Genomic DNA, 144,179 nt, shown 5'->3' on the forward strand with positions numbered 1-144,179 from the left:
TTGCATGTAATTAACGTCCTTCCTGGCTTCCACGGAATCTCCAATAGGGATTCTATCAAATGAGACAAATCACGAAGATAGCTTTGTAGGGATAAAACGTAATCTTGTAAATAAAGATCCACATAGTGGGCCACATTACTTTTGGTAGATTGGGTGTAGGAAACGACAGGCCGTCCTGGGGGCTTATTTACATCTTTGTAGATCTTCGACAGAAAAAAAAAATACGGTTTGTTACCGTTTTTTATGATCATATAGTTACGTTCATCTTGAGTTAAGAGTCCGTTGTAATAAACTTTATTGATAAAAGTTCCATTTCTAATTTAGGAAATGAATCTTTATCCACAATGGTAGAGTACTTTTTATTTGAAAGGATGTGATCCGCCTCTTGCTCATAATACTCCAGATCCCAGCCCGTCCCCCTTATCAGCAGGACACAGTATGATATCTTAGTTTTTTTTAAAGATTTTTAGGGCATTTCTTTCATGGGCAGTGATATCCTGTTTCCTTTGGGGTTTGCAGAGGCCAACTTTTTGAAGTCAGCCAAAACCAGTTCAGAGTAAACCTCTATGTAGGAGCCTTGATTGTAGACTGGACCTTGTCACATCCACCTGGTTGTTTACCTGCATTTTTTTTGCACACGACCGGAAGTGATCATTGAGACATGTATTTAACTAGCTTGTGTTTGTATGTACTTTATGCCTGATGAAGATCACAGTTCAGGGTCGAAACACGTTGCATTAAAAGAACCTTATCCTACTACAGGGAGAAGCACCTTCATTTGAAGGAACAATTTTTCCACTGTTTTGCACTATACCTATACCGGGCTGGTTGACGTCATCCCCGGGTGTTCCCCTTGGCGACTAACCCGTACCTCTCTCTCTCCAGATGCTACTGTAGGTGCTGTTCACCTTTCCAGCGAACCTCAGCGATCCTCACTAGGGGTGCACCCTGTTGTGTTTTTTCTTCCTCTTCTGTACTCCAAATGCCAAGAGAATGCGGAATTCTGCCAAATTTAAGGAGTACTCCGGGGGAAAACATTTTTTTTTATATCAACTGGTGCCAGAAAGTTAAACAGATTTGTAAATTACTTCTATTAAAAAAATGTTAATCCTTCCAGTACTTATTAGCTGCTGAATACTACAGAGGAAATTATTTTCTTTTTGGAACACAGAGCTCTCTGCTGACATCATGAGCACAGTGCTCTCTGCTGACATCTCTGTCCATTTTAGGAACTGTCCAGAGCAGCATATGTTTGCTATGGGGATTTTCTCCTACCCTGGACAGTTCTTAAATTGGACAGAGATGTCAGCAGAGAGCACTGTGGTCATGATGTCAGCAGAGAGCACTGTGCTCGTGATGTCAGCAGAGAGCTCTGTGTTGCAAAAAGAAAATAATTTCCTCTGTGATATTCATATTTTAACTTAACCACCGTTAAAAGGGATGTAGATTGGTGTTTCTTTTTTTAATTTCTTATGGTATTGAAAAAAAAAATGATACAGTTGTGATTCAGGAAATTGTAGCTAACAAATTTCATTGGTTTTTATAACAATTTTATTTTTATTTTTTTTTACAGCAGGGAACCATTTTCGGGAGCAGGCTGGGAAAAGAAGAGAGAGCCGCGGACGATGTAACAATGTACGACAAGTGAGATATTGTATAATTTTGTATGATACATGAATTAAAGAGGTACTCCTCCCCTAGACATTTTGGGAGAGATTTATCAAAACCTGTACAGAGGAAAAGTTGCCCAAAGCAACCAATCAGATCGCTTCTTTCATTTTGCAGGGGCCTTGTCATAAATGAAAGAACCAAGTTGATTGGTTGCTATAGGCAACTGGGCAACTTTTCCTCTGGACACCTTATTCAGTAGCCGTCATGCCCCCTTCCCATAGGCGTGAATGGAGGGGGCGTGACATCACTTCTCCCGCTGCAGGAACCCAGCATTCTTAACATACTGTTTAGAATGCAGGGTGCCCCACGGAGATCACTGGGGGGGGGGGGGGGGGGCAGTGAAGGCCTCCCTCGCGATTAGACATCTTATCCCTTATCCTTTGGATTGGGGATAAGATGTCTAGGGGCTGAATACCCCTTTAAAGTGGAAAGAATGAATGCAGCCTGAATAATTGATGTATTTAATCGATGGATTCTTTATTTTTCTTAACATTGAAAGGGGTTATCCAGGAAAAGAAAAACACTGATAATTTCTTTCTACAGCTTCACATCTATCCCCAGGTTGGGTGTAGTTTTACAACTTGGCTCCATTCACTTCAATGGAACTGAGATGCAGGACCACACCCAACCTGGAGACAGACGGGGAGCGGTTTATGAAAGAAAGTAGTTGTGTTTTTCTATTCCTGTTGTTTAATATGTTTAACGTGTGTTTCAAACTTGCGATAACCTTTTTTTCCTTTTACAGTTTCAAATCTATGGCTCAAAGAAACTAGACCAATAATATTCACTTCTTTCCCTGACTTAATTTCTCTAACCACAATTTAATTGGATGAGAACACCGACATCAGGGGGCGAAGCATTTGCGAAACGCACTTTGGGGTATGGAGGATTATGGCTCTGTTTTGCTGGTATCCTTTTGAGCATTGTCTTTTTATTTTGGGTGATTTTTCTGTGTGTCATTCTCTGCCCGGCTATTCCTGTCCTGTCCTGCTCCTTTGTGTCTTGATAACTTTTGCTGGGGCTTTCTTGACACTTCTTATCATTGTCATCCATTTAGCTGTCTGTTACTATTGTATGCATTCTTTTGCTGTCACCTCATTTTCTGTACTTTTTAAACATTGATGTATTTTTGTACCAATAAAGAATTGCAATGTTTTGTATATGATTTAGCTTTTAGAACCACGACTGGGATACACAATACCTCAGTTTTGTATTTGGTGACTGATGTATAGTGTCTCCCAGTCGCGGTTCTATCCTAGGCCACTTATTTTTGGAGCAATTAGTACTGTTTGATTTATCTTAAAGGGGTACTCCGCTCCTAGACATTTTATCCCCTATCCAAAGGATAGGGGATAAGATGTCTGATCACGGGGGTCCTGTCGCTGAGGACCCCCGTAATCACTCTGCTGCACCTGGCATTTGTTTACATCATCGGTTGCAGCGCGGGAGGCTCGTGACGTCATGACCACGAACCACTCATGATGTCACGGTCACACCCCTTCAATGCAAGTCTATGGGAGGGGGCGTGAAGACTTGAATTGAGGGGGCGTGGACGTGACGTCCTGAACAGGGCCTGACCGTGATGTCACGAGCCTCCGCCCCGCTGCATCAGTCATCCGGCACAAAGCAAAGTTCACTCCGTGCACCGGATGCCTGGGGTACTGCAGCTGAGATCGCAGGGCCTTCCAGAGGCAGGACCCCAGTGATCAGACATCTTATCCCCTACTTTACATTTTTTTTTGTATTTTCTTTAGATGAAGATTATGAGAATAAAGTGCCACAACCAGACGACTGTTTCTGAATTTTACCTTGTGGGATTTTCAATGCTAAATGAGGCTGGATCTTACGTTTTTGTTCTCATTTTTATTGTTTATATTCTATCCATCACAGCCAATACCTTTATCATCGTCCTTATTAAAAGTGAACAACGTCTTCACAAGCCCATGTACTTCTTCATTGGGGGACTCTCGTTCTTAGAGATCTGGTATCCTACAGTCACTGTCCCCAGACTACTCTTGGCTTTACTGACTAAAGAAGAGTCTATTTCCTCAGCCGGTTGCCTTACTCAGTTCTTCTTTCATTTTTCATTTGGTGCCACAGAAAACTTTCTTCTGACTGTCATGGCCATTGACCGATTTGTGGCTATATGCAATCCGCTACGTTATTTAGTGATCATGGACCAAAGTACTTGTACCACCCTACTTTTGGGCTCTTGGGTCTGTGGGTTCCTAGTTGTCGCTATCCCTTGTTTACAAATCTCGAAACTTTCGTTCTGTGTTGGAAATAAGATTGATCACTATTATTGTGACTTTGCTCCCCTGATGAAGTTATCCAGCTCCGAAACCTCACATATTCAGAAGATGGTCTTTGTGTCGTCTTGTTTTGTAATATTAGGTTGCTTCTTCGCAATTATTGTGTCCTATACTTGTATTATCCGAGCAACAATGAACTTCTCCACTTCTTTTGGGAGACAGAAGACATTTTCTACCTGCGCCTCCCATCTAGTCGTTGTGATTGTCTTCTATGCTACAACTATTTTCATGTTTGTTCGACCTACTACCGGTGACCTTTTACACTTAAATAAGATAATTTCAGTCATTCCTTCCATTGTAACCCCCCTATTAAATCCTATTATCTATACCCTGAGGAACAATGAAGTAAAGGAAGCTGTAAAGAAAAAGGTACAAGACTTAAAAATGGAACAAGTAATAAATAAAAAATATTAAGACATTTTTTTTCTATCTACTGTATAGTACATACACATGCAAACCACAAAGGACTACCTCAAGACTGCAAACATCTTACTGTAAAAACCCTAGTGAATGATCTTCATTTTTTATTTTTAGAACCTCAATGTCATGGCTGGGGGTGGACAGGGAGAGAGAGCCCTAAGCTGTCCATAGTAGCACTCTCTGACTATTTGCCATCCACCCTAAATGATGGATCGACAGCCGGGCACCGGTCCCTTCCTGCACTAAAGTGCAATGGGTGTAAAGGTACACAAACCATACAGTACATAGTCGGGGACAGGTCAGAAATGTAACGAGAATACAAAAACCAGAACAGATATAAATATACAAGCAAGGCAGAATAAAGGGTACTAACATACAGTTCAGAAACCGGAATCAGGTTTAACGGCAGATATGAATAAATGAACAAGACTAGATATGGAATTATCAGCAGAAACCAGGAGATGCAGGGAATGAACAGATGAACTGAATGTAAAATAATAAACAGGTCAGGAAACATAGAACACAGTTCACACTGGACACTGAACAAAGAACCAAACAAGACACACCACTCCAAACATGGAGGGACATAAATACCAAAGCCAAATAGACTCCTAGCCAGCGGGCAATCTCACCGAGATATCAGAATGCTGGCCTAGAAGGAAACAGAAAAAGACAAAAACACAAATTGACATTACAGTCTAAACCACTGACTTTATAGACATTCAATATTGCCAATAGTGATTTTTTGTATGCATTTATTAATGTAGTTTTGGTAGTTGCAACAAGATTGGCTTCCCAAAATAGTAAAGAAAGAATAGCTTTTCCATGAAAAAAATACCTTTTTATTGGGGTCATAGGTTGTTTATGTGTAGGCCTGGCTGGTAAAAGTGGCAGCAAGGATGATGGTGGACTGGTAGTTTGTTGCAGCCAGCGGACAGCAGCCAGTGTGGGCTGGTGGAATTTGTTGAAGGTAACGGACAGCAGGCAGTGGTGGACTGGGGGAAGATGTAGTAGCCCCCGGTGGTGGTAATACTGTCTAATCAGTGGCATCTGGCACAGTAGTTTAAAATTCCTCACTGATCTATGCTTGATTAATGCTATCCTTTGCTGCTGCTCTTTCAGAGATAGTGCTGACAGTGGGAGTGGAGTGTTAACTCCACGGGGAGAGGAGAGTAGACCCTCCATTCCTTTATGAATTCAATATGCTTGTCGGCTTGTTCTGCCTTTATCCCATACTGCCAAGGTTGGTCATCATGGTCCTCGTCATCATCTCTCTCATCATCATCATCATTATCATCACTGTCACCGTGTGTAGGTTCCTCCACAACCTCAGGTCCCACTTTCTCATCCTCCTCATCCAACAATTCCTCAAGAAGAAGATCCATACTGCTGCAATCCAGATGAAAACCTTTATCCATCCCTTCTTCTCAGTCATTACTGTGAATGTTTGGTCCAGAAGGAATATCAGCAGCACTACATCCTTAACCCCTTAAGGACTCAGCCCATTTTGGCCTTAAGGACTCAGACAATTTAATTTTTACGTTTTCATTTTTTCCTCCTCGCCTTCTAAAAATCATAACTCTTTTATATTTTCATCCACAGACTAGTATGAGGGCTTGTTTTTTGCGCGACCAGTTGTCCTTTGTAATGACATCACTCATTATATCATAAAATGTATGGCGCAACCAAAAAACACTATTTTTGTGGGGAAATTAAAACGAAAAACGCAATTTTGCTAATTTTGGAAGGTTTTGTTTTCACGCCGTACAATTTATGGTAAAAATGACATGTGTTCTTTATTCTGAGGGTCAATATGATTAAAATGATACCCATTATTACATACTTTTATATTATTGTTGCGCTTAAAAAAAATCACAAACTTTTTAACCAAATTAGTACGTTTATAATCCCTTTATTTTGATGACCTCTAACTTTTTTATTTTTCCGTATAAGCGGCGGCATGGGGGCTCATTTTTTGCGCCATGATCTGTACTTTTTTTTGATACCACATTTGCATATAAAAAACTTTTAATACATTTTTTATAATTTTTTTTTAATAAAATGTATTAAAAAAGTAGGAATTTGGACTTTTTAAATTTTTTTTCGTTCACGCCGTTCACCGTACGGGATCATTAACATTTTATTTTAATAGTTCGGACATTTACACACGCGGCGATACCAAATATGTCTATAAAAAATGTTTTTTACGCTTTTGGGGGGTAAAATAGGAAAAAACGGACGTTTTACTTTTTTATTGGGGGAGGGGATTTTTAACTTTTTTTTTACTTTTACTTTTACATTTTTTTACATTTTTTTTTTACACTTGAATAGTCCCCATAGGGGACTATTCATAGCAATACCATGATTGCTAATACTGATCTGTTCTATGTATAAGACATAGAACAGATCAGTATTATCGGTCATCTCCTGCTCTGGTCTGCTCGATCACAGACCAGAGCAGGAGACGCCGGGAGCCGCACGGAGGAAGGTGAGGGGACCTCCGTGCGGCGTTATGAATGATCGGATCCCCGCAGCAGCGCTGCGGGCGATCCGATCGTTCATTTAAATCGCGAACTGCCGCAGATGCCGGGATCTGTATTGATCCCGGCACCTGAGGGGTTAATGGCGGACGCCCGCGAGATCGCGGGCGTCGGCCATTGCCGGCGGGTCCCTGGCTGCGATCAGCAGCCGGGATCAGCCGCGCATGACACGGGCATCGCTCCGATGCCCGCGGTTATGCTTAGGACGTAAATGTACGTCCTGGTGCGTTAAGTACCACCTCACCAGGACGTACATTTACGTCCTGCGTCCTTAAGGGGTTAAAGGGGTATTCCAGGCCAAAACTTTTTTTTATATATATCAACTGGCTCCAGAAAGTTAAACAAATGTGTAAATTACTTCTATTAAAAAATCTTAATCCTTCCAATAGTTATTAGCTTCTGAAGTGGAGTTGTTGTTTTCTGTCTAACTGCTCTCTGATGACTCACGTCCCGGGAGCTGTGCAGTTCCTATGGGGATATTCTCCCATCATACACAGCTCCTGGGACGTGACATCATCATTGAGCAGTTAGACAGAAAACTTCAGAAGCTAATAACTATTGGAAGGGTTAAGATTTTTTAATAGAAGTAATTTACAAATCTGTTTAACTTTCCGGAGTCAGTTGATATATATATAAAAAAAAGGTTTTGCATGGAATACCCATTCAATTCTACTGTTGCCATTACTGACAAATCTTGTAGCCTCTTTGAAAGGCCTGAACATGTGACAGGGGTCTCTGAAAATCTGCCAATACCTTAGCTGAAAGTCACACATGCTACAAAAGTTGTCTGTCTGCTGCTTTAGGAAGTCTGGCACCACCTTGCATTGCTGGTACAGGTGGTCTAACATGTGTAATGTTGTGTTCCACTGTGTTGGAACAATTGAGGTGGTGTTGAGGAAGATCATTTTGGTGTTGTAGGTCAAGAATGGCATGTTTAAAGGGGTACTCCACTGCTCAGCGTTTGGAAAAAACTGTTACGAAAGCTGGAGCCGGCGTCGGTAGCTCGTGATGTTATAGCCCCACCCCTTCATGATGTCTATGGGAGTTTGTTCCAAACACTGAGCAGCGGAGTACCCCTTTAAAGCAGAAGAACGGCTAAACAAAGTGCAAACTTTCCTACACATAGCCAGAACCTTACTGAAACTTAGGGCCCCCCTTAATCTTATTCTTTATTATACGCTTAATATCATTCACAAGGTGCTCTGAAATAACAGTGAATCTAACACCTTAAGGACCATGGACGTGTATAGACGTCCAGGCTGAATGCACGTTCAGCCATTAGGACGTGTATATTCATCCATGGCTCACGTGGGTGTAAACTTCAGTCCCGGCATTTTAACCCTTACAGCCAGTTGGAAGTGACCGCTGGCTGTAAGTATTATGACAGAGGGAGGTAGCTTCCTCTGTCTTCCCTGCAGCACCCCGCAGCGCGATCGTGGGGTGCTGTGTGTAATCCCCGGCGGGCGGGGAACTGCGTTACTGCTGGGACAGAAGAAAACTTCGGTCCCGGCCGTTTAACCCTTACACATCTTATCCCCTATCCAAAGGATAGGGGATAAGATGCCTGATCGCGGGAGTCCCGCAGCTGGGGACGCCCATGATCATGCACGCGGCACCCCGTTTGTAATCAGTCCCCGGAGCGTGTTCGCAAACGGGGTGTCGCGTGCATGATCACAGGCGTCCCCAGCTGCGGGACTCCCACAATCAGGCATCTTATCCCCTATCCTTTGGATAGGGGATAAGATGTGTAAGCACCGGAGAACCTCTTTAAGGCACACTACAACAGGGTGGCTGGGGAATACTACTGCCTGTATGACATAGATTCCCCAAAAAATAACTGACAGGATATGACAGTAATGAGGACAAGACAGAGAGTGCGCTGCCTGTGGACAAGGCCTGGCTGCTAAAATGAGAGGAATCTGGAGGAGCAGCAGGGGAAAGGTTTTCCTCACATGGTAGGGCGTCTTTACTTTCTTACGTAGTCTTGTGATGCTGCTCTATATGCCTACATAGAGACGAAGTTCATATACTTGCACCCTGGCCACGGCTTACTATGTTTGCAGAGACAGCACAGTGCCATGTTTTCTGCATCTGGTAAGGTAGAAAAGAATTTTCATATGGCAGAATACCGGAGAGAACCACCACCTGACAGTGTCCAGGTTTTTTTTGTGCCTACAGATGCAACAGCTTTGGGGTCACCTGCGCTGATCAGAACGGCAGGCCTACAACATTTATCAGGTGTTCTGGCCCTGTCTCGGCTACGTTCTTCTTTACTAAGACTATCACTACACTACTCTGTTACCTCCTCCTGACCTTTTCCCCACATACTGTCCAACAGTACATCGATATTATCAAACTTCTCATCATCATCCCCGCAGCTCCTCTCTGCATGAACCTCTGATGTCTGATCATGGGCTCCTGGCTTACCCTCAGCATATCTATATTGCACACCTACCACCACCACACCTACCACCACCAGTCCCACTTGTGCTATGCTTAGCTACTGCTTCCACCTCTTTCTCCACACACTACAGGGGTTGACTGTCCTCCAACAAATCCTCAGCATAGCTAATGCTGTCCTTCTGCTTAGCACAAGGGGGAAGCAAAAACAGAGATGATGAAATAGACAGTCTAAGACAGACATTTCCACTGCGCCAACTGTGGATTAGGGATCGACCGATTATCGGTATGGCCAATATTATCGGCCGATAATCACGATTTTGGGCATTATCGGTATAACATTGCCGATAAGCCGATAATGCCCTGCCCCCCGCACCACCCCACCGCACCGCGACCGGTCACCCCCCCCCGACCCACCGCACCAAGACCGCCCCCCGACCCACCACACCACGTTGCACCCCCCACCGTAGTGCTGGGCGGTATACAGGTATGAACCGGATACCTTTTTTTTTTCTCCCACGGTATGGATTTTTGCCCATACCACTATAGAGGTCGGGCCCCTCCCCCACCCTCTGAGTCAATAGAAAAAATTTAACTTACCAGTAATGGGGTGGTCCGGGCCATCCATCCTTCCTGTAGTGTCCGGCGGCATTCCGGGTGGAGGGTGAACCGGTCCGGGCTGTCCTTCTCCGGGGGTCCTCTTCTCCACTCCTAGTACGCTGCATAGACGCCGCTACGCCATGACGTCAGGTGCGTCGCTGCGCAGCGGCGTCTATGCAGCGTTACTAGGCCGGAGCCTGCCCGGAGTGGAAAAGAGGACCCCCGGAGAAGAAGGACAGCCCGGACTGGTTCACCCTCCACCCGGAATGCTGCCGGACACTACAGGAAGGATGGATGGCCCGGCTCACCCTCCCCGGACGGTCCCTGCAGCAACTGGGAAGGTGAGTCAGGGTTCTGGGATGGACAGGGGTCTGTATAATATACTATACCTACAGTAGGCCCTCCAGCTGTTGCAAAACTACAACTCTCAGCATGCCCAGACAGCCAACGGCTGTCCGGGCATGCTGGGAGTAGTAGTTTTGCAACAGCTGGAGGCACCCCTAGACGCGGCGGGGGGAGCGGTGGCGGTGATAGGTCTCAGGACCCCCGGACAGGCAGGGGGAGAGAAGCGGGTGGCGGCGGTGGCCTATGGCACCGCAAAAGCCACTGCAGTACATTGATTTAAAGCGCCCGCTTTAAATCAATGATCTGCAGCGGTGTCGCAGGGGGATAAATAGCCGATAACTTAGTTATCAGCTATCGGCCCTAACCTCCACCGATTATCGGTATCGGCCCTAAAAAAAACGATATCGGTCGATCCCTACTGTAGATGATGAGGGATCCACTGATGGTTTAACATCATATTATCAGTAATGATGAGCGGCATTGCCCAATTCGAATTTGCGATATTTCACGAATATATAGACAAATATTCATCCTATATTCGCGAACTTCGCGTATTCGTTATATTCACATATTCGAGGAAGAAAACAGTGAGGGGGTGGGCAACTTTACTATTGGTTGCTAGGGAAGTTGTTGATAACCTCTGACAAGTGTATTTGCATCATTCTAATTGGCCCAAAAGTGAAAAGAAGGAATATGCGAATATTCACATAGGCGAATCTATGCACATGCAAATATTTGCATATATAAATATGCGCAAATGCAAATATACGCATATGCAAACATGCTCAAATGCGCATATGCAGAAAAAAAGCGAATATTCGTAATTTCGAATATATAGCGAATATATTCGCAATATTCACAAATTCGCGAATTTGCGATATTCGCTATAAAAATTAGAAATGTGAATATTCGCGCCCAACACTAATTATCAGTCTCTTCTTTTTCTTCCTGAGAAGACCTTGAACCAGTCAACCATTTCACAAGGGCCTTACTATCCTGTGAAACCAAACAATCCCTGGAAGACAGTGAAAACTTTAGCTTTCTGATCCGGCTGTTACTACTACCACCAGGCATCTAACTGCTGCTGCTACCTGTACTAATGCTGGTACTGCCACCAACATTCTTACTGGTAGAAGACATGGCAGGGGTGCTCTCTGCTTGAACTCTGTCCAACAATTCCTTTATCAGACATAGGGGGAGATTTATCATTGCTTTTAGAGCATTTTTTTGTCTATGTTTTGGCGCAGTTCAGGCGCAAGCAGCATATTTTGAGACTTTTATGCACCTTTTGATATAGACAGTTATACTCTTTTTGCCTACATGTAGAACTTTTTCTTTTTGACCATGCAGGGGTCACATATTAATCATTTGCGACTTTTGTCAAAAGTCGCTATTTTGTGCGCAAAGGTACTTTTTAGGTGCAAAGCTACACCCCCTACCAGTAGGCGTGTGAATAATTTCTACCTTCCACATTTCAACCTTTAACCTCTTGTGGACGACAGTGTCCCCCTCCCCTTCTATGACATGCTCTCATAGCCCATAGCGGGTCATAGCTGGGTGGTCCTGGCGGCTTTCTGCCACCAGGACCCATCTCTAATGCCAGACATCACTGATAACGGTGATGCCCGGCTTTAACCCCTTAGACACTGCAATCAAATTTGATTAAAATGCAAGTAAAAATGTCCCGGCAGCTCTGTGAAAGTAAAAACATCTAACCTGCCAAATTCAGGACTCGGGAAAGTGTCTACTTCCCTCCCTCACAAGCGTCTAGAAAAAGTGTATGTGGTAGAGCTTTTCTCACCACAGCAGAGCTGCGCAAAATACATCATCCTGCTGCACCTTCTTGATAAATAAGATTCACGCTAGTCAAACCTACAACCCAAATAAGCGTGGGAAAATAGCTCTACCATAGACATTCTTTGATAAATCTGGGCCAAAGTCTTTATTGTTGAAAAAGATTAGGAAGTTATTTTTTTTTCCGGTGTGATTAGTCACCTACTAGTCAAATTTCCCTCTTAATACTTTTAACTGTGTATTAATGTTAAACCCAAGTAGAAACACTATATTTGATTAAACCCAGAAAATACAAATGGCCGACGGGCCGTTTCACACTGCCTACAGGTGCTTAATCCTGACCTCTCAAGAGGTCACGATAAAGCACCTTTAGGCGGTGTGAAACGTCCCGTTGGCATTTGTATCTTGTACCCACACTGTCTGAATAAACAAGAGAAATACCATGCCATATGGTGAGTGCCATCTTCGGTTTTTGCAAGGATTGATGGAGCAGGATAGGTTTGCTATGGGGATTTGCTGCTCCTACTCAACTTCTTCTGGAGCAGCTGATGCCAAAACACCATGTGTCCCTCATTCCTTCAGCTAGTATTACTGCCATTGCCAGCTTCGCTCGAGCTGCTGTCCCCACAAAATTTGGAGTGACTTCCAGTACGGCTCGGCTTGCTCATCTTCAATTATGGATATGTAAACCAGAAAATTTTGACCAAAATATTTTATTCCTGAAGAAAACTGTTTTGAATTTGATTCCCTAAATTGCTTTGATTTTACGGAAAGGGAATTACACGAATGCTCTTGAGTTCTCCATGTTAAATGGCGCACAGGGAATTGCATGTTTCGAATTTAATGTCATGTATCAGCAGAGGACCGTCCTACAGACTATATCTCCTCCGTGCACTCAGATCTCTTGTGACTATAACAGTTGCAGTCGTGTGTATAGTTTGTTTTGTGTATTAGCTTACTTGACTTTATATACTAATTATTCAGTAAATTATAACCATATCTTATGACCTAATTGTACAAGGTAAGTAACATAAACTGTGCAGTTTTTTCTCTACCCCTGAAAATATTTTCTTTCCATACAACCCTTGTGCCTCTTTATTGCCTCTTCATGGTCCGTAAAACATTTGCCCAAATAGATTTTTCATTTCGTCTTGAGCATAGAAAAAATTGCATCTTTTTTGTCTTGTTTTGACCTACAAGCAGCTAGAAAAACGAAATAAAAGTAAGGAAAAAACCGCTTAAAAATAAATAAACCAAATTTTTTTTTAAATGACCACTAAAATAGCTAACAATAGCCTAAGACTTCTTTCAGACATACTTTTTTTTATCAAGTGACCTTTTTGTCCTGAAAAAACAAATCCAAAAAAGCATTTTTTTCCCTCCATTATACAATTTTTGGTCCGTTTCCCCTAAAATAGTGTGCATTAGTATATGTGTTTTATGTGGCTTTTTTTCATTTGTTTTTTTTAAGTCATGTTATTCTTTGATCAAGTGATTCAAGGATTTCAATTTAAAGGGGTACTCCGGAGGAAAACTTTTTTTTTCTTTTTTTAAATCAACTGGTGCCAGAAAGTTAAACAGATTTGCAAATCACTTTTATTAAAAAATCTTAATCCTTCCAGTACTTAACCCCTTAAGGACTGAGGGGTTTTCGCACTTTCGTTTTTTCCTCCTCACCTTTTAAAAATCACAACCCTTTCAATTTTGCACCTAAAAATCCATATTATGGCTTATTTTTTGCGCCACCAATTCTACTTTGCAGTGACATCAGTCATTTTACCCAAAATTCTACAGCAAAATGGAAAAAATAATCATTGTGTGACGAAATTGAAGAAAAAACGCCATTTTGTAACTTTTGGGGGCTTCCATTTCTACGTAGTACATTTTTCAGTAAAAATGACACCTGATCTTTATTCTGTAGGTCCATACGGTTAAAATTATATCCTACTTATTTAGGTTTGATTTTGTCGTACTTCTGTAAAAAATCATAACTACATGCACGGAAATGTATATGTTTAAAATTGTCATCTTCTGACCCCTATAACTTTTTATTTTTCTGCGTATGGGGTGGTATGAGGGCTTATCTTTTGCGCTGTGATCTGATGTTTTTAGTGGTAAAATTTTTGTATTGATCGGACTTTTTGATCGCTTTTTATTCATTTTTTCATTATATAAAAAGCAACCAAAAATACGTTATTTTGGACTTTGGAATTTTTTTGCGCATACGCCATTGACCGTGTGGTTTAATTAATGATATATTTTTATAGTTTGGACATTTACGCACACGGCGATACCACATATGTATATTTTTATTTACACCATTTTTTTTTTTTTATTGGAAAAGGGGGGTGATTTGAACTTTTATTAGGGAAGGGGTTAAATGACCTTTGTTAACTTTTTTTTTCACTTTTTTTTTGCAGTGCTATAGCTCCCATAGGGACCTATAACACTGCACACACTGATCTCCTATGCTGATCCCTGCAGAGCCATAGCTCTGCACGGATCAGCGAGATAGCCTGTAGTTCAGGCTTGGAGCAATCAAACCCCGATCGGACGCCGCGGACACAGGTAAGGAGACCTCCGCCTGCGTCCCAGCTGATCGGAACAACGCGATTTTATCGCGATGTCGCGATCAGCCCGCCTGAGCTGCCGGGAAGCGTTTACTTTCGTTTTCAGACGCGACGGTCAAATTTGATCGCCGCGTCTGAAGGGTTAACAGCTCGCGGCACAACGATCGATGCTGCGGGCTGTTAGCCCAGGGTCCCGGCTATGATTAGCAGCTGGGACCGACCCGGTGTGATGCGGGGTTTTTAACACCGGGAACGGGCTTAGGACGTACAGGCTTAGGAACGGGAACGGGCTTAGGACGTTAGGACTATGCTACAGGGGCTGTAAAGTTAGTGTAGTTCATAATATCGTGTCTGTACCTGTGTGTGACGGTTTTCTCACAATTCTTCTGTGATTTTCACCCCAATATTTATTTTTAACAGCATACAAAATGACTGTTGTCTCGGATTTTCCCAGCTTGCAATGCGGCCGAGACCTGACATCACTAGTCAGCTGATGACAGGGAGCCTGTCTGCTTCAATGGGTGGAGCGATCGTTTGGTGGGAGAGAGAGCAACCTGCAACTAATGCAACAGCTGTAGGAACCATGATTTAAAACCACAAGTTTTTTGATGGATGCAGCTCATTTATGTTTCAGTGGGTGGGGTGGCTGATGTGTGGGAGGGAGGAAAATGGAATTGTGGGATTTGTAGTCAAAAAACAAAAGTCAAACAGGAAATACAAGTTCACAAAAAGCTAGTCACAGTGTTATGATAATCTCACAACATAGCCATTTAGCCCCAAGACAAGCGCAGATCCTTCCTAAGCATGTCCATTACTGTCTGCCAGGTACGTACTAAAATCACCTTATGGTGGAGAACCCCTTTAATAGCTGCTCAATATTTCAGAGAAAATAATTTTCTTTTTGGAATACAGAGCTCTGACATCACGAGACAGTGCTCTCTGCTGACATCTCTGTCCATTTTAAGAACTCTCCAGAGCAGCATATGTTTGCTATGGGGATTTTCTCCTACTCTGGACAGTTAAAATGGACAGAGATGTCAGCAGAGAGCACTGTGCTCGTGATGTCAGCAGAGAGCTCTGTGTTCTGAAAAGAAAATCATTTCCTCTGTCGTATTCAGCAGCTAATAATTACTGGAAGTATTAAGATTTTTTTATAGAAGTAATTTACAAACTTTCTGGCACCAGTTGATTTAAAAAAATGAAAAAAAAAAAAGATTTCCATCAGAGTACCCCTTTAATGTAAGGAAAGAAGCCAGAAAATTGCACACACATTGACATGCAAGCTTTTCTAGAGAAATAAAAAACACAATAAACAAATAAATATTGTAGGTGTGGCATTTTATATTTCACTATTGCCTCCCAAAAAAATAGTTGTAGCTTCTCTCCTTTGTCCTTATATGTTAGGAATGATTTTGACATAAAAAGCTCAGTAGTTCTCAAATCTCATTTCATTATACAGTGGTCCCTCAAGTTACAATATTAATTGGTTCCAGGACGACCATTGTATGTTGAAACCATTGTATGTTGAGACCAGAACTCTATGGAAACCTGGTAATTGGTTCTGAAGCCACCAAAATGCCATCCAAAAATAGGAAAAAGTGAGAATTAAAGAATAATAAGTAGATAAATAACTAATGCAGATAAAGCAAGTCCTTATATATAAAAGTAATGAAGATCTGCTAGGAGCTGTAATCACTGTCTATGTCAGTGTTTCCCAACCAGGGTGCCTCCAGCTGTTGCAAAACTACAACTCCCAGCTGTTGCAAAACTACAACTCCCAGCATGCCCTGTACAATGATCCCTCAACTTACAATGGCCTCAGGTTACAATATTTTCAGTCTTTTCTGGACCATTGTAACCTAATATCTGAAGTACATGCACTGACTGGCTGTCTGGTAGCGCCCGCTACAGTACAGGGAGGTATTACATGTTCTTTACTTGAGGTGGTGAGGTGGCACCAGGTGATTACAGCTCCCAGCAGATCTTTCTCTTTTATATGTAAGGATTTGCTTTATCTGTATTAGTTATCTACTTATTTTTCTTCAATCCTCCCTTTTCCCTATTTTTAGATGACATTTTGGGGCTTCAGAACCAATTACCAGGTTTCCATAGAGTTATGGTCTCAACATACAATGGTTGAAACATACAATGGTCGTCCTGGAACCAATAAATATTGTAATGTGAGGGACCTCTGTAGAATTATACTTTTTTTTATGAGGCTAAACTCACACACTTATTTCAATGTTTTTTTTTGTAACTGTACAAAAATCGCCTGTTTGTGTAAAGAAAAAAAAAACCATTATAGAACTTTGTTTAAAAAACAACCATTATTGTTTTACACATTATAACCGATTGTTGACCATTTTAAGGTAATGTTTGTTATTTTGTCAGTTATTTCCCACAAATGGCTGAGAATAAAAAAAACATGTTATTTAATTCATAAACTGTTAGAATTATATCTATGTTTTAACCATTTGTACAATAACACTCAATTTTCAATTAACTTAAAAACACATATTATTAAACATTAAAAACTACAGATTATTGAAGTGTAACAATGGACCATTTACAGGCGTTCTATGGTTCAAAAAAACTGCAGATTTTCCTGTGTGTGAACACAGCCCAAGATAAATGCTTTAGAGAATTGATTAGAAAAGATAGGGTTGAAGACAATAAAATTATAATGTCTGGCTCTGGCCGTACATGAAGAGTTAAATGACTCTAGTTGGGCTGGAGCTGCTTGGAGCTCTCCTATGTCGTCTGAGTATGGTTCTCAGCTCTGCTACCTATCAGGAAGGTGTATCCCTGATCCCCTTCCTATATAAGCTAGGAGCAGTGATCAGTCCAGTGTCCATGAAAGGTTATACCTTAGCTGACACCTCCTGCTTACCGGATACCTGCTTGTATATTGATCTTTGGCTTTTCCCTTGACTCCTCTCTTGCTCTGCGTTCCTGTACTGCGTTATTTCCTGGTACCGACCTTGGCTAGTTTGACTACGATTTTACTGTGTATGTGTCTTAGTGTTTGTCTGTTAGTTTGTGTGCCTCCAGCTGTTCCCGACTCCTACTGTTTTTGAATTTTATTATTTTGATAATGCTGCCCTAGCACTTAGCAGAGAAGGTTTGTCATTGTGGTTGTCGATCCATCACATAGGGCGGATAGGTAATAGGTAGGGACAGTGGCTGTGGGTGAGTTTGGGCTTCACTGTTCCCTGCCCATACTTAACACAGATTATATGATTGTAGAAATAAAATTGATCCACTCAATGCGGCGATTTGAACACTTACATTGTATCTTTTCAGTCTTATCCACCCGCTTCTTTACTTGCAGATGAAAAAAAGAAAAATAATTATTTATGACCACTGGATCAGGCATCACACAAATAATGTCACCTGTAACCATCAAGAAGCATATAATCTGCATGTACACATCGTTGGATTGTTTTTAATGAAGAATATTTGAAAAGTTTTTTTTAATTTAGATGCATTGTTTAATTAAAACTTTGGGCAAAAATATATAGCTAACTAAATTAAGAGGATTCTCTTTTGGGGCCCACGTTTTGATGAGTTCATCAATCTGAAAACATGTTTGCCGATTGAAATCGATGGACTTTCATGAGTTCCCATTAGCTTTCACAGATAAGATCCTCACAATGAAACAGAAGAATCAAACTGTGTTCACAGAATTTTATCTCCTCGGTTTCTCATTGTCCACCCAAGCCTCATATTGCCTATTTGCCATAGTATTAATCATTTATATTGTGACCGTGGCAGCCAATATTTTTATCATAGTAATTGTTATTACCGATCAACATCTCCACAAGCCCATGTACTTCTTCATTGGCGGGCTGTCCTTTATAGAGATCTGGTACCCGTCTGTCACAGTTCCTAGGCTACTGTGGTTCCTATTGACCAGAGAAAAATCCATTTCTATCGTTGGGTGCATGGCTCAGTTTTATTTCCACTTTTCTCTAGGCACCACAGAAAGCTTCCTCCTCACCGTTATGTCTTATGACCGATATGTGGCTATTTGCAAACCTTTGCATTATGTGACTATATTGAATTCTAAGACTTCTGTAAGATTGTTATTGGGTTGCTGGGCTGGTGGTTTCTTTATCATTGTTATTTTATGCTTACAGGTCTCAAATCTTTCCTTCTGTGCCGAGAATGTCCTTGACCACTATTACTGTGATTTTGCACCACTTATAAAGCTGTCTTGCTCAGATACCTGGGGCCTAGAAATTCTATTTTTTGTATCTGCTTGTTTTATTATTTTGGGTTGTTTTCTACTCATTGTAATTTCTTACATCTATATAATCCAAACGACTATGTCCTTCCCCACTTCTATTGGAAGATACAAGACTTTTTCGACATGCGCCTCTCATCTGATTGTGGTTTGCCTTTTCTACCTGACCAATATCTTCATGTTTGTTCGAACTAACACTGGATACTTTTTGCATCTGAATAAAACAGTGTCGATCATTCCATCAGTGGTGACCCCACTCCTGAACCCCATTATCTACACCCTGCGAAACAAGGAGGTAAAAAAAGCTGTGAAGAAAACCATACAGAAAGCCACTCATAAAAAATAACTTTGTTTGCTTTGATGGTAAAAGAGTAGGTAATCAACAATAAAAAAGTATCCAGAAATAATAAAAATTATGGCGGCTCCTGTCACTTCTATAGCTTCATGACTAGAGATGAGAAAACTTTTCAAATATTCGGTTATGATGCTTCGCTGGGACAAAATCCCCCTTCCTTAAATGCGAAGAGGTAAAGAAAGAAGGATCAACGATTTTCCAGGCGCTGCTAGCTCAAAAACACCGGAGGCATGAGTTATAGATGAAAGATCCTGGCAGGGATCATATGTATAAAAAAAAAAAAGTACAGATGACGCATTTCGAGGGTAAACCCCTCTTCCTCAGATCAGCATAACATACATAGGACACATGGCAAGTTTAAATACAGTGTGAACAGGTGCCAAAAACGCAAAGTGGGCATGGCTAGAATACTCAAAGGTCACTACAGGTGTTGCCCTTAAACACATAGCATGGAACCAACAGTCATAAAAACAAGAGGATATAGTAAGGATAAGATGTACAGTTATATAGTGTGAAAACTGGTAAGCTAAAGAGGTGGATATTATGTAAATGCTGCATTTAAGCAGCAACATGTACTAGTGCAGATAAGGGCAGCGCTCATCCCGAGATGGTTGTTAGGGACGTATCGCTAACCACATAGGATGCTTGTCCTATCAACGGACAGAGCGGTCAGGCCAATCAGCTGGCGCTGCCGCGCTGTATGCAGGAAGCGACGTGTCCCTGCTGTGTTGTTAGGGACGCGTTGCTATGAATGGGCGGCTGGAAGCGAAGCCATCAATGTGAAGGCCGGTATTACTAGCCCTACCCCGTAACAGAGGGGCGGAACATGATAAGTAGGCAGCGTTCCGCCCCTCTGTTACGGGGTAGGGCTAGTAATCCCGGCCTTCGCATTGATGGCTTCGCTTCCAGCCGCCCATTCATAGCAACGCGTCCCTAACAACACAGCAGGGACACGTCGCTTCCTGCATACAGCGCGGCAGCGCCAGCTGATTGGCCTGACCGCGCTGTCCGTTGATAGGACAAGCAGCCATCCCTCGCTGATTGGCTCTATCCCTCTGCCTCCTATGTGGTTAGCGACGCGTCCCTAACAACCATCTCGGGATGAGCGCTGCCCTTATCTGCACTAGTACATGTTGCTGCTTAAATGCAGCATTTACATAATATCCACCTCTTTAGCTTACCGGTTTTCACACTATATAAGTGTACATCTTATCCTTACTATATCCTCTTGTTTTTATGACTGTTGATTCCATGCTATGTGTTTAAGGGCAACACTTGTAGTGACCTTTGACCATTCTAGCCACGCCCACTTTGCGTTTTTGGCGCCTGTTCACACTGTATTTAAACTTGCCATGTGTCCTATGTATGTTATGCTGATCTGAGGAAGAGGGGTTTACCCTCGAAACGCGTTATCTGTACTTATTTTTTTATTTTTTTTATAAATATGATCCCTGCCAGGATCTTTCATCTATAACTCATGCCTCCGGTGTTTTTGAGCTAGCAGCGCCTGGAAAATCATTGGTCCTTCTTTCTTTACCTCTTCGCATGCTCCAACAGGACAGGTTCACCTGACTCCTGCGGACCCTCCGGCTGAGCAGCCTGCTCCACCTTTATACCTCTGATTGAGGTGATATGCACTATTTCTCCTTCTCCAAGGTGAGCAGCCACTTTTAAGGGCTTTACTTCTCCATACCTACTCTAAAGGGTAATACACGAGGCGCCGTTTGCTGTCTTTTTCTTTTTTCTATATTACCACACCCTTCCTTAAATTGTCATGATGATAGTCTGAACAATATCCAAGTGTTTAGGATTTTCTTTACCGGATTAAAGGGGTTATCCACCATAAGGTGATTTTAGTACGTATCGTCCAGACAATAATGGACGTGCTTAGGAAGGATCTGTGCTTGTCTTGGAGCTAAATGGCTATGTTCTATGAGTCAACAATAATGCTGTGGCTATCTTCTTGTGAACTGGCTATTTCCTGTTGGAGTTCCCTCCCTTAAACTATATGTCCCATAATTTCTTGTTTGTAAGTGTGAGGTCATTTCTCTTCCTCCCACATATCAGCCACCCCACCCATTGAAACACACCTGTGATCCCTTCAATGCAATATACCAGGATGCCTCCAGCTGTTGTAAACTTACAATTCACTTCAGAAAGATCTACCTCCCACCCAATGGTCACTCCATGCTTTGAAACAAAGACAGGCTCCGTCTAAACACCTAACTAGTGATGTAATGTCTCGGGCTACACTGTTAAAAATAAACATTAGGCCAAAAATCACAGAAGAATTACTAGACCACAGTGAAACACAGGTACAGACACTATATTATGAAATTGACTAACTTTACAGTCCATGTAGCATAGTAAAAAAAAAGAAAAAAAAACTATCCTGGCATAACCCTTTGAGCAGCACCTGAATAAGCAGAGTATATTCACTGATACTCCCAGGACAAGGGGCAACTATCATGTGACCTCCAGGGCTAAGCAGCTTTACCCATGATATTTGGCACCCCTGCACAGGGGACACACATACTTTACCTATACCAGGTGAGAGGCTATCTTGACACTTGACTGCTGACTCTGCATCTATTTGACCCCCGCCAGGGTCCCCGCATTACCAAGGGTAATACAGGAGGCCTCTTGATTTATTTTTTAATTCAACTTTCTGTACATAACAAGTTTATGCTGTTGCTTCCTCCCGTCCAGACCCCATGTCTGACTATTAATATGTTGAACAGTATGGTTATGTTTTGTACCCATGGACCTACATGGACCCTTCTTATATTTATGCACAATCGGATTATTTTGTCTTCTGTTTTTTCTTTTGTGTACCTTGTTGGGGAAAAGAAGGAAAGGGCTGTTGGAGGTGGGTTTTGTTGTTTTTCATAAAAAAATATTTACTTGATTAAAAAAGTATACCCCACAATAATACAAAATACATGTTTTAAAGGCCCATAAGGAGACAGCTTTTAATAAATTATTTATTATAAATATTGTCAGAAAGTTTTTTTTTTTTGTTAATTAACATTTAAGAAAATCTGTTTGTTTTGTAAACTAAGATTTTAATGTAGAGAATATAGTCTAAAAGTTATGGTACTTGATTGTTATGTTGTTAAAGAACCTTGTTTTTTTCTATTATTATGATTATTATTATTGTTATTGTTGTTATTGTTTTGTTATTGTTATTATTATTCTTGTCTGGAGTCTATATTGGTAAAAATTTTAACAATCAAAATATCAAAAATTTTAAAAAGCTATCTATTTGAATTCACATTTGTACCTATCAAATAAATTTATGTTGGGTTCCAACAATACAGATTATCTCAAATTAATAACATTACCAATATCTTCAAAACTGAAAATTTTACAATTCTGTTCTTAATTTTAAAATTTTAAAATGTTATTATGACAATGCCATGGGATTTGAACATACAGGGGGGTACTTATGAAGCGTTTTACCCTGGTTTTCTTGGGTAAATTTGTCTCAATATATTGGCGCAGTGTATTTTTTTGCAACTTTTCCTGCGACTTTTCATTTTCATTTACCTGTGTTTTGGTTTGTTGCTGTGGTAGACATGTTGTTGGTTGATTTTTTGCAGTGGTCAGGGATTTATGAAAATGCTACTTTAAAAAAAAAAGTTGCATACTTTGCCACAACCCACCAAAACGAGCGCTAATCACCACCGAATAAAAAAGCAGTTACAAACTAACTGTGGATAGCGTTATTTAAAAGTTGCATAACTGTTGCATGGATTAAAAAGTCGCACAAAAAGATCCAGAAAAAACACCATACAAAGTGGAGTACTGATGTGAGAAATGAGTGGAGTACTGATGTGAGAAATGTGATTAGCACCAGATTCATCATGTGCCCTGGACCATGTGATCCATTAGGTGCAGGTACACAGTTTCCACTACACAAATTAATACCCCCTCCACCCCCCCACAGCCTTTCACATAACAGGTAGTAATTGCCCTTACTACTCTTCCATATGTTCTGCATTGAACTCTTTGTTAAACTCTGTGTTACTTCATTACTAGGTCGTATGTTGGAGGAGGACCAGGTTGGACGGTCAATGGACATGACTCTTTTCTACATGAAAATAGGGACCACTGAGGCCAGTGACTGACTGCAGTTTTAAAGGGGTACTCCAGTAGAAATTTTTTGTATTTATTTTTTTCAAATCAACTGGTGCCAGCAAGTTAAACATATTTTTAAATTACTTCTATTTAAAAATCTTAATCCTTCCAGTACTTATCAGCTGCTGTATGCTCCAGAGGAAGTTGTATGGTTCTTTTCTGTCTGACCACAGTGCTCTCTGCTGACACCTCTGTCCATGTCAGGAACTGTCCAGAGTAGGAGCAAAGCCTCATAGCCAACCTATGCTGCCCTGGACAGTTCCTGACATGGACAGAGGTGTCAGCTGAGAGCACTGGGGTCAGAGAGAAAAGAACATAAAAAAAGAAAAGAACTTCCTCTGGAGCATACAGAAGCTTATAAGTACTGCAAGGATTAAGATTTTTTAATAGAAGTAATTTACAAATCTGTTTAAATGTCTGGCACCAGTTGATTAAAAAAAAATTTGTTTCCACCAGAGTACCCTTTTAAGTGACATCATCACAGTGAGACCAGTGGCAGACACCAAAGTAGTTGTGACACTATAGCAGCAGCTGTACAGAAGTTTCTAGAAATGCCCACTCCTGAGAATCCCTTTAATCAGTCGCTATTGCTAGGGAAACTAAAATTACAGTATGAAGAAATTCAACATTACATGACTACCACTACAGTGACTGTTAGCTCTAGCTACTAGAGAAAAAGCAGCAATTAAAGGGGTTATCCAGAAATAGAAAAAACATAAACAGCTCCATGTCTGTCCCCAGGTTGTGTGTGGTATTACAATTTGGCTCCATTCACTCCAATGGAACTAAGCTGCAGAACCACACTGCAGAACCACACACAATCTGGAGATAGATGGGGAACAGTTTTAAAAGAAATTAGCTCTGTTTTTATATTGCATAATTCCTAAGGATGCCCTACCAGCCTAAGAAGCCTTCAGGCCCCCTCCCATAGACTTGGTAGCGGGGGTGGGGCGTGACATCACACGGGGGCAGAGTTGTGACGTCACTATACTCCGGCCCCGTAGTCGTCACATGGCAGATTCTGAGCTGGCAGCATGACGTGGGTGGGTGCTGAATGCAAGATTGTGGGGGTCCCCAGCGGCGGGACCCCCACGGTCAGACATCTTATCCCCTATGGATAGGGGATAAGATGTCTTAGGGCCGGAGTACCCCTTTAAGGCAAATTAATGTCTAAAAGAAGGTATGCAAAGAGAGTCTCACATTTGAATAGTGGTTTACCTCGCCGCAGGCCAGGAAAACAAGAGACGGAGGCTTTAGTTGAACAGGTATTTTATTTAATTTTTTTAACCTTTCACCTTTTTGTTTTATTATTATTATGTTATCATCACTTCATCGCATATTTTTTAAAAATTGGGCACATGAAATTGTGAGATGTTGGCCATTGCTAACAATCTTATTGTTTCTTACATCTTTACCAGTCCTTTTTTGTACCTTAAAAAAATATATCTGATTGTTTCATATTGACAAAGGCTTTACTTTTCCTTTGCACGTTTTAGTTTTAACTTTTTATGTCTTTAAACGTTCTTATTCTCTACCTTAGTACGCGGGAATTACGTAGTGTGAACATACCCTTATTCTCTCTCTTTCTCTCTCCCCCCCCTCTCTCTCTCTCCTCCTCTCTCTCCCTCTCTTTCACTCTGGCTGCTGATTTTTATTTTTGGCAAACAAACAGGAGTAGTAATTTTTTTTTAGACCTGGTAAGGTGGTGGTCTGGACTTGCAGGTTTTTTTTTGCGCCAGTTGTGGCAAAATGTGCGCAAAAATAAAAAATGCGCATATAATAAATGTGTGACCACTGCATCCGTCACTTCAAAAAATGGTCTAGCAACACCAAAAGGTTAAAATGAGGGATTATAAAATAACTCCGCAACTAGCGCAAAATAACAAAAATCCGCAAATGTAGACCAAAAAAAAAAAAATCAATAGAACACAATGATAAATAACCCCCATAGTACCTAAATAAATAGTATGAAATTAAAGAAAAACAAATCAAGCAATGGATCACCTAATGGAAGAAACACTTTCTCTGCTCATGAGACGAACGCCGACAACTGAGGAGCTACGTTTGGCCAATTCATTTTGGAACTCTGACGCGGTAAAGTAATACAGTATTGGGTTAAGGCAACAATTGATACTCGCTAAGCACAGGGAGAATGGGTGGAGATCCATAATAACTTTTTGTACTACACAACTATCGATAATATTTGAACTGACCAAGACGTAAAAGAAGAAAATGATGTGATAAGGAGTGAAGCAGATAAAAAACACAGAGGCGCAGGATACTACCATCCGCAAGGCCTTGTGCTTTTCCTTCATCTGTTCGCACCCCAGTGAGTCACTTTTTAACTGAGTTCTTGTTTTTAGGGTACAGTAAGTAATAATTATAAGAGGGATCAAGAAACCAGACAGCTCTGCCCCTACGAGCATGATGATGACGGTCATGTTGTTCATCTTTTTTGTGCTAAGATCAGCAAAACAACTGGTACTGGTGTTGTTTAATCCAGAGCTTCTGTATATTGGGAAAGGCAGACAGGCAGCCCCGACTACTATCCATACACCTATGGAGATGGCAACATCGTACCGCCTCTTCCACCCTTTGGCTTTGAAAGGATTTGCCGTGAAGACGTAGCGTTGAACACTTATCAGGGTTAAGAACATAATACTGGCGTACATGTTGAGATACTTAAGGTAAAAGCACAGCAAGCATAAAAAGGTTCCGAATGGCCAAGTGTGATTTACGTAGTAGAAAATCCGCAGGGGCAATGACAAGACGTGTGAAAGGTCGGCAAAGGCCAGATTGATCATGAAGATGATGGCCTTGTTCTTCTTGCTGATGAAGCTTCTTAGAAGCCAAAGAGCGATGCTGTTCGCAAGAAGGCCAGGTATGAATATGATGGTGTAGGTGACTGCGTATAGAGTGTGCTTGAACTCCAGGGTGCTGTTGCAGTTTCCTAGGCTGTTGTTTGGCATTTTCAGTTTTTTGTTGAAGAAAACCTTGATCTGATAAGTTGGATCTCTGTATAAAACACAAGTATAGTGTTACATTTTGAGTTTATCATTGAGAAGGCATTAAAGGGGTACTCCACCCCTAGACATCTTATCCCCTATCCAAAGGATATCCCCATCTTATCCAGAGGCTCGTGATGTCTTACCAGAGGCTCGTGATGTCACGGCCATGCCCCCTCAATGCAAGTCTATGGGAGGGGGCATGACGGCCGTCACGCCCCCTCCCATTGTCTTGTATTGAGGGGGCGTGGCTGGGACACCATGAGCTGGGCATGACCGTGATGTCTTAAGCCTCCACCCGCATCGCCAGTCATCTGGCACAGAGCAAAGTTCACTCCATGCACCAAATGTCTGGGGTGCTGCAGCCGAGATTTCGGGGTCCCCAGAGGCAGGACCCCTGCAATCAGACATTTTATCCCCTATCCTTTGGATAGGGGATAAGATGTCTAGGGGTGGAGTACCCCTTTAAGACATGTTAAATAGGTAGTCCATGTAAAAAAATATTATCCCCAATCCCCTTTCTGGCGCAAGCATCTCTATAGGAGAACCAAAGATACAGGGGGCGTGTCGGCCTCCGCTTCGTGCCATGGTCAACTTACTGCATTCATAAGGAGAGCCAAGGCGTCATACGGGAGATCCTCATATGGGACCCCCCCCCCCCCCCCCCCCGCGATCAGACATAGTGGATACGTTTATTTATACTGTAACTCCTTTAAGCCCCATTCACTTTACCATTGTTGGGATACTGGCAAAAAGATATGCTTATATATTCCGTGGTGTACCTGCATCCGGCCCTTGGACCAAATGTAGTTTACTAGTGAATTTTTTTTTTTGTAGGACTACTCCCACAAGAGTCCCACAAAAAAGTGCCACGTTCAAATGTACAGAAGCGATCTTATCCAAATCCCAGCAGCGAGACCCCCGCGTTCTCCCTGCTGCACCCGGCGTTCAATAAGAGCGTTGGGTGCAGCATCGAAGGCTCGTGACGTCACGACTGCGCCCAGCTCGTGACATCACGACCACGCCTCCTCAATGCAAGTCTATGGGAGGGGGCGTGACGCCGTCACGCCCCCTCCCATAGACTTGCATTGAGAAGGCGTGGCCGTGATGTCAAGTGAGGGGCGTGACCATGATGTCATCACCAGTCATCTGGTACGGAGCAAAGTTCGCTCCATGCAACGAATGTCTGGGGTGCCGCAGCCGAGATCGCGGAGGTGCCCAGTGGCGGGGCCCCTGCGATCAGACATCTTATCCCTTATCCTTTGGATAGGGGATAAGATGTCTAGGGGCAGAGTACCCCTTTAAGAATGGTCAATAGTGGGAATGACTTTACAACACATATTTGAGGCCTCCTCACCCCATTCTTCTTTTAAGTAAAACTTGAGAAGCGTCTTTATAAAATATTATAAGGTTTCTATGACTATTTAAGTTAGTTGTTAGGGGGGACTGAGCACAGAGTGTTACTGTCACTTTATAGAAAATTTCACAAAGACGTGTCTAAAGATTTGATTTGTTAGAGCTTAGGAGCTATGTAGAGCTGGTAGACATGGCCTAACTCCCCAGCATGCTGCTCTCCATACACGTCCTAAAGAATCTCCTGCAGCCAAACATGGAGAGAACCTCTCAGCCGCACACTTTTCCCAGCTCTATGTAGCAATCGGTGGGAGTCTCAACAACCAGACCACAACCAATCAAAACTTTTGTAACTTTTTGTATTTATTTATTTTTTTAAGTTTTAGTAACGCTTTAAAAGAGTTGTCCAGCATTTTACATTTTTTTATTTAAAAAAAAAAAAAAGCCTGGGAACTTTGTAAAATAAAGAAGGATTATTCACCTCACTGATCCCCTGCTGTTCCTGTCCTGCCCCATTCTGGGTACCCGAATACTCTCTAATACAAGATCTCTATTTGACCACTAAAGCCAATCTCTTGGGGTCACTGCTGTGGCCAGTAAATCACTTCAGCAGCCACATATTCTGTGTTGAGAGGGTCCAGAAAGTACTTGTCTGAATTTCCAGCTCCGCTCACCACCTTTTGGGAAATCCGTACCACCTGTGCAGGGACGTGCCGGTCCCGCCTTCGGCCAGGTACTGATATACGAAAATAAAGTATTGTCCAGCACTCGGGATGCGGTAAAAGAAGTTTTGCTTTATTCAAGGATCATCAGACAAAGGTCACAGACAGAGAGAAAGCGTCTGATGCGTTTCGCACTTCAGTGCGAAACGCGTCAAACGCTTTCTCTCTGTCTTTGACCATTGTCTGACGATCCTTGAATAAAGCAAAACTTCTTTTACCGCATCCTGAGTGCTGGACAATACTTTCTTTTCGGTCCAGAAAGTAGAACTTTTTGTTTTACGCTCTTCCCAACCTTTAGAAGGAATCTGTCAACTCCTCACGAGGTACAGTGCAGCAGACATCAGCAGTTAGAAGTAATTTACAAATCAGTATGACCTATTTAAAAATCTTAATCCTTCCAGTACTTATCCGCTGCTGTATACTACAGAGGAAGTTGTGTTGTTCATTCCAGTCTCCAGTCTTGGGCTCTCTGCTGCCACCTCTGTCAGTGTCAGGAACTGTCCAGTGCAGCAGCAAATCTCCATAGTTCATCTCTCCTGCTACGGACAGTTCCTGACATGGACAGAGGTCACTGTGGTCAGATGGGAAAGAACTACACAACTTTCTCTGTAGCAGACCGCAGCTGATAAGTACCGGAAGGATTAAGGATTAAGATTTTTTAATAGGCATAATTTACAAATCTGTAGAACTTTCTGGCACCAGTTGATTTGAAATAATTTTTTTCTCTGGGGTACTCCTTTAAGATAAAACTAACTTAACCTGTGTTTACTGTATGGGATGTTTATAAAGTTATAATGCTGCTCTTTTCTTATACCGCTTTCCCAGATTAACACACTGGGCTCTGTACTAATGTCAATGCCCATATTTGAATTCGCCATATTTCGTGAATATATAGACGAATATTCATCCTTTATTCACAAATTTTGCATATTCATTATATTCGCATAATCGCGTATTTGAGGCAGACACCAGTGGGGGGGGCAACTTTACTATTGGTTGCTAGGGATGTTGTTGATAACCTCTGACAAGTGTATTTGCATCATTCTCATTGGCCCACAAGTGAAAAGACGGAATGTGCAAATATTCACATATGCGAATATGCGGAAAAAAAATGAATATTCACAATTTCGAATATATAGCGAATATATTCGCAATATTCATGAATTGGCGAATTTGCGATATTCGCGATAAAAAAATTTGAAATGCAAATATTCACATCCAACACTAATGCCAAGGCCTGTATGCCATTTGTGCCAGGCAAGGTGGGGAGAAGGAGGGAGGAGGCACCACCTCTCTGACACTTTAGCTTAGTGTTTTCCTTACCAGTGTGCCTCCAGCTGTTGCAAAACTAAAACTCACAGCATGGTGGAGAGCCTTTAGGCCGCACCAGAAAGCATTTCGTAGCGTCCAGAAGCCCCCTTGCCTTGAACCAAAAAACAAGGGCCGACAGCCGCCGGCCCAGGCCCGAAGGGGAGACCCCTTCGCAAAATGCCCTGCCCACGTAAAAAAGAATAGCCGCCGCCCATTCTGAATCGTCCGCCCCCAGGCACAAACGCTCAACCAACGCCTCCCAATCCGCTCAACAGCGACGGTAGGCCGCCCAAGTAGCCCCACTCACGGACCAGCTGACCAGACCCATGGCCACCGCTACACCAGATTCCACAGCCAGCCGGGACAAGGGACCGACCCCTCCGCAGCCTTCGGAAACTGAAAACGAGAGAGAGCATCAGCGACATCACTAGCAGCCCCAAGGACATGCATAGCGACAAATTGCGAATTCAGCTCAAGCCCCTTCAGCACTAGCCTACGTAGCAAAATAACCCCACAGGCGGTGAATTCGCCATCTGCCCATTAATGGCTTGGACCACTCCCATATTGTCGCAGTGGAAACACACCTTCCAGCCTTTAGGCTGTCCAGCATGCTGTGAGTTTAAGTTTTGCAACAGCTGGAGGCACACTGGTAAGGAAAACACTGAGTTAAAGGGGTACTCCGTTGAAAACCTTTTGTCTTTTAAATCAACTGGTGGCAGAAAGTTAAACATATTTGTAAATTACTTCTATTAAAAAATCTTAATCCTTCCAGTACTTATTAGCTGCTGAATGCTACAGAGGAAATTCCTCACTGATCACATCACGAGCACAGTGCTCTCTGCTGACATCTCTGTCCATTTTAGCAACCATGCATAGCAGGTGCATAGCAAATGTATGCTAAGGGCAGCATGGTGGCTCAGTGGTTAGCACTTGGGTTCAAATCCCACTAAGGACAACAATAAATAAAGCGTTATTATTATTATAATAACGGCAGCAGAGAGAACTGTGCTCGTGATGTCATCAGAGAGCATTCCAAAAAGAAAAGAATTTCCTCTGTAGTATTCAGCAGCTAATAAGTACAGGAAGGATTAAGATTTTTTAATAGAAGTAATTTACAAATATGTTTAACTTTCTGCCACCAGTTGATTTAAAAGAAAAAAGGTTTTCGCCGGAGTACCCCTTTAAAGTGTCAGAGAGGTTGTGCCTCCTCCCTCCTTCTCCCCATTTTGCCCGACACAAATGGCATACAGGCCTTGGCATTAGTACAGAGCCCAGTATTTTAATCTGGGAAAGTGGTATAATAAAAGAGCAGTGTTATTTATAAACGGTCGTCACAGTAAAAGTTGTAGAAATCCTCTATGAGCGCACACACAGGGCTACACGACTGCAGCCGGAAGCTCGCTCTGTAGTGCCTCTGTGACTGCCATTGGCGTATGTGCAGCGTAAAATATGCTGCCAATGTTTTCCGTGTGATCCTGCCCTAACTTATTATAAAATCTATTACTTGATCAAAATAATAAAAAAATACCAAAAAAAGTAAAATTTGAAAATATTAAGATTGACAAAGCATCATCATGATGTGTGATGGTTACAGTCCAAAGCTGAGATACAAGTCCTGTACCTGTGTGAGTGATCATGAAGTAGAAGGGGGTTTTATTACCAGTTCTGGTGTCACATTTGATCCTCACTTAATGAATTAGTTAAAGTGAATAACCCCATAGCACAAACCTACCTCTACATACTGATCAGCACAGGTGCTGCAGTCATCATTCCATATCAGCTATAGGACTGATGATTTCCTACAAATTAAATAAATAGGAATTAATAAGTATCACTTTATAATCCCATCAATCATGATAGATAATTGGCAGTACATTGAGTGAGGTTCTCTTCACATCTTGGTTTTTGTTTCCATCAGTGATATACTTTAAGAATGTTCACAGATGTGTGAGGCTAAGTTTCCACTTTTTTTCCCCCCACCACTATTTCCTAGTCTGAAAAATCTTCACAAAAAACATCCCTGTCATTTTCAGCCATGGCGCAGTCGCTGCATTTTTAAAAACAAACGAGCAGCATTTGTGGCATTTTTTTGTTCATTTAAAAAAAAAAAAAATGTAATTGAAAAGTGGAAACTTAACCTAATGATGGCAGACATCGCCATTGACTCTGATTATAATAGGAAAGCATAGCAGACTACTTTTATGCACTAAAGAAAACCCAAAAATATTTCTCAGGCTAAGTTTCAAGTTTCGGGGGAACAGAGCCCTGCTTGTCCTCGGTGTACAGAGCCCTGCTTGTCCTCGGTGTACAGAGCCCCGCTTATCCTCGGTGTACAGAGCCCTGCTTGTCCACAGTGTACAGAGCCCTGCTTGTCCACAGTGTACAGAGCCCTGCTTGTCCTCAGTGTACAGAGCCCTGCCTGTCCACAGTGTACAGAGCCCTGCTTGTCCTCAGTGTACAGAGCCCTGCTTGTCCTCAATGTACAGAGCCCTGCCTGTCCTCAGTGTACAGAGCCCTGCTTGTCCTCAGTGTACAGAGCCCCGCTTGTCCTCAGTGTACAGAGCCCCACTTGTTCTCAGTGTACAGAGCCCCGCTGGTCCTCAGTGTACAGAGCCCTGCTTGTCCTCACTGAACAGAGCCCTGCTTGTCCTCAGTGTACAGAGCCCTGCTTTTCCTCACTGCACAGAGCCCTGCTGGTCCACCCACATTTCCTGTATTTGGTCTCTTCATAGAGACACACAGGGAAAAGCTGTAGGGACAAAAATGTACACATTGTTAACCAATGTACTGTATATTACAAATATACATATGTTATTTACTAATAAATTTTTCTAATTACAGGTACACTTTAATGGGCAGTCTAAGTGTCAAAGAGGCGTGGCTTAGGGCTGCAACTCCACTGTACACTGTTTCAGCTTGACATGTAGGGCTCGACCTACGTCACCGAGCTCATCGTAAAACCTTTCCATGTGTTTGTGACTCTCCAGCTCATGCAGAATGACAACTTCCAGCTGTTGTAGGGAATTGTAGCTCTGGAAACACTGGAAAGTCATATGTAGAACACCAATGGCAGACATGTTAATTTGTACCTAAAAAGCAATGGTAGTAGAAATATCATTCTACTTGGTACAACATGACATTTAGTGAATGTAAATTCTGTTTTAATCAAGTGTTGAAAATCTTATCTACATAGACCAATCTGGCTGCGAATTCTAGACGAATTTTAATCTGAGTAAAATTGTCTTAACCTCCATTGAAGTAAGAAACCTGTCACTTGTGTAACGCGGAATACGTCACAATCCTGATAATATTAACACTGGCGCTGTCTCTGTCATCATGTGGTTAGTGATAAAAATGAAATCTGTGACCACAACATAAAAACAGAGCAAAACAGAGGGGAACATGATCTCTTATGTAGATGGTGACAAGTTAATGTGTGGGGAGCGGGCTGATAACAATCAAGAATATTGAAGAATGATTGTACTTTCATTCAAGGGGCTGTGTTATCTGCAACTCCTTAATAAACATAAAAGATTTTACAGAAATAAGGTGTCTTATAGAAACATTGCAACTTTTAAGCACATCCCCTATCTGCATGATACGGCCGGCAAGGACTCCGATCGCGGAGAGAGAGGGGGAGGGGGGGGGGGGTTGTTCCAACTGATCTCTAGAACTGAGCCGTGTTTTCTCCCTGTACATAGCGCAGTGAGTCGGCACATGGTCCATGCACTGTCTATAGGAGCACATGTGATATACATGTGCAACACTTCCATAGAGAATGCATTAAACATGTGCACAGGGAGAGATGGGGCCCCATTCTGGAGATGGCAGTGGGGTCCAGCCTTTTCCCTTATGCTGCGGGTAGGGGATACATTTTAAAGCAGTGGAGTATTCCTTTAATTCCCCTCTCAACCATTCCATTTTTATGGGATATATAAGTAAGGCTACTCTCACACTATGAAATTATTGCGGCCAAAGATAGCGGGAGAAAAATATGTTCAAGCACAAATTTTTCTCCCGCTATCTTCCTAACGGACGTCACCTACCAGGCACAAATGGCAGTGTGAAAGGAGCCTTAAGGTGCCCATATACCTTAGACTGAAATGGGCTTGACCCATCTAGATGGGTTTGGTTCACTGTCTAAAAGGTATGGCGGCCTCTCAAATCTCCACCAAGGATTGGGCAGATCTCAGGTGGATTTCTGCTGCAGGTCCCTATTGAGAGGGATAAGCTGAGGCCAGAGCTGTCTGGCGATGGCTCACCCCTCCCCGTGGGGGAAACATAAACATTCCTCTGTGTTTAATGTTTATGTGTATGGGAAGGTAAGGAGAGATCATTGTTGTCCAAACATTCTGTCAAGAGTTCATTCTGTTGAAACTTCATGACCACATTAAAGGGGTACTCCGGTGGAAAACTTTTTTTTTTTTTTAAATCAACTGGTGCCAGCGTGCCAGGTGCAGCGTTACAAACACTTATCCCCTATGCTCAAGATAGGGGATAAGTGTTTGATAGCGGGGGGTCCGAACACGTTCGGACCCCCCGTGATCAAACACTTACTGGAAAAATAATTTATAAAGTCAACTGGTGCCAGAAAGTTAAACAGATTTGTAAATTACTTCTATTAAAAAATCTTAATCCTTTCAGTACTTATGAGCTTCTGAAGTTAAGGTTGCTCTTTTCTGTCTAAGTGCTCTCTGATGACACGTGTCTCGGGAACCGCCCAGTTTAGAAGCAAATCCCTATAGCAAACCTCTTCTAAACTGGACGGTTCCCGAGACATCAGAGAGCACTTAGACAGAAAAGAACAACCTTAACTTCAGAAGCTCATAAGTACTGAAAGGATTAAGATTTCTTAATAGAAGTAATTTGCATATCTGTTTAACTTTCTGGAGCCAGTTGATTCCTGGAGCCAGTTTTTTCCTGGATAACCCCTTTAATCCTTCCAGGACTTATCAGCTGCTGTTATTCTCCACAGGAAGTTCTTTTCTTTTTGAATTTCCTTTTCCAGTGGAAAACATTTTTTTTCCAAATCAACTGGTGCCAGCAAGTTAATGAGTAAGAAATAAAGTTCTCTCAGCTCACCTCCTCCATGGTCTGCAAGGACTCGAGCCCGGCCAGGCTTGACACTTGTGAGTAAATGAAGAAAGGTAGTCCAGCAGTCCCTTAAAAACGTAGATCCTTTATTGAACTTGTTCTATAAAATGCAGAGCACACACCATGCACCTTCACCTGGTCAGCAAACTACTCCTATGGACGCGTTTCGAACGCATGCACGTTCTTGATCACCACCAGGTGGTGATCAAGAACGCGCATGCGTTCGAAACGCGTCCATGGGAGTAGTTTGCTGACCAGGTGAAGGTGCATGGTGTGTGCTCTGCATTTTATAGAACAAGTTCAATAAAGGATCTACGTTTTTAAGGGACTGCTGGACTACCTTTCTTCATTTACTCGCTAGCAAGTTAAACAGATTTTTAAATTACTTCTATTTTAAAATCTGAATCTTTCCAGTACTTATCAGCTGCTGTATGCCCCAGAGGAAGTTTTATGGTTCTTTTCTGTCTGACTACAGTGCTCTCCGCTGACACCTCTGTCCATCTCAGGAACTGTTCAGAGCAGGATAGGTTTTCTATGGGGATTTGCTCCTACTCTGGACAGTTCCTAGCAGAGAGCACTGTGTCAGCAGAGAGCACTGTGGTCAGGTAGAAAGGAAATTCAAAAAGAAAAGAACTTCCTGTGGATCATAAGTACTGGAAGGATTAAGATTTTTTTAAATAAAAATAATTTACAAATCTGTGTTACTTTCTGGCACCAATTGATTTAAAAAATGTTTTACAGTGGTGTACCCCTTTAATGCAGTAGACCAGTGTTTTCTTACCAGGGTGCCTCCAGCTGTTGCAAACTCTTACAGAATGATCTCCCACCCAGCGGACGCTCCACCCATTGAAGCAGACAGGCTCCCTCTGATCACCTGACTAGTGATGTAATGTCTCGGGCCACACTGCAACCTGGCACTCATTTTGTATGCTGTTAAAAATAAACTTTGGGACAAAAACCACAGAAGAATTGCAAGACCATCATGAAACACAGCTACAGACACCATATTATGAACTACACTGTAGCATAGTCAAATAAAAAAAAAATCCCAGAATACCCTTTTATCCACAATTTTCAAGTAGATCTTAAAAGTTCCTAATAGAATCCCTTTACCAAACAAGGGGTTCCTGTTGGGCCTCCGCTGGCGGCAAGAATAGGGCTACCAGGAGTTAAAGGAGTACTCTGGTGCAGAGTACTCCTGCTCCATCCTGCCCGGGCTGCAAATTTTTTTTTAAATAAACCATCACTCACCTTCCTGAGTTCCTGCGGAGCACCACTACAGCTGATCGGTCCTCCGGTCCATCTTCTTCATACTTCCGTGTGAACGAAGCGTCACATGGCGCTGAGCGCCATGTGACGCTTCGTTCACACGGAAGTACGAAGAAGATGCACCGGAGGACCGATCAGCTGTAGTGGCGCTCCGCGGGAACCCAGGAAGGTGAGTGATGGTTTATTTTCATTTTTTTTTGCAGCCCGGGCAGGATGGAGCAGGAGTACTCTGCACCAGAGTACTACGTTAAGTGCTGGGGAAAAAAAAGTGCGGGAACTCACCCAAGATTTCCACTCAAGGGCTGGTCCTGCAGGAATCCTGATAATGGGAACAGTGCTCCTGCTGCGGAAAAAGTGCAGGAACTCCGTTCCCATGCGTTCCTACCGGACTTGAGCCCTGAGTGCTACCATTAGTGGAGGCCAACACGAAAGTTAACAAACCCTAACATGGTAAATTGCATTACCATGTAAATTGCATTGAATTGCATTAAATTGCATTGAATCTGACTGAGACTGAGCAGGAAATACAGAGCAGTATCAAGGTAGAAAACTAAAAAAATAGTATTTGCATATTCTTCTTGTCCAAATTAATTGTACAAACTCAAAATCAATTAATATTACATTAAGTTACATAAAAAAAAATTGCATTCTTGTTATAACTATTCTGTAATGGGAAAAATACTATGAAAATAAAGCTTACCTTTGCAGCAGACAGCGACCGTCACGAGTTTGCGCTGCGCCGCACACATGGAAACAAACCGTTATGAAGTTGGTTAAATCTGTACAACATGAGTAAAACTGAGCAAAGAGGAAATAGAGAAGCGAAGGTACTGTAAACCACAGCTTGTGATCTGTGCTTGTCTTCATGATAACATAAAACATGGCGGAAGGAACCTCCTCACAGTTCATCAGACAGTGATGGGTATAACCTGCTAGAACAGATACAAAGATTTATCATTGAATTTAGAGTTTTTTTTTTTTTTCCTTTTTAAATATTTTTTTTATTAGAATTTAGATATAAACAATACAAGAACATATAAAAATGGTAGTAAATATTGCAATATCAAATATAAATGATATATGACTGTAGGTTATTTTCTTGAATATTCAGCTGCAATACAGAGATTTTTTATTTAACATTAGGAAATGATCTTTATTCACTTTATTTTTTCACTTTTTTTTGCAATGTTATAGATCCCATAGGGCCCTATAACACTGCACACACTGATCTTTTACATTGATTAGTGCTTTCTCATAAGAAACCATTGATCAATGATTCTGCCGCTTGACTGCTCATGCCTTGATCTCAGGCACTAAGCAGTCATTCGGCGATCGGACAGCGAGCAAAAATTGTTTTAATGACAGTGCTCATTAAAACTAATCTTTGCCATTGCACTCCTTATGGTAAATTACAAATCTTTCTAATTTACTTTGTTTAAAAAAAATGTAGTTCTCTATGTTTTATTTGTGTTTAAAATAGCTGCCACTGGGTGTCTCCCTACTTGTCCAGAGCACATTTCTTGCACAGACTTTGGACCCCTGCTGGCCTGGCAGAAGTCCAAAATCAGGAAATGCAGTCTGGAGTGCTGAGGGGAGGTGGGGTGGGGGGGGGGTGGTTGACCTCAGCCAATCATAGCTCATCTTACACTGAACTGCTCTGGGCTGTGTGTAGGGAGGAAGTTCTCCCCTGTATGGCTTCAGATGATGTCACGCCTACTGGGGGAACGCCTCTTCAGAGTCTGTGAATCTGACTGAGACTGAGCAGGAAATACAGAGCAGTATCAAGATAGAAAGCTAAAAAATAATAAAAATAAAGGCAGGGGGTGGTTTATCATAATGGGTCGAGTGAACTGGTAGGATTTAACAAGAATTTAACATGATCATGACAGGTACTCTTTAACCTCTTAAGGACCCATGACGTACGTGTACGTCATGAGTCCGCACCCAATCTATAACGCGGGGCCTCTAACAACGGCCGGGACCCGTGGCTAATAGCGTGCGGCATTGATCGCAGTGCCGCGTGCTATTAACCCTTTAGACGCGGCGTTCAAAGTTGAACACCGCATCTAAAGTGAAAGTAAAACCATGCCGGTTAGCTCAGGGGGCTGTTCGGGATAGCCAAGGCAAAATCGCGGCATCCCGAACAGCTTACATGACAGCCGGGGGATCCCTACCTGCCTCCTCGCTGTCCGATCGCCGAATGACTGCTCAGTGCCTGAGATCAAGGCATGAGCAGTCAAGCGGCAGAATCATCGATGAATGGTTTCTTATGAGAAACCACTGATCAATGTAAAAGATCAGTGTGTGCAGTGTTATAGGGCCCTATGGGATCTATAACATTGCAAAAAAAAAGGAAAAAAATTAAGTGAATAAAGATCATTTAACACCTTCCCTAATAAAAGTTTGAATCACCCCCTTTTCCCATAAAAAAAAAACTGTGTAAATAAAAATAAACATATGTGGTATCGCCGCGTGCGGAAATTATAAAAATATATTGTTAATTAAACCGCACGATCAATGGCATACGCGCAAACAAATTGTGCATTTTTGGTCACTTTTTATTTAATGAAAAAATGAATAAAAAGCGATCAATAAGTCCTATCAATGCAAAAATGGTACCGCTAAAAACTTCAGATCACGGCACAAAAAATGAGCCCTCATACCGCCCCATACGCGGAAAAATATAAAGTTATAGGGGTCAGAAGATGAGAATTTTAAATGTATACATTTTCCTGCATGTAGTTATGATTTTTTCCAGAAGTACGACAAAATCAAACCTACATAAGTAGGGTATCATTTTAATCGTATGGACCTACAGAATGAAGATAAGGTGTCATTTTTACTGAAAAATTTACTGTGTATAAACGGAAGCCCCCAAAATTAACAAAATGGCGTTTTTTTTCAATTTTGTCTCCGTTTTTTTCCATTTCGCCGTAGATTTTTGGGTAAAATGACTGATGTCACTGCAAAGCAAAATTGAAAGAGTTATGATTTTTTAAAAGTAAGAAGGAAAAAACGAAAATGCAAAAACGGAAAAACCCCTGGTCCTTAAGGTGTTTTTAAGTATACTAGCTGAGTCTATAAGAATTGTAACAATAACAAAGTACAAATTTAATAAAACTTGTGGGAAATACTCCATATCATTTGCTTATGTTGTAAAACCCTCTCTTCTAATATTGTGATTATTATCAGGAGATTTGGGTATAAAGTGTCAGAGCAGTTAAGTTACAATGCTTCAGGATGACATTTTTGCTTTATACAACATTAAACCACACACCTTATTTGTCATTTTGGCCTATTCCTGCTTTGGTCATTCTTGAAGCCTCCTCCTCCTCCCGTGTCCCCAGCCCCTAACACATATTTTCCTGTACACATTTCTATGTTATAGGGGATAAGATGTTTGATCATGAGAATCTGGCCACTGGGAACTTCCCCCCGCAATCTCAGAAGCTCCGCTCCGTGCCGGATGACTGGCGACCACAGCCGTCATGCTCCCAGCATTCATGTAGAGGGTGTGGCGTGTTCAGAACACTGTGGTGCTGGCCCAGAGATTGCAGGGGTCCCAGCGTCCAGACCCTTGCTATCAGACATCTTATCCCCTATCCAAAGGATAAGATGTCTAGGAGAGGAGTACCTCTTTAATCCCTTAAGGACCACAGGTTTTTTCATTTTTGCACTTTCGTATTTTCCACCTCATGTTCCAAAAATCATAACTCTTTGAATTTTCCACCTACAGACCTATTTTGCCTCTTGCTGCAATAATTTTTTTGTCTGTCACCTCCATTGTATGAAATTTGCACCAACTCTAAACCAGAGAATACTTTAGGGTCACTGTTATGATAAATTTTCACATGCTCTATTAATCTTGGTGATCCAATGCCCGTGCGGATCGAACGAAAATGTTCGCGTATTTTAACATCTGAACAACAAATTTTTTTGCCAACATAAAAATATCCGCAGGGGCATTGGATCACATATACCACAAATTTGCTTTTGCAGTTGATGAAACTTTATTGGCGGAAAAAGAAGTATGCCTATTTTGGACTATTAATTCCTTAAATTCTTATAAAGAATCGGGTCCCAAGAGGGCTCAGACATTACAAGGAACCAGCACAGTTTACAGAAGATGAATCTTTTTAGAAAATGGGGAGAGATGCCTACTTTCACATGCTTTTACTCTAGTGTGCATGGTGTTACAGCAAAACGAAAAAGAATGTGAATACAATACATCTGAACTATGCCGTGCCAAAACAGAATTAAGAACATGTCTAACTGAGGAACAGTATGTCACGATGATGAAAAAACTTGATAAAAAAATGTTAACAACACAGGTTGAAATAAAATATAAAAAGAGAGACAAGTTTATACGTAATAAATTGGATTACGAAAATGGCAGAATATTCAAGTGGAGTGCTAAGAGAGTACAACGGCGTAAATTCCGCTATACTAAAAAGAAACATCAAGATTATGGCACAACGGACTCTGACTCAAGTCTATCTGATGAAGTAAGAGGCCCTCAAAATCCTCAAAGCCCAAAAGAAGTGGCCCCTTTAGAAGGAAGATCTGCCGGGCAGGGTGGAAGAAGAAACACCCGTGGCAATCTGGGGCAGAAAAGGAAGCAAGTTACTTGGAAGGACCAGCCATGAACAGTGAGGAGATCCATATGGACTCAGCAATTAATTTATCTGGTCAACCTATTCCTCCTGAATGCACCAATTTGCTGTCCAAAGGACTTAATTACTGTATACATGAAATTTTTGATGAAATAGAATTTTTAAATAGATGTATTTAAAGAATTACGCAAAGTTAATCTGAGGAAACATTTTTGTAAATCCCAACAAGTTTTGCCCAAACCAAAACTAGGAGAAATACCTATGAAGATAGGCCCTCTAGGTTTTAGAACCGTTACAGATTTTGATGAGAGTGTTGTGGAGGGAGCAAAATTATTGGTGGATCTCACTGAGGAGGGAGAAGGTGAAGTGCCAATTGATGACCCTAATCCGTCGTATTTCTCAGGGGGCAATAGTTCCACATTTTACCCCCCCATCCAACCGTGTGGAGCAATGGATAGATTCACCATGCTAGTATCACAGGAGGTCAGATCTATTAACTATCCTAAAGTAGGTGAAAACCTTACCAGTATGGAAAAACAGGCATTAAAATGGCTCAAAAATCAAAAGCATTTGATATACCGAAAGGCAGATAAAGGAGGTAATTTAGTTATACTCTCAGACCAACAATATAAAGAGGAGGAGACTCCTCTCTGATAAAAATGTGCATTCCCTTCTGAAAGAGGATCCCACACAGCGATATCAGAATGAACTACAATTGTTGTTACATAAATACGCTGACAGGGGTGTAATTTCAATACAAACTGCAGAGAAACTATAACCCAAATTTCCAAAAAAAGCCTTATTGGTATTATATCCCAAAGATACACACGTCACTGACCCGACCCCCTGGATGTCCTATTGTCTCTGGGATCGGGTCAGTGACAGAGGGACTTACCAAATATGTTGATTGGCTGTTACGTCCCATTCTACAAGACCTCCCAACATATTTAAAAGATACTGGTGAATTCCTCAAGACAATCGAAGGAATATCCTGGATTGAAAACTGTAGTCTTGCCTCTGTTGATGTGGAGTCCCTCTACACTCGGATCCCCCAAGACCTGGGGGTCAGGGTGGTGGAGGGACTCCTCATCGACAATGGCAAGGACCTGGATCTGGTTAACTTTACAGGTGATTCACTAAGATTTATCTTACAGCACAATGCCTTCAGATTTAACAACAAATGGTACCAGCAGATATATGGTACTGCAATGGGTACGCCCGTTGCATGTACCTTTGCAAATTTGTTTCTCACAGCGTTTGAGAAATTCCATATTTTTTCGGAAAAAAAATTCCTATTTGAAATTCACCAATGACATCTTAAGATTTATGGACGATATTTTTATCATGTGGAGTGGAGATCACCAGCAATTTGAGTCTTTTGTTTCATACCTAAACGACAATGAATTCAATATGTAATTTACTTCAATTTATGGAGGCACCAAATTGGACTTTCTTGACGTGCGGGTGGAGGTTAAAAATGGGGAAATTATAATATCAAATTATAGAAAACCTTCTAACACAAATGCACTCTTTCATTAGAAGAGTTATCACCCCCCCCCCCCCACCCCGCACGTCACGAGTGCAATACCCTATGGCCAATTTTTTAGGCTGAGAAGGATAAATAATACTGAGGAAAATTTCATTGAACAGGCCAATGATTTAATGATCAGATTAGAAGAGAGAGGGTACCCCAAAACCTCCATACTTACTGCTTTTGAAAGAGCAAAAAAGACATCAAGAAAGGATTTATTAAGGAAAAGAAGCAACCATCTTCACAAAAGAGATTTGTATTCTCTTTCAAGCACTCAGATATGGACTATAAGATCCAAAATGCCATTAGGAAGGTTTGGGGAGTTATAGAAGCAGATCCTGATTTAGCGGAGAAAAAAATGTCCAATTATTCTCTTACAGACGTAACAAAACTTTAGCCAGTGAATTAGTCTTTAATCAATTTAGAGAAAAAATAATAAGTAACTGGCTCAGTGAAACATCTTTAAAAGGCAACCTTCGTTGTGGACAATGTCCTTTTTGTGAATTCAATATGCAAGCGAAATATCTGAGAGTAGGCGGCATTGATTGTAGTGAAAAAAGTTTCATGACCTGCAAAAGCAAATTCGTGGTATATGTGATCCAATGCCCCTGCGGATATTTTTATATTGGCAAAACAATTCGTTGTTTATATGTTAGAATACGCAAACATTTTCGCTCGGTCAGCACAGGAATTGGATCACCAAGATTAATAGAGCATGTGAAAATTTATCATAACAGTGACCCTAAAGTATTAAGATTCTCTGGTTTAGAGTTGGTGCAAAGTCCATACAATGGAGGCGACAGACAAAAGAATTATTGCAGCAAGAGGTAAAATGGATTCTGCGGACAAACGCAGAAGGGCCATTAGGTCTCAATGAAAAAACTGATATGTCTGTTTTCTTGTAAACTCTATAATTATGTCTTTTTGTAAATTTTTGTTGCTCAAAAGTATGTGTGATTTTTAGCTGCAGCATGTTTTGCCCAAAGTTTACCTGGCAGTTACCGTCCTTGCTACAGTATAAATAACATGTGGGTTTAAATTACCCTTATATCTATCCCTGCAAATGCTTAAAACTTACCCAATTCACCCACGTAGAACTGAAGTTCTGAAGCGGAAACATTGCCGTAACATGACCGGAGGGATAGCGTTCTGTTTGCCTTAACTTCTGATCACATGGATTGCACCTTAGTGGCGCCAACATTGCCCACTCGTCGGAAGGAGTTACGATCTGTGGGTTGGGCTGAGCCCATGTGGGTCGGCTCGTGTGACGTGGAGGAGAGGCGAAACAGGAGCGTCATGACCTCCGATGAATGGATGGAGCTCCGATTGAAGCGGTGGTTCAAGGAGATTGAAAATTATAATACCGGAATACAGGTGAGTGAAGGGGGGGAGGACCGCATATAGGACGGAAGCTGCAGGTAAATCTGAGAGCCAGAAGATGTGAGACTAGAGTGAAACACGTGTCGCTCTTATACGCACCTTCACCCTGCACCCGCGACCCTGTATTGTTCAGAGATGGAGGAATAAAGCATGCTAAGAAGTTATGGTGAATGCAGCCTTGTTTCTCCTTTCTACTGAACACATTGTCTTGGTATTAGCCAGACAAGTATGGGAAAGAAAGTTACTGTGTGTGTACTACTGGCAAACAGATCAGCTCTAATCCCACCCCCTGAAATGGAGAGAATGAGAAATAGCTGTGTACCATGGAGGGGTTTGTGCTCAGGGGGTCAAAAATAGCAGTGAAAGCACTAAAATCACCTTGTCATCACTCTACTTCATTTAACAAAACCAGGCAGAGTTATACAATTCTTTAGAAACAACAAGTACGCTTTAAGATACATGTTTGATGATCCACATCATACATGTAGAAGATTTCTGCTGCAGCATATTGCTCTAAACAGGAAGCACCTGTTATATGCTCTACAAATAGTGTAACCTAATGTTCTTCTGAAAATCAGTCATGAATATTCCGGTTATTGTAGTTAAAGAATGTTAAGATGTAAAGGGGTATTTCCATCATGCGACATTTAGGGCATATCCATGGGACCCTGACTCTTGACATTGGTGCAGGTCCCATATGTATGGTCCCATACTCAGACATTTATTATGAGATATCCCATGGATACACTGTAAATGTCTAAGATGGAATGACCTTGTAACACATGAAATGTATGATCATCTAATGCATATTCTAAGTAAGTGAATGCAAATCTTCAGCTGTTTGTGGAGAGAAACTATTTCACTTAATCAGACCAGATGCTATTTGTGTCAGGTTGTCTATTATGTACAGTGAGGAAACAAAGTATTTAGTCAGCCACCAATTGTGCAAGTTCTCCTACTTAAAAAGATGAGAGAGGCGCCTGTAATTGTCATTATAGATATACCTCAACTATGAGAGACAGAATAGGGGGAAAGAATACAGGAAATCACATTGTAGGATTTCTAATTAATTAAATGGTAAATTCCTCAGTAAAATAAATATTTGGTCACCTACAAACAAGCAAGATTTCTGGCTCTCGCAGACCTGTAACTTCTTCTTTAGGAGTCTCCTCTGTCCTCCACTCGTTACCTGTATGAATGGCACCTGTTTGGAATTGTTATCAGTATAAAAGACACCTGTCCACAACCTCAAACAATCACACTCCAAACTCCACTATGGTCAAGACCAAAGAGCTGTCGAAGGACACCAGAAACAAAAAAGTAGACCAGCACCAGCTGGGAAGACTGAATCTGCAATAGGCAAGCAGCTTGTTGTGAAGAAATCAACTGTGGGAGCAATTATTAGAAAAGGGAAGACATACAAGACCACTGATAATATCCCTCGATCTCGGGCTCCACGCAAGATCTCACCCCGTTGTGTCAAAATGATCACAAGAACGGTGAGCAAAAATGCCAGAACCACACGGAGGGACCTAGTGAATAACCTAGAGAGAGCTGGGACCAAAGTAACACAGGCTACCATCAGTAACACACTACACCGCCAGGGACTCATGCAGTGCCAGATGTGTCCCCCTGCTTAAGCCAGTACATGTTCCGGCCCATCTGAATAAATAAAATATAATAAAACATGGTAGGTGTAATGCAATAATAGATCACATTTTACAGAAATTGATTTTCTGTAAAGGGGTATTGGAAGCAAGGGCACAGGTAAACAGTTTAAAACAGTTTTATTAAATTGTATCAAAACGTGTGGTAAGGTATAAAAGGGATGTGCAAAATCAACACTAGTTTGGAATGCTCAACACTTTAGGGGAACGAGAATTTAAGAGAATTTAAGAAGGGTATAGATAGTGGATTTTGGAAATCTTATGGTATTAGATATATTTCCCTTTCAAAAATGAATGGAGGTGTTTAATATGAAACAAAATGGGTTGTTTTGGTATCAACAATTATGTCAGGTGGAGAAAAGCATGGTTAAAAGAGGTGTGTTTATAATAGTGTCTCACAGGTTAATTCATTTTATAGTGTCGCCTACAGAGGGGAGAAAAGCACAAAAAATTGTATATAAAAAACTTAATTGTATTTCTTTAAGATTTCAGGATAGAATTAAAGATAAATGGGGTAATTTAGTGGGGGTACTAGAAAAAGGGTAAGTGGGATAGGATTTTAAAAAATACGAGGGTATTGTCACAAAAAAAATTGCAGTTAATTCAACTGAAAATGATATATCGTTTGTATTACTCACCTATCAGTGTTTCCCAACCCAGTCCTCAAGGCACATCAACAGTCCAGGATTTTAATTTTTCCCTGTTCTATTCCAATGGAGTAACTGAAAAAAGCCGGAGTGTTGGTGTGCCTTGAGGACTGGGTTGGGAAACACTGACCTATCTTGTTATGGAAATGTAATTGCAGGACGGACTCACTATTTCACAAGAGTTAAATGAGCTATGCAGATTTTAAACTAATAAAGATAAAGATAAATAAATAACTAAAGTCACCTTATGTTGGATAACCCCTTTAATGTTACTCACAATGTCGGTGTAATGACCCAAAGACATTAGCAAGATGTTTGGCTGAACTATTTTAGTCAAGTATCAAGAACACCACATGCACCTTAACCCCAGACCAGTGAAGCAGAAATTAAATTTATCCTGGGCAAGGAACACTCTTTTAATATGCACCCAATATCTGATCCTCCCACACCCATTTTACATTAACTCAAGATCATGCCCAACCTTGGGACTCCCTCTTCTCCTTTTTATTCCTTCTCCTCCTCCAGGCTTTAAAGGGGATAAGATATCTCATTGCAGGGGGTCCGGCCGCTGGGACCCCCCCCCCCCCCCCCCACGATCTCTGGGCCGTCAGCGGCAGCGTTCTGAACATGGAAGCCTGGGGCTTCCATGTTAGTTATGTCACACCATGCCTCCTCCATTCATGTAGGGGATAAGATGTTTAGGGTGAGAGTACCACTTTAAGCAGTAGATCTTGTGGGGACATTTGCTGCAGGCTCTTCATCTTTCCCACAGTATAAACCACAAGTGGAATGTGGTTGAGATGCCAAATTTGTGATGCCAGGGCAATGTTAACCTACACGTTCCGAGGTTGAGATAGTTCTCCTAGGCCAGGCAAGACGACAATGATGACCATAATGCAAGGTTACGGAAAACTATCTTTAGTGAGATAGATTTGTTACAGCCTGCACAGTAGTACAGCCTTGCTGGGACTTGTAGTTGCTGAAACTGCAGACTTGAGATTAATGACAGCCCATGCTGAATGAGAGACTTTAGACTGATTGACAATCATTTTTCCCCTACTGCCAGGCTTGAACTTTACCTGAGCGATGGGGTTTTCCTGAGATTTGCGTAGCTGCAGGTTTTTGGATTTCTTCTCCTTAGGCCTCCTCAGATGTCTCCACATACTGTTATTCCACACTGTAACTCAGCTCACAACTGAACGCGAGCTGGACTTAGACTCCTCTCTCCTAACAACAACTCCTGACTAGACTCAGACTCAGACTGAGCAGCTCTCCCCCCCTACACTACAAGGCCAATGTTGGGGGGGGCTCCCATTGGGGCGTCAGAGTCACCTGGGTCACTCTGCAGCTTTCTCTTAAAAAAAAAACTGTAACTATTTATAACTTCAGGATCACACTTCAGTATAATGGAATACACCATGGAGCAACGGGCGCAAATCAAGCTTTAGCCCATAGAACGAGATCCAGTATTGGGACACCACATGAGTCTGACATTTCTCATTACAAGCAGGCCCGGACTGGCCTACCGGGATACTGGGAATTATCCCGGTGGGCCGCTGGGCCTGGGGCCACTTTGGGGCCAGATTAACGTAGGGCCCGGTGGCTCTCTAATTAGGCGATATAGGCAGCCGCCTGAGGCCTCGTGCTAAAGGGGGCCTCGCGGCCACCTAAATCGTGTAATTAGAGCAGTGATTTTGGTGAGATTTATTTTGGTGTCCCCTGCGTCCACTGCGTCCAAACCCCACCATCCCCCTCCCCCTTGCGGCGCAGTCGGCCGAAAATGGTGCCCCACGTCGGAGCGAGCTGCATTTGCGCAGGCCAGCTTTCTTAAGGTACCGTACATTTTCCACCCCTCCGTTATCCCTTCTCAACCCTGTCTAAACCGCCCAACTGTCACCCAGGTCCACCCTCTGCCCCCCTGTCACACATGTCCACCCCCCTGTCATCCATGTCCGCCTTGCCTACCTCCCTGTCCATCCCTGTCACCCATGTCCTACCCCCCTGTCACCCATGTCTACCCCCCCACCCCCCCTGTCACCCACCTAAGTCTGTCCAGGCATGCTGGGAGTTATAGTTTTGCAACAGCTGGAGGCACCCTGGTTGGGAAACACTGATCCAGTCCATACTCATCCCACACCATGGCCAGTTAGGATGTCAGGTGTGTACACTGTCTGTAATAATGTTATAAAACATGTTCACCCTCCTGTCACCCATGTTCACCCCGCTGTCACCCATGTTCACCCCCTGTCACCCATATCCACCCCCCTGTCACCCATTTCCACCCCCCCTGTCACCCATGTCCACCCCCCTGTCACCCATGTCCACCCCCCTGTCACCCATGTCCTCCCCCCTGTCACCCATGTCCACCCCCCTGTCACCCATTTCCACCCCCCTGTCACCCATGTCCTCCCCCCCTGTCACCCATGTCCACCCTCGTATCATCCATGTACACCTTGTCCACTCCCCTGTCCATCCCTGTCACCCATGTTTACCACGTCTACCCTGTCACCCATGTCCACCCTCCTGTTCACCCATCTGTCCCTTTGTTACCCCAGTCCACCCCTCTCTGTCACTCCTGTCCCTCTTTTACCCCCTTGTCCAACCCTCTGACCCCCTTGTCTCCCATGTCCACCCTCCTGTCATCCCATGTCCACCCCCCATCCAACCCTCTGTCACCCCTGTCCATCCCTGTCACCCATGTACATCCTCCATTGTCCACCCCCCTGACCACATCCTTGTCACCCATGTCCACCCCCTATTGAACCCTCTGTCACTCCTGTCAACCCCTCTGTCACCCCCTATGCCCCCGTCACCCATGTACACCCCTCTGTCACCCATGTACACTCCTCTACACCCATCTGTCACCCTTGTACACTCTTCTACACCCCCTCTGCCACCCATGTACACTCCTCTACACCCCTCCGTCACCCATGTACACTCCTCTACAACCCTCTGTACACTCCTCTACACCCCTCTGTCACCCATGTACACTCCTCTACACCCCTCTGTCACCCATTTACACTCCTCTACACCACTGTCACCCATGTACACTTCTCTACAACCCTCTGTACACTCCTCTACACCCCTCTGTCACCCATGTACACTCCTCTACACCCCTCTGTCACCCATTTACACTCCTCTACACCACTGTCACCCATGTACACTCCTCTACACCCCTCTGTACACTCCTCTACACCCCTCTGTCACCCATGTACACTCCTCTACACCCCTCTGTCACCCATTTACACTCCTCTACACCACTGTCACCCATGTACACTCCTCTACACCCCTCTGTCACCCATGTACATTCCTCTACACCCATCTGCCACCCATGTACACTCTTCTATACCCCTCTATCACCCATGTACACTCCTCTACACCCCTCTGTCACCCATGTACACTCCTCTATACCTCTCTGTCACCCATGTACACTCCTCTACACCCCCTGTGCCACCCATGTCCACTCCTCTACACCCCCTCTGTCACCCACGTACACTCCTCTACACCCCCTCTGTCACCCATGTACACTCCTCTACACCCCTCTGTCACCCATGTACACTCCTCTACATCCCTCTGTCACCCATGTACACTCCTCTACACCCCCTCTGTCACCCATGTACACTCCTCTACACCCCTCTGTCACCCATGTACACTCCTCTACACCCCTCTGCCACCCATGTACACTCCTCTACACCCCTCTGTCACCCATGTACACTCCTCTACACCCCTCTGTCACCCATGTACACTCCTCTACACCCCCTTGCCACCCATGTACACTCCTCTACACCCCTCTGTCACCCATCTGTCACTCATGTACACTCCTCTACACCCCTCTGTCACTCATGTACACTCCTCTACACCCCCTTGCCACCCATGTACACTCCTCTACACCCCTCTGTCACCCATCTGTCACCCATGTACACTCCTCCACACCCCTCTGTTACCTATGCACACTCCTCTACACCCCACTTTAATCCATGTACACTTCTCTACACCCTCTGTCACCCATGTACACTCCTCTACACCCCTCTGTCACCCATGTACACTCCTCTACACCCATGTACACTCCTCTACACCCCTCTACACCCATGTACACTCCTCTACACCCTTCTGTCACCCATGTACACTCCTCTACACCCCTCTGTCACCCATGTACACTCCTCTACACCCCCTCTGTCACCCATGTACACTCCTCTACACCCCTCTGTCACCTATGTACACTCCTCTACACCACTCTGTCACCCATATACACTCCTCTACACCCCTCTGTACACTCCTCTATACCCCTCTGTCACCCATATACACTCCTCTACACCCCTCTGTACACTCCTCTACACCCCTCTGTACACTCCTCTATACCCCTCTGTCACCCATATACACTCCTCTACACCCCTCTGTACACTCCTCTACAACCCTCTGTACACTCCTCTATACCCCTCTGTCACCCATATACACTCCTCTACACCCCTCTGTACACTCCTCTACACCCCTCTGTCACCTATGTACACTCCTCTACACCCCTCTGTTACCTATGTACACTCCTCTTCACCCCTCTTTCATCCATGTACACTCCTTTATACCCCTCTGTCATCCATGTAAACTCCTCTACACCTCTCTGTACACTCCTCTACACCCCTCTGTCACCCATGTAAACTCCTCTACACCTCTCTGTACACTCCGCTACACTCCTCTGTACACTCCTCTACACCCCTCTTTCATCCATGTACACTTCTCTACACCCTCGGTCACCCATGTACACTTCTCTATACCCCTCTGTCACCCATGTACACTCCTCTACACCCCTCTGTCACCCATTTACACTCCTCTACACCCCTCTGTCCACTCCTCCATACCCCTCTGTCACCCATATACACTCCTCTACACCCCTCTGTACACTCCTCTACACCCCTCTGTCACCCATGTACACTCCTCTACACCCCCTCTGCCACCCATGTACACTCCTTTACACCCCCTCTGTCACCCATGTACACTCCTCTACACCCCTCTGTCACCCATGTACACTCCTCTACACCCCCTCTGTCACCCATGTACACTCCACTACACCCCCTCTGTCACCCATGTGCACTCCTCTACACCCCCTCTGTCACCCATGTACACTCCTCTACACCCCCTCTGTCACCCATGTACACTCCTCTACACCCCCTCTGCCACCCATGTACACTCCTCTACACCCCCTCTGTCAAACATGTACACTCCTCTACACCCCTCTGTCACCCATGTACACTCTTCTACACCCCCTCTGTCACCCAGGTACACTCCTCTACACCCCTCTGTCACCCATGTACATTCCTCTACACCCCTCTGTCACCCATGTACACTCCTCTACACCCCTCTGCCACCCATGTACACTCCTCTGTCACCTATGTACACTCCTCTACACCCCTCTGTACACTCCTCTACACCCCTCTGTCACCTATGTACACTCCTCTACACCCCTCTGTATACTCCTCTACACCCCTTTTTCATCCATGTACACTCCTCTACACCCCTCTGTCACCCATGTACACTCCTCTACACCCCTCTTTCATCCATGTACACTCCTCTACATCCCTCTGTACACTCCTCTACACCCCTCTGTACACTCCTCTACACCCCTCTGTTACCCATGCACACTCCTCTACACCCCTCAGTTACCCATGTACACTCCTTTACACCCCTCTGTACACTCCTCTACACCCCTCTGTCACCTATGTACACTCCTCTACACCCCTCTGTACACTCCTCTACACCCCTCTGTCACCTATGTACACTCCTCTACACCCCTCTGTATACTCCTCTACACCCCTTTTTCATCCATGTACACTCCTCTACACCCCTCTGTCACCCATGTACACTCCTCTACACTCCTCTTTCATCCATGTACACTCTTCTACATCCCTCTGTACACTCCTCTACACCCCTCTGTACACTACTCTACACCCCTCTGTTACCCATGCACACTCCTCTACACCCCTCAGTTACCCATGTACACTCCTCTACACCCCTCTGTACACCCCTCTACACCCCTCTGTCACCCATGTACACTCCTCTACACCCCTCTGTCACCCATGTACACTCCTCTACACCCCTCTGTCACCCATGTACACTTCTCTATACCCCTCTGTCACCCATGTACACCCCTCTTCACCCCTCTGTTACCCATGTGCAATCTTCTACACCCCTCTGTCACCCATGTACACTCCTCTACACCCCTCTGTACACCCCTCCACACCCCTCTGTTACCCATGTACACTCTTCTACACCCCTCTGTCACTCATGGGAAAAAAAAGTGCGGAGCCTAATAGGTTTGTTTTGCAGGTTTAACAGTGAAGAATTGTGAGTGGAAGAAATCATGATGATGGCCCAGACCAGATGGAGAAGAGAAGGCAACGAAGCAAATTAGAGAAGACGTCATTGGTGAGTTGCTGTATAAAGCAGCACTTTAAACTACATACCCACTGATAAATAGATATAGTGCATTGAAGTTTTTTTTCCCTTTTTACCATTTTATCCTCTATTTTTGCTCATCAACCTCGGTAGGGGAGCCCCACAGAAAAAAAACATTTTTAATTTTTTTAACTTTTTTTTAACTTTTTTTTTTCCTTCTTTTTTTATTGCGCTTGGGGGGGGGGGGCTCAGATTTATTTTTGCCTAAGGCCTCAAAAAGTCTAGAGCCGCCTCTGTGTAGGGGCTCCAGGCCCCTACATGAAAATAGGTCCGCATAGGCCGCATAGGCCATAGAGGCCGCCTGGCGCAGACGATAAAGAGGGCTGGCCCTGCACTGTCCCAGGCCGGCCCTGCTTCTTACTTACGGCCCTGGGTGGTCGGCTGCCTGGGAGAGGCGCTTTGAACTCCGGTGTGGTGCGTTGCTGCGCTTAGACGTGAGGTCACGTCACCGTGGGGGTGACGTGAGCTCACGTCTAAACGCAGCAGCGCAATGTCAGAGTTCACTGTACCACCGATCAGTGCGCCTGCCGTCCTGGCTGCTTTCTCTCTCGTACAAAGCCCCTCTTGTCCTCAGGTACAGAATCCCGCTTGTCCTCAGGTACTGATCCCCGCTTGTTCTCAGGTACAGAGCCCCTCTTGTCCTCAGTGTAAAGAGCCCCGCTTGTCCTCAGTGTACAGAGCCCTGCATGTCCTCAGTGTACAGAGCCCTGCTTGTCCTCAGGTACAGAGCCCTGCTTGTCCTCGGTGTACAGAGCCCTGCTTGTCCTCGGTGTACAGAGCCCTGCTTGTCCTCAGTGTACAGAGCCCTGCTTGTCCTAAGTGTACAGAGCCCTGCTTGTCCTCAGTGTACAGAGCCCTGCTTGTCCTAAGTGTACAGAGCCCTGCTTGTCCTCAGTGTACAGAGCCCTGCTTGTCCTCAGTGTACAGAGATCCGCTTGTCCTCAGTGTACAGAGCCCCGCTTGTCCTCAGGTACAGAGCCCTGTTTGTCCTCAGTTACAGAGCCCTTCTTGTCCTCAGTGTACAGAACCCTGCTTGTCCTCAGGTACAGAGCCCTGCATGTCCTCACTGCACAGAGCCCTTCATGTCCTCACTGCACAGAGCCCTGCATGTCCTTGGTGTACAGAGCCCCACTTGTCCTCCCTGTACAGAGCCCCGCTTGTCCTCAGCGTACAAAGCCCCGCTTGTCCTCAGCGTAATGATCCCTGCTTGTCCTCAGTGTGCAGAGCCCTGCTTGTCCTCCGTGACTGCACCTAATGTGGGGAACTATACTGCACCTAATGTGGGGGAACTATACTGCACCTAATGTGGGGAAACTATACTGCACCTAATGTGGGGAATCTATACTGCACCTAATGTGGGGGAACTATACTGCACCTCATGTGGGGGGAACTGTACTGCACCTAATGTGGGGGGAACTGTACTGCACCTAATGTGGGGGGAACTGTACTGCATCTAATGTGGGGGGGGGGAACTGTACTGCATCTAATGTGGGGGGGGGGCTGTACTGCACCTAATGTGGGGGAACTGTACTGCACCTAATGTGGGGGGAACTGTACTGCACCTAATGTGGGGGGAACTGTACTGCACCTAATGTGGGGGGAACTGTACTGCACCTAATGTGGGGGGAACTATGCTGCAAACCTAATGCGGGGGGAACTATACTGCCAACCTAATGTGGGGGGAACTATACTGCCAACCTAATGTGGGGGGAACTATACTGCACCTAATGTGGGGAAACTAATATGCTTTAAAATGCATGATTTTACCTTTTATGAACAAGAAAATGACGATGCTGGTATAATGACGTAACACTATGGGGCTGGTATGTCATTTTTGCAGGGCTGGTTTTCACACCCAGTCCAGCCCTGATTACTAGTAGTGGATCCCAAAAGACCTGCCTCTTGGGACTCAGGCAGAAGAGTGCAGATAGCACAAGAAGCATTTTGTCAGGAGCGCATTCACTGGCATCCCCCCACCAACTACCCTTCCATGTACTGTGAGCGCCCAAGAGTTTTTGGAGCTCCTGCGATCTATACAGAATAAGAATGTCAGAACTAAACCTAGTCACTTTGTACCTGACATTTTATGTAAAGTAACTCTCTGGCGGGTGATGATTTGCCTTGCACTGTTGCCATAGTGATATTTAATTTCATTGGTTTATGTAACAGGCCTTAAAAGACCACAACTTCCTCCCTGGCTAAAAACTTTTTTGTTTTAGCTTCCGTCATAATAAATACCATAAATAAGAGTTGTGTTAATGCGAACAGGAAGCATTTCGGGTGTTGGTTAGTAAAAAGCCACCAAGTGAATAAGAATAAACTGTCCTTGTACATCTTTTATATATTTTGTTGTACATTTAAAATAAAGTTAAAATATATGCTGTAAAAGTTCCTGCGGAAAACACCATGGTATTCAGATAGCCCTTTGAAAAACGATGGGGGAGAATTACTAAGCTGTGCAATTTGGGGTATTTTTCATATAGTTGCTGCTGTTTTATTTGTAAAAATATACACCACCCAAACCAAGGGGACAGGAATCTGTGTAGAAAAAAGGAAAAAGACCGAAGGACGGCGCCTCGTGTATTAGGCTGGGTTCCCATTACGTTTCCCCCCATACGGGAGCACATACGGCAGGGGGGGAGCTGAAACCTCGCGCTCCCGTATGCCTTTCTATGCTCTCCCGTATGTAATTCATTTCAATGAGCCGGCCGGAGTGAAATGTTAGGTCCAGTCGACTCATTTTTGCGCCGTATGCTCTTTTACAACAGGACCTAAAACCATGGTTGACCGAACGTTTCACTCTGGCTGGCTCATTGAAATTAATTACATATGGGAGCGCATAGAAAGGCATACAGGAGCGCGAGGTTTCAGCTCCCTCCTGCCGAATGCGCTTCCGTATGGGGGAAAACTTAACGGGAACCCAGCCTTACCCAGGGGTAAGAGAGTGGTGAGTGGGGGGGCAACCCCGTGGAGCTTATAGATGGCTGCTCACCTTGTAATATTATCAAATGCGCATGTAACCCACAACCAAAGTTTGGGTGCTAGGGGTACGAGCCGCTGCTGAGCCAAAGGGAAGCAGGAGCGCCAACTTCAAGGGTTTTTTCCTGCCTTACTTCTACTAAGGGGGCAGGAAGGGGGCATGGATTCATATAAAGGGGCGCGTTCTCTACACATTCAAATTTCATGCTCAATTTTTAGTAAATCTAGCGCAGTGAAAATGGGCGGAGCTTTATAAATGCGACGTATGATTCAGTAAATTTCCTCCAAAATGCATAGCAAGGTTCTGTAATACGATCTACAGTGGGTGAAATAAGTATTGAACACGTCACCAATTTTCTCACTAAATATATTTCTAAAGGTGACATTGATGTGAAATTTTCACCAGATGTTGGTAACAATTCAAGTAATACATACAAATAAACCAAAACAAATAAGCTAAAAAATAAGCTATGTGTAATAATGTAAAAGGAGACAGGGAAAGAGTATTGAACACATGAAGTAAGGGATGTTAAAAAAAAAAAAGTTTTACTTTAAGTAGTACAATAATAGAAAAACCAAATAAATTGGATATAATTTTAATCACATTGACCTCCTGAAAAAAAAAGTACATGTCATTTTTACCATAGCACGGAGTAAAACCCGAACCCCCAAGATTTGCAGAATTGCCATTTTCTTATCAATTCCTCCTCCACAAATAATATTTTTTTTAGTTGTGCTGCACATTTTATGGTAAAATAAAAGGTTTCAGTACAATGAATATTGACTGCGTCCTCAAGGCCAAAATGGGCTGTGTCCTTAAAGGGGTACTCTGGTGGAAAACATTTTTTTTTAAATCAACTGGTGTCAGAAAGTTAAACAGATTTGTAAATTATTTCTATTAAAAAATTCTTTACCCTTACAGTACTTATTAGCAGCTGTCTGCCACAGACTTTTTTTGTCTTGTCCACAATGCTATCTGCTGACACCTGATGCCCGTATCAGGAACTGTCCAGAGCAGGAGTAAATCCCCATAGCAAACATGGCCCACACCCACAGATTGCCAAACTTGATGTCTCAGATCAGCTCCCAGAATGGGTGAGCCCCCAAATCAAAACGTTCCCCCCCCCCCCACATGGAGAACTAGGATCTCTAGCGCCCTGTCCATCCGTACAAATTTATTAAAATCCGACAGCACCCTATTCCACACCATCCCTCTCAAACCAAACCATCTCAGCACAGCCACCTCACGAGAAAAACCTGTCTGTCTTCCATTTGGGCAAACTGAAGCCCGTAAAGCCCCTCCAATGAACATATGAATGCCCCATAATCCAGACCAGGCAAGGAGGATCTGAAAGACAAAAAGAAAAGGAAAACATGGCAGAATAAATACAACAATAATATAACAACCACTCTACGCTCTAAGTGTCCAACCTAACATAAGTTCTGAAAGGAATAGACTTCCACCGCCCAATATGTCTAATCATATAATCACCTAACCCCCAACGTACTGCCTGCGTTGCTGCCCCAATCCTAAAAGAATGCCAACTGAAACACCCCCTATCTGCACCCTCGGCCTCCAAACATGTCCGAAAATTCACCAGAAACTGAAATCTAGACAAGATGTCCAGATGTCTCAACAGCAGACCATCCCCTGGCAAGCAACGTAACCTGTAAACCCTGAGACACAAAACCGCCGTCGAAATGGCAGGACCCACAACTCCTCTGGGCATGGAACTTCCACAGCGTCCGCCTGAGGCACCAGCGACTGGAACCGTGACCATTGTGAACGGGAGAGGGTGTCAGCAATCTCATTTTTCACCCCCGGAACATGTACTGCCAGTACCCACATATTCAAGGACAAACATAACAAAACCAGATGCTGCAACAAACGCACCACAGGAGGAAAAGAAGCTGACAAGTTCAGGATCGCCATCACCACCCTCATATTATCACAATTACATTTTTTTTTATTCCTGAATCTGTCTCCCCAGACGGACATGGCCACCACAATGGGACACAATTCGAGAAGCACCAGATTTTTTAGCACCCCTTCCTCACCTCACAACTCCACCCAGGGCCCCGCACACCAGCTACCCGGACAATAGGCCCCAAATATCCCCACCACCGCTTCCAGGACCGCTTTAAATCAACTGGTGCCAGAAAGTTAAACAGATTTGTAAATTACTTCTATTAAAAAACCTTAACCCTTCCAGTACCTATCAGCTGCTGTATGCTCCACAGGAAGTTATTTTGTTTTTAAATTTATTTTCTCTCTGACCACAGTGCTCTCTGCTGACACCTTTGTCCATGTCAGGAACTGTCCAAAGTAGGATTTGTTTTCTATGGGGCTCTGCTCCTACTCTAGACAGTTTCTTACATGGAAAGAGGTGTCAACAGAGAGCACTGTGGTCAGACAGAAAATACATTTAAAAACAAAAGAACTTCCTGTGGCGCAAGCAGCAGCTGATACCCCTTTAAAGTAGTGGTTAGTTTGGAAATTCATTAATTATAGGGTTTAAACACTTCTGCCACCTGACAACTACAACCCTCATCATCCACCATTTACTATATTACAACTCTACTTCATGAATCACAAACCTGACAACCTAAGTATCCATTACGTTGTTTTCTCACCACCACTAGCCACAGGTAGGTTCCCCCCAAGTTTTTCAATTTGTCCACCCAGTATGTAGACTCCCAATAAGTAGTTAGGTTCCACAAGTAGGTAGGTAGCTTTCCCTAGTAGATAGGCATACCTCTTTAGCTGGCAAATTCACACAGATAGCCAGGTAGGTGCTGTAGGTTCCTCCAAGTATATTATTATGTCTAAACACCCACACAAAAAGAACCAGTTAGGTGAAAATAGCAATTTTATTAGACATATATGCAAAATGGACATACATACAAAATATCATGAAGGAAATCAAATACAGGCACTTAAATGACAATTACAGAAAAGGGGAAAAGGTATGGGAGGCGCAGAAGCATGGAATACAGGGAATAATGCACAATATATAAGGCGACACCATTACTGATGCCAACCGACCAGCCCCAACCCCAACGTACGTTTCACTTTGTGCTTCGACGCCCCCTGACGAAGCACAAAGCAAAACGTACGTTGGGGTTGGAGCTGTAAGCATGCATGATGCATGGCAGAATGTCTTTATGTTGTTTGCATTTTCTGTGATTTTTTTAATACTGTTTTTTATTCTTATGACTCCGTTTCTCTTGTACTCATCTGTGGTCATACCACCTTTTCCTTGTTTCTTTACACCAGTAATGGTGTCGCCTTACATATTGTGCATTATTCCCTGTATTCCATGCTTTTGCGTCTCCCATACCTTCTCCCCTTTTCTGTAATTGTCATTTCAGTGCCTGTATTTTATTTGCTTTATGATATTTTATATGTATGTCCATTTTGTATATATGTCTAATAAAATTGCTATTTTTACATAACTGGTTCTTTTTGTGTGGGTGTTTATCTCCTGAGTGAACCACTTGTGGCCTCTTTCTGTTTGGCCAGTTTGATGGTTGGTGAGATAATGTTGCTATGTCTACCTAGTAGGTTGATCACCATAAGGCTGGGTTCACACCCCGTTTTGTACTTACGGTTCCCGTATACGGCTGGGAGGAGGGGGGGGGGCTTAATCGCGGCGCCGGCACTCAGCCATATAGGGGAACCGTATTTAATGTATGTCTATGAGCCGACCGGAGTGAACCGCAGCCTCCGGTCGGCTGCGTTTTTGCCCGTATGCGGTTTCCCGACCGTAGGCAAAAAAGCGGTCGACCACGTTTTTGCCTGCGGTCGGGAAACCGTATACAGCCGAAAACACAGCCGACCGGAGGCTGCGGTTCACTCCAGTCGCTCATAGACATGCATTAAATACGGTTCCCCTATACGGCTGAGCGTGGGCACCGCGATTAAGCCCCCTCCTGCCAGCCGTATACGGGAACCGTAAGTACAAAACGTGGTGTGAACCCAGCCTAAGGCAGATTCCACCAAGTAGGTAGAGTCCCCCTGCTCTGCACACACTGGTTCTTATCTCTATCAGCCACTCAGCAGTCACTGGAGGAGCCGGATGGCTGACAGATAAGAAGCTGTGTGAACAGAGAGCATGGATTCTTATCTATTTATCTACACAGTGACCAGATCTCAGGAGACAACTCTGTATAGACTGGCAGGCTGGTTGAGCTAGCAGGGCACTGTCTTGTTCTCTGCACATATTTGGCCAGCAGAAGACATTTGGCCATAGAAGCAGGGCCGGTACATGGATTTTTGTCTCTACAGGCGAAGGTGCATTTTAGCAGGTGGGTGAGCGTGTTGGGGGGAGGGCAGGGGGATTGTGTGGTGGTGGTTGAGTAATTTTTCCCCACTAGGTAGATGCCCTTAGTAGGTAGGTAGATAATCCCTTCCAGTAGATAGCAAGTTAGGTAATCCCTCTCCCTCATTAGGTAGATGCCCACAGTAGATGAGTAGGGAATCCAAATGGTAGATATTAGGTAATTCCTCCTTGGTAGAGTGGATAAGATGACTAGCATTGGAATACCTATTTAATGTATAGTATCTAATGCTATGTACATATTGTATTGCCTTTGCTGCAGTGAAGTTGATATGCAATTTCCAAACATGGCGGCCTGGAAGTTCACCCCTGGACACCATGAGGCTATAGACAGTGGTTAGCATGGGGAGCCTGCTGTGTGACTAGTATTGAGTCTTTATGATTGCCATAAAAAAATAGTAGACACTGTACTGCAGAAAATCTGGTCTGTGTAGCTCTGTCCTTCTTCTTTCTTAAAGGAAAACTGACAACTTTTTCAAGAATAACAGAAGTTCCCTACATGTATTTTCCTCTACATCCCTATAAGGTGCTTGTGTATAGCCATAAATGCCAGGATACATAAAATCAGGAAAAAATATGTAAGGGCTATGGGAAAGTTCTTTAGAGTATATAAGCTGATTTATTGTACGTAGAAAATAAAATTATGAAAACAATGACAATGCGCTATGAGCCTCTCTGCTGTGCTCTTTCTCAAGTCTCTATTAGCAACCGGGTCCTGATTGTGAAACCTTGGGTGGGCAACAGCAACGATCTCCTTATCTTGCACAATACAAGAAGGTAAGGGCAATCCTATTCACCCCCGCATCACAATTTCCTTAAATGGGGACCATCAGATTCAAAAACATTATATATGTTGAACATCTTGGCAAAACAATAACTGTTCTAATATACTTTATAAAAATGTTATCTCCTTTTTAGAGAAATCATGGCTTCTAAAAAAAAAAAAAAAAACACCACTAGGGGTCCCCATACCATCCAAAACATCATAATCTTTGTCCCAGCTGAAGTACAGGCATGGACAAAGTCCAGGAAGTGAGGGCGGGACTAGCACTCCTCTGTGCTCACTCCTGTCCTATCAGACTGCAGCATGAAAACTGGAGGGAGTTACAGAGCAGCCGGCAGTGATTGGATAAAGAGACCCAGCACAGCACAGCAGACTCAGGGAGGAAGTGAATGCATGGTGAGTGAGAGCGGGCTCAGTGCTTACCTTAGAGACACCTCTTTCTGAGCAGTGTATATCAGAATGAGTGAGCAGCAGAACAGAGGGATGTATATGGCCAAATACATACGCTAGACACATTAAAAAGACCAAGTCTATAGAGATTCACCTGGCACTGCTGTGGGACAATCAATAGGTATATCTTGCGGTCGCGTGTTCAGCGCTATTCACACTAGCACTTAGGTGGTGGTGCTCTCGCTAAGTGATCACTGTATACACACACTGGAGACATATGAAAAGAAGACGCAGATCACTTACCACTGTTCCGATGCTGTGTTCTTTATTCAGATGGTAAAAGGTGGCTATACATGGATGGGTGGTACGATAAGGCAGTAGGTAGTGGGGAGCCCCATCTGGAGCGACAGCGCCGTATCACGCCCTCTGGGCATTTCCTCAGGCCCGGAATTGACCTCACCTCCAGGCCTGGGGAAACACCCAGAGGATGTGATACGGCCCCGTCACTCCGGACAGGGCTCCCCACTACCTACTGCCTTGTCGTACCACCCATCCATGTATAGCCACCTTTTACCGTCTGAATAAAGAACACGGCATCGAAACAGTGGTAAGTGATCTCTACGTCTTCTTTTCATATCTCTCCAGTGTGTGTATACATAAAAAAGATATTAAAAATCTGCATAACCCTTAACATAAAGGAGCTTAGTTTTTTCTCTGATATGACAGGTACACTTTAATGTATGAAGCAGTTATATCATTAGAAAGGTAATATGTATGAAGCAGTTATATTATTATAAAGGTAATATGTATGAAGCAGTTATATCATTATAAAGGTAATATGTATGAAGCAGTTATATCATTATAAAGGTAATATGTATGAAGCAGTTATATCATTATAAAGGTAATATGTATGAAGCAGTTATATCATTATAAAGGTGATATGTATGAAGCAGTTATATCATTATAAAGGTAATATGTATGAAGCAGTTATGTCATTATAAAGGTAATATGTATGAAGCAGTTATATCATTATAAAGGTAATATGTATGAAGCAGTTATATCATTATAAAGGTAATATGTATGAAGCAGTTATATTATTATAAAGGTAATATGTATGAAGCAGTTATATCATTATAAAGGTAATATGTATGAAGCAGTTATATCATTATAAAGGTAATATGTATGAAGCAGTTATATCATTATAAAGGTAATATGTATGAAGCAGTTATATCATTATAAAGGTAATATGTATGAAGCAGTTATATTATTATAAAGGTAATATGTATGAAGCAGTTATATCATTATAAAGGTAATATGTATGAAGCAGTTATATTATTATAAAGGTAATATGTATGAAGCAGTTATGTCATTATAAAGGTAATATGTATGAAGCAGTTATATCATTATAAAGGTAATATGTATGAAGCAGTTATATTATTATAAAGGTAATATGTATGAAGCAGTTATATTATTATAAAGGTAATATGTATGAAGCAGTTATATCATTATAAAGGTAATATGTATGAAGCAGTTATATCATTATAAAGGTGATATGTATGAAGCAGTTATATCATTATAAAGGTAATATGTATGAAGCAGTTATATTATTATAAAGGTGATATGTATGAAGCAGTTATATTATTATAAAGGTAATATGTATGAAGCAGTTATGTCATTATAAAGGTAATATGTATGAAGCAGTTATATCATTATAAAGGTGATATGTATGAAGCAGTTATATCATTATAAAGGTAATATGTATGAAGCAGTTATATTATTATAAAGGTAATATGTATGAAGCAGTTATGACATTATAAAGGTAATATGTATGAAGCAGTTATATCATTATAAAGGTGATATGTATGAAGCAGTTATATCATTATAAAGGTGATATGTATGAAGCAGTTATGTCATTATAAAGGTAATATGTATGAAGCAGTTATGTCATTATAAAGGTAATATGTATGAAGCAGTTATGACATTATAAAGGTAATATGTATGAAGCAGTTATGTCATTATAAAGGTAATATGTATGAAGCAGTTATATCATTATAAAGGTGATATGTATGAAGCAGTTATATTATTATAAAGGTAATATGTATGAAGCAGTTATATCATTCTAAATGTAATATGTATGAAGCAGTTATATCATTATAAAGGTGATATGTATGAAGCAGTTATATCATTATAAAGGTAATATGTATGAAGCAGTTATATCATTATAAAGGTAATATGTATGAAGCAGTTATGTCATTATAAAGGTAATATGTATGATGCAGTTATATCATTATAAAGGTAATATGTATGAAGCAGTTATGTCATTATAAAGGTAATATGTATGAAGCAGTTATATTATTATAAAGGTAATATGTATGAAGCAGTTATGACATTATAAAGGTAATATGTATGAAGCAGTTATGACATTATAAAGGTAATATGTATGAAGCAGTTATGTCATTATAAAGGTAATATGTATGAAGCAGTTATGTCATTATAAAGGTAATATGTATGAAGCAGTTATATTATTATAAAGGTAATATGTATGAAGCAGTTATATCATTATAAAGGTAATATGTATGAAGCAGTTATATTATTATAAAGGTAATATGTATGAAGCAGTTATGTCATTATAAAGGTAATATGTATGAAGCAGTTATATCATTATAAAGGTAATATGTATGAAGCAGTTATATCATTATAAAGGTAATATGTATGAAGCAGTTATATCATTATAAAGGTAATATGTATGAAGCAGTTATGTCATTATAAAGGTAATATGTATGAAGCAGTTATATCATTATAAAGGTAATATGTATGAAGCAGTTATATTATTATAAAGGTAATATGTATGAAGCAGTTATGTCATTATAAAGGTAATATCTATGAAGCAGTTATATTATTATAAAGGTAATATGTATGAAGCAGTTATATCATTATAAAGGTAATATGTATGAAGCAGTTATATCATTATAAAGGTGATATGTATGAAGCAGTTATATTATTATAAAGGTAATATGTATGAAGCAGTTATATCATTCTAAATGTAATATGTATGAAGCAGTTATATCATTATAAAGGTGATATGTATGAAGCAGTTATATCATTATAAAGGTAATATGTATGAAGCAGTTATATCATTATAAAGGTAATATGTATGAAGCAGTTATGTAATTATAAAGGTAATATGTATGAAGCAGTTATATCATTATAAAGGTGATATGTATGAAGCAGTTATATCATTGTAAAGGTAATATGTATGAAGCAGTTATGTCATTATAAAGGTAATATGTATGATGCAGTTATATCATTATAAAGGTAATATGTATGAAGCAGTTATGTCATTATAAAGGTAATATGTATGAAGCAGTTATATTATTATAAAGGTAATATGTATGAAGCAGTTATGACATTATAAAGGTAATATGTATGAAGCAGTTATGACATTATAAAGGTAATATGTATGAAGCAGTTATGTCATTATAAAGGTAATATGTATGAAGCAGTTATGTCATTATAAAGGTAATATGTATGAAGCAGTTATATTATTATAAAGGTAATATGTATGAAGCAGTTATATCATTATAAAGGTAATATGTATGAAGCAGTTATATTATTATAAAGGTAATATGTATGAAGCAGTTATGTCATTATAAAGGTAATATGTATGAAGCAGTTATATCATTATAAAGGTAATATGTATGAAGCAGTTATATCATTATAAAGGTAATATGTATGAAGCAGTTATATCATTATAAAGGTAATATGTATGAAGCAGTTATGTCATTATAAAGGTAATATGTATGAAGCAGTTATATCATTATAAAGGTAATATGTATGAAGCAGTTATATTATTATAAAGGTAATATGTATGAAGCAGTTATGTCATTATAAAGGTAATATCTATGAAGCAGTTATATTATTATAAAGGTAATATGTATGAAGCAGTTATATCATTATAAAGGTAATATGTATGAAGCAGTTATATCATTATAAAGGTAATATGTATGAAGCAGTTATATCATTATAAAGGTAATATGTATGAAGCAGTTAAATTATTGTGGTGGCGGATGAGAGAATACTGTCTTGTGGGAGTGTAGGGTGTTTAGGGTGTCCTTGTGCAGGATAGTTAAGGGCGCTGTTAACCCTTGTCACTCGTGACGCCAGGGTGAGGGTTTAATGCTGTATTCTTGAGGGGCCTATTGCCACTCTTCCCAAGAGTAAGGTGATGTAGAAATAAAGGATTGTCCACAACCGCTGTTAAATCGAGATTTTCCTAGCTAACGTGACGGAAAATATAAGTTATATGAAGACAGGAGGCGAGTATCTTGCATTAAACCTTTCTTTTTAATGCCCATAGCAGAAAATTACAGAGAATTTACTTCATAACATTAGAAAAAATTTATTAAAACTACAACTCCCAGCAGCCCTTGGGCTCCCCTCCCTTGGGGTGGAGACCCTATATAAGGGGCTGGCTGGACCTCCTCTTCGTCTTTCTTTCGTGCGAACTTCGGAACAGCGCACGACATCTTGATACCCCGGATACACTCCGACGGCAAACGAATTCCATCTCCGGAACTAGACGACAGGGCCAACTGGACCCCCAGCAACTGTGTTTCAACTGGAACCTGGTCGTCAGGGCCAACTGGGCCTCCGTGAACTGTGGTCGAACTGGAACAGAAAAGCATAACCACTGTAACTCAGGGTCTCCTCAGATTCTTCTGCGTAGAAGGAAGTCCCGTTCTTCAATATCCTGAAACGAGAAAGGAACACCATGTCAGGGTGGGTCGGGAGGGAAGATACTCGCCTCCTGTCTTCATATAACTTATATTTTCCGTCACGTTAGCTAGGAAAATCTCGATTTATATATCAGACAGGAGGCTCATATCTTGCAATTTTAAAGCTAAAGACAGAAGAACAGACATGTGAAAGTACAGATACAGAAACGTGTTCTTGTGGCCTAAAATATAACTGCCGAAAAGTCGTCTCGGACGACCAATCGGCGGCCAACAAAAGGTCCGAAAGCGAACCTCCTGAAATAATCACTTTGGTGGCCATAGCTCCTCTAGAAGAGTGGGCACCAAAGAGAGAATTGTCAATCCCAGCCATTTCCATGACTGATCTGACCCACCTGGCCAAGGTAGCCGAGGATACCGGAAGATGAGGCTTGACATACGATAACAATAATTGATTGTGAGACTCGGATCGCAGAGGCGTGGTCCGCACCTCATATGTTTGTAGACAGCGTACTACGCACAGGCGCGGGTGATCCGGAAAAAAGGGATAGAAGACGGAGTGAAGTCCTGTCTTAGTTCTGCGAACCACAGAAAAGCGTACTCCTTCCGGCGAAAACTGTCGTCTGGAGATATCCAACGCTTTAACATCCGAAACCCGTTTAAGAGACACTAAACATAAAAGGGTAGTAATTTTGAGGGATAAAAATTTTAAGGAGAGAGCATCATTATCTGCCCAGGAGGAAAAGAGTTCTAACACCCGGGAGACATCCCAAGTAGACTGGTATCTAGGACGGGGAGGACGCTTATATTTTACTCCCCTTAAGAGCCTACATACCAAAGGATGTTTGCCAACTGGCAATGCGTCCACCGGGCAATGGTATGCCGATATGGCAGATCTGTACACGTTGAGTGAACTATACGATTTCCCAGACTCAAAAGAGTCCGCAAGGTAGTTCACTATCACTGAAACAGGTGCTTGAACGGCATCAACTTGCCGTTGATCACACCAACGAACTCACAAAGCCCAGGCCGATCGATATGCCAATCTAGTCCCTGGGGCCCAGGCCAAGGCAAGGAGGTCTCTAGCCGACTGTGAAAGGTCACCACCGTTGTCCGGGATCCCGAAACCAACCACGCAAGGAGTGGAAGGTTGCCCTCCAAGATCAACGGATGAGGACCCATGATAGGGTTCATGAGAAGGTGAGGCGACTGGGGAATCAGTCGAGGAAAGTCGATTGTCATCCCTAGGAGAAGGGGAAACCACGGTTGTGTCGGCCACCAGGGGGTGATCAACACCACCGTCGCCTTCTGATTCAGTACTTGGAGAAGGAATCTGGAGATCGTATTGAATGGGGGGAACGCATAGTGTGTACCCCGTGACCAGATCTGGCGGAATGCGTCCACTGCGGATGCTTCCGGGTCCGGCCTCCAGCTGTAAAAGCGAGGCAGTTGTCGATTGAGGCGAGATGCGAAGAGGTCCGTGTGTAAGGGACCCCAAAGATTCCACAAAGCCCGAAAAATAGAACGGTCTAATGTCCAATCGCTGGAATCCCTCAAATAACGAGAATTCCAGTCTGCCACTGTGTTGGACACACCAGGAAGATATTCCGCAATAGGAATGATGTCCCGGGACAAGCAGAAGTGCCAGAATTCGGATGCGATGTCTGCCAGTACCCTGGATCTCGTCCCCCCAAGGCGGTTGACATATTGAACCGCAGCCACATTGTCCATGCGTAAAAGAACGCAACAATTGGTATTGTGAGGGAGAAAACTCTTGATAGCGAAGAACGCTGCCAAAAGTTCCAGGGCATTGATGTGGAGGAGAGACTCCTCTACGGACCATCTCCCTCCTGTGGTATTGTGCCCGCAACGAGCCCCCCAGCCTTGACGGCTCGCATCAGACTCTATTATGATGTCCGGGCAGGAATTGAATATAGTCTTGCCGTTCCATTCGACGGCATGGCGCAGCCACCAGTGTAATTCCTCCATTGCCTCCGGGCAAAGGGCAACTTTGTCTGCATAGCGGAGACCCTGGCGTATGTGAAGGTTCTTTAGTTGTTGAAGGGCCCTATAATGAAGTGGGGCCGGGAAGATGGCTTGAATCGAGGCTGATAATAGGCCGACTATGCGTGCAATCATCCTCAGGGACACTCGACCCCTGCGCAAAGTCGTTCTGATTTCCTTCCGAATCAGAGCTAATTTGGAGGTTGGTAGCATCAGAACGGCACGTTTGGTATCCACTAGGAAACCTAGGAATTCTAGTTCTTGTGAGGGAGTCAGCACAAATTTCTTGTGGTTGATGAAGAATCCTAAGTCCTCCATCAGAGAAACCGCCCATTGTTTGTGTAACAGGGCCTGCGTTCTGGAACGTGCCATGATCAGCAGATCGTCCAGGTAGATGATAAGCCGTACCCCCCTGCTCCGGAGCGCGGCTACCACCGGTTTCAGTAACTTGGTGAAACACCAAGGGGCTGATGATAATCCGAATGGCAGGCAGGTGAACTGCCACATTCGGTCCCTCCATAGAAACCGAAGAAACGGTTGGGACGAGTGGTGAATAGGAACGGTAAGATATGCGTCCTTTAAGTCGATCTTCACCAACCAGTCTCCTGGCCAGAGAAGGTCGCGTAACAGATGGATACCCTCTATCTTGAAGTGCCGATATATCACGTGTTGGTTTAAATCTCTTAGATTTATCACCGGGCGATAACCGCCATCCTTCTTCTTTACCAAGAAGAGGTTGCTTACAAACCGGGGGACAAGGGGTTTACATCTATCACCGCCTGTTTGGACAGGAGCTCTCGGAGCTCGTTGTCTATGAGTACTATGTTTTGAGCGGAAAACTGAATGGGTGGAGGTATAGAATTCAGTACGGGGAGAGATTGGAACTCTATCTGGTATCCTGCTACCGTATTGAAGATCCACACGTCTGCCGTAATCATGGACCAGACGTGGGTAAAATACATCAGTCTGCCCCCCACCGTTGTGTGTGGAATGGAAATTGTGTGTGTACTCACCGGTCGGTGGACGAGACCTAGGATATCCGCGGCCTCCACGTCCTCTCCAGGGGCGTCCTCGAGGGGGAAAGAAAGGAGCCGGCTGGGCCACAGGCATGGTGTACTGTTGTTGAGCGGGAGCAAACTGTTGGTGCGCAGCTCTAACATAGGGCCTATAGGGGGTTGAGCGGCCGGCAGATCGGCCTCTGCCTCTACCGGCCTTGCCAAAAACCTTGGTAGTTTGGCCCGTTTTCTTTAGTGAGGTCTGCGCCTTATCTAGACTGGAAAATAGGCTGACCACCTTATTAATGTTCTTAATGAGATCTTCTCCGAAGAGAAGACCTTCCGCGGAGGAACCGGGCTCATTCTCCGATAAATGACTGAGCTGGGGTTCCAGCTTCATTAGAATCGAACGGCGACGTTCGGTAGAGCACGCCGTGTTTGCGCTGCCTAGCATGCATATCGCACGCTGGGCCCAACCTCTAAGTTGTGACAAGTCTACCGGTTGGTCAGCTGAGGCTGCTTGTTCAGATAAATTAAGAATCTTTGTGAGCGGTCCAAGCAGATCTAGTATACGATCCTGTATTAATTTGAAGGACCGTTCAATGCCCTTCTTGGAATATTTGCCAGCCCGGGTCAGGTACTTAAGGAGGACTGGGTCTATCTCTGGGGTGACCGCCACCTTCTTGGCCACATAGGGCCTAGGGCATTCCGCCCTGAGTTTGTTCCTATTTGTGCGGTCTAGTGACCGTCTAGTCCAATGCTCTATGTACTGAGCTACGTGTGGTAGCGGCGCCCAGTCACCTGAGCGAGGGTGTATAATCTCATCAGGGTTGAAGAGTGGTTGTCCCTGAGCATCTAAAATCGCCTCACTGGACACTTCAGGTTCGGCGTCATGACAATCAGCCTGAAACCCCGCATCTTCATTATCAGAGTCAGAGTCCGTGGCTTGAGCCGTGTCCGACTCGCCGGATGACTCGTCGTTGGACGTGTTGTATGAGTCCGGTTTTATACGCCTGGTGGACTTCAGCCCTTTTTTAATATTCTCCTTGGGGCCCAAGGGTCGAGGGAGGTCACTCAGATGCGGGGTGCGGCAGGCCGGTTCGGGTCCTGCCTGGGGCACATTATAAACTTCCCCTGCCGGGGAGTCGTAGTGTACGTTCACATGTTTACGTTTTTGTGTCGCTTTACCCTTAACTGGCTCAGTAGAGGTAGAGGGCAAAGAGGGGTCAGAACGTACATTAGCAGCCAGAGCTGCCTGAATGGACTTAGTAATCAAGTCCTGAATCTGGGAAGCGGACATTATTTGAGAGGCTTCAATATCAATAGCCTCATTAACATGGGTAGAAAATGGAGTAGAATTATATCCAGCCATCTTATAGATGTCAGTGTGAATAAGGGGAAGCTACAAGTAGCCTAACTGACAGTAATAGTCTAGCAAGAAACTATCTTATATAACTCAATGGGATCTATACCTAAATGCTGGCGCTCCTCTCACCGCTCGCACAACACTGGCGACAGTGAGAGGAGGAGGATCCCAGCAAGCAGAGCTCACAGCCGTAGTCTCGCGAGACTACGGCTAGAACTTCTGTGATAGGATTCGGACACGCCCCCCGAACGCTGCAGAGCCCGCGAAAGGACGAGAGCGGCGAAAATAAGCCGAAGAAGACGGCGCAAAAGTAGGGTAAAATGGCGCCTGACAGGAGAGAGGACCCGGAGTAACAGAACCGGGAACAGTGAAAACACAAAGGGGGAATGTAGAGACCGAAAAGGAAGATAATAATAACACTGAAATACAATTAAAAGAAAATATAGGACAGTATATATAAATATGTAGAGTATATAGAGATATATATAGAATGAGTTGGAAAAAACAAAACGAAACCAGGATAACTGGAGAAATAGGGACACTTGAAAGGGTCCCCACACACCAGTAACCTGGTACAATGAAATAACAATAAAGGAAATCTCTATATGAAAAACAATGAAGATAAAAATGTATATACTTAACTAGCTGCCATGAGCAGAAAGAAAGAGGAAGAGGAGGTCCAGCCAGCCCCTTATATAGGGTCTCCACCCCAAGGGAGGGGAGCCCAAGGGCTGCTGGGAGTTGTAGTTTTAATAAATTTTTTCTAATGTTATGAAGTAAATTCTCTGTAATTTTCTGCTATCAGCATTAAAAAGAAAGGTTTAATGCAAGATATGAGCCTCCTGTCTGATATATAACTGAAAGCTTGCAGGAACTTTTACTGAGGAGTTTCTCTGCATGTAGTAACAGTAACAGTCCAGATAGCAGTCTCTTTACATACAGCTTGAGCAGCGACAGTCGGTTGGGATCAGATAAGCCCAATTTAGCTTTTGAAGAATTGTATAGCAGAGATGCGCTGGATTTAGGGGAGTTATTAGGTCCAGTGATCTTGCGATGAGTAGCGGGGAATAGCTTAGTCTATCCGCTATGTTAGAGGCCTAGGCCACAAGGCTTTGGCCTAGTAAATTGTCTTGTAAGCTGTGGAGGTCCTACCTCTTCCAGAGTCAGCAACCCAAGAGAGAGATCAAGATGGCGCAGGTCCCTTATATGGGCCGGGGCCGGCCGTTTTGGATTGGTCCGTAATGACTGTCACTCACCGTTACAGTGCTTTGTGGGTGAACACATCACGAGAACCTCCAAAGGTCCTAAAGCACAACGTTTTAACTTATTCACGTGACCCGTAGGTCCTGCTACGCTCCGAACAGGTAGATAACTAAATATATACATAAATATACTTATACTTATATTAATATTGAATAGAACGACTATATAGTTATAGACTAAATGTGAGGTGACAAGGGGAGATCTATAACAGAGGGACCCCGACGTCCTAGGGACTCTGGCTATGGGGACCTCTATACAGGTAACGTATATAATACGGTACCGGGACACCACAAACCCCCTTACTTAAGATAAGTCGACCTCGACGCCTGTCCCCTAAGGCAGATACCTAATACGGTACCGGGACACCACATTATTAGAAAGGTAATATGTATGAAGCAGTTATATCATTATAAAGGTAATATGTATGAAGCAGTTATATTATTATAAAGGTAATATGTATGAAGCAGTTATATTATTATAAAGGTAATATGTATGAAGCAGTTATATCATTATAAAGGTAATATGTATGAAGCAGTTATATTATTATAAAGGTAATATGTATGAAGCAGTTATATTATTATAAAGGTAATATGTTACCAGTCACATTACTGCAACCTTGTATATATGTGCATTTTGCGGAATAGCACAGATAAAAGATTAGAACGCTTGTTCGTGCCAGTTTTTGTCTTCTATTCATAGAAGCAGGGCCGTCATTAACGCGGGGCAAAAGGGACAGTTGCCCTGGGCCCTGTCATTTCTGGGGGCCCAAAGCAACTAGCTCTTTAGCCCCACGCTAAAGCAGCTAGCCACCGCCACTGGTCCAGGCAGGGCTCGCCCTGTGCCTCACTGTTCTAAAGCGGCGCAATGGCCTTTAAAACAGTGAGCCTGCGGCCGGGACTGACAGGGGATGTCAGCGACGTCACACATCAGTCCTGGACGCCTTTGAAAAGAAGAAACCACGGACGGCAAGGTGAGTGTGTCTGTAGTGTATCTGTCTGTAGTGTATCTGTCTGCAGTGTATCTGTAGTGTATCTGTCTGTAGTGTGTGTCTGTAGTGTATCTGTCTGTAGTATGTGTCTTTAGTGTATCTGTCTGTAGTGTATCTGTCTGTAGTGTGTGTCTGTTGTGTATCTGTCTGTAGTGTATCTGTCTGTAGTGTGTGTCTGTAGTGTATCTGTCTGTAGTGTATCTGTCTGTAGTGTGTGTCTGTAGTGTATCTGTCTGTAGTGTATCTGTCTGTAGTGTGTCTGTAGTGTATCTGTCTGTAGTGTATCTGTCTGTAGTGTATCTGTCTGTAGTGTGTGTCTGTTGTGTATCTGTCTGTAGTGTATCTGTCTGTAGTGTGTGTCTGTAGTGTATCTGGCTGTAGTGTATCTGTCTGTAGTGTGTGTCTGTAGTGTGTGTCTGTAGTGTATCTGTCTCTAGTGTGTGTCTGTAGTGTATCTGTCTGTAGTGTATCTGTCTGTAGTGTGTGTCTGTAGTGTGTGTCTGTAGTGTATCTGTCTGTAGTGTATCTGTCTGTAGTGTGTGTCTGTAGTGTATCTGTCTGTAGTGTATCTGTCTGTAGTGTATCTGTCTGTAGTGTATCTGTCTGTAGTGTGTGTCTGTAGTGTATCTGTCTGTAGTGTATCTGTCTGTAGTGTATCTGTCTGTAGTGTGTGTCTGTAGTGTATCTGTCTGTAGTGTATCTGTCTGTAGTGTGTGTCTGTAGTGTATCTGTCTGTAGTGTATCTGTCTGTAGTGTATCTGTCTGTAGTGTGTGTCTGTAGTGTATCTGTCTGTAGTGTATCTGTCTGTAGTGTATCTGTCTGTAGTGTGTGTCTGTAGTGTATCTGTCTGTAGTGTATCTGTCTGTAGTGTGTGTCTGTAGTGTATCTGTCTGTAGTGTATCTGTCTGTAGTGTATCTGTCTGTAGTGTGTGTCTGTAGTGTATCTGTCTGTAGTGTGTGTCTGTAGTGTGTGTCTGTAGTGTATCTGTCTGTAGTGTATCTGTCTGTAGTGTATCTGTCTGTAGTGTGTGTCTGTAAGTGTATTTGTCTGTAGTGTATCTGTCTGTAGTGTGTGTCTGTAAGTGTGTGTCTGTAAGTGTATCTGTCGGTAGTGTGTGTCTGTAAGTGTATCTGTCGGTAGTGTGTGTCTGTAGTGTATCTGTCTGTAGTGTGTGTCTGTAGTGTATCTGTCTGTAGTGTGTGTCTATAAGTGTATCTGTCTGTAGTGTATCTGTCTGTAGTGTGTGTCTGTAAGTGTGTGTCTGTAGTGTGTGTCTGTAAGTGTATCTGTCGGTAGTGTGTGTCTGTAGTGTATCTGTAGTGCATGTCTATAGTGTGTGTCTGTAAGTGCATGTCTATAGTGTGTGTTGGTCGGTCAGGCGGGGGGAACTATGCTGTCTACCTAATGTGGGAAAACTGTGCTGTCTACCTAATGTGGGAAAACTATGCTGTCTACCTAATGTTTGGGACACTATGCTGACAACCTAATGTGGGAGAACACTGCTGTCTACCTAATGTGAGGGAACTATGCTATCTACCTAATGTCAGGGAACTATGCTGTCTACCTAATGTGGGGGAACTATGCTGTCTACCTAATATGGGGGAACACTGATGTCTACCTAATGTGGGGGAACTATGCTGTATAACTAATGTGAGGGAACTATGCTTTCTAACTAATGTGAGGGAACACTGCTGTCTACCTAATGTGGGGGAACTATGCTGTATACTTAATGTGAGGGAACTATGCTGTCTACCTAATGTGGGGGAACTATGCTGTCTACCTAATGTGAGGGAACTATTCTGTCTACCTAATGTGAGGGAACACTGCTGTCTACCTAATGTGGGGGAACTATGCTGTATACCTAATGTGAGGGAACTATACTGTCTACCTAATGTGGGGGAACACTGCTGTCTACCTAATGTGGGGGAACTATGCTGTCTACCTAATGTGAGGGAACTATGCTGTCTACCAAATGTGGGAAAACTATGCTGTCTACCAAATGTGGGAAAACTATGCTGTCTACCAAATGTGGGGGAACTATGCTGACAACCTAATTTGGGGGAACTATGCTGTCTACCTAATGTGGGGGAACACTGCTGTCTACCTAATGTGGGGGAACTATGCTGTCTTACTAATGTGAGGGAACTATGCTTTCTACCTAATGTGAGGGAACTATGCTGTCTACCCAATGTGGGGGAACTATCCTGTCTACCTAATGTGGGGAACTATGCTGTCTACCTAATGTGAGGGAACCATGCTGTCTACCTAATGTGAGGGAACTATGCTGTTTACCTAATGTGGGGGAACTATGCTGTCTACCAAATGTGGGAAAACTATGCTGTCTACCAAATGTGGGAAAACTATGCTGTCTACCAAATGTGGGGGAACTATGCTGACAACCTAATTTGGGGGAACTATGCTGTCTACCTAATGTGGGGGAACACTGCTGTCTACCTAATGTGGGGGAACTATGCTGTCTTACTAATGTGAGGGAACTATGCTTTCTACCTAATGTGAGGGAACTATGCTGTCTACCCAATGTGGGGGAACTATCCTGTCTACCTAATGTGGGGAACTATGCTGTCTACCTAATGTGAGGGAACCATGCTGTCTACCTAATGTGAGGGAACTATGCTGTTTACCTAATGTGGGGGAACTATGCTGTCTACCTAATGTGAGGGAACTATGCTGTCTACCAAATGTGGGAGAACTATGCTGTCTACCTAATGTGAGGGAACTATGCTGTCTACCCAATGTGGGGGAACTATCCTGTCTACCTAATGTGGGGAACTATGCTGTCTACCTAATGTGAGGGAACCATGCTGTCTACCTAATGTGAGGGAACTATGCTGTTTACCTAATGTGGGGGAACTATGCTGTCTACCTAATGTGAGGGAACTATGCTGTCTACCAAATGTGGGGGAACACTGCTGTCTACCTAATGTGGGGGAACTATGCTGTCTAACTAATGTGAGGGAACTATGCTTTCTACCTAATGTGAGGGAACTATGCTGTCTACCCAATGTGGGGGAACTATGCTGTCTACCTAATGTGAGGGAACTATGCTGTCTACCTAATGTGGAGGAGCTATACTGTCTACCTAATGTGGGGGAACACTGCTGTCTACCTAATGTGGGGAACTATGCTGTCTACCTAATGTGGGAAAACTATGCTGTCTACCTAATGTGGGAAAACTATGCTGTCTACCTAATGTGGGGGAACTATGCTGTCTACCTAATGTGGGGAAACTATGCTTTCTACCTAATGGGGGGAAACTATGCTGTCTACCTAATGTGGGGGAACATTTCTGTCTACCTAATGTGGGGAAACTATGCTGTCTACCTCATGTGGGATAACTATGCTGTCTACCTAATGTGGGGGGGACTATGCTGACAACCTAATGTGGGGGAACACTGCTGTCTACCTAATGTGGGGGAACACTGCTGTCTACCTAATGTGGGGAAACTATGCTGTCTACCTAATGTGGGGGAACAATGCAATTGTGTGTGTGTGTGTGTGAGTGGGGGGGGGGGGGGTATAAAAAAAAATTGCTTGCCCAGGGTCCAATCAAAATTAAAGACGGCCCCATAGAATACTTGTGATAAAAGTCCTATGAAATGCCACAAAGAAGGAAGAAACTAGAAGATTACCGCCTTGCTGTCTCTTACTAGATTACTTTGTTTTATTTCATGCTATCATTTATCACTTAATATTACGTACTATACGCAATATACATTCTTCATAAATAAAATAGAAAATCCCAAGTCATGTATAGTTCCCAAAATCTTATGTTTTGTTGTAGCTAAAAGGCTGCACCAGATAACATTTACATAAATGTCAGAAAGATTAACTATTGTCATCCAACAAGACCAAGAAAATATATATTGAGATTATAGAAACTTACTAAATACTGGAGAGCTATGTAAACACTCCTGGGGGCATAATATACATTGGTGAGGAGGATTCTATACTAATGGAAAAAGACTATTATTAGATTTATAGGCCCTGGTGCAAAAGTTTAAAGGGGCACTCCGCCCCTAGACATCTTATCCCCTATCCAAATGATCCCTGGTGACCCCCGCGATCTCGGCTGCGCATCCGGTGCACGGAGCGAACTTCACTCCGTGACAGATGACTGGCGATGCGGGGCAATGGCTCGTGACATCACGGTAATGCCCCACTCGTGACGTCACGGCCATGCCCCCTCAATGCAAGTGTATGGGAGGGGGCGTGACAACGTCACGTCCCCTCCCATAGACTTGAATTGAGGGGAGTGGCTGTGATATCACAAGCCATAGGCGCTGCGCTCGACACTCTAAAAGAACGCTGGGTGCAGCAGGGAGATCGCTGGGATCCCCAGCGGCAGGACCTCCGCGATCAGACAAACCTTTGGCGCTGTACCCGATGCTCTAATAGGGGATAAGATGTCTAGGGGCGGAGTACTCCTTTAACTTGGGCAGTGGACTCAGAACTGTAGCGCTCCAGATGTTGCAAAACTACAATTCCCAGCATGTCCATGACACCTTTATCAAGGGTACCTAGCGGCTGTTGGGTGACTTCAGTTGGTGCACATTGAATAGAATAAGCCCATACAGATATAAAGTGCTGCTCCACACTGTTATTTGTAGTAGGCTGAAACTCTGAAAATGTCCACAAACGGATTTCAAGGTCAGTATGTGAATTCAGGGGGCCATGTAGGACAGGGAAGAAGGGATTTCGGCTTACCCTTACACAGTCTGTAGTTATACAAGTCCAGCTTTACTTTCTCTTTACTGCTAACAGAGAGCCTTCCTGTAACCAGCTCTGGATCTCTCCAAGTTCCAGTGGACCCATTTAACCCCTTAAGGACGCAGCCCTTTTTCACCTTAAGGACTGAGCCCTTTTTCACAATTATGACCACCGTCACTTTACGAAGTAATAACGCGAAAACGCTTTTACCGAATATTCTGATTCTGAGAATGTTTTTTCGTGACATATTCTACTTTATTTTGGTGGTAAATTTTTGGCGTTAATTGCATCCTTTTGTGGTGAAAAATCCCCAAATTTCATGAAAATTTTGAAAATTTTGCATTTTTCTAACTTTGAAGCTCCCTAATTGTAAGGGAAATGGATATTCCCAATAAATTTAAATTTTCTTCACAAATACAATATGTCCACTTTATGTTGGCATCATAAAATGGACATATTTTTGCTTTTTGAAAAAATGTGAGGGCTTCAAAGTAGAGCAGCAATTTTCAAAAATTTCATGAAAATTGCTAAATCTGAAGGGACAGATGTTACAGGACTACAACTCTCCGCATGCTTGGGCAGTCGAGGCATGCTGGGAGTTGTAGTTTGGCAACATCTGGAGGGATACTGTTTGGGCACCACTGTAACAGTGGTCTCCAAACTGTGACCCTCCAGATGTTGCAAAACTACAACTCCCAGCATGCCCAGACAGCCTTTGGCTGTCTGGGCCATGCTGGGAGTTGCAGTTTGGCCCTCCTAGTGGATGGCCACAGTAAAGATCGTTTTACTTTCACTTTAAATCACCCCCCCCCCCACTGTCGATTCCCAATCTGATCCAGCAGGCTCCAGTGAAGATCCGGGTCCCCAGGCATCTTCCTCCTGCAGGTACGGCCCTCCATCTTCTTCCAGATCCCCCTCGACATCCAGGGGCGGGGCAGAACGGGTGGTTGCCATGGCAACCCCCTGTCCTGCGCTGCCATTGGTCAGAACTCCGTTCTAACTAATGGCAGGGGGATAGGAGGAGATCGCAGCTCTGCGACCTCACTCCTATCCCTTAGGCTGATCGGGGCTGTTGCTGACAACTCCGATCAGTCCTATTTTCAGGGTGATTGGGTCACTAGAGACCCGATCAGCCCGGAATTGGAGAAAATCGCATGTCTGAATTGACATGCGATTTTCTCCGACCGCCGACATGGGGGGGGGGGGGGGTCCTGAGGCGATGTGCCGGGGTGCCTGCTGAATGATTTCAGCAGGCATCCGGCTCCGGTCCCCAACCGGCTAGCGGTGGGGACCGGATTTCCCACGGGCGTATGGATACGCCCTCGGTCCTTAAGGACTCGGAATGCAGAGCGTATCCATTCGCCCTGTGTCCTGAAGAGGTTAAAGTGTACCTATCAGATGCCACACGGAAAAAATAAAAATAAATAATATGTTATTCAGTACCTAATCCTGACCATGTTCATCTTATTTTTATGCCTCTATCACCTATATTTATTATAAAAATGTCTTTAGCTCACAGTTTTAAAAATCCTCTCAGGGAAAGGGGGTGTGTCGCTTCCTTGTGGTGGTGGGAGATGATTGCTGTGTGGTGGAAGGGGGCGTGTCCCTCCCTTGTGGTGGTGGGAGGTGATTGGTGTGTCTCATGCAGCCTTGTCCATAAGTCATCTCTATTCCATGACTCATGGACAAGACTGATACTACTGCAGGACTTGTTAGTGTCCCAGGTATATGGACCCCTAGTGGAGGGATTTTCAGGAGTTATTTTCTACCTTAAATATTTACAATTTTTTAAACAACTATATTACAAAAGGTCTTTAATTTTTCTTCAGTAACAAAATATAAAAAAGTTTTTTGATCTGACAGTGCCCATGTAAAAAAACAAAACAAAAAAAAAAAACAGGAGTTAAAAAAATCTTCTCCGTAGAATGATTGCAGTTATCAAAGAGTTGCTGGTTTGCTCCCGTCCTGCCAGTAGAGGGCAGTGTTAGTCTTGTTTACAGTGACGCAGGGTTCATTCATAGCAAACGGGGAAATATGTGATGGCTACTCTGTGTACATGATACATTTATTCTATGGGTCGGTACAATTCCAGTGATACCAAACATGGATATTTTATGTTTCGTTTCATGGTTGAAATAAAAAATGAAATGTAAAAAAAAAAATAAAAGATAATCTGTACATTGCCGTGTTCTGATCCCTAACATATTTATTTTTTATTACTTATCATTTATTTTCCTACCTTTTTTGCTTATTTTTTCCTTATTTTTTGGTTCTTAAATGTAATGTGACCAAAAAATGTTTTGGTCTTTTTTGCATTTTGTACCTTGGACTGATCAGGAACAGGAATGTAATAATTTAATTGTGCAGACATTTATGCATGTTTTGATATTAAATATGTTTATATATTTTACAATGTTTTATCTCTTTATTCATTTATTTTAGTGTTTTATTTCTTTGTTTATTTATTTATTTTACAGTGTTTTATTTCTTTATTTATTTTAGTTGTTTTATTTCTTTCTTTCTTTATTTTACAGTGTTTTATCTCTTTATTTATTTTAGTGTTTTATTTCTTTGTTTATTTATTTATTTTACAGTGTTTTATTTCTTTTAGTGTTTTATTTATTTATTTATTTATTGTACAGTGTTTTATCTCTTTATTTATTTATTTTAGTGTTTTATTTATTTATTTATTTTACAGTGTTTTATCTCTTTATTTATTTATTTTAGTGTTTTATTTATTTATTTATTAATTTATTTATTTATATTACAGTGTTTTATTTGGAAAAGGGGAAAAGAGGGTGATTTAAACAGTTTTTACACATTTTATGGCCCCTCCTAAGGGTCTATTATAAGCCGTTAGTCAGTGGCTTACATAGTTCAATGCCATGCTATTGTTAAGACACATATGAAAATATTTTGAAGACAAGGGCAATCGTATCTATGGGTACATGTTTCAGTCTCTGTAATCTTTCCTCTCCTGGGAGGTATGCCAGCATATCTTTACAAGAGTGTCAAGGTTTAATAATAGCTGCGGTAAAAGTGCTAGACCAGTGTTTTCCAAACAGTGTGCCTCCAGCTGTTGCAAAACTACAATTTTAAGTAGGCATGTATGGGGGACAGTGAAACTTGTACAGGGGGCATCTACTGGCATTGACCTGCGGTGCTGCTTTCTACAGTTACTCATCATCACTGTATGACAGCGTTTGCCTACCAGGGTGCCCCCAGTTGTTGCAAAACTATAACTCCCAGCATGCCCGGACAGCCTTTGGCTGTCCGGGCATGCTGGGAGTTGTAGTTTTGCAACAGCTGGAGGCACACTAGTTGTGAAACACTGCTGTATGATGTTTAGGGGGAGGAGGAAGAAAAGGGGGGTCTTCCTCGTCTCCCTCACTGGCGGACTCAGTGTTGGAGGCAAGCATGGCGTTTGCCTCCTCCACTGAAAATAACTTACAGCCAGGGACGGCTCTGCCTATAGGCAAAATAGGCAGCTGCCTAGAGTGTCCTCTTGAAGGGGGGTGCCGCTCGGGCCGCCGCAAGAAAGTTAGACAACTGGCATCTCAACCACTCACTCAGCCAGCAGCATGAGGAGGAGGTTTGTTACAGTGTGTCACCCCAGTAGTAAGGAGATTACACGAGGAGGAGGTTTGCTACAGTGTGTCATCCAAGTAGTAAGGAGATTACATGAGGAGGAGGGTTTGTTACAGTGTGTAATCCCAGTAGTAATGAGATTACATGAGGAGGAGGGTTTGTTACAGTGTGTCACACTAGTAGCAATGAGATTACATGAGGAGGAGGTTTGTTGCAGTGTGTCACCCCAGTAGTAAGGAGATTACATGAGGAGGAGATTTGTTACAGTGTGTCACCCCAGTAGTAAGGAGATTACATGAGCAGGAGGTTTGTTACTGTGTGTCACCCCAGTAGTAAGGAGATTACATGAGGAGGAATTTTGTTATAGTGTGTCACCCCAGTAGTAAGGAGATTACATGAGGAGGTTTGTTACAGTGTGTCACCCCAGTAGTAAGGAGATTACATGAGGAGGAGGTTTGTTACAGTGTGTCACCCCAGTAGTAAGGAGATTACATGAGGAGGTTTGGTACAGTGTGTCACCCCAGTAGTAAGGAGATTACATGAGGAGGAGGTTTGTTACTGTGTGTCACCCCAGTAGTAAGGAGATTACATGAGGAGGAGGTTTGTTACAGTGTGTCACCACAGTAATAAGGAGATTACATGAGGAGGGGGTTTGTTACAGTGCATCACCCTAGTAGTAAGGTGGGGCATGTCAAAGGGCAGAGCCAATGGACAGAGTCAAGGGGGCCGCAAAATTAGCTTTTGCCTACGGTAGCAAAAATCCCTGCACCAACCCTGCTTATGGCGGTGCCTCGTAATCAGGGAGCCTCCAGCTGTTTCAAAACTACAACTCCCAGCATGCCTGGACAGTCAAAGGCTGGGAATTGTAGTTTTGCAACAGCTGGAGGCACCCTGTTTGGGAAACGCTTCCCTACGGGACTTTTGTAAGGGTATGGATAAATGTAGTGTTTTACTCTTTATTTTGGGTACGGTCACATTGCCTATTTATTGCGGGTTTCCCGCTGCAAGTTTGAGCTGAAGTGGAATCTACTGCATTTTTTGCAGCTCAATCTTGTAGTGGTAAACTCACTGTAAACCCGCCGCTTGACTGCACCCTTTTACCTTGGGGACCACAATTTCCAGCATGCCCATTCGCTGTCTGTGCATGCTGAGAGTTGTAGTTTTGCAACAGCTGGAGGCACATAACTACAAGTCCCAGCATGCCCTTTGGCTGTTTGTTCATGCTAGGAGTTGTAGTTTTGCAACAGCTGGAGGCACACTGTTTGGAAAACACCATGCTAGACAGTGGCCTGACCAAAAAAAAAGATGTACATGAAGATTTCTTTTCTTTAGAAAATTTCGAAACCGGAGTTTCCCTTTAAGATTAAGATAAATAGCAGGAAATCAAATATTTATCTTGGTGTAAAACCACATATAGTCAGGGCCGTTTGAAGGAATTTGGGGGCCCCAAGCAAAATGGACATGGACGTCACGCACGTCACGCTCTAGGGCCGGCGTCAGGACATAGTAACGCCGGCCCTTCAATTCTGAGAGCGCAACGTGAGCGAACGTCGATACAATGCACATTAGGTGCAGCAGAGTTCCCTCCACTTTAGGTGCAGCATAGTTCTCCCCACATTAGGTGCAGCATAGTTCTCCCCACATTAGGTTGCCAGTGTTCCCCACATTAGGCAGGCAGTGTTCCCCCTTAGTAAGCAGGCAGTGTTCCCCCCACATTAGGCAGGCAGTGTTCCCCCCACATTAGGTGCAGCAGTGTTCCCTACCCATACCACCTGTCCACCCCCCCCCCCCCCCGGCCATTTTTTTCGGTGAGGATCTGACTGCTGAGACCCCCATGAATCACCTCGGTTGAAGTGGTTCTCCAGCTGTTGGAAAGCTAAAACTCCCATCATTCTGGAGAGCCTCTGGCAATGGGAGTTGTAGTTTTGTAACAGCTGGAGAGACACAGATTGGACACAGTTTTACCCATCATCACTGCAGAACTTACAAGTGACTACAGCTCTGATGGGACAGACACAATGATATCAGTGACCTGAGTGACGTCTTCTGCCTTGAGTGACATCTTCTCTGTTATCTTTTCTTCTTCATCGGGTCCAGAGACCAGGTCTTCTTCCAGCTCCATCTTCTCTGCAGAGTCTGACATCCAGACATCATTGGCTCCTCACTTTGTCAGCAGATCCTTATCCTCTGCATGAAGATAGTAATCATTATAACCTTGCCAGAAAGTGTACCCTAAATAAAATACTGCCCCACACTGTACACTGAATATAATTCTGCTATACACTGTACCCACTAAATATAATCCTGCCACACAATGTACCCTGAACATAATACTACTATACACTGTACTCTGAATATAATACTGCCACACACTGTACCCCTGAATACAATACTGCCATACACTGTACCCACTAAATATAATCCTGCCACACACTGTACCTTGAACATAATACTGCTATACACTGTACCCTGAATATAATACTGCCACACACTGTACCAACTAAAATGAATACTGCCACACACTGTACCCTGAATATAATACTGCCACACACTGTACCAACTAAATATAATACTGCCACACACTGTACCCTGAATATAATACTGCTATACACTTAACCCACTAAATATAATCCTGCCACACACTGTACCCTGAACATAATACTGCCACACACTGTACCCTGAATATAAAACTGCTATACACTGTACCCTGAATATAATACTGCTACACACTGTACCCACTAAATATAATCCTGCCCCACACTGTACCCTGAATATAATACTGCCACACACTGTACCCTGAATATAATACTGCCATACACTGTACCCTGAATATAATACTGCCACACACTGTACCCTGAATATAATACTGCCATACACTGTACCCTGAATATGATACTGTTATGCACTGTACCCACTAAATATAATACTGCCCCACACTGTACCCTGAATATAATACTGCCACACACTGTACCCTGAATATAATACTGCTATTCACTGTACCCACTAAATAAAATACTGCCCCACACTGTACCCTAAATAAAATACTGCCCCACACTGTACCCTGAATATACTGCCACACACTGTACCCTGAATATAATACTGCTATTCACTGTACCCACTAAATAAAATACTGCCCCACACTGTACCCTAAATAAAATACTGCCCCACACTGTACCCTGAATATAATACTGCCATACACTGTACCCTGAATAAAATACTACTATAACCAGGGGGGGTTATGTGGGGGGGGGGTGAAGAGGAGAGGTGCAGGGGGGGCACCTCTCATCACCCCCATAACACCCCTCCCTGCATCTCTTATCACCCCCATAACACCCCCTGAACCTCTCATGACCCCCATAACACCCCCCTGCACCTCTCATGACCCCCATAACACCCCTGCACCTCTCATGACCCCCATAAAACTCCCCCCTGCACCTCTCTTCACCCCCGTAACACCCCCCCATAACATTCCCCATAACACCCCTGCACCTCTTATCACCCCCATAACACCCCCCTGCACCTCTTATCACCCCCATAACACCCCCCCCCCCACACACACACCTCTCATCACCGATGTAGTCCCCTAACCACCATACAATCCCCCGACCCCCCCCCCCCCGGGCCAGTTTACTTACCCTGCCACGGATCATTGCAGCGGCGCGAGTTTTCTGCTGCTCCTGCCACTGCACCGGGAGGATGCTGGAGGTTCGCGTAGCTACGTAAGCAAGGACAGGTCAGGTGATCGGAGTGGACGTGTGTGCCTGCGCGGGGCACGTGACGTCTCTACTCCCATCAGCCCCTGACCTGTCCGGTGACGGCTATACGCTTTGTTTCTTAAGGGGCCCGCACAGTACAAAGGTAATTTAATTGAAATGTGCGGGCCCCCCGAAGTGCCCCGTCGCTACTGGATGTGCACCGGCTCTGCTCGGGGCCCCCAGCCAGCTCGGGGTCCCAAGCAATTGCTTGGTTTGCCGGTCCGGTAGCGACAGGCCTGCATATAGTGTATCTGCCTTCTCAGTGCCACACTGCATAGTAAATGTACTGTAATGTTAAATTTTGTGTGTTGGGCACAGACTGAGATAGGAAGATTGAGGATTATCCACACGCTGTCACTTTAATTTTCCTCGAAGCATCAGTGCTGGGTCATTAAGACCTGGAGGTTGTTAGGGTCTATGCAGAACACAGAGTTCTCTCAGCTAGAGGTGGAAACTTTCCAGTCTATTGGGACATTACTATTAGCTGCTAACACTCCCTACACAGTGATTCCCAACCAGGGTGCCTCCAGCTGTTGCAAAACTACAACTCCCAGCATGCCCAGACAGCCAACGGCTGTCTGGGCATGCTGGGAGTTGTAGTTTTGCAACAGCTGCAGGTACCCTGGTTGGGAAACACTGCTGTAGAGAATATTCTGTAACCTAAAAGTTCCAAATCTCTTCACCGAAACCTCAATGCATCTTTGACATGCTGTTAAAGGGGTACTCCACTCGAAAACATTTTTTTAAATCAACTGGAGCCAGAAAGTTAAACAGATTTGTAAATTACTTCTATTAAAAAATCTTAATCCTTCCAGTACTTATCAGCTGCTGTATGATCCACAGGAAGCACTTTTCCTTTTGAATTTCTTTTCTGTCTGACCACAGTGCTCTCTGCTGACACCTCTGTCCATTTTAGGAACTGTCCAGAGTAGGAGCAAATCCCCATAGAAAACCTCTCCTGCTCTGGATAGTTCCGAAAATGGACAGAGGTGTCAGCAGAGAGCAGAGCGGTCATGTAGAAAAGAACTTCCTGTGGATCATAACAGCAGCTGATAAGTACTGGAAGGATTAAGATTTTTTTTAATAGAAGTAATTTACAAATCTAAAACAAAAATTAACCACACCTCAAGAATACCACCCAAGGGTACACAGTGAATAGTTGTTTGAGACAGATATATATTTTTTTTTAATGCTGATTTTATTAAAACAGCATTACATCAATAAAAAAAACTAAATGGTTAAAATTATCAGAGCAATATCAATATTATCTTAAACTGTCATTGGGCCCTAATGACAGAATTAGAAAATGTATGTATAGCAACCACCTAATATAGAATATTCTATTAGTCCGGCACTTATGGTGGAAGAAGGCTGATGGTCCGGCACTTATGGTGGAAGAAGGCTGATGGTCCGGCACTTATGGTGGAAGAAGGCTGATGGTCCGGCACTTATGGTGGAAGAAGGCTGATGGTCCGGCACTTATGGTGGAAGAAGGCTGATGGTCCGGCACTTATGGTGGAAGAAGGCTGATGGTCCGGCACTTATGGTGGAAGAAGGCTGATGGTCCGGCACTTATGGTGGAAGAAGGCTGATGGTCCGGCACTTATGGTGGAAGAAGGCTGATGGTCCGGCACTTATGGTGGAAGAAGGCTGATGGTCCGGCACTTATGGTGGAAGAAGGCTGATGGTCCGGCACTTATGGTGGAAGAAGGCTGATGGTCCGGCACTTATGGTGGAAGAAGGCTGATGGTCCGGCACTTATGGTGGAAGAAGGCTGATGGTCCGGCACTTATGGTGGAAGAAGGCTGATGGTCCGGCACTTGTAACAGAAAGGACAAAGTCAATTGATGGGCTGATGTAAAAGATGCTGCCCACAGTTTTTAAACAAAAAAAAGTTCAATCTCACCGTGGCTGCTGGTCCCGTACTGCGACGGGCTGATGAATGGAATTCTGGATTATCTGCAGCAATCTCAGCGTGAGAGCCTGGGTAGATAAAGGGCTCCGGTAGGAGTCTCTCTCGGGAGCGGTCCGTGGTATCGGCAAATACCTGGATGTGTGTCGGACCCTCGCTGGAGAGATCGTGGCTGGGTTCTTGTATTACAGGCAGCAAGTTGGTAATGCGCTCAGTGGGGGAGAATGTTTGGTAAATGCAGCAAGTGGTTCACGAAGTTCCGGACCGGCTTCAGTCTAGGTAGTGCATGTGAATCGTGCTCTGTTCAGATTAGATATCGGCCTAGACGCGTTTCAGGGTGCTAAGAATGACCCCTTCCTCAGTAGGCGAATTTCAGAGGCCTTGTTAAAAATGAAAGCCGCGATCTGATTGGTTTCTATGGACAACTGGGCCACTTTTCCTCTGGACAGGTTTTGATAAATCTCCCCCTAGGTGTTTATATATATGACCACTTACATTGTCAGGGCTTTTCTGGGGCTGCCTCCCCTTTCTTTCTGTTTTTACAGTGAGGTAGGTTGCAGTCTTTCATCTGAGGAATAAGTTGGAGTCTTCCTTTATATATCTCCACTGGAAGGCCTAAACATGATATAAATGGGGCCTTGGGCTACACAACCAATACTCTCACACGTTTGCTAAAGCCATGTGACAGCCAGGGAACGTTACCTCAGCTCCCCATGATTTGGTCACCCATCTCTATAACTAATATAATATAGGAGAGGCTTACTTTCTATTATACACCTAAGAACGAGCTTGCCAATCTGACACCTATATCTTAGGTATACTTGAAAACCGAATATACAAACACTAAATTATTGGCGCCTGAGGTCAAATTGAATTGGACTCAAGTATAATAATAAACACAAATACTTATTGTTAAAAAATATAATCTAAAACAGTACCAAGAGTCCATCAAGTTCAACCTATAACCCTAATGAGTCCCTACTGAGTTGATCCAGAGGAAGGCAAAAAAAAACCTCATACTAGAGGTAAAGATTCCTTCCCGACTCCAAATATGGCATCAGAATAAATCCCTGGATCAACCTTCTGTCCCTATAAATCTAGTATCCATAACCTGTAATGTTATTACTCTCCAAAAAATGCATCCAGACTCCTTTTAAATTATTTTACCTAGTTCAACATGACCACCTCCTCAGGCAGAGAATTCCACAGTCTCACTGCTCTTACAGTAAAGAACCCCCGTCTGTGCTGGTGTAGAAACCTCCTTTCCTCTGAACGTAGAGGATGCCCCCTTGTTATAGATACAGTCCTGGGTATAAATAGATCATGGGAGAGATCTCTGTACTCTGTAACATAGATATAAAAGAATAATACAAATAGTGTGACATAAAAAGTGGCCACAACTTTTGTCTATTTATTATTTCTTTTATATCGTTGTTACATTTCTACTATTACCCAAGTGTGTCCCACTTTGTACTGTTTTAGATGATATTTTTAACAATAAGTATTTGTGTTTATTTTTATATTTGGGTCCAGTTTCACTTCAGCTCTATAACTAGGCAGATGATACATTAAAGATAGGCTGAAGATAAGTATAAAAAGGTCCGGGACTCGTGGGCTCGGTAACCGTCATGTCACAGGCTAAAGTCGTGCTTGTAGAATCAAATATCTTTATTACCCACCCCTCAGACGCGTTTTGAGACTTAAACTGTCTCTTTTTCAATGATATAATGGCTTATGCAGAAAACACACAGAGCATTTAAAACAAAAACGGCACTTAATCAAATGATGATAGACAAATGATGATGACCTGTCTATCATCATTTGTTTTAGCGCCTTTTTTGTTTTAAATACTCTGTATGTGTGTTTTCTGCATAAGCCATTATACCATTGAAAAAGAGACAGTTTAAGTCTCAAAACGCATCTGATGTATTAGCAAGAAAGATATTTCATTCTACAAGCACAACTTTAACCTGTGACATGATGGTTACTGAGCCCGCGAGTCTCGATTCTTTTTACACTTATCTTCAGCATCACTTCATCGGGCAGGAGATCCTGCAACCGATTTCCAGGGGGCTACAGCGTCACTATATGCTTTGATAGGTGGTTGTGTCTGGCACACAAAACCAAAAGGTGACCAAGTTCTCTACCGATTTCATGCACTCACTAACAGTTGTGAACATACTATCCCATGAGAAACTCTTCTGTATTTTTTACTACTAGATATCAACATTAGAGTTCGGGTCACACATAATGGATTCACAGCATTTTTGGGCTGCGGATCTGCAGATGACTGGCCCTATAGTGTACGTCCTGCTGTGCCCCAGTGTCCTGCTTTGTCTCCTGGTAGCAGCAATCCTACACTACAAGCAGACACACAGGGACCTGTGAGATGCCGCATGCACGAGCAGTGTACTCACAGACATCGTGGTCGCTTCTCCTGCTCCCTGAGCTAGGCCGAGGTGTCTGAGTGCACTGCGCATGCACGTCCCTGTGTGTGCCGCGGATCCATTACGTGTGACCCTACTCTAAAAGTTATGGAAGTCTTGCCCGGTCTTCCTACCTAATAACGCTCTCTTTCTCATATCCCATCCTTCTATCTTCGATCTCTTATCTCGTCCTTATATCCTGAACTCATATCCCGATCCTATATCCCGATCTCATATCCCGTCCTCATATCCCGACCTCATATCCCGACCTCATATCCTGTCCTCACATCCCGATCTTATATCCCGTCCTTATATCCTGATCTCATATCCCGTTCTTATATCCTGATCTCGTATCCCGTCCTCATACCCCAACCTCATATCCCATCCTTATATCCTGATCTCATATCCCGTTCTCATATCCCATCCTTATATCCTGATCTCATATCCCGATCTTATATCCCGTCCTTATATCCTGATCTCATATCCTGTCCTCATATCCAGATCTTATATCCCGTCCTTATATCCTGATCTCGTATCCCGTCCTCATATCCCGCCCTCATATCCCGTCCTTATATCCCGTCCTCATATCCCGTCCTCATATCCCGTCCTCATATCCTGTCCTCATATCATATCCTTGTGCAGGTCCTACGACGATCTGCTGATGGAGTCTTCCTCAGCAGACTCTACCAGCAGATCACTGATCACACTAAGCAATGCTATGTAAAATCATAGCAGTCTCAGTAAAGGCAATCTAATGATTGCATATAATTGTCCACTATAGGGACATCAAAAATGTAAAAGAAATAATAAAAAAATGTTATTACATTTTCACTTTTCAAATAAAAAAATTAATAAAAATTTATATATTTGTTATTTCCATGTGCAAAATTTTCTGAACTATTAAACTATAACATATTTCATTCTGTACAGGTAATGGCCAAAAATACAGCCGCCCCCCCCAAAAAAATAAACAAAGAAGTCGATGGATCAGAATAAGAAAATTTTAAGCATACTCATTTTGTTAAAAAAAAGTTTGATGCTTTTAAAGGAAATATGGGTATCCCTGTAATAGTATTGAATATATCAGTTTTCCATAAGATGCCCTGCGTTTAAACAAAACAACACACAATTGCTAAGTTGTGTGTTGTTTTTTTCCCAATTTTCCCTTAACAAATTGTACTTTTTCACTTTATCGTATATTTTATGGTTGGATGAAAGGTGTCACTACAAAGTACAATTGGTCTCGCAAAAAACAAGCCCTTTTATGACTCTGTGGATGAAAAAATCTTGAGTTATGTCTCTTAAAAGGTAAAGTGGAAAAAACTAAACTGTGTCCTCAAGGCCAAAATGGGCTGTGTCATCAATGGGTTAAGGGCTTGACCAAAAATCATGACTCACAGTCTTATATTTACTAGTGTTTTTTATTTTATTTTTTATTTTAAATAGGATATCCTGTAATTTACCAGTTATTATAACTTCACCATCTGAGGCTACACAATGGCCGGTTGAGCACAATAGACTAGGAAAGTCCCCTCTATATACAGCGCTGACCGTATGACATCATATTTTTTCTTGTTCTCTGTGGGTATGAATGTAAAGTACGCTGGGGTAATTCACATTATGAGGCTTCTCATTTCTCAGGGCATCGCACTGTGTGTCACAGCCAAAAGATTTGCTCTAATTTATCCTCCACCATAGAAGAGAATGTCAAAGAGCCTTTTGTCCAACTCTGACACCGCAGCACTTTGCTAAGAAAGTCGAGCGAGGGAACTGCTAAGCAACCCTGTATTTTCCCATGGCCAAGCCGGCTATTACTTGGATGGAACGTTATCATTCTCAGTCTCTTGTAAACTATCGCAGCCCGAAATTAAAACTTCTGCTCTTTGAAGTTCTTCATCCAGTTAATTGGGACAAGATGGAAAGTTTGTCCCCTGCTCCGCCCCAGACCGGACCCCTCATTCATAGTAACTGATGTTATACTGTATATATGTTCCTATATGTTACTACTCCTATGTATCTAGTTATCTATAAAAAAAAAAAAAAAAAATATATATATATATATATATATATATATATATGTAACCCATAAAAGAGTATCCATTGGTAGCAGATACACTTATAGGCCACTTCATAGGACACGTGTTTAATTGCCTATTAAAGGGGTATTCTGGCTTTATACATCTCATCTCCTATCCAAAAAATAGGGGATAATATGTATGATTGCAGGGGTCCCGCCGCTGGGGACCCCTGCAGTCTCGGTGCAATTCTGTGCCGGGCGCTGCCTCCGAGAGCGACATCATGGCCACGCACCCTTGTGATGTCACACCATGTCCCCTTTATTCATGTCTATGGGAGGGGGTGTGGCGTGACATCACAGGGGGCGTGGCCAAGATGTCACATCTCGCTCTCGGAGACAGCACGGGAATAACCCTTTAACACAATTAGCTAATCGGCCAATCACATGACAGTAACCAAATGCATTTCAGCAAGTAGACGTGGCCAGGACAACTTGCTGAATTTCAAACCGAATGGGGAAGATAAATAATCCCAATAACATAGTAGACAAAACACCTGCTTTAGTATTGTGCGTGTTTTCATCTTCAGTTTGACAGTGATAACTCCATAAGGTGATGGATGAAGAAGAATCATAGTTCAGATTTATGATGTGAATGTTGCTCTGTAGCAAGTATAGACCAGCTCCCCACAATTGGGTCTCATCCCCAGCGCGGCAGGTGTATGGCAGCACCAAAGTCCAAATGAATTAAAGATCATGGCCAGTGTGGACTTTGAAAATACAGAGTGCCATTTATGATATAAAAGTCAGAAGACACACAACACGAGTGTTCACTTTGTTGTTTCTTCTGACTTTTATACAATAAATGGGACTCTGTATTTTCAAAATCCACGCTGGCCATCTTTTTTTAATTCAAATGTTGTTCTGTGTATGTGTGTGTGTGAGTGTATGTGTGAGTGTGTGAATGTATGTTTGAGTGTATGTGTGGTTGTGTGTGAGTGTGTGTGAGTGTGTATGTATGTGTGTTTGTATGTGTGAGTGTGTGTGTATGTGTGTGTTTGTGTGTGTAAGTGTGTATGTGAGTGTGTATGTGTGTGAGTGTATGTGTGTGTGAGTGGGTGTATGTGTGTGAATGTATATGTGTGTGTGTGTGTGTTTGTATGTGTGAGTGTGTATGTGTGTGAGTGTGTGAGTGTATGTGCGTGTGAGTGGGTGTATGTGTGTGAATGTATGTATGTAAGTGTGTGTGTGTGTGTGAGTGTGTGTCTGAGTGTGTGTATGTGTGTGTATGTGTGTGAGAGTGTATGTGTGTGTGTGTGAGTGTGTATGTATTTATGTCTGTGAGTGTGTGGATGTGTGAGTGTGTATGTGAGTGTGTATGTGTGTTAGTGTGTGTGAGTGTATGTCTGTGAGTGTGTGGATGTGTTTGAGTGTGCATGTGTGTGTGTGTGTGTACGTCTGTGAGTGTGTATGTGTGTATATGTGTGTGAGTGTGTATGTGTGTGAGTGTGTATGTCTGTGAGTGTGTATGTGTGTGCATATCTTTGAATGTGTATGTGTGTGTGAGTGTATGTATGTGTATGTGTGTGAGTGTGTGTGTGAGTGTGTATGTGAGTGTGCATGTGTGTGTATGTGTGTGTATGTCTGTGAATATGTGTGTGTGTATGTCTGAGTGTGTATGTGTGTGTATGTATGTGTGTGAGTGTGTGTATGTGAGTGTGTGTGCGTGTATGTGTGTTAGTGTGTATGTGTGAGTGTGTATGTGTGTGTATGTGTGTGTGAGTGTGTATGTGTGTGTATGTGTGTGAGTGTGCATGTGAGTGTGTGTGCATGTGTGTATATGTGTGAGTGTGTATGTGAGTGTGTGTATGTGTGAGTGTGTATGTGTGAGTGTGTGAGTGTGTATGTGAGTGTGTGTGTGCATGTGTGTATATGTGTGTGTATGTCTGTTAATATGTGTGTGTGTATGTCTGAGTGTGTATGTGTGTGTATGTATGTGTGTGAGTGTGTGTGTGTGAGTGTGTGTGCGTGTATGTGTGTTAGTGTGTATGTGTGAGTGTGTATGTGTGTGTATGTGTGTGTATGTGTGTGTGAGTGTGTATGTGTGTGTATGTGTGTGAGTGTGCATGTGAGTGTGTGTGCATGTGTGTATATGTGTGAGTGTGTATGTGAGTGTGTGTATGTGTGAGTGTGTATGTGTGAGTGTGTGAGTGTGTATGTGAGTGTGTGTGCATGTGTGTGTATGTGTGAGTGTGTGTATGTGAGTGTGTGTATGTGTGTGTATGTGTGTGTGAGTGTGTATGTATGTGTGAGTGTGTATGTGTAAGTGTGTATGTGAGTGTGTTTGTGTGAGTGTGTATGTGTGAGTGTGTATGTGAGTGTTTATGTGTGAGTGTGTATGTGAGTGTGTGTATGTGAGAGTGTATGTGTATGTGAGTGTGTGTATGTGTGAGTGTGTATGTGAGTGTGTGTATGTGAGTGTGTGTATGTGTGAGTGTGTATTTGTATGTGAGTGCGTGTGTGTGTGTATGTGAGTGTGTGTATGTGTGAGTGTGCATGTGAGTGTGTGTATGTGAGTGTGTGTATGTGTGAGTGTGTATGTGTATGTGAATGTGTGTGTATGTGTGAGTGTGTATGTATGTGTGTGTATGTGTATGTGTGTGTATGTGTGAGTGTGTATGTGTGAGTGTGCATGTGTGAGTGTGTATGTGAGTGTGTGTATGTGAGTGTGTGTATGTGAGTGTGTGTATGTGTGTATGTGAGTGTGTGTATGTGAGTGTGTGTATGTGTGTGTGATTGTGTATGTGAGTGTGTATGTGTGAGTGTGTATGTGAGTGTGTATGTGAGTGTGTGTATGTGTGTGTGATTGTGTATGTGTGAGTGTGTATGTGTAAGTGTGCATGTGAGTGTGTGTGTGAGTGTGTATGTGTGTGTGAGTGTGTATGTGAGTGTGTGTATGTGTGTGTGTGTATGTGAGTGTGTGTATGTGTGTATGTGAGTGTGTGTATGTGTGTGTGATTGTGTATGTGAGTGTGTATGTGTGAGTGTGTATGTGAGTGTGTATGTGAGTGTGTGTATGTGTGTGTGATTGTGTATGTGTAAGTGTGCATGTGAGTGTGTGTGTGAGTGTGTATGTGTGTGTGAGTGTGTATGTGAGTGTGTGTATGTGTGTGTGAGTGTGTATGTGAGTGTGTGTATGTGTGAGAGTGTATGTGAGTGTGTGTATGTGTGAGTGTGTATGTGTGAGTGTGTATGTGTGAGTGTGTATGTGTGAGTGTGTATGTGTGAGTGTGTATGTGTGTATGTGAGTGTGTGTATGTGTGTGTGATTGTGTATGTGAGTGTGTATGTGTGAGTGTGTATGTGAGTGTGTATGTGAGTGTGTGTATGTGTGTGTGATTGTGTATGTGTGAGTGTGTATGTGTAAGTGTGCATGTGAGTGTGTGTGTGAGTGTGTATGTGTGTGTGAGTGTGTATGTGAGTGTGTGTATGTGTGTGTGAGTGTGTATGTGTGTGTGCGCGCTCTAGCTCCTCCACCAATGTTTCTACCAGACTGGAATCTTCTCTCTGTAAGAGTATAAGAAAGACTCAGAATTAGGGTAAAGGTCACAAAGGAAAAGCATAGGACACGAATGTTTCCAGTTACCAGAGGGTCGCTCACGACAAATAGGGGGAAAATATAATTGTTTTCCTAAATCATTTCCTTATGTGTAATGTAATAGCCAGATGGACCCTGATTACTATTGTTGACGGACGGGAGATCACAACACGGAGCGTCCCTTCTACCCCACTAGGTGCTTTTATAGAAAGTACGTTTTAGAGAATGGTGAAACGTGAAAGTAACGCTCCACCCCGGAAGACATGTATAAAGGGTTAACTGGAGGGCTAGCTGAACAATGCTATATATAAAGATGTCACAATTCTATATTATAAGAATGTGCGTGGAGAAAATTCATATAGTGGCACTTACCCTTTGTTGTTAAAATGAAGTCCTTTTATTCACAATTCACTGGTACTTATGGAGGAGAAGGTATAGCCCTAACCTGCTGCAATAAGAGGGGAATTATGCAAATAAGAGAGGTAAGACCCAGAATGCACATGTAAGCAAATAAAGAAATACCGTAAATAAGACAGCTAAGTAATAAATCACAAAAATATACTTACATCATTTTGGTCACTCGGTCCTAGTCCCTCCAGGGCTTTGGTTCTCAGAGCCCATCCTGCTCCACTTCTGAGTAAAGTCTTGTGACCATCGATTCCTGGGGAGCTGCGTTTAACTCTTTCAAGTCTTGCGAATTGAAGCTTCTGTGTTAGGCTAGGTTCACTCTACGGAATTTCTGCCTGCAATTCCGCTTTGAAATTGCAGGCGGAAATTCCGCTTGCTAAAATGTACTGTATAGTGAATGGTTTTCCGTTCACAAATTCACACTTCGGAATTTGTGAAGCGGAATTTGTGAACGGAAAATCTGATTGGAAATTACGCCTGCAGAATGGTGTTGTCCATTCTTCAGGCAGAAATACTCACGGAACACATTGCAGTCTATTGGAGACTGCAGTGTCCACGCGGTCCTAACGCCAAGAGATTCAGTCAGCGCTGGCCGCGCTCGGAATCTCCGGGCGGAAATTTTCTGCCCGGAGATTCCGTAGTCTGAACCTAGCCTTACTTTCATGATCACAGCGAATATGTACATAATCACCGCAACCTAGGAAAAGCTGAGACAACACTCATTTTGTTTGCTGCTAAAAATGAACATTGGGACAAAGATCACATAAGAATTGTGAGACCAGCCATCAAACACAGGTACAGACACTTGTGGTGTCCCGGTACCGCATCTTATACGGTACCTATGTATGTGTGGGTCCCCATAGCCAGAGTCCCTAGGATGTAGGGATCCCTGTGTGTAGCCTACCCCTTGTCGCCTGTATTCCAACTAATGGCCTAGTAATTTATGTAAGGTTGATGTAAATATAGTAATATATATGTAAATAAATGGTTAATTACCGGTTCCATAGCGTTGCAGGACCTGCGGGTCACGTGACTAGGTAAACTCTATGGTATTCTGCTTAAGGACCTTTGGAGGCCCTGTGACGTAAGCAATCCCATTACTCTGTGTAATGGTGAATGGTGAATGTCAGATGTTCGGACCAATCGGATTCACTGTCAAACGAGAAGCATCTGCGCAGCAACTAACACAGTGAGTTAAGCCCGAGCCTTGCGGCAACGGCTGAGTAATTCAGAATAGAGAGTGTATCAATCCCCAGACACTCTGCAGCATCACCGGACCTAATATAACCCCTAAATCCGGACGGATCTGCAAATATCTACCCTAAATTCAGAGGCTTTCTAAATAGCTCAAGGTCCGCAACAACTGTCAGTCACTAAGCAATATAAGGACTGTTTATACAAGACTGTTACTGTGCCTTGGATGTATCACAAGCACTTAAGTAAAGTTGTTCAAGTTCAAGTTCAATCTCCTTGTGGACCTTCAGTCATTTCATGCACCTATCGTTACTGGGAAGGGCGGCGATAGGCCGGAGCATTACCTCAGCATACCAGCCCTCAGCCTGGCGTCACGAACTATAGGGTTAACATTAACCCCTCATATACCGGTACCATACCACCACTACCATACACCCCCAAGGGCTACCACACACTATATTATGAACTTCATTAACTTTACAGCCCCTGTAGCATAGTCAAATAAAATAAAAATCCTGCTTCTTCTGAACAATATTTTTGATTTCTTTTGTTTTTCAATGATGACCAATAATCCTGTATAGCTTTATTTATTATGTCTACAAGACCACTGTATCTGAATTAAAAAATGAAAAGTGTATTTTTTATGCCTATGGATCCTTTTCTGGCTTTTTTCAGGGCTCCATCCTGTAAAGCTTCTGGACATGCATACTGTCTGAATTGTGTATAGAATTCTTTTACTTGCTTTTCAAATTCTGATTCGGTGCTATTTATCCTACTCAAGGTAAATTGATCATAAGGAAGGGCGCGCTTCGGTGCTATTTATCCTACTCAAGGTAAATTGATCATAAGGAAGGGCGCGCTTCAGGGAAACTACCATGGTGTAATAAAGTATTCAAAGGAGTATGTATTCCACTCAGCTTTCTCAGTCTCCTGAAGCCCAGGTTGCTGCACGGAGATGGCGCGGGACCCCCACGATCAGGCATCTTATTCCCTATCTTTGGATAGGGGGTAAGATGTCTAGGGGCAAAGTACTTCTTTAAAGGGGTACTCCCGTGGAAAACTTTTTTTTTTTTTTAAATCAACTGGTGCCAGAAAGTTAAACAGATTTGTAAATGACTTCTATTAAAAAAAATCTTTACCTTTCCAGTACTTTTTAGTGGCTGTATGCTACAGGGTAAATTCTTTTCTTTTTTAATTTCTTTTTTGTCTTGTCCACAGTGCTCTCTGCTGACACCTCTGTCCATGTCAGGAACTGTCCAGAGCAGCATAGGTTTGCTATGGGGATTTTCTCCTGCTCTGGACAGTTCCTGATACGGGCATCGGGTGTCAGCAGAGAGCACTGTGGACAAGACAAAAAAGAAATTCAAAAAGAAAAGAATTTCCTCTGTAGCATACAGCTGCTAAAAAGTACTGGAAGGGCAAAGATTTTTTAATAGAAGTAAATTACAAATCTGTTTAACTTTCTGGCACCAGTTGATTTTAAAAAAAAAAAGGTTTCATCACGGAGTACCCCTTTAATGGAGGATTGGAGCTGTACATCAAACAGCTCCAATATAATGGGTGTGGATACATATAGTGCAGGGTTGTGAGGACAGGACACATGATCATTATTAATGCGTCTATTCACAACCGAGGTGCGTAGATTCCCTCTACTGAGGATTTATAGGTTCTTCACGAAAGGCACTGGGAAGTGGCTTGACATAGGTCATGAGTTCTGTTGAATCCCCTCGTCTATGGTGTGTACAGTTCTGCAGCCTATGTCACTGCCTTGTGATATTTTACACCATATGGGGGAATGGCCACAGGCAGTAGGGCGAACAGGCGAGATGTGTGACTCAACCATTTACAAAGGCCTTTCTCGGCATCTGGAACAAACTAATGGGATCCAATAGAACACACAGAGTAAATGTAGGATGTAGGTTCTTGAATCTGACAGTATTCATATCCAGATGCCTCATTTGGGTAAGTATATTTGAACAGTAGTTAAATGGATAACTGAGAGTATATGGGGAGAATAAAAAACTAAAGGCAATTAAGCAGTAAGTATGCCTAAGTGCGCCTTTTTTTTGGGGGGGGGGGGGCAAAGGGAGTGCAACCTGTAAATATTCACCTTTGGATATTGGCTTAGCATGAATCCTAAATTAAAAATGTTTGTGAGGGAGGGGGGGGGGGGTTGTTGTAAAAAGGATTTCAGCACACATGAGCTTGTCAACTGGGTGGATGACTCGGTAAGAGATAACAGCGCCCCCATTGTTTTGGACATGTAGGTGCCCGATTCTGGTGCGTAACAATAAGAGATGTTGCACGGTCACAGGTTTACCTCTGATCGTAAGTGAAAGGAAGTGTTACTTACTAGACTTTGGGAGAAGCTAAAAAACCTCTTTGCAGGAATACAGAAGATAGTTAAAGGGATTATCCACCATAGGGGGACTTTAGTACTTACCTGTCAGTCTTGGAGCTAAATGTTGTGAGATTACCATAACGCTAAGGCTGGAACTGGATATTCCCTGTTGGAATTCCCTTTCTCTAACTACAAGTCCCATAATTCCTCATTTGTAAGTGTGAGGTCACTTTTCTCCCTCTCACACATCAGCCACCCTGCCATTGAAGCACACCTAAGCTATCTTCAATGCATTAGACCAGTGTTTTCTAACCAGAGTGCATCCAGCTGTTGAATTCTTGGAGAATGATCTCCTTCCCACCCAGCAGTCGCTCCACCAATTGAAGCAGACTGGCTCCTTTTGAACATATGACTAGTGTTGTAATGTCTCGGGCTGCACTGCAACCTTGGAAATCCTGAGACGACAATCATTTTGTTTCGACTTTTGGTCAAAAAAAATAACCCAGAATACCCCTTTAAACAAATGTGGGATTTTGCATGGGAACAGTATAGGATTACTTTCTGTACATAAGGTGTGCGGTTTCTTTACATAAGGTATAGAGGGGTGACCATTAAAGATCACACAGAGATATAACACATGAACTAAGAAAGGAGATAAGTGTCAGGGTCCGGACTAGCGGCTGGTGTAGACACTGGAGGTGGATCCCCTGTACCAAAGAGGCGATGACGCGGGCCGTACTGGGGAATCGGTTCTAAGCAGTTACTGGTGTTCACCAGAGCCCGCCGCAAAGCAGGATGGACTTGCTGCGGCAGTAACTACCAGGTCGTGTTCCCCAGTAGCGACTCGACCCCTCTGGCAGCTGAGACTGGCGCGGTACACAAGGACTAGACAGAGGCGAGGTCAGACGTAGCAGGGTCAGGGCAGGCAGCGAGGTTCGTAGTCAGGGGCAACAGCAGAAGGTCAAGGTACACAGGCTTGGGACACACTTAAACGCTTTCTCAGGGCACAAGGCAACAAGATCCGGCAAGGAGAGGAAGAGGAAGTGGGTTTTTATAGGTTAGGGAGTGATAGGAAGTGATTGGGCCAGGCACCAATTAGTGGTGCACTGGCCCTTTAAATTTAAGCAAGTCGGCGCGCGCGCGCCCTAGGGAGCGGGGCCGCGCGCGCCGGGAGGAAGCAGAAGGGGGCGAGAGGTGAGTGAGACGGAGCGCGACCTGAGGGCGGACACGAGCCGTGCCTCGGATCGCGTCCCCTCCGGGGACCAGAGAGCAGCGCTCGCGGTCAGCAATGCCGACCGGAGCGCTGCAGCCAGAGGAACGCCGTGAGCGCTCCGGGGAGGCAGCGGGACCCGGAGCGCTCGGCGTGACAATAAGTAAATGGGACCCTATTCTTCCCTTGTACATTGGGTCATAATCAGGAAAGAGTCATTACCCCTTTTATATTTGTGAATTCAGGCATTTTAAATGTAATATTGGCGTGCCAGCCTGGAGAATAAAGGGGAACCCCATCAATTACCGTTTCACAGGGACAATATAGAAACGAAATATGTTCAATTGCTCACAGTTACTTCTATTAGCTGTAAAGTTAGTGTACGGTGGTTCTGTGATTTGTGCCCCAATATTTATTTTTAAAGGGGTACTCTGCTGGAAAACTATTTTAAACAACTTTAAATTAACTGGTTCCAGAAAGTTAAACAGATAAATTACATCTATTTAAAAATCTTAATCTTTCCAGTACTTATCAGCTGCTGTATGCTCCACAGGAAGTTCTTTTAATTTTTAATTTCTGTCTGACCACAGTGCTCTCTGCTGACACCTCTGTTCATGTCAGGAACCGTCCAAAGCATGATAGGTTTGCTATGGGAATTTGCTCCAACTTTGGACAGTTCCTAAAATGGACAGAGGTGTCAGCAGAGAGCACTGTGGTCAGACAGAAAGGTAATCCAAAAAGAAAAGAACTTCCTGTGGAGCAAATAGCAGCTGATAAGTACTGGTAGGATTAAGGTTTTTCAATAGAAGTAATTTACTTTCTGGCACCAGTTGATTTAAAAAAAAAAAAAAATTCCAGAGGAGCATACCTAGCAGCATAGGGTCTCGGGATTTCCCAGGTTGCAGTGCATCGAGACATGACCTCACTAGTCAGGTGTGCAAAGGGAGCCTGTCCTGCTTCAATGGGTGGAACGACCGCTGGGTGGGAGAGAGATAATTTTGCAACAGCTGTTGGCACCCTGGTTAGAAAACACTAGTCTTTTGAATGGAATACAGCTCATTTGTGTTTCAATGGGTGGGGTGGCTGATGTGTGGGAGGGAGGAAAGTGACCTCACACTTACAAACTATGGAACATGTTCATTCCTGTCTGGCAGGTACGTACTAAAATCACCTGTGGTGGACCACGGGTGTGGCGGTGCGAGTGGTGGGACCTGATGTTATTAACCCTGGGGGTCGGATGGTATTAACCCCTATGTGTTCGTGACGCCAGTCTGGTTTTTGGGTTCCGGAATACCACACGCTCGGATTCCCCGCTATCCCACGGGCTAATAGTGAATAAAGAGTCCACAACCAGTTATGTTCAAACTGAGGCTTTACTGAATAGAAGACAGGTGTAATTATCTTCACAGCTATGGCCAGAATTCCCTGAGATGTGACCAGGACCCAGAGGACCTCACAGCTTGCTGGACCAATATACTTGAAATTAACTTGAATTGTAATTAGACTTGACTTGACTATGTGTGCAGGACTTGACTAGTTTCAGTGACAGCAGACATAGACTTGTAGACTTACTAGAGAGACTTGTAGCTTTTGGGCCTTCCCGATGCTGATCACTTGCCTTGATTTCTCTGGTGGTTGCGTTCTCAGATCAGATGGTAGGGTCTAAGAGAGAGAATTTCAGATGGCCACCCCTTTATATAGTGGGGGGCTGGACTAAAGCCCATTGGTCAAGCTGTGGGTCATAAGTTAAGCTGGTGCTTTCTGGGAGTATATGTGATAACGGATCATGTGAGACCATAACAAAACATGTGACAAACTTATACACAGGGTACAAGCAAGTAGAACCAGCTCCACCCCAGGCTTCTGCACGCGGACAGGACCAGGACTTGGTCCAAACATATGCAAGAAAGGAAGAATGTCCAGCGCACACACGTGTAAAAGCGAGCTGCTTTATTGCATGGTTGCCATAGGATACATCGGACACTCAGGTAACGTGACGCGTTTCGGCCCGCAGGGCCTTAGTCATACACATGACTAAGGCCCTGCGGGCCGAAACGCGTCATGTTACCTGAGTGTCCGATGTATCCTATGGCAACCATGCAATAAAGCAGCTCGGTTTTACACGTGTGTGCGCTGGACATTCTTCCTTTCTTGCAAACTTATACACAGGTCCTTGAGACCTCCCACAGGTCCTTTATACTATTTAGACATAGGGATCCTGTCTATGCATTAAAGTGATACACACACCATATAAAACCAACAGGGAGACAACTCAACCTGACAGGGCCTACAGGTAGTACAGTGACCCCCCGACCTACGATGGCCCCAACATACGATGATTTCAACATGCAATGGCCTCTCAGAGGCCATCGCATGTTGAAGGTAGCATCAACATACAATGCTTTTGTTTGTTGGGACCATCGCATAAACGGCTATCTGGCAGCGCAGACTGCTTCAGCTGCCGCCGGACAGCCGTTTACGGTGCCCCATGTGCTCCGGTGATGGTCTCCTACCTGTCCCGGAGCTCCTCTTTGGTATCCCCTCCATCACGTCGCCGTGCACGCCCTCCCGTCATCCAATAGGAGCGGCGTGCGTAGTGACGTGATGACGGCGACGGAGAGCGAGGACCCCGGGGAAGAAGACGTCCGGGGAGTCGGGGACACCACCGGGACGCAGCGACAGCGATGGAGTGCGACATCCAGGGCAGCGGTGACTGTCCGGAGCGGCAGGGACAGGTGAGTACAACTTCCTATACTTTACATTGCATGGATCCCTCAACATACGATGGTTTCAACAAACGATGGTTCATTTGGAACGGATTACCATCGTATGTTGCGGGACCACTGTACAAGACCGTGTACCTGTACTGGGACATCACACACCTTATGGTGGATAACCCCTTTAAAACCGTTAAATGTATTTTGCCTTTACTTTTTCATTGTCCCTTGTATTTATATATATATATATATATATATATATATATATATATATATATATATATACATACATGGGGAACAGAATAGGACCTATGAACCACTTATTTCCATTACAGTGGCCTTCAGCAATACATCGCCTACTCTTCTTCTTCCCAACTTGTGCAAGGTTTACAAAAAAAGGTCTTTCTACTGCAGCCATGTTCTTCTGTGTCAATACGCCACAGCAGAGAAACCTCTCTGTACAACGTATGGGTTTCCTGTAAATTGAAAATACTGGGATAATGGGATAAGAGGATGCGCGGACTGAGTGCTCATGGTACAGGAAGGAAGGAAGTCTTCTTTTTTTTTTTTTACATGCATTCAATGTAAAGGCCTAATTATTCCATATTCCCACCATTGAATGTCATAGCTGGGATACTCAACATTATGCTAATTCTAGATGATGGGGGGCCGACATCTTTTATCCCTGCCAGTCCCAAGAAGTTCCATGCACAGCTGAAGGCCAGAAGCATGTCTGTGTAGGCCAACACTAAGAAGGTGCTGCAGTGCTTAGCTATCTCTGTGGTTAGGGTTGTCACCTGGCCAGTATTAAGGATGGTATTTTGGCCACCCTGCCGGTATTTTTATATTAAAAATACCGGCAATGCAACGGCCAGTATTTATCCAACCAATCTTCCAACTTGCACCATAACCTATACCAGTGTTTCCCAACCAGAGCGCCTCCAGCTCTAGCAAAACTACAACTCCCTGCATGCCCGGACAGCCGTTGGCTGTCCGGGCATGCAGGGAGTTGCAGTTTTGCGACAGCTCGAGGCACCCGTGGTTGGTAAACACTGACCTATACTATATAGTCCAACATGCTGGGAGTTGTAGTTTGCGTTTGGGGCAGCTGCTGAGCCACTGGCTGTATCAGGGCATGCTGTTGTGGTGAGGGTGGGATGATGGCAGATGGAATTACCCTAGGGGCAGAGGGCATTAACCAGTTGTATTCGTGACGCCAGGGTGTGGTTTAACCGCTTCACCATCCGAAGGTAGGCCGCTGGATCCTAGGCTAGGCACGGGGTGGCAAATATTGACTCCGACGCCAAGTTACGGAACAATGGCAGCTTTACTGAGTCAGACAGATGTAACAGTCTATACAGCTTGGCTAGGCCCAAGGAGGTGACCAGTGACTTCAGAGACCACAGGGTTGCTGGGACTTATAGTGGACTTGGACAATTTGATGCATGGCCACGCTGACTTGATACAGATTACTTGACTGACTTGACTGAGACTGACTATGACTGACTTCACCCTGTTTGTAGCTTACCAGGCTTTGACTTGGACCTTGGGGTTAGTGGACTTGTGGATGCGTGGATGCGTGGTAGCTTTAGGCCTCTTTAGGACACCAGACACTCTTTCCAGACTTGACCTCATTGCAACTCAGCTAAGCAGGAAAAAGAGAATGAGGAAGCTCCACCAAGGGTTTATATGGGGGAGACTCTGGAGGGGTCCCATAGGTCACCCTGCAGGTCACATGGTCACTGGTACCTTCCTCAGTTACAATCATATGAAAACCGTACTTAAAGGTATAACACATTTTATATAAAATACACTGGATAACATAGGCACTGAGGATTTATATGCAAGACATAGGTGAAGGGGGGCCAAGGGGGTCACCAAATGGAGTATGCCTGAAAGGGTACAACTCCTGTACTGGGCCACCACACTGGAAGTTGTAGTTAGTAACTTACTGCAACTCCTGAATTTAAATTTTTTTTTAAAGCGATCAAAAAGTAACATCAAAACAAAAATGGTACTATTGAAAACTACAGATCGGGGCACAAAAAATGAGCCCTCATACAGGCCATTATAAGTAGAATAGGACAAAATTTCCCCCGCAAATGTGTATCCTGTGATGTCATGCATATATAATTATTTATGCAAATTAGCACGGCCCGTAGGTTTTTTTTTTTTTTTCAAGAAGGGTGGCAACCCTATCTGTGACCCTTTTATTTCAAGGAACGGTGGAGTTCCAGAAAGATCCCTACAGGTTAGTTAGTGACAGAGTATTTTAGTGATATCCCATCACTATTTTTTTTTATGGGGAAAACCCTTTAGTGAATTGCAACATACAGTAGTTGAAAGGTTGGGAAAAAACAAGGGTCCATTAAACTGCCTCAGCATTTTGTTCCGAATGCTGGGTGCAGGCTGCGGGAGGTTGTTAGCCCCCTCCAATAGACTTGCCGCCGCTTGTACTGACGAGTAACGTCCTCCCGCCCCACAGTGTGACACCAGGGGCAACGCTCATCAGTCCCAGCAGCCACTGCTGCTCACTGATTGAAAGTGGCGGTGGCGTTGACTGCCTGTTCAAGATCAGCAGTTCGCTCCTCAGTCACTTAAAGGGGTACTTCACTGGAAAAAATTATAATTCATATCAACTGGTGCCAGAAAGTTAAACAGATTTGTAAATTACTTCTATTAAAAAATATTAATCCTTCCAGTACTTATCAGCTGTTGTATGCTACTGGGGAAGTTGTATTTTTTTTTTTTTATTCTTTCTGTCTGCACACAGTGCTCTCTGCTGACACCTCTGTCCATATCATGAACTGTCCGGAGTAGGATATGTTTTCTATGGGGATTTGCTTGTACTCTGGACAGTACCTGACATGGACAGAGGTGTCATCAGAGAGAACTGGGTCAGACTGAAAGAATTCCAGAAAGAAATACAACTTCCCCTGTAGTATACAGCAGCTGATAAGTGCTGGAAGGATTAAGATTTATTTTATAGAAGTAATTTACAAATCTGTTTAACTTTCTGGCACCAGTTGATATATGGGGGAAAAAAAATAAGTTTTTCACTGGAGTACCCCTTTAAGACCAGATGGTCCTGTCACACACCTGGGGACTGCGGCCAACACACTAATGTGTTACGACACCCAGTTTGAAACCAGTGGTCTCGCACCCAGTCCTCAACGCCCACCAACATTCTGGGGTTTTTCAGTAACTCCACTGGAACAGAACAGGGAAAGATTCCAAATACTGGACTGTTGGTGGTAGGCCTTGAGGACTGGGTTGGGTACTTCTAAGATGTCACCCAGACTGAACTTTAAAATTTAGGAAAAAACTAAATCTCTGTATCTCCAAACCAGTTAGTTGGTTATTTATACCCCCTATGGGTCGGGGGACTCCATTGCCATGGAGACTACTGAAGAGCTGTCTAACTAGACACACTGTGAGTCTCGGTAAACATATGACCTCTATATCATTTCCCAAAAAGAAACTTTGATTACCAAATAGTGGATCCTTTCAGTTCATCTCTGGCACACAGCAGTAGAGTTTTTATTTTGTGTGAGAATATCAACCACAAGGTTTTCCTCCCCCCCCTGTGCAACTGCAAATACATGCCTGCGAGCTTTGGCCTGCGAAAAAGAGACGGCCATTATGCTCTCCACACAGATCGACTGTGTATATGTGCCCTGGATTTCATCCAACCGCATCCACAATTTTTTATTTTTTTGACATATCCTAAGAAGCCTAGACACTAATCTAAATCAAGAGAAATTTTTTTGTGTGTAATAAATGACTTCTGAGGAAAAAAAAAAGATCTGAAATATTATACGACTTGTAGTATCGGGGGGTGGGGGGGGGGGGTTGGGATCTTGACGGGAAATGTCAGATTATATCAAACTAATAGCTGTAAAGGACAATCCCATATTAACCTTCTCGACAGTAATAGGAATGTATGAGCCCTGTTCTGCTTTGCTTTATTGTATATATCAGTGGTTTTCAAACTGCGGTTCTCCAGCTGTTGCATAACTACAACTCCCAGTTGCCCGGGCATGCTGGGAATTGAAGTTTTACAACAGCTGGAGGTCCACAGTTTGGAAATCACTGGTTTATACCATAGTAGAAATGGTCGCTCCAGTGTAGGCTCTGCCTATTGTAGACAATGGCCTATAACTCCTCTCAACACTTTAACCCCCCCCCCCCCAAGGCTAGATGTATAGAAACACCAATTTTGTACCCTGCGGCAGTACCCTGATGCAGGTGTGGTGTCTACAAGGGGGATAAAGTGAAATGAACGCCAGGGCACCGTTAACCGTTATCTTCTCCTGGGCCAAGCGCAGGGCAATAAATACTCAATACCAGGTTACGCATAACTGTGAGGCAGGATAGATGGTGATTCCTTTACAGTATAGATTGGTGCAAAGGAAAGTGCAGAGTAAACCTTTGAAGCCTTTCGCTTTGCTTGGACTTGTAGCTGCTTGTTCTGTGCGTTGACTGACTTGTGATGAATGGCAACCCACGCTGAATTTGGTGCTGCAGACTGACTGACTGAAGAGTCAGTCACAGAGTATTGTGCTTACTGTTAGGCTTTGACTAGAAGATGTGTGGCTGCAGGATTAGACTTCTGATTAACTTGGGGCCTCCTCAGATCACCTCACACTTCTCTCACGGCTTTTCCACACTGTACCTCAGCACTGCTAGCTGAGACTAGATCAGACTTATTCTGGGCTAGAACTAGTCAATTTGGAGGATTCCAGATGATTCATCTGAATTACTCTGCACCTTCTCTGAAACAGTAGTAATGGGTAATTCTAGAATAACAACAATGACATAACAATACAGTATAACGAGTCCTGAGTAGTGGGCCCCAGATGAACACTGAAAGCAACATCTGCCTGACAAGATGTGCAGGATACGGTATTCCGTACTTGGTCAGCACACAGGGCACCCTGTGGAGTGAAAGGAGGTAAGTAAGCTGTGCATCACTATTACCTGCACCGACTGTATAGTATGCAGCACCCCGCTGTATACTATACAGGAGCCGAGACTCGCGTCACTATTCTGACAGGAGTCCCTGCTTCTATCGGGGCCGAGCTGTGCCTGTAGTCTTACAGATGCGAGCTCAGCCCTTGCTTGGTATATAGATGTAGATATATATATATATATATACATACACAGTATTGTATATCTCCTGCCCAGCAAGAATATACAATAAAGCAGTGATCTTTGCCCATTGCTGGGCTGAGTGCTTTGTGCCAACCCAGCAAGGAAAGGTAAGTTGCCTGTTGTGTTTTTGGCGGTAAACTGTTGTGTTTAACATAGGTTATTGGGAGCGGGATTTTTTAAAAACCCTAGGCACCACTTTTGAAAATCTGACGCAAATTGCAGTGTTTGTGGCGGTCATAAAACTGCACTAAATACACAAGTCTTAGAACAGTCCCCCCAGTGTGTATTAGTACCTGCATTGTTTGGTAGAGTTTTTCATGTTGCAAGTCATGTGATTCGTTGATCATGTGATTCAAGGATTTCTCTTGAAGAATGTGAACTGTGAAATGTCCTTATTTTCCAGTTTTTGATCCTCATTGTAGCTAGTATTATTGTAGCTAGTATTATATGGGAGATTTATCAAAACCTGTGCAGAGGAAACGTTGCCTAGCTGCTCATAGCAACCAATCAGATCGCTTCTTTCATTTTTCAGAGGCCTTGTCAAAAATATACAAAGGGATCGAATTGGTTGCTATGGACAACTGGGCAACTTTTCCTCTAAACAGGGTTTGATTAATATCCCCCAATAAGGCAATGCGATGGCTCAGCATTGAAAGTGTTTGTAATTGAAAGATTTGTAATGGTCCCCGATGGGCACTAAAAAATTGTGATACAATTATTAGAAAATAACATTATTAAAAGACATGTCTCCTTGGAAGTTTGGGCTAGTGCTGGCAAAGGGTCTACTTAAAAGATGTTGAAGCATCCATGCCACATGTGTGGGCACTGAGACCTGGACCCGGGTGCTGTGTGACAATTTCACCATCTTTTTCACTTCACCGCTGTGATTGGCCCTAAACTAATGAAGTGATGTTTAAAGGGGTACTCTGGCACTAAGACATCTTATCACCTATCCATAGGATAGGGGATAAGACGCCTGATCGCGGGGGTCCTGCCGCTGGGGACCCCTGTGATCTTGCACACAGCACCCCGTTATAATCAGTCCCATGTTCGCTCCGGCTCGGATTACTGGCGATCACGGGGCCGGAGCATTGTGACGTCACGACCCCACCCCTGTGTGACATCATGCTCCGCCCCCTCAATGTAAGCCATAAGCTTGCATTGAGGGGGCGGAGCGTGACATCACACGGGGGCGGGGCCGTGACGTCACAATGCTTCGGCCCCGTGATCGCCACTCATCAGACCTGGAGCGAACATGCTCCGGGGATTGATTATAACAGGGTGCAAGATCACGGGGGTCCCCAGCGGCGGGACCCCCACCGGAGTACACATTTAACACTGGTTTTGGCGCAGCACAAACTCCAGGCACCACTTTGGAAACTCTGACGCAAATGGCACAGTTTGTGGCGCTAATAAAACTGCACTAAATCCACAGTTCTTTGAATATTTCTCCCAGTGAGTATTAGTATAGGCGTTTTTTTATTTGTCATTTTATTACTTGCGTAGACTTCCCTTCCCTTCCCATAGACTTTCGTTGAGGGGGCGGGCATGACATCTTCTGCTGCAGATTTCAACGTAAACCAAATGACTGAACACAGCTTCAAATCCCGCGCATCAAATCTGCGCAGAATACTGTACGTGTGAATGGACCCTTAATGCATTAACAATAATGATGTTAATTGTGCAATACTAAGGGATTCCTGGAAACATGACCTGTTGGGAGTTACCAAAAGAGCAATATACATTACTGTACATAAGTGTGTGCACGGTGCAGTATAGAAGGAAGGCTTGTGTGAGGGCAGATGCAATCTTTGTAAGCATAAATGCAGTCCGCTTGAGTAGCATGAATAGATGCATTGATCCTGGATGACTTCATATCTTATTCTGCTGGAAATTCACACATTTATTTTCCCCTGAAGTTCTATTTATAATGCAGTGGAATTTACTAAACTAGGGCTGAGCTTGTTCTCTTTTATGATGATTTTTATAGCAGTACATCTGTATTAGAGATGAGCGAGCTCGGCGGTTGCTGACTTTTCCTGCATAAATTAGTTCAGCTTTCCGGGGCTCCGGTGGGCTGGAAAAGGTGGATACAGTCCTAGGAAAGAGTCTCCTAGGACTGTATCCACCTTTTCCAGCCCACCGGAGCACCTGAAAGTTTGAACTAATTTACGCAGGAAAAGTTATCAACTGCCGAGCCGAGAAGTTTGTGACGAATCGAATTTACTGTAAGTTCGCTGATCTCTAATCTGTATATGACAGAAGCTTTTATGTGAAAATACTTGTGAGTTTCTTCGCTATGGCGGCTGCAGGATAAACACAGAGAAATAGGAGTTGAGAGATTGGCATTCTTCTAGGAGCTTCCTTTTATCTACACTCCTAGAGACATAAAAGGTAATGTACCAGAGCAAGAGCACTCTCTAAAATCTAATATATTTATTTGCTTTAACTCCTAACCAAATATATACACAGTGACCCCCCTGACCTACGATAGCCCCGACATACGATGGCCTCTCAGAGGCCATCACATGTTGAAGGCAGCATCAACATACGATGCTTTTGTATGTCGGGACCATCGCATAAACGGCTATCCGGCAGCGCAGACTGCTTCAGCTACAACCGGATAGCCGTTTACGGTGCCCCGTGTGGTCCGCCGACGATCACTTACCTGTCCTCGGGGCTCTGGCGCATCGACGCTCTCCATCATAGTCATCACGTCGCTGCGCTCGCCGTCCCGTCATCCAATAGGAGCGGTGTGCGTAGCGATGTGATGGCGGTGACGGAGAGCGAGGATGCCGGGGAAGCAGAGGCCTTGCCGGAGCATTGGGGACACCGCGGGGACGCAGCTACAGCGATGGAGGGCGACATCCAGGCCAGCGGTGACGGTCTGGAGCGGCGGGGACACGTGAATATAACCTCCAATACCAGTGGTCTTCAACCTGCGGACCTTCTGCTGTTGCAAAACTACAACTCGTTGTAGCCGTTGGCTGTCCAGGCATGCTGGGTGTTGTAGTTTTGCAACATCTGGAGGTTCGCAGGTTGTAGACCACTGTCCTATACTTTACATTGCACGGATCCCTCAACATACAATGGTCCATTTGGAACGGATTACCATTGTATGTTGAGGTGTGTGTGTATATATGTCTATATATATATATATATATATATATATATATATATATATATTATATATATATATATATATATAGATTTCCATTAAACCTGGTAGGTCCAATAAAAATATAATAGAGCTAAGGGATATCCCGATACTGATCTCCACAGCTCAAGCTTGCGTAAAGTGTGTGAAATGTCCGCACGGAAAACACGTGTGGAGGTTCTGCACATTTGAAAAATCTGGTGGGTGCTAGGACCACTTGGAAATGTGCTGTCTCATAGAGAGCAATGCATTTCCGAGAAAATTTGACACAAAGAATAGACAAGTCTATTCTTTTTGCGGATGCCAGAATTGGGATTTCTACCATTTGAACAGTGCAGCAGAATCCCATGGAAATTAGTGGGACTCTGCTGCAACGGGAGAAAAATTCCTGCGGAATTCGGCCATGTAAACATACCCTAAGATAATCAGTAGATGTACAGGAAGTCCCAGGCAAGTCTATTGGAATTTCACTACTTTACGTTTGAGCTGCAGAGATTGCCCAGCTGTTTTGAATGTCCTGGTAAGGTATGATTTAACTGTCCGGCGGGCAGGTGCAGAGAATAGTTAGTGTGGGGGCAGCAGGAGGAGGTTTATTGCGGGCTGAGAGAAGAGTGAGGGAGGAGAGAACAGTGTAGGGGCAGGGGGAGGGCATGGCAGGGCTGTTGTAGTGAGGAGTGAAGGGAAGATGAGCAACCTATCATAGCTGGGGCTTTAGGAGACTGGGAAAGCTGGGTGGCATACAGTATGCATGCCACCCAGCTTTCCCAAAGAGCTCCAATATGGCTGCTTAGTGTTTCTTTTACTTTCCTACAAGGTTTAAGTAGGAAAATTTGGCATCGCCAAGTACTCACCTAGTTGTAAATAATTCTAAAATAATTTTCAAACAGAACAGCCATGTTATTTCCAACTTTACACCGGTCAAGCAGCAAACATGAAGCCAAAGATGAAGATACAAGAAATACATTGTATTCTACACGGGCATTAATATTCCTACGCACAGCAACAGGAAACTCTATTGTAAGGCAACTGAAGAACACAGCAAGAAGCCAAGTGTGACAGATCTATTATTGGCCTCATCTAGGAAGGACATCCATTAGATTGGCTTTAAGTGACAATAATATAAGTCTGAGCAATCCTAGGGTCTGCTCTATTGACATTCACATTATTTATGTCCGGTCTTCCGTACGTGGTACGTGTACCAGTAATCGAATAAGGATGCCCAATAGGATGCCCAGTGCAGATTAGAAGCTAATTTAATAAGAGCAGTTTTATTAAATGTAAAGTTCCGTCATGCAAAAGGTCCTCTCCTATACAACATTGTCCTCATATTCCACATGGCTTTTCATCCTCGGGCTGACACAGCACAATGAATGGCCAATCTGGAGACAATCGAACACTTAGCGACGCCATTGTGAAATAATAAAGAGATTGCTCTGGTTATAAATTATCAGTCCCGACAGTTACATGGCACTGAGTCTTTCCTGGGTTGTTGAAATCCAGAGGGGCTAAACCATTGGTCTTCAAACTAGAATTAGAACAACTTTCACAAGGCTGAATAAATCGACGAATGATTCTAAAAGGGGTTGTGCGCTGCCTTGCAGTTCGGAGCTCCGCTCACAGTGTCCGGAAGTTCATTACTCCGAATGCTGTGTGCGGGCTTCCGTGTTCGCAGCCGCTGGGCGTGACGTCAAGCCCGGCCCCTTTGTGAAGTCTCGCCCGCCCCCTCAACAAAAGTCGCCCCTTCCCATAGACTTTGGTAGAGGGGGCGGGCGTGATGTCACGAGGGGGCGGCCGAGACGTCACGAAGGTGCCGGGCATGACGTCACGCCCGGCGGCTGCGAACACGGAAGCCCGCACACAGCATTTGGAGTAATGAACTTCCGGACGCTGTGAGCAGAGCTCCGAACTGCAGGGCAGCGCACAACCCCTTTAAAGGGGTACTCCACCCCTAGACATCTTACCCCCTATCCAAGGGATAGGGGATACGATGTCTGATTGCAGGGGTTCCTGCAGCTGGGACTCCACAATCTCTGTGCAGCACCCGGCATTCTAAACAGTTTGTTTAGATTGCTGGGTTCTCGCGGCGGGGGTCGTGAAGTCACACCACGCCCCCCTCTTGATGTCACTCCACGCCCTCTCTATTCATGTCTATGACATGAATGGAGGGGGCATGACATGATGTCACGACCACGACCCTGAACTCAGCATTCAGAACGAAAAGCACAGAATGCCAGTGATGGCGTGCAGGAGATCGCGGCATTTCCCAGCAGCGGGACCCCCACGATCAGACATCTTATCCCCTATTCTTTGGATAGGGGATAAGATGTCTAGGGGCAGATTACCCCTTTAAGATTTGGGTTTGTTGAATATTATTAAAGTTTTGCTCAACTTTAAGGGTAAGTTCACGTGGCAGAATGTCCGCCTTCAAAATTTCGAGGAAGATTTTCCGCTATTTCTTTTTTGGAATCGGAATTTCCGTAGCAGATATTTCAGTGTGCACAATGCAGCAGATCCATTGAAAACAATGGGACTCTGCTGCAACGGAATTTCCTAGAGAATTTTTTTGCCGGATTCCGCTCTGAAATTTCACTGTATGAACGAGGCTGCTTTCACAGATATAGTCTGGTGATCTGAATCATTGGCAACAGCTGAGGACAAAGTGAATCCAGTTATTTCTGCAGGCCGCCCCAATTGAGGAGCCAGGATAAATAAAAAAAAACCTGTCCAATTCAAATGAATGGGACCAGTAGGATTATCATTTTCCTCCGGCACTTCTACACCGCCGGAGGGAAACTTAGCCAGATCGCAGGACAAAAGTGACAGCCCCACAATCCTAGTTGGCAGATATATGGATACACAGTAAGACAGTAAGTCTTTTGGTGGTGAAAAGTAGAAAACGGTCTCACTAAAATTGCAGTAAAAAATCTACTCAAATTGCCTTTTTCCAGTTATTTCCACCCAATCTCTAAAGAATTCCATATACTTACCAGTTTATAGTCACTTTTTCTTGCACGATTAAAACTAGAAAAGCTCAATGAATAAGAGAAGCCAACATATGTGTGTAATATTTTTTTTTAGTAATTTTTTTGTTTTTCTCTTTTCCACATTCAAAAGGTGTAAATACTGGAACAATGGCAACGGGGCACATACATCTACAATACTTCATATTTACACAAAAACATTAAAACTTTTGTGAACAACACTTGCATTTTTTTTACAGGATACCAGACAATATATATCTAATTAAATTAAAACTTTCTATTTTTTTATACACATTTATTCCATCTATAATACTGACCACAGAGCTCAAAGCATCCTTCATAAATTAGAGTCCCATTCACCGGAGACATTTTGTCCCATTTTATTCCATTATATAGAACCGGTGTCCTTAAAATGAGACGACAGCATCAAATCCCCTCCGTTGTTAATGTTCATTTGCTCAGTTAGTTCCTCTTGTGTTACCGGCAGTGCTATTTTGGTTGCGGAATCAATCTTGAAGAGGTTATCCATCTTTATCAGAGGGTTAATGTTAAAGGACTTTTGAAAAGATTTGGACGTGAAGTAATACACAAAAGGGTCGAAGCAACAGTTCATCGTCGCGATACACAAGGTTATCGGATACATTGTCCGTGCAAATCTTTCGATAGAGCAGTTTGCTATTGCCTGGGAGCGTACCAAAGCGTAAAGGAAGAGGATGGAATTGTATGGCACAAAACATACAACAAAGATGGCGACATGGACGATGATCATCTTCAGAACTTTCCCTTTGTTGGTTCCGATCTGACACAAGGTCGCAGGCTTCCGCAGTGTTCTTAGAACCAAAGAAGAGCAGGTAAGGTTGAGGAGCAAGGGAATAAGGAATCCAACCACTTCGATGAACATGGTGATTTTTGACAAATAGGTTTTCCAGATATTTTTGGAGAAACCTTCGAAACAAGTGGTGGTTGTGTTGGAAACATTGGTCGTGGAGAAAAGGGATGCGGAGATTCCTCCACTGAGCACTAGAATCCAGACACTTGCGCAAACAATTGCAGAATTTCTCCGTGTTCTGATGGTTCTGGAACGGAATGGGTAGACAATGGCCAAAAATCGATCCACACTGATGCAGGTAAGGAAAAGCATGCTTCCGTAGATGTTTGTCAAGAATGCTGTGCCCGAGATTTTGCACAAAGTGTCTCCAAAGGGCCAATGGCGGTTGAAGTTATAAAATATTTTGAAAGGAAGTGTGAATACAAACAGTAGGTCAGACACAGCAAGGTTGGTCATGTAAATGGCCGTTTCGTTGTGCATCTTCATTCGAAAGCAGAAGACGCAGAGGGAAGCACAGTTTGTAATCAATCCCAGCACAAAGACTACACTATAAACCACTCCATAAAGGTTGTATTTGAAAGAGTCATCGATGAAGCAGGTGGTATTGCTGTAGTTTCCCATCCCAAGCTCCAGAATGTTCTGCTGAATCCTCTACGGATTCTAACTGTACCCATAGAATTTTTTTAGAAGCAATCTTGGCATGGCATGGTTATGTGGTGGAAAACTAGACTACGTCCAGATGTGTCTTTATCTGCATAACACATGTTGGAAGCCTAAAAGAAAAGAAAAAAATAATTATTATACTGTAATTTTATATTTGGAATAAAATAATCTTACATTTGTATAACAGACAGTCAGATAGTATGAATACTATTAACTTCTTTGTTCCGACTTATTGACAAGACCAAGTCCTAATAACTAAAACAGGTTGTCCAGTTTAGAAAATCCACTTTCATAAACTCTATTAAAGGAATACTGTAATGCAAAATAACTCTTCCCCTATCCAAAGCATAGCGGATTAGTTATAGATCGCGGGGGTTCAATCACTGGGACCACCGGCAGTCGGCATGCCCCTTCCATGTATCTCTATAGAATACATGGGGGGCTGCCAGCTGCTGCGTCATGCTGGGGACAGACACGCCTCCTTCTTGCCGACTGCTGGGGCCCTGTACAGGAGATCGCGGGGTTCCCAGCGGTCGGACCCCCTGTGATCTGTAACTTATCTCCAATGCTTCGGATAGGGGATAAAGGAATACTGTAGCGCAAAATAACTTATCCCCTATCCGAAGCATTGGAGATAAGTTACAGATCACAGGGGGTCCGACCGCTGGGAACCCCGCGATCTCCTGTACAGGGCCCCGGCCGTCGGCAAGAAGGAGGCGTGTCTGTCCCCAGCATGACGCAGCAGCTGGCACCCCCCCCCCCCCCATGTATTCTATAGAGATACATGGAAGGGGCATGCCGACTGCCGGTGGTCCCAGTGATTGGACCTCCCGCAATCTATAACTTATCCGCTATGCTTCGGATAGGGGATAAGTTATTTTGCGCTACAGTATTCCTTTAAGTAATTCTGAGTTAATAGAGAGGGATTGTCTGTATAATTTCCTCCTAATTTATTGTCCAGAAAGGAGATTGGTTACAAAAAGCGCCAAAGACTTATTGATTTAAATGGACACTGTATAATACTTCATTTCTCCTGTGGTGATGCTGCAGGGAAATTGAATACTTACTGGCAAGGTTGCCCACAAAATAGAGCTGATCACTGAAGGACTTAGCAGGAGGACACTTTGTGATCATATTATTATCAACAATCCCTTCTACAAAGAAAGGATTAGTAAAAGTGGAGAACCCTTTACAGAGACTTTGTCATTTTAGACATTTGTTGCGCATCTGAGCTTGCTCAGCTAAGCTCCCGAGGAGAATACCACAAACATTGAATGGTATTGTAAGGTCCATAAGTTTTGCAAATCAGTGCCATAACCCATTTGCCCAAGACCCATCTGTGCACAACTGCTTGTAATTCTCCATTCTGTACAATACGTAGAGACTGTGGGACATTTTAGTGTCATAACATGGGTTGTCAGAACTAGGGAGCAATAATGCAAGTGTAGTTTACAGTACTAGTGATTGGCGATGCATCCGCTCTTGACATTGGCCAGGCCAGGTTAAGGGATGTTATGAATTGTCATATTTTGCACCCCTAGAAACTTTGTGTCCAGAGCAAGCACCGTTATGGTTTCCCCCACTGAAGCACAAATGAAAGTAGATGACAACAGTGATCCTTAGTGTTCATTCACACTGAGAAAATTGCCAGGTGGATTTGTGATCTTCCTACTTCGTGGTAAATAGAGTAGGAAGGATTCGGAATCCGCACTTACGTCCATGGCAATTTTCCACCGACTTAAGCACCATCCTATTGACAAACAGGACTTCTCCGGGTGATTCCGCCATATGATTGACCAGGTTTAGTGTTCTGTCAGAACCCAATTCCTCATTGGAAGCTCCACCATAACATTTCCAATTCGTGAACTAAGCTGTTGATTCAATGGGAGGCTGCTGGAAGGCAGAATCCATGTATAATATCCTTGTGGACTATATCTATAACCAGGACTGTATCTATAATATAATATGTCTAGGGGGAAGGTTTTTACACTAGCACAAACGGGGATTCTTTACTGTAAGAGCAGTGATGCTATGGGATTCTCTACCAGAGGAGGTGGTCATGGTGAACTAAATAAAAGAGTTCAAAAAGTGGCCTGGATGCATTTCTGGACAGTAATAACATTACAGGTTACAGTCACTAGATTTATGGGGATACATCCTTGATCTAGGGATTTATTCTGCCAGTTGAGAACAATTTTTTTCCCCTCCTGGTATAGAGCAATTGACATCAGCCTCATGAGGGGTGTTTACCTTCCTCTGGATCAGCCCAGTAGGGTTTTAAGTGAACTCAAAGGAAATTTGTCATCAGTTTCACCTGCACTAACCTGTCAGTGCAAACAGGTAGTGCAGGTGACACTGCTGACAATGAAACTTAGCTGGTCCCATTCCGTGCTCTGATTCTTCCACCCCATCTTCCGTTCCAGGGCCGACATGGAGCATGGTCAGAGGTTTGAGACGTCGTTGCTGCTGTTTTCTAGCAGCAGGACCCAGGAGAGAACAGCAGCAGTCTCCAAAATGGAAGATGCGGCACAAGATTGTGGAAGAACCAGAGCATGGAACAGGGCCAGGTAAGTATGGTTGTTATCAGTGTCACTTGCACTGTCTTTACCATCAGGCTAGTGCAGGTGAAACTAATGACAGATTTCCTTTGAATCGAAAAACTTTTTTTATATATCAACTGGGTCCAGAAACTTAAACAGATTTGTAAATTACTTCAATTAAAAAATCTTAATCCTCCCAATAATTATCAGCTGCTGAAGTTGAGTTGTTCTTTTCTGTCTGGCCATAGTGCTCTCTTCTGACATCTCTGCTTATCTCGGAAACTGCACAGAGTAGAAGAGGTTTGCTATGGGATTTGCTTCTACTTTGGACAGTTCCTGAGACATGTGTCATCAGAGAGCACTTAGACAGAAAAGAATAACTCAACTTCAGCAGCTAAAAAGTACTGAAAGTATTAAGATTTTTTAATAGAAGTAATTTACAAATCTGTTTAACTTTCTGGAGTCAGTTGAGATATATATCTCAAGTCCATAAGAAGCAGCACATCCAGAGTAGTGAAATGGGTGCAGGCCTATTGAACCTTGGTGGTCCGGTTCTACTGGATACATAATGGATAAAGGCAGCACACCACAATAGTATAATCCAAAAAGCTGTGAATTTTTTCCATGATGCGAGTAAAATATAATATATATATATATATATATATATATATATATATATATATATATATATATATATATATATATATAGTTTTTTCCTGGATAACCCCTTTAAAGGTAATCTCATCATGCTGCCTGAACCACAAGTCATCAGGCGTGCTCCCCAGAAGCTTCTCCCCACCCCACAACCCTGATTCATAGATCTCTCTAGGTATAGGAAGAAATCTATCCATCAAGGCCACCGGGGCAGAAATAAGCCATTGGGGACCACCTTAATGACACGTGGTTCAGGCAGCATGACAATCATGACAGGTTCCTCTTAAAGAATAAAAATATTTCCAGTATCATTGTGAACGGAGTCAAGAAATCATTAATATTTCTCATGGACGAATCATGGACAAGACTTTCAATAGAAACACTATCAAAAATATTAACAAAAATGTTGTATTGACCTTGACCTTACTGTTTTGTGCAGCCATATGTTTTCTTTACTATGATATAAAAGACATATTACCTCAAAGTAAAGACCCGAACTGATACTTTCCAGAAATAAAACCATGTGGTGTCTTCTAGAACTTGGCTTATACATACAGATGGTTCACTATATTATGGTGTGGGAAGGGAATGACTATACACGTGTGCATTTGGAAGCCGAGGAGACCAGATGCATAATAAAAATAAATGATGGTCAACCAGAGAAGTATAATGATATGGGAGCTTAGAGTGAGTTTCTTGTGGTTGTGTGATATAAGTAGAGGTTTAACGTTAAAACCATAAGGCATCTCAGGATAGAGGAGCACAAGTTCTGGCAAAGATTAGTAACATTAAACAAGTTACAATCTGTTCTATAGATGGAGATTATAGCGTGCGCCGGTCTGGAGTCCTGCCATCACTTATAATACGTCTATCTCCAGCTGGAATCACTTCCCAAAGTATAAATATCAAAACTTACATATCCTTCTGCAGATAAATAATATAGACGCTAAAGATGATGGACGAGATCATGCATGGTTCCGTGGTATGGTGTTCTGCCCATACATACCTACACGTCACATCTGCTCCTATCATAACAAGCCACATGTACACCCAACTCTACACCGACATGTCCATCATTTGGGTTTCAAGATATTTTTATCATGTGAAGCTTTCCATTCAGAAACCACCAGTAAAATATCTATATACAGTGACCCCCCCCCCCCGTCCTACGATGGCCCCGACATACGATCATTTCAACATGCGATGGTCTCTCAGAGGCCATCGCATGTTGAAGGCAGCATCAACATACGATGCTTTTGTATGTCGGGGCCATCGCATAAACGGCTATCCGGCAGCGCAGACTGCTTCAGCTGCCATCGGATAGCCATTTACGGTGCCCCGTGTGCTCCGATGATGGTCACTTACCTGTCCTCGGGGCTCCGGCATGTCCTCTTCGGGATCCCCTGCATCGCCGGCGCTCTCCCTCGTCGTCATCACGTCGCTGCGCACGCCGTCCCGTCATCCAATAGGAGCGGCATGCGTAGCAACGTGATGGCGGCGACGGAGAGCGAGGATGCCGGGGAAGCAGAGGCCTTGCCGGAGCGTTGGGGACACCCTGGGGACGCGGCGACAGTGATGGAAGGCGACATCCAGGGCAGCCATGACGGTCTGTAGCAGCGGTGACAGGCGAGTACAACTTCCTATACCAGTGGTCTTCAACCTGCGGACCTCCAGATGTTGCAAAACTACAACTCCCAGCATGCCCGGACAGCCGTTGGCTGTCCGGGCATGCTGGGTGTTGTAGTTTTGCAACATCTAGAGGTCCGCAGGTTGTAGACCACTGTCCTATACTTTACATTGCACGGATCCCTCAACATACGATGGTTTCAACAAACGATGGTTCATTTGGAAGGGATTACCATCGTATGTCGAGGGACCACTGTATATAAAAGAGTGCATACTAGTTCATATTGTTATATGGAGAACACTAGTCTTTGGCTTACTTGCCTTTCATCAGTACATAGTAGGGTGCTGGCTGTATTGGAAGCCTTTCATATGGGTTTGAGCAGGGGTCAAGTCATGGGGGAAAAAAAAAAGGGTGGGAACTCAAGGGCTGGTCCTGCAGGACTCTTGCTAATGGGAACGGTGCTCCAGCTGTGGAAAAAGTGCAGGAACTCAGTTCCCATGCGTTCCTGCAGGACTTGAGCCCTGGGTTTGAGGAAAAATACTGTGTATACTGTATATGTCTCCTTGAGAAGACACATAGGAAAGTCTAGTAGGCCATGCAATGCTCCCTGAAAAAAAATATGCAGAGTACTCTCCTCCAGTGGTAAAAGCGACAGCTCTTTAGTGCGACTCTTCAAAGGCCTCTTTGCTAACCATAAAGAACCTTACTCTGTGTTGACAAAGGGGAAAGAACCCCAAACCAGCTGTCTTCTGGATCCTTTTGGAAGAGATTATGGTTTGGCTACTAATCCCAAGATTTTAGGATATATTTATATATACATGCCTATGACAACCACATAGAAATGCTACAGTTCTGAAAGCTCCCGCCCTCCGCTCTAGACATCTTATCCCCTATCCAAAGGTCCAGACGCTGGGGACCCCCCTCCCTGCTGCACCTGGCATTCGTTTAGAGCTTCTGGTGCAGCGCTGGAGGCTCGTGACATCACAGCCGCGCCCTGCTGGTGAAGACACAGCCATGCCCCCTTAATGCAAGTCTATGGTAGGGGGCGTGACAGCCGTCATGTCCCCTCCCATAGACTTGCATTGAGGGGGCACAGCCGTGACGTCATGAGCGGGGCGTGCCTGTGACGTCATAAGCCTCCACCCTACATCGCCAGTCATCCAGCACGGAGTGAAGTTCACTGTGTTCACCGGATGTCTGGGGTGCCGCAGTCGAGATTGCAGGGGTTCCCTGCGGCTGGACCCCCGCGATCAGACATCTTATCCCCTATCATTTGGATAGGGGATAAGATGTCTAGGGGTGGAGTAACCCTTTATGAGACTGGCTTAATCTCTATGGCACTACACTGAAGCTGAAGGAAAAAATAATTTGATCCCCTGCTGGTGATCAAATAATCAAATGATCAGTCTAATTTTAATGGTTGGTTTATTTGAACAGTGAGAGACGGAATAACAACAAAAAATAATCCAGAAAAACACATTTCAAATAAGGTGGAAATTGATTTGCAATTTCCAAGTATTTGACCCCACTTCACATGACTTAGTACTTGGTGGCCAAACCCTTGTAGGCAGGTACAGAGGTCAGAGGTTTCTTGTAGTTTGCGCCAGAAGGGATTTTGTTCCACACCTTTGCAGATTCTCTTCAAGTCATTAAAGGGGTACTCCAGTGGAATTATTATTTTTTTCTAATCAACTGGTGTGAGAAAGTTAAACAATATTTGTAAATTACTTCTATATAAAAATCGTAATCCTTCCAGTACTTATCAGATGCTGTATGCTCCCAGAGGAAGTTGTGTAGTTGTGTTCTTTTCAATCTGACCACAATGCTCTCTGCTTAAACCTCTATCCATGTCAGGAACTGTCCAGAGCAGGAGAGGTTTGCTATGGGGATTTGTTCCTGCTTTGGACAGTTCCTGACACAGACAGACAAAGGTGTCAGCAGAGAGCACTGTGGTCAGACTGGAATTAATTATACAACTCTCTCGCTAATGTACAGCAGCTGATAAGTACTGGAAGGATTAAGATTTTTTTTATATATAAGTAAATTTACAAATCTGCTTAACTTCCTGGCACCAGTTGATTTAAAAAAAGCAAAACAAAAAACACGCTGTATTCCACCGGAGTACCCCCTTACGGTTTCGAGGCTGATGTTTTGCAACATGAACCTTCATCTCCCTCCACAGATATGGGATTAAGGTCTGGAGATTGACTAGGCCACTCCAGAGCCTTAATGTGCTTCTTCGCCACTCCTTTGGTACCTTGGCCAAGTGTTTTGGGTCATTGTTATGCTGGAATACCCATTTACGACCCATTTTCAATGTCCTGGCTAAGGAAAAAAGGTTCTCACCCAAGATTTCACAGTAAATGGCCCCATCCAAAGTCCCTTTTTTGAGTTGAAGTTGTCCTGTCCCCTTAGCAGAAAAATGCCTTCATGATTGACGTTAGGGATGACATTCTTGTGTTTGGAGGAGGAATGCTGCCTGTAAACCCATCAACTTGAGTAATGCCAAAGAGCAAAATTTTGGTCTCATCTGACCACTTTCACCCAGTTCTCCTCTTTATCATTCAGATGTTCTTTGCCAAAATTCAGACGGATATGTACATTGGCTTTCTTGAGCAGAGGGACCTTGAGTGAGCTGCAGGATCTCAGTCCTTCGCGATGTAGTGTGTTACCAATTGTTTACTATGGTGCCAGCTGCCTTGGATCATTGACAAGATCCTTCCATGTAGTTTTGGCTGATTCCTCACAATTCTCATGATCATTGAGACTCCACAAGGTGAGATCTTACATGGAGCCCCCGACCGAGGGAGTCTGACAGGTATTTTGTCTTTCTTCCTTTGTTAATAATCAACTGTTGTAAACTTCTCACCAAGCTGCTTGGCGATTGTCTTGTAGTCCATTTCAGGTAGTCAATAGGTCTACAATCTTGTCCCTGACATCCTTTGACAGCTCTTTGGTCATGGCCATGGTCGAGAGTTTGAAATCAGATTGATGACTCCCATGGGCAGATATTTTTCACATAGGTAACAAGCTGAGATTAGGAGCACATCCTTTACGAGAGTGCTCCTAGTCTCAGCTTCTTACCTGTCTAAAGGACACCTTGGAGCCAGAAATCATGCTGAGTAAAATGCTAATCAATTCATAACTTTTTTTTAAATCTGTTTTCTGGATTTGTTGTGATTTTGTCACTTACTGTTCAAATAAACCGACAATATATATATATATTATATATATATTCTGTCAGCTCACCACATGTAAAGTCCTTTAATACCACATTGGGCAGGTAGATGGGGAGATACAGAACAGTGAAGTCAAGCCGGTTGTCAAGAAGAGCTAACTCAAAAGAAAAAGGTGAAATTCCAGCCCCCCTAAAAAAACTAAACTAAACTTTAATTAAAGGGGTATTCCAGGAAAAAAAAAGAAACACATTTTATAATTATATATATATATATATATATATATATATATACAGCAACAGAAGAATGCAGCAGCACACTGCCAGCACAAGGATATAGGTGCAACATGAATATGTAGTTAAAACATGGAGAGCTATACAGCTATGGTGTAATAGATGCAAATGTGAAACTATGAAATAGTGAGGCACTTAGCTCGCAAATTTGTCTCCGCCGGCGGTCAAATAGCTTGGACCGTCCCACCGCGATAAGGTAGCCTCCTGGGACGGACCCTACACTGTGAATATGCCTCTGTGTGAACAGTTCAGTAAGCATGCCAGGATCTGGAACATCCAAGCCACCTTATATACACACCTGATAGAGGTGGGTGGGGTGCAAGGCCAACATGGAGGTAGCCACTCCCCCGTATGTGCAATACAGACAAAGAATAAGTCAGCCAGCACTTTAGTTGATACCAAACTATTATATGGACCTGGCCTACAGGTGCACGCTACTAGGCTAGATATACAGCAACAGAAGAATGCAGCAGCACACTGCCAGCACAAGGATATAGGTGCAACATGAATATGTAGTTAAAACATGGAGAGCTATACAGCTATGGTGTAATAGATGCAAATGTGAAACTATGAAATAGTGAGGCACTTAGCTCGCAAATTTGTCTCCGCCGGCGGTCAAATAGCTTGGACCGTCCCACCGCGATAAGGTAGTATATATATACACACACACATATACACACACACATATATACATATATCTCTATATATCAACTGGCTCCAGAAAGTTAAACAGATTGTAAATTTCTTCTATTAAAGAATCTTAATCCTTTCAGTACTTATGAGCTTCAGAAGTTAAGGTTGTTCTTTTCTATCTAAGTGCTCACCTGTCTCGGGAAACGTCCAGTTTAGAAGAGGTTTGCTATGGGGATTTGCTTCTAAACTGGGCGTTTCCCGAGACAGGTGTCATCAGAGAGCACTTAGACAGAAAAGAACAACCTTAACTTCAGAAGCTCATAAGTACTGAAAGGATTAAGATTTTTTAATAGATGTAATTAATCTGTTTAACTTTCTGGAGCCAGTTGATATATTAAAAAAAGTTTTTTCCTGGATAACCCCTTTATTTCCATTAAAATCCATGTGCTCAAAAACAAACGTTTAAAAGGCAAGTGAAACGCTGACACGTTTTGGTTTATCAAAAAACCTTAATCATGGCGTCAGCCATGATTAAGGTTTTTTCATAAACCAAAACATGTCAGCATTTCATTTGGCTTTTCAACGTTTGTTTTTGAGCACAGGGATTTTAATGGAAATAAAGTTTAATTTTTTTTTTGTGGAGCTGGAACTTCATCTTTTTCTTTTGAATTAAAATTATAGACCGATCATTTCTTTGTCAGTGGTCCAACGTACAAAATCAAGTTTTTTCCTTCCTTGTATATGTACTTGAGACCGGTGACATTGTTTACATTTTTCTATGTGCAGTTGTCCCTGCAGATTTAATTTATATAGGATCTTATCTTGTATCACATGCCAATGGATTTTTTTTAAATGTTATTTATAGAAAAGCAATTACACAATTAAGTAACTACATACAGCAAAAAGAATTTAAAGTGACCGAGTTCTATACATGGCAAATGCAAACCTCCCCATATGTTGGCGATAAGAGGAGCCAGCTGTTATCGGTTTCTTTTTTTGCCTTTATTATACCAGTTCTAAATGGTCCGATTAAAAATCCCACAGGACAGGATATTTACCTCAACATTCCTGTAGGATTAAAATACCACAAGGATCCCCTTTGGATACCGACGGCCATGAATCAGTCTATTTAACGCACATTCAAAAGGAGCCGATGGATTTAGTATCACCAATCCTATGACTATGTACACACTTATCTCTTGTAAGAATGGTATACTTTACACTGTATGGAGTAAGATGCTCTATCATGGATTTATCCGGACGTCATAGGAAACCAAGCCGAAGCTTAGAAAGCTTAGAATTTAGCGAGACCCTCCGGGAAGACAGACTAAATAAAATGTTAACATGTTAACAGAAGAAATAATGCTATCACATTGTTATTCCAGTCAGATAACTTACAAAGTTGGATATAATCGGCTGAGATTTTTACTTCTTGGGATATTTTGTATTATTTTATAATCTTTGAGGGTCGCTATATCTCCGTTATCAGAAGGATACTTTTGGAATTGTGGGAGATTAGCTCTGTGAAACCAGGCAAATAACGGCAAAACAGCAGTCAGAGACAGTGACATGAAAGTAAAAGTTTAAAACAGGGCTCCCGTTTTATTTTTAGTGTAACAAAAATAAAATCACTAAAAAATAAAGTAAATAATGAAAAAGTAATGTACGTAATGTAAATAATGAAAATCCTGCTTGTTCAAGCACTAACTCGCATAAATCCTACAGGTGGCTTACTAGAAACCACCAGACTAAAAAAAAGAAGTCCGCAAAATGGGCTACTCATACAATTCAAATGTCCCCTTTGAGGCTTGCAACCTCGGGACTCCAGCTTCCAGCAAAGGTCCAGGTTCCTCCCAAGATCAGCCTGCCGACTAAGTTACACCTTGTTTTAAAGCCTAGTAATAAGCTGTCTTCAGCGCCTGTGCTGATTTTGGGCCACACTTAAAAGGGGTATTCCAAGAAAAAAAATTTTTTTTTATATATATCAGCTGGCTACAGAAAGTTAAACAGATTTGTAATATAAAAAAATCTTAATCCTTCCAGTAGTTATCAGCTGCTGAAGTTGAGTTGTTCTTTTCTGTCTGACAACAATTATCTCAGCTGACACCTCTGCTTGTCTCAGGAACTGTCCAAAGTAGGAACAAATCCCCATAGCAAAGCTCTAACGCTTCAGAGAGTTCCTGAGACAAGCAGAGGTGTCAGCACTGTTGTCAGAAAGAAAAGAACAACTCAACTTCAGCAGCTGATAACTACTGGAAGGATTAAGATTTATTAATAGAAGTAATCTGTTTAATTTTCCTGGAATACCCCTTTAAAACATGGACTGGCCAGAAGGTGAATGAAAGACCCAATACCAGTCTTCCTTTCATTTCATAAAAATCCAGGCCTGAAAACAAACTTTGCCAAAGGTTCCTTAGCAACTATGGTCTGCCAGAGATTTCATAGTATATCACTGGCTGAAAGAAGCCCTGAGTAAAACTTAGCATTGATTAGATATCTGTTAAAATGTCAAAACAAATGATCTCATACAACATATAAATCAGAAGAGGTATCCCGATTAATCCAAAAGATCGGGTCAGGGGTAAATGACAAATGCAGCCAATGTAACCCCTCCTATTGCACTGTGATCTTCAACAAACTATTACTGTGTTAACCACATAATTACAATCCCAACGCATTTCCCTCCTCCTGAAATTTGGGGTTCATCAGGGGATAACACACAGGATTGAAACAGATTCAAATGTAGCATGGCTCAAAATACAAATAAACACTTTTCAATGTCATTCTGGAAATACCAGAGGTCCAATATGGACCACTCACTTAGATCCTACAGCTGCTAGAACAATGTTGATGGATGTTCTAGAGAAGAGGTCCGAGATGCAGGATTGTGTGAACAGAGAAGCCTCCTCATACCGGTGGTCCCCCAGAGTGGTATCCATGCCATGGTCTGCGTCTTAAAGACGCAAACCAAGGCATGGATATCTGCTCTGGGGGAACTTCTGTGTAACATACATTGCACAGACAGGGAGGAGGCACAGTATGGACCGGAGTGGCACTTCAATGTTTTCATAGAATGGATCTTCATTTAGTGAGCATCTGTATCTATAGATCGAGCAGATTTGTACTTGTATTTGTAAACTAGGCCTTGACATTTTAAAAAATTAAACCTTACTCCATCAGGCAGACCCCAGATGTGGCCCTTCATTCCCAGGACTGCACATTACAGCTAACACCCATTTACGGTGGAGACCAGATCATTCTTTAAATTTTACGAGAGACATAGAAGCAGTCAAGCATTGGTGCTCAGCTGTTTCTGCATCTTCTATACACTATAATGGAAGGTAACCAAGCAGATACATACAATATCCATAGGTTACTTTTCTCAGTATTGGCTGGGTCTCAGCTGTCAGGCTCTGCCCAATAAAACATTTATGGCAGAGCTTATCGATGTGCCATAAATGTTTATACAGGGGCAGTGCTAATAATAGTGCTGAGGATGCATATACAGAAAGACAGGCCAGATACCGTCCATTAAAAAAAAAATACCATCTAAGCCTCTGGGGTCTAAAGATTTTACTGCAAAAGGAGAGATGTAATGGACAGTGCCAGTTGAGAAAATAAATAAGGGGATACAAAGAGAGCAATATACATCACTGGCCACCAAATGCTCAGAAATGCTGTTGGGATGGGACCCCCCGCGATCTCCCGTACAGGGATCTGGCATTGCCATGGCTCTGGACAGCTAATGTGTGTTTCGTCGACCTGACTGAGGTCGACGACATGTCCCCCCATACCGCTCTATGGGAGAGGCGGGGATGCACAAAGACTGCATCTCCGCCTCTCCTATAGAGATACATGGAGGGGGGGCGGGAGGGCTGCGGCAGAGCGTTCGGACCCCTGCTGATAGGGGATAAGTGTCTAACATTGCAGATCTCCTTTAATTGTAGAACAATTGGCTTTATAGGACAGTGCAGGAGAAGAGACCAAGTTCACATTGTTCTGTATCGGGGAAACCAGATAGAATAACATTAATTTAGCGTATTCTACTGCACTGTCCTGTAAAGCCAATTGTACTAGACCCGAAGAAGAAGCAAAGATTTAGCCTTGAATTGTGCTGTGTGTTGAGAAAAATAAAAAACTGTACTTGTTAAAGAGGTTATCCGGGAATAGAAAAACAGATCATTTCTTTCCAAAACAGCTCCACGTCTGTCTCCAGGTTGTGTGTGGTTTTACAACTTGGCTCCATTCACTTCAATGGAACTGAGCTGCAGAACTACACCCAACCTGGAGATAGACGGGGAGCGGCTTTTGAAAGAAAGTGCTCTGTTTTTCTATTCCTGGACAAACTCTTCAAATACTTGTCAGCCACCTTTATTTTCTTGTTATATTTATGGATTCTACCACTATCAGGAATTTTGTCTTCTTTCTATACATATTTTTAAAAAAATTAAATTTAAAAAAAAGGCACGTCTCCAGGGTACATGCTATTTACATGTTTGATTATCACATGACCAAGACAAACTGCCCCATCTGAAAAAAAACAAAACGATGAATGTTTCTATTAAATGCCAGCTGGCAGAGATATAAAAAAAAAAAAAAAAAAACTGAGGTACTGTACAGCATGTATTTACTGATCCCTTACATTTTTAAGTTTTGGACATTTTCATAATTTTTTTTATTTTTTATTTTTATCTATAAATTACCAGGAAGTGAATTGCACAGTCCTCCCAGCTCATTCTCCCGATCTGTGGGGGCTGTGGCACTTACCTCCATTGCCAGTTCAATAAGGTCAAAGATAAGCAGATGCCCTAGCAAACGCTCATTTGTCGGCTAATAGGGTCTGTTTGTTGAAAAAAAAAATTTGAATTTGCCATCAGCCATGCATCTCCATTTATAATATACAGCAGGTGACTCATTGCCACAAAGGACCACACAAATGATCCAGCAAGTGATCGCTCATACAAGATTGGCACTGGTCTTCAGTCTGAGAGTCCCCAACTGACCCTGAGACCAAGAATTAAGGTCATGAAGAAAATGGAAACTATACACACAATGTAAAATCATGTAAAAATGTTATTTTCTACTTTACATCAGGATTTTCTCTATTAACACAATATCCTAGATTTCTTATGGCTTACGCAATTGAGCCTTAGAACCTGACCAAGGGGTAATTCATCTTTGACTAGATTAGAACATACAATGGAGGGAAATTAATCAAGCTAGGGCCATGTTCACACTACTGAAATTCTGTGATGAATTTCCACACTTTCAATGGGAATTTTACTGATACCTTTACGGAATTTTCTGCTTTTGATCCGAATTCCACCGGAAGAATGAATAGGGTTGTCCCACTGTCCTCCCAATGTGTGGTGTACAGAATGTTTTTTTGTTGTTGTGTGGCATTTTTCCATACAGTGTTTTGTGGGTTTATCAGCACCATGGCTGTGTGCCTGTTACACTGGCGCTGCTTCGGTGATGTGGCTTGCTGGTGTGTCGGCACAGGCGTTGCTTGTTCTCTAGTGACAGTGGGGTCATATGGGTAACTGCCATGCCCCCTAAATGCAAGACTATGGGAGGGGGCGTGATGGCCACCACGCCTCCTCCAATAGGCTTGCATTGAGGGGGCTCGGCCTTAACAGCCGCCACGCCCCCTCCCATAGACTTGCATTGAGGGGTGTGGCCGTTACATCACGAGCAGGGCACGGCCGTGACGTCACAAGCCTCCGGCGTTGCACTCAACGCTCTAAACACCGAATGCAGCAGGGAGATCGTGGGGGTCCCCAGCATCGGGACCCCTGCGATCAGACATCTTATCCCCTATACTTTGTGCTGTGGAGCGCATGAGGCACAGGATAGTAATGGTGGTGACCAGCGGGCAATGGAGCAGCCCTTCACTAGTATGGCCAGGCATTAGGGCCCGGGCCTCCGCTGCGGGTGTAGGAACATCTGCGGAGGGGGCGCGCGGCTAGCCCAACCCCCCGATCCAGGGATTCTGCACGAGTGACTGCAGTTGCTGGGGCAAAGAGGAGTGCTGGGCCTGTTGCTGATGCACCTGTGGTGAAGGTTACCCCAGCCCCTGTGGCCCAGGATTCTCCTGTGGGTCGGCAGCTAGCTCTCCCTGGGGACCAAGATAGTGGACGGGGGAGGAGGGGCTCCAGTCCTGCCCTGATCCAGAAGATGGAGAGTTGTTGGACGATGGGGGTGTGTCCCCTACCCCTGTGGCGGAAGATTGTGATGACTAGGTGGATCGGCATCGGCTTTGGCACACCCGGAAGTAGTGCTTGACAAGCTGTTTAAAGGAGGAGACATTGGATCGGATAGCTAGACCCTTCACCACCTTGCCGGATTTGCGCCTCTCCCCATTGGGCCTGGTGCCGAAGGAACCCAATAAGTATAGGCTCATTCACCAACTCTCTCACCAAGACGAGATTGATCCGTCTCTCTGTGCAGTGTCCTATTCTTCTTTTGATGAGGCGCTGTCGTGGGTACGTTGGTTTGGGAGAGGTACTCTGATGGCGAAGACAGATATTGAGGCGGCGTTCCGCATGTTGCAGGGTCATCCGGACAGTTTTCATCTGTTGGGTTGTGTTTGGGAGGGTTGTTTCTTTGTTGACTTGTGTCTTCCGACGGGTTGCTATATTTCCTGCTCATATTTTGAGCGTTTAGCACCTTTTTGGAATGGGTGGTGTGGAGCGAGGCTCAGGTGTCATCTGTTCTGCACTTCCTGGCTGATTTTTTATTTCTTGGCCCTGTGGGTCGACCTTGTGCGGTGTGTTGTTGCAGACTATGGAGAGGGTTGCAGCCTTGTTTGGGGTGTTGCTGGGGTGGTGTCCCGGGACAGGACCTGGTCCTGTCCCTTTGTCTAAAGTCCCCTCAGCCAAACCTGTGAGGAACCTGTACCGCGGTTCTCTCTTTCAAAGACTTATGTTCAATCTGCTGTGGACATTCCGTTATTTCTCCCTGCCGTTTGTGGGACGGTTGGCAGTGAGAAAACTGCACCCTGGCTTCACGACAATTGAGGGTTAATACCAATATACCCTGCACTCTCACCACAACACCCCAGACACCATTACCCTCCCGGGTACCACAACCACACTGGCTCCTGACAAAACTGAGGGGCCAGCTATGGTTATCAAGTTTTTGGGGACACTGTTGAGATGGAATGCAGGTTGCCGGTGGATAAATTAGAGGAGTTGAAGGGGGCGGTGGGGTTCGGCTTTGCAGGCGTGTAAGGTGCAGCTTCATGACGTGCAGTCATTGCTGGGTCGCCTTAATTTTGCGTGCCGCATCATGCCCATGGGGCTGGTGTTCTTCAGGCAATTGGCAGCGGCGACTGATGGGGTTCGGAAGCCACACCATTATGTTCGTCTGTCAGCTGATGTGCGTGCGGATTTGGTAGTGTGGCAGGTCTTTTTGGCGCAGTACAATGGGAGGTCGGTGGTAATAGATGCCATGGTGTCTAGTGGGATTTGGAGCAGTTTACAGACACGGCAGGGGCAATGGTGTGCAGGGCCGTGGCCGGAGGACTGGAAGGGCAGAGCGCTTGTACGGAACTTGGCTCTTCTGGAGTTGTTCCCTATTGTGGTGGTGATTTGGAGGGGAGCAGCTTAGGAATCGCAAAGTTTATTTTCACTGCAATAACCTTGGGGTCGTGCAGGCGGTGAATGCACAGACCGATGGTTCCCCACCTGTGGTCTCCTTGCAGAGTAGGTTAGTGTTGTAGGGGCTTGAGCTGAACGTGCATTTTGTTGCTAAGCATGTTCCTGGGGTTGGCAGATGGCAGCAGAGCAGGGGCTGCCCTGCCTGGAGTGGCTGTGGAAGGTGGTCTGACTGTGACATTTGCTCTCATTCGCCGGTCAGTAAGGGATGCTACATGGGAAGGTTACAGCTGGTGTTTGAGTGAGAGGGAGGCGTTGGTAGCCGAGGTGGGAGAGTCAGACAGGTCTTCTTGGTGGGAGGCGTTGTTGCTGTTTTATGTTGGGAGGTTGTTTGGAGATGGGGTATCGGCCTTGAGTTTGAGCCTCCGCTTATCAGCTTTGGCGTTTTATTTAAGTTGCATGGCATGAAGGATTTTACTAAGTCATTTCTCGTTCGACAGGCGGCTCGGGTGATAAGGAAGGGGGTGGCAACGCGGGATTCCAATAGGCCTGTGTCGTTCTCATTGTTGCTGCGCTTGGGGGTGGTGTTGGAAGGGGCTTACTCCTCTGGGTATGAGGCGGTTTTGTTTAGGTTGGCATTTGCATTTTTCTGGGGCTTTTTGTATATCGGAGTTGGTGGCTCCGAGCAGGCGGAATTAGCAATAGATACGGTGGTGGTGGTGGGTGATGTATTGGAATGTGTGCTTTGCAGGTTCAAGACGGATCAATTGGGGAGGGGCTTTCGGGTGCACTTGGCCTCGTTGCGGGGGTCGGCAATGTGCCCGTCACGATTCGGCTAGCTGGATCCTCTGTGTCAGCGAGGGATTGGTGTGGACCGTGTCGGTGAACCGGTTCTAAGATGCTACTGGTATTCACCAGAGCCCGCCGCAAAGCGGGATGGTCTTGCTGCGGCGGTAGCAACCAGGTCATATCCACCGGCAACGGCTGAACCTCGCTGACTGCTGAGAAGGCGTGGGACAGAAGGACTAGGCAGAGGCAAGGTCAGATGTAGCAGAAGGTCGGGGCAGGCGGCAAGGTTCGTAGTCAATATGGATAGCAGAAGATCTGGAAACACAGGCTTTGGACAACACTAAATGCTTTCACTGGCACAAGGCAACAAGATCTGGCAAGGAAATGGAGGGGAAGTGAGGTAATATAGCCAGGGAGCAGGTGGAAGCTAATTAGGCTAATTGAGCCAGGCACCAATCATTGGTGCACTGGCCCTTTAAATCTTAGAGAGCTGGCGCGCGCGCGCCCTAAGGAGCGGAGCCGCGCGCGCCAGGACATGACAGCCGGGGGCCGGGACAGGTAAGTGACTTGGGATGCGATTCGCGAGCGGGGCGCGTCCCGCTATGCGAATCGCATCCCTGCCGGCAATGTCAGTGCAGCGCTCCCGGTCAGTGGGTCTGACCGGGGCGCTGCAGAGAGAGGAATGCCGCGAGCGCTCCGGGGAGGAGCAGGGACCCGGAGCGCTCGGTGTAACAGTGCCCAGTTCATTGCTTTAGGGGTTTTTTGGCTGTGCGCCCCGGTGTGGAGGGTCCTTTGCTGGTTCACAAGAATGGGTCATTTTCAACACTGTCTAGGTGAGGTGGGCTGCGCCCTGGGGGAGTATAGTTCTCACTCCTTTCGGATCGTGGTGGCCACTGAGACGTCCAGGTGGGGGTTGGGCCCAGAGGTCATTCGACAGATTGGGTGATGGTAATCGCTGCACTTTCAATTGTATTTTCGACCTCATCTGTTGTGATCTGTGTCTGTTCATTTGTTTGTGGGGACTTGTTGGGGGAGTGATAGTTTTTAATTTTCGCTGTTGTGTCTCTACGATACCCTAGTCATGGGAAGCCTCAGGGAGCGTTCACACTGTGGAATCTCCGCTCGCTGAATTCCGCGAGTGGAGATTCCGCCTGGCGGCCGCCGCCGAGTGTGCTTCGGCGCTAGGGCCGTGGGGCACTGAGCCGTCACCATGACAGCTATGCAGTGCTCGCGGAATCCCCGCAAAGAATGCCTATGTTCTTTCTTTGCGCGGAACAAATTTCAGCGGCGGAATTGTCCGCCGCGGAAATTCCGCAGTGTGAACGGGTCTCACGGAGACCCATTCACACGAATGTTAAGTTCACACCGCGGAATTCTGTAGTGTGAACGCACCCTTACAGATACTACAAACAGCAATGTCAGGTCATATAATTTCTAATGTGATCGGGACCTCATGTTTACACTACAGTGAAGATTTCATTGTGGATTTGAAAGTAATGTAGTAAAATAATGCAGGATGAATGAAGAACGAAGAAGAATATCGGCCTCGTGTTGACTTCTGGAGGATTCGACGAATGCACATTCAGCCTTCCTTGGCCGTCTATATCCTGTGAGGTCTTTAAGGCATTTCCTGGCCTCGTGTATATAGCGGAGAAGGATCTGTTTTGGATTGACTTAATTATCTTTACAGAGATGTCTTGACCAGATCTTCAGCCTGGGGGAAGGCGCACATGTTCTCTTCACTACAGATAAATGTCAGCCATCCCACCAACATGCATACACACAAAAGAGAATTTGCTGGTCACATGCTCTGACGTCTCCCAGACTGCTCAGTAGATGACTGCAGCTTTGATAACAAATACAGTAAAAACATTTAGGAAAAAAAAAAAAAAAAAATTATATATATATATATAATATATATATATATATATATATATATATATATATATATATATATATATATATATATAATATATATATATATATAATTTTTTTTTTTTTTTGTACTATGAGGAACCACAATGCTCTTTCAATTTTCAGGCTTTTAAGTTACTTCGAAAGTAGCTGGTATGAAACGTTATCAACCTAAGTTGAGTGACTACTTTTTGGCAGCATCAGTCAATGATCAAGTACATATGGGGGTCTCCATACAGTCCCCCAATTATGTCAGAAGTAAAAGGTGTTATGTTGGATTTAAAGGGGTACTCCATCCCTAGACATCTTATCTCCTATCCAAAGGATAAGATAAGATGTCTGATCGCAGGGGTCCTGATGCTAGGGAACCCCCGCGATCTCGGCTGCGGCACCCCAGACATCTGGTGCACCGAGCGAACTTCGTGGCCGTGACATCACTAGCCTCTGGCGCTCCAGCCGACACTTTAAACGAACGCCGGGTGCAGCAGGGAGATTGGGGGCCCCCAGCAGTGGGACCCCGCGATCAGACATATTCCCTATCCTTTGGATAGGGGATAAGATGTCTAGGGGCTGAGTACCCCTTTAAGCATGATTTATCCCTAGTTTCTAGTCAAAACATTTATCAGTGATCCAGGAGCAAATGCTGCTGTCCTGAAGGGTGTACTTTAGTTTTGTAAAACATGTCCACGGGGGGGGGGGGGGACAAGTGTCTGATCAAGGGGCAGATGTTCCCAACTGATGGCACTCCCACTCTCTCCATAACAGTGCCAGTCTCTAACCTAAGACCGCTCTGGCTCCCACCTTCTGAGACAAACTGGTTGTGGGGTGTGATGGCCGGCTTCACCACTCACCCTCTGACATTGCTAGGGCTGGACCAAGCCGTACCACCAGAGATTTTGGGAACCCAGCTATCAGACACTTATCCCCTATCCTGGCAAAATGTAATACAAATGTGCCCTGAAAAAGGTATACCAAAGCTGAAAAGCGGTCTTACAGCCAGTAAAAATTTATGGTCTAGCCTCAGGATAGGCCATTAAAGGGTTATTCCGGCACTTAACTAAGTCAGAGATGCAAGTACAGCGCTTGGGTATCTGCGGATGCAGTAGGCACCTGCCGACACATGGCTTTATGCAGTGGGGAGAGCAGGTACTTCATTCTGGAAATTGCGAGGAGTCCTAGCAGTCAAATCACCCATGATCAGATACATATCCTTATCCTGTGAATGGGGATAGGTTTTTTTAAAATGCTGGAATATCCCTTTAATATAAGATCGCACTGCATCCAACTACTGGACAGGCCATCAATAAAAGCAGGCTGGGTAGACCCCCATTAATGGCAACACCAGTTGTTTTCCTCCTCTATTTGGAGTTTATACACATTTTAACATGAAGCTCATTGCATAAAGGGATTCCAAATTTTTGTTATCAGAGATAGCATAGATGACCGTCTTTGATATATAACAGTAAAAAGTCTATTTGCCATGGTAAATCTTGTGTTATACGGTCCTCAAGGTTAAAGAGATACTCCACTGGCCAGCATTCGGAAGTAAATGTTTCGAATGCTGTTTTCGCGCTACGGGGGTCGGCCACGCCCCTTGTGACATCAAAGCTATGCCCCCTCAATGCAAGTCTATGGGAGTGGGTGTGACGGCTATCACACCCCCTCCCATAGACTTGCATTGAGGGGACGTGGCTGTGATGTCACGAGGGGCGTGGCCGACCCCCGCAGTGCGAAAACAGCATTCGGAACATTTCCTTCCAAATGCTGGCCAGTGGAGTACCCCTTTAAATCCTGCTAATAGAGGGGGGGGGTAGAGAGTCTCTTCTCAGTATCACATCACTGAAGGACTGCTAGGACACTCATTGTATACAAACTTATACATACTTTGATGTCAACAACATTTAGGGTTTGTTCAAGCGAGAAACCACTATATAATAAAAGGATGACCCTGCCATTCAGGACTTTCAAGTATTAGTCAGTGCAAAATGCAGCTACAAAGAGCATCTCTCCCTCTGGAGGACTAAACACACCTGTGCAGTAGGGGGCAGCTGGATACTGTGCGAGTATTCATTCTCCCTGTGGTGGCCTCTCAGTGTGACTAAAATGATGGATGGCCTATCCCCATGATAGGCCATCAATCGCTCATCAGCGGGTGCCGGCACCTAGCACTCCTGCTGATCAGCTGTTTGGCGCCCGGAACTACACAGTTAATGGGGCCAGAAACTGTTGGCTCGGCTATCGTGTAGTAGTGGCGCCACATTACTGCAGCTTCACTCCTGTCCAAGTGAGCAGAGCAAACTGCTTTCTGTCCCCGTGCACTGTGTAGTGTGAGTGCCAAACAGTAGGGGTGCTGGGTGTTGGCATCCTGCAGATTAGGAATTGATGAGGATAGGCCATCAATCATATTAGCTCAGGAAACACTTTACACTATTGAAAGCAACACAATAATAGCACTATAGAAAAAAAATAAAATAAGTACCGTGTAGAACAGGGAGGGGGAATGTCTGTCATACAAGGCCCTCAACATCATGTGGTCTGGCAAACCAAGGTCATAGACTGGTGTCTCCCGACAAGGGTGACACAGCATTTCGGTGGGGAAGATTTTGAAAAAGATGTGCTAGGACACCTGTGGCTTAGCACCGTCAGAGGTGTCCTAGAGCATCCTAGGAAGGGAAGTGTCTAGGCATCAGGCAGCGTCATGGAGGCTGCCACTAGAAGCTGGGAGTGCCTCCTCCGAGGAGATGTGCACAATGTGCTACCACTGACTCCTCCCCCTGAAGACTGCTACCTTCTCCTTCCCCTGCTGTCCCCCACCAAGAGCAGCAGAACATGCTACAGATGAGGCTACTGTCCAGCGGAGCAACTGGAGTGTCCAGTGCAGTGTGTATATACTTGTTGACATGTGTGCCATATAGGTCATTGGCACGGTATACACTACACATGTGTAGTATAAGCATATTATGTGTGTATAAATGCTTTATGTATGTGTATATGTATTTGTGTATGCAGTCTGGCATAAATGTGTGTAGTATAAGCATATAGGCCGCATTTATTATTGTAAGTGTACATGAAGCATTTTTCTACACCTTTTTGTGTGTGCTGGTAATGTGTAGAAGCATCAAATTTATTAAAAAGGTAGCAGAGCATTTGATACATTTTGTGCAGGTCACATTTTCAGAAATTTCTCTCTTCACATACACCAGAAAGCTTAGCTAAGTCTGGGATGGTGTAGTTTTAGAGACTTTTCAAGGGCATTGCGCCTTTTTTGCGCCTTTTCACAAAAAGGCGCAGTTCATAAAACCCTTCCATATCATGTGTATTGCCAAAATCAGCAGAAACGTGTAAACAAAAAGGCGCAAATAAATGTCGGCCATAGATGTATGTGTGTGTATAAATGCTGTATATATGTGTGTGTGTGTGTGTGTGTGTGTGTGTGTGTGTGTGTGTGTGTGTGTGTGTGTGTGTGTGCAGTCTGGCATACATGTGTGGTGTCCCGGTACCGTATTGCATACCGTACCTTGTATGGTGGTCCCTAAAGTCAGAGTTACTAAGTTCAGGTAGGGTCCCCCAGGGTGGGACAGCCTCTAGTCACCTCCTCCTTCTCTAATTTAATAATGCTATTATGTATATATTTAATAATGTGTATATTTAATATTGTGTATTATAGTGTATATTAGTCTACTTACCTTGTTAGCATCGCAGGACCTTCGGTCATGTGACCATGTTAATTCCTCTATGGTATGTTGGAGGACCTTTGGAGGTCCTTGGGTCACATGTTTACCCATAACTCTCTGTACAGAAAATTGACAGTTGTATGGACCAGTGAGCTTCAGTCCAGCCCCTGCCCATATAAGGGAGCTGTAGCCAATGATCGCTCTCTTGGGTTGCTGCTCTCGTGGATGCCGGACTAGCAGGACGGATCTGCACAACTTTCAAAGACAAGCTAGGCCAGAAACTGACCTCAGCCTAAACTAAACCACGAGTTACCATCTCAATCCCCGCTAAAGCTAGCGTGATTACTGGACCGAATCTAAACCCCTAAATCCAGTGGAACACCGCAACAATTACCTTCCTAAGCTCAATAGACTCACGAGGTCCCAACCACATCTCCGGTTGTGGACAATCAATTATTTCCTATCTCCTTATCGCTCTTGGGAAGGGTGGCGGTAGGACAAGCATACAGAGAATAGCCCTCACCCTGGCGTCACGAATAGAATGGGTTAAGCAAGCACCCCCAAGCTACCACACGTGTGTAACATAAGCATATAGTATGTATGTGTATATCTATGCAGTATGTATGTGTACATGTATCTGTGTGTGCAGGCGTGGTTTTATTTTATTTTTTTTAAAGGACTTGAGGTGCTGCCAAGAGTAAACTTGGTCTTACAGATGTTCTGCCATGAAACCTTCCGGCAGTCATAAGAAACACGTGCACGGTATTAAAAATGGGTCTATATCCAGGCTCAATGTAAAGATATAGTCACCGTAACATGATGATTTCACCATAACAACTAAACAAGAGGAGAACTTGAGGAGAAACATCTTGACATTTTTGGCCCATGCTTGCATGTCAGTTTTTGTGATAAATTCGGAGAGGATACAGATGCTGGAGAGCGAGACCTCTGTTCCATAGAGAGTCATTAGAACACATTAAGTCAGTCAAAGAGATCGGTCCAAAACACCACATTATGGGGGAGATTTATCAAAACCTGTGCAGAGGAAAAGTTGCCCAGTTGCCCATAGCAACCAATCAGATCGCTACTTTCATTTTTAACAAGGCCTCTGCAAAGTGAAAGAAGCGATCTGATTGGTTGCTATGGGCAACTGGGCAACTTTTCCTCTGCACAAAATTTGATAAATCTCCCCCTATATATTTTTGTTTTGTTCCATACAAGTTGGCACGAGTCTTAGAGGGGTTCAGACGCACAAGTGGTTAAACCTAGTGGGGGGAGATTTAGCAATACCTGCGTAGAGGAAGAGTGGTGCAGTAGCCCATAGCAACCAATCAGATCGCTTCTTTTATTTTTAAAGAGGCATGTGGAAAATGAAAGAAGCGATCTGATTGGTTGCTATGGGCAACTGCACCACTCTTCCTCTGCGCAGGTTTTGATAAGTCTCCCCTAATGAGCCTATGTCTTAGGGGGGGGGGTTACAGCATGGAGGCCTAGGTTTCCAAACTGTGGACGTCCAGCAGATGCAAAACTACAACTCCCATCTGCACCTAATGTGGGGGAACTGTACTGCACCTAATGTGGGGGAACTGTACTGCACCTAATGTGGGGGAACTGTACTGCACCAGTACAGTTCCCCCACATTAAGTGCAGTACAGTTCCCCCACATTAGGTGTAGTATAGTTCCCCACATTAAGTGCAGTACAGTTCCCCCACATTAGGTGTAGTATAGTTCCCCACATTATGTGCAGTACAGTTCCCCTACATTAGGTGCAGTACAGTTCCCCCACATTAGGTGCAGTATAGTTTCCCCACATTAGGTGCAGTATAGTTCCCCACATTAGGTGCAGTACAGTTCCCCCACATTAGGTGCAGTACAGTTTTCTCCACATTTTGTGCAGTATATCTCTCCACATTAGGTGCAGTCTAGCTCCCCACATTAGGTGCAGTATAGTTCCCCGCATTAGGTGCAGTATAGTCCCCCACATTAGGTGCAGTATAGTCCCCCACATTAGGTGCAGTATAGTCCCCCACATTAGGTGCAGTATAGTCCCCCACATTAGGTGCAGTATAGTCCCCCACATTAGGTGCAGTATAGTCCCCCACATTAGGTGCAGTATAGTCCCCCACATTAGGTGCAGTATAGTCCCCCACATTAGGTGCAGTATAGTCCCCCACATTAGGTGCAGTATAGTCCCCCACATTAGGTGCAGTATAGTCCCCCACATTAGGTGCAGTATAGTCCCCCACATTAGGTGCAGTATAGTCCCCCACATTAGGTGCAGTATAGTCCCCCACATTAGGTGCAGTATAGTCCCCCACATTAGGTGCAGTATAGTCCCCCACATTAGGTGCAGTATAGTCCCCCACATTAGGTGCAGTATAGTTGCCCCACATTAGGTGCAGTATAGTTGCCCCACATTAGGTGCAGTATAGTTGCCCCACATTAGGTGCAGTATAGTTGCCCCACATTAGGTGCAGTACAGTTTCCCCACAGACATACAGCCTTCAGCCATATACAGTGTATGGCTGGAGGCTGTATGTCTGTGTACTGCCCCACTTTAGTGTCCCGACCACCGGTCATCCGGTCCGGGGTCACGATCTACTGCTATGGCCTATAGACCATAGCAGTAGGTCCCGGGACTGGAGGACCGGTGGTCGGAACACTGAAGACGACGTGCTGCCAGCTCGTGTTGGTCACTTACCATTCCGGCCGGCGCGCGCATCCTCTTCCTTGAATCTCCGCTCCTCCGTTGCTATGGGCGCCCGCACGGGACGTCAATGACGTCCCTGCGTGCGCTACTTCCCGGCGGCCCCTGTGTTTTTAAAGTTAACACGGGGGCCGCTGTAGAAAGGTAACCGGGACATCCTTGTGGTCCGAAAAGATCTTTCGGGACACAGGGATGTCCCGAATGTGACGGGGGGGGGGGGGGGGGGGGGGGAGGGGGTCCTCTGCGGGCTGCTCAGTGGTGGCCTCAGATGCCCCCCTGGGCTTGATTAGGGTGTGCCTGGGCACACCCGGCACACCCCGTGCGCACGCCTATAGAAGGGACCCTGTTTGGGTTGCCACATACTCCATTCACTTCTTAGGGAGCGCTAAAGATACCATAGGGTATCCCCAGCGCTCCCATACCAATGAAACGGGCATGTGCCACTCTCCGGTGCCTTGTTCTCCGGGGTCTGACCGCTGGAGATAGGGGATAAGATATTTTTCACTGGACAACCCCTTTGACTTATATAGTCATTTATTTTTATGTAAGGTTACAATGTTACAGTTTATATACACAAGGTATAGCTAGCCCAAGCGTGTAGGACACGATGGAATTTCAGTGCAGAATTCAAGAAATTCCGCAGCAGCACAGTTCCATTGATTTCAATGGGATTCTGCTGCACTGTTCACATAGCAGAATTTCCGCACCGGAAACATCCGATATTGAAATTCAAATTCCGAAATTCCGGCATCCGCAAAAAGAATAGACTTTCTGCAGACTCCGCACAGCATGCATTGCCACCTACGAGACGGCTTATTGCAAACTGCTGTCGGGGTGGGGGGGTATGTGCACTGAGATTTTCCATGCGGACAATCCCCTGTGTGAACGTAGCCTTAGACTAGAAAGAAAGGTCAACTTGGCTTTCCCAAAAACAGCACCACTCTCGTCCATAGTTCATGTCAGGTATTGCAGTTTCATTGTAAGGCCATGTGCACAGGGAAAAACAACCTCGCCCATGTGCAGCGCTGCGCCACAGCTTTCTCCAAGACAAAGTCAGTCTGTGGTAGCCTTGTCCTGAAGCTCTCACTGATTTTAATGGGACCTTCAGAGCGGAATCAGGCGGAAATAAGTTACATGTCGCTTCTTTTTCCAGTGGCTTATCATCTCCTAGTTAAATCAATGGGAGATTTAATTTAATTTAATTTATTTATAAATATAGGTGATAGAGGCATAAAATTAGATAAACATGGTCAGGATTAGGTACAGAGTAACTTTTTTGTGGGAGCTGACAGATACGCTTTTATTTATTCATTTATTTTATTTATTTATATTATTTATTTCGATCTAGAACTTTATATGGCTTCCACGTCAAAAAAGACCATGTGATCATGCTTTTTAGGCTATTTTAGGCTACCGATTGCTAGAATGATGGCGCAGAAGCGTGGGGCATATGATGTGCAGTACTGTATAAAGAATTGCCGGAAGTCCCATAGACTTTGCATAATTTAAGAAACTGTTTGCTTTACCTGCTCAAAACAGATATAATGGGACACAGTGTGTGCAGCCATGTGCTGTTGCCCCTTCATTCTAGCAATAGGTGGGGGGGTCTCAAAACCTGATGCCCCACTAATAGAATCTTCTGACATCACATATAAGCACAACTCCAGAGAAGGATAGGGGATAAGATGTCTGACCGCGGGGGTCCCACCTCTGAGCTGCATGCCGCGCTGCCAGCTCACAAACTGCCGGGTGCCGACCACGGGGCCGGAGTATCATGACGTCACGACTCCACCCCTGCGGTCAGACATCTTATCCCCTATCCTTTGGATAGGGGATAAGATGTCTTCAGGCCGGAGTACCCCTTTAAGGGTATGTTTACATGCTCATAACTAACAGCAGGTTTCCCGCTGCAGGAAATTATTGAGTTACGCTACCATTCACTTGTATGGGTCCGTGGACAGTCCACAATACTGGCAGATTTGCAGACATTGAAATGAATGGTAGCGTAACTTGCAGTGGGAAACCGGCTGGTAGATATGAGCATGTGAATGTACTCTTAGGGTACGTTCACACGTGCGGATTTTCGCAGCGCATTTAGCTGTGGATCCGCTGGTGAAGGCCCCGCTATATGCTTTCTTTACATGTGCCTGCTGGTAGCGGCAATACGCCACTACCAGCAGACACAGTGCAGCGATGTGCGCGGTGTACTCACACATCGCGGCCACTCTCCCTGCTCTGAGCTAGACAGAGAGCTCCCGCGAGTATACTGCGACTCGCACATCGCAGTGTGTCTGCGGCGTATTGCTGCTACGAGCAGGCACATTTAAAGCCAGCATAGAGCGGGCCGTAACCAGCAGATTTGCAGCGTAAAATACGCTGTAAATCCGCGTGTGAACGTACCCTAAAGCAGCAACTCCAGGTACCGGCTGCAATTAGGAAACATAATGGAGTGAAGGAGTCTCCATGTATGATCCATTCCTTGCTTTGTATTCAATGCCTACAATTAAAAACCTGAACAACCTAGAGATCATTATTGGTCGGCTGCACATCCCCAGGTGTAAACAAGTGACAGCGATGCACAGGAAAGACACAGCTATTGTTAAAGCGGCCTTGGCCATGTAAAGGGCTCATTAAAGGAGCGCCAATCTGCCAGATCCTATCATGCAAGGGTCTGCCCATATTAAAGTCCCCCCTAATCACCATAAAGCTCTGGAAATCCCAGCAGGAATATCCTTGTGATATCCCATATGATGTGTAGCCTGAATGTCCACATGTCAGTGCTCGGAGGGGGATGCGCTCTAATTGAGTAGAGGGGGAATTTAGGTCACTCACAGAGGTTGCAGGTGGGCACTGTGGCACCTACAATGAGCAGCCTACATGCACATTTACCACTTGTGGGATGACTACAATGCAAATGCTCCATAACAATAAGAACACAGGCCCTTCATATTACCAAAGCTCTATGAAAAGGGGTACTCCGGTGGAAAAATCAACTGGTGCCAGAAAGTTAAACGGATTTGTAAATTACTTCCATTTAAAAATCTTAATCCTTCCAGTACTTATCAGCTGCTGTATGCTCCACAGGAAGTTTTTTCTTTTTGAACTTCTTTTCTGTCTGACATCAGTGCTCTCTGCTGACACCTCTGTCCACGTCAGGAACTGTCCGGAGCAGGAGAGGTTTGCTATGGGGTTTTGCTCCTACTCTGGACAGTTCCTGACGTGGACAGAGGTGTCAGCAGAGAGCACTGTGGACAGACAGAAAAGTAATTCAAAAAGAAAAGAACTTCCTGTGGAGCATACAGCAGCTAAGTACTTGAATGGTTAAGATTTTTTAGTAGAAGTAATTTACCAATCTGTTAAAATTTTCTGGCACCAGTTCATTTAGAATTTTTTTTCCAGTGGAGTACCCCTTTAAGCTGGGTTTAAACTGTGTAAAACATTAAATAAATAAAATAAAATTAAAATAAAGATAGTAGATAAGATAAGTAATATAGATTTTAAAAAAATTTAAGTTTGTAAGTAAGAATGTATTCTATTGAAGTCTATGGGCAGTGTTTCCCAACTAATGTGCCTCCAGCTGTTGCAAAACTACAGCTTCCAGCATGACCAAACAGCCAAAGGGC

The 144,179-nt window shown here is 43.8% G+C and overlaps 4 protein-coding genes across 11 annotated transcripts in view; 2 read left to right on the forward strand and 2 right to left on the reverse strand.

Moving 5' to 3' along the window:
- LOC130291943 (olfactory receptor 6F1-like) overlaps positions 1-4,397 on the forward strand; it is an 8,274-nt gene extending 3,877 nt beyond the window's left edge. The window contains exons 2-4 of the mRNA XM_056541373.1: positions 1,574-1,635; positions 2,417-2,550; positions 3,426-4,397. Of these exons, the coding sequence (XP_056397348.1) occupies positions 3,426-4,397 (972 nt within the window). The 5' untranslated portion in view covers positions 1,574-1,635; positions 2,417-2,550. The remainder of the gene's footprint in view (positions 1-1,573; positions 1,636-2,416; positions 2,551-3,425) is intronic.
- Positions 4,398-18,257: 13,860 nt separating this feature from the next.
- LOC130291944 (olfactory receptor 6F1-like) lies at positions 18,258-19,244 on the forward strand. Its single transcript, XM_056541374.1, has one exon. The coding sequence runs from the start codon at positions 18,258-18,260 to the stop codon at positions 19,242-19,244; it is 987 nt and encodes a 328-aa protein (XP_056397349.1).
- Positions 19,245-24,651: 5,407 nt separating this feature from the next.
- P2RY10 (P2Y receptor family member 10) lies at positions 24,652-84,520 on the reverse strand. Of its 5 annotated transcripts, XM_056538753.1 has the most exons (4): positions 84,228-84,520; positions 82,625-82,779; positions 36,848-37,076; positions 24,652-26,408 (listed from the first exon to the last, which is right to left on the reverse strand). In XM_056538753.1, exons 3-4 carry the CDS (start codon positions 37,054-37,056, stop codon positions 25,394-25,396), a joined length of 1,224 nt encoding a protein of 407 aa, XP_056394728.1. In that variant the 5' UTR covers positions 37,057-37,076; positions 82,625-82,779; positions 84,228-84,520; the 3' UTR covers positions 24,652-25,393. The 5 variants fall into 5 exon arrangements, 3 of the variants coding, with proteins under 3 accessions (XP_056394728.1, XP_056394729.1, XP_056394730.1); XM_056538754.1 differs by lacking the exons at positions 82,625-82,779; positions 84,228-84,520 and adding an exon at positions 31,517-31,583 and having other exon boundaries at positions 36,848-36,957; XM_056538755.1 differs by lacking the exons at positions 36,848-37,076; positions 82,625-82,779; positions 84,228-84,520 and adding exons at positions 31,517-31,583; positions 35,660-35,788.
- A 28,997-nt stretch (positions 84,521-113,517) lies between these two features.
- LPAR4 (lysophosphatidic acid receptor 4) overlaps positions 113,518-144,179 on the reverse strand; it is a 56,551-nt gene continuing 25,889 nt past the window's right edge. For 3 of the 4 annotated variants that reach the window (XM_056538990.1, XM_056538987.1, XM_056538986.1), the window contains exon 2: positions 113,518-115,060. In XM_056538990.1, coding sequence (XP_056394965.1) covers positions 113,847-114,908 — 1,062 coding nt within the window. In that variant the 5' untranslated portion in view covers positions 114,909-115,060 and the 3' untranslated portion in view covers positions 113,518-113,846. Of the gene's footprint in view, positions 115,061-138,658; positions 138,813-144,179 lie in introns of those variants that run through there. The other variant, XM_056538989.1, reaches the window with a different exon arrangement.

Source organism: Hyla sarda, chromosome 9 (assembly GCF_029499605.1).
Source record: "Hyla sarda isolate aHylSar1 chromosome 9, aHylSar1.hap1, whole genome shotgun sequence".
Classification (NCBI taxonomy): Eukaryota; Metazoa; Chordata; class Amphibia; order Anura; family Hylidae; genus Hyla; species Hyla sarda.

Bases quoted from the DNA above. Each gene is read 5' to 3' on its own strand.
- LOC130291944 (XM_056541374.1), top strand. From the start codon at position 18,258: ATGGACTTTCATGAGTTCCCATTAGCTTTCACAGATAAGATCCTCACA.
- P2RY10 (XM_056538753.1), bottom strand. From the start codon at position 37,056: ATGAACTGTGAGGAGGTTCCTTCCGCCATGTTTTATGTTATCATGAAG. The intron at 26,409-36,847 runs GTAAGCTTTATT...TGTTTTATACAG, and splicing joins GGTCGCTGTCTGCTGCAAAG to AGATCCAACTTATCAGATCA.